Source organism: Pholcus phalangioides, unplaced genomic scaffold (assembly GCF_987345545.1).
Source record: "Pholcus phalangioides strain wild (caught in Gottingen) unplaced genomic scaffold, Ppha-v1.0 ptg000017l_1, whole genome shotgun sequence".
Taxonomy (NCBI): domain Eukaryota; kingdom Metazoa; phylum Arthropoda; class Arachnida; order Araneae; family Pholcidae; genus Pholcus; species Pholcus phalangioides.
In genome coordinates this window covers 4,055,739-4,199,917 of record NW_028301610.1, presented here as the reverse complement: position 1 = coordinate 4,199,917, position 144,179 = coordinate 4,055,739, and the positions used below count along the sequence as shown (strand labels likewise).

At 36.4% G+C, this 144,179-nt stretch overlaps 2 protein-coding genes across 3 annotated transcripts; both read right to left on the bottom strand.

The window, feature by feature from the left end:
• Positions 1 to 24,643: 24,643 nt before the first annotated feature.
• Positions 24,644 to 86,687, bottom strand: Ubr1 (Ubr1 ubiquitin ligase). Of its 2 annotated transcripts, none has more exons than XM_089246719.1 (12): positions 86,536 to 86,687; positions 83,890 to 83,977; positions 74,842 to 75,265; positions 67,502 to 67,622; positions 66,340 to 66,558; positions 62,835 to 63,102; positions 51,025 to 53,581; positions 44,415 to 44,632; positions 37,215 to 37,426; positions 33,950 to 34,767; positions 28,572 to 28,966; positions 24,644 to 27,877 (listed from the first exon to the last, which is right to left on the bottom strand). In XM_089246719.1, exons 3-12 carry the CDS (start codon positions 75,243 to 75,245, stop codon positions 27,684 to 27,686), a joined length of 5,406 nt encoding a protein of 1,801 aa, XP_089102845.1. In that variant the 5' UTR covers positions 75,246 to 75,265; positions 83,890 to 83,977; positions 86,536 to 86,687; the 3' UTR covers positions 24,644 to 27,683. The 2 variants fall into 2 exon arrangements, with proteins under 2 accessions (XP_089102845.1, XP_089102846.1); XM_089246720.1 differs by having other exon boundaries at positions 27,539 to 27,877; positions 74,842 to 75,262; positions 86,536 to 86,682.
• A 30,830-nt stretch (positions 86,688 to 117,517) lies between these two features.
• Positions 117,518 to 142,777, bottom strand: LOC149072124 (ras-related and estrogen-regulated growth inhibitor). Its single transcript, XM_089246955.1, has 5 exons — positions 142,597 to 142,777; positions 134,673 to 134,854; positions 132,368 to 132,424; positions 124,433 to 124,512; positions 117,518 to 119,348 (listed from the first exon to the last, which is right to left on the bottom strand). Exons 2-5 carry the CDS (start codon positions 134,827 to 134,829, stop codon positions 118,635 to 118,637), a joined length of 1,008 nt encoding a protein of 335 aa, XP_089103081.1. The 5' UTR covers positions 134,830 to 134,854; positions 142,597 to 142,777; the 3' UTR covers positions 117,518 to 118,634.
• Positions 142,778 to 144,179: the final 1,402 nt, after the last annotated feature.

Below are 144,179 nucleotides of genomic sequence, written 5' to 3'. Positions count from 1 at the left end.
ATTGGACTATATAAAAAATTATAACAATAATGGGACATAGCTGCTCTTGAATTCGGTAGTGCTCTATCATCCGTTCGCTAGAATGGTGTACTCAACGACTGCGAGGTTCAGCAACTAAAAGTCAGGTCAACGTCACCCGGCATACGAGTGACATGGCTCAACGCCCGTGGACAGTGTCATGTTCAATGACCGCGAGGTTCAGCAACTAAAAATTCGGTCAGCCTCACTTGGCATACGAGCGACATGGCTCTACGTCCGTGTGAAGTGTCAACCCGATTACCAACTGCATGATCCTGAACTGCAGAAGTCAACCCTTTTAAATTTTTCTCCTAAACTGCCGCCAAAACTCTATTATTTTCGGTACTGTCTCTCATCGAGCATGCGATTCCGAGGCTCCTATTGGTTGTACAAAGCCACATATTCTCTCTTTGGAGGCGAAGCTGTTGGTTGATGATGATGTTTGGTACCTCATACTTTTACGATCGACGAAATTCACGATTCAACACGTCGAGAAATCTGCGCATACCGGGTGCTCCAAGGAATATTGGTCTTATTCATTAACACATACTGTACTTTTTTTTTCTATTTCACCAATACATTTCGATTTTTAATTTCAGAAAATATTATTGATACTTTAACACACTCTTTAAAGATGTACTATTATTATTATTTTTTCTTTTAATTAACATACATTATTATTCTTTTAACATTTTCGGTTTCAATTTTAAGAAATATTAATCATTTCCTATTTTTAAATTTTCATTGCTCTGGTGTGAGCTGCCCCACGCTACTGCACAAAATGAAACGAAAGGGGGCATTAATTTACATATATATCAACTTCAAATAAGAGTAATCATTGTTGAAAAAATTTTGCATATCTAATATAAAATTTCTATTCAATGAGTTAACAATTGTAAAAATCAATTTTCATTATAATTAATGAATTCACAAAATATATATATTATGGACGGTAAACATGGAAAAAGGAACAATGAAATACTATATGTACAATATTGCCATTAAGTCCGGAATTACAAACCGCATAGATCTCTTCGCAATTATAACAAAATGTAACTTCACCATTGTCACTCAGAAAGGACAAACTAGATCTCAGTCGGAAAAATGTGAGAATAACTTTAAATGGTAAATTAAAATTAAAATATGGCTCGAGTGAAAATGAAAAAAATTAAATGTTCATGATGTGGGACGTATGTTGAGTTTAGGATATGGTTATAATCTTTATGATAATCGCAAGTTACAATATGATTTAAAATGATAGGAATGGTACGCTTAATTTTGGGAAGACAATGACCATACATAAGCATAGCCATATTCGGATATGTTAAACTCGAGCAACCCAGTTTAAAAGGGTATTGTTCTAGGTATATTTCTGATTGTTAAGGGTAATAAAACATTTTTTAGTTCTCCTGTTCTCGCCAAGATTAAGAATGCGAATTCATAAATTTAGAATTAATTTAATTACTGACCGTTTTAGAGTTGTTCGTCCAGGTCCTCTCATATCGTATTATACAGGGTCTTTATAATTAAAGTTCCACTTTGAAATGGCCATAAAACGAAAACTACTGGACAAAATGTTATCAAACTTGGTAATAGTTTACATGAGGTCATGGGATTCAATTTTCCGCCAAAAAAAATAAAAAATATGTTCAGAAACTCACCGGAGAATGGCGGGGTATGCAATATTGTTAAACGAAATAAAACATGAAGACATCGGTTTAAAATGATTTAATCGTTTCTAAAACGAAACTGTTTGTGGGGTTTTGGCGGAATTGAAAAATGCGATACACCGACACGTCCGTAACATTCCTTTTGATATGCTAAAAGAGCTACTGTTGAGAACGCAGTAATGCGATTTAACTTGCTTTCAGAAAATGGTGGGCGAACAATGAACATGCTTTGTAACACGTTTTAGAAACAATTAAAAACATTTCAAACCGATGTCTTCATGTCTTATTTAGTACAACAATATTGCATACAGCGTCATTCCTCGCTGGTGGTGAATTTTTGAACTTCTTTTTTTGCGGAAAATTGAATCCCATGACCTGTCAACCATTAGCAAGTTTGATAACATTTTGTCCAGTGGCTTCCTTTTATGGCCATTTCAAAGTGAAACTTCGATTATAAAGACCCTGCATAACCAGATGTCTTTTTTTTCATCTCAATTGGAAAATTCTCTTTAAAAAAGTTGAATGGATTTTTTCAATTTCGTCAAGATACCTGTGACTCCAAACTCCAGCGCTGTACAATAATACTGAGGAAACAAGTGATCTAAACAATTTCAAATGTGTTCCAAAGTTATTGCATTTAGTTTTAATTAACAAGGGTATTAAAGAATTGATAGCAACTTTTGCTTTATTAATAACAAAAGAAGCAGGTATGGAGAAAGAGGAAGAAAAAGGCAACACCCAGATAAGTATATTGTTTGGACATTTGTATTTGTTGATTTTTTCAGAACCAACGATATGATTTAGCGATTTTACCCCCCCCCCCCCTTCCTTTTCTAAAAATAACATTTGTTTTGCTCAAATTAACTTCCAATTCAATACTTTCAAAAAAATTGAAAACTAAATTGATTTTTCATCACAAGATTTTGCTTCGTGTCAGCAACCAGGACCATATCATCTGCGTAAAGCAGGATATGTACTTCTATACACATACACATAGGGGAAAGTGACCTATAATGAGATACTTTTTCTAAAATAGCTTTGCTGATTCCCTGATGAACAATTTAGTGATCCTCTCTCTAAAACTGATTTTGTACACTATAAATATACCTAATTCGAAATATTGATTGAATTTTCAGAAAAAAATATTGCAAGCATTCTCAAAAAACGATTTTATTAAAATGTTCGAATCAGATGTTTTTGGAACAGGTTGCCCAATATGGGACACCAAGGGTTCCTAATATGAGACACTATTACAAAGAAACACATTTGCATGAAAAAAGTTATTTATTGAATTTAACTAATCGTCAAAATGAAAGGATGGTATAACAAATAAAGATTTTTTTTACGAATAACAAACATTGCGCAAAATACTGTCTCCTTAATTTCTCCACAGTCCTCGTGAGACCGTCGAGAGCATAGCATACATCTTGCCCACTTCTTTCTATGGGTATCCTCTGAAAATCGGGTTGAACATTCTGGATCCGACTCATCGTAATTAAAATCTGAATCATCTGAGTCCTGTAGAGGTGGTTCTTCGTGATCGCACGTTTTGTCTTCACTCGAATCTTGTTTTTCGATTTCCCCCTTTCTAAGGAAGTCAGGGTGTTTATTTGTTCTCTACCTTTTACGTTTGTCTACCTTTTACGGCTATCACTTTGTTCTTCTGCTGCACCACTGTGATCCTTGTCTCTTCCACGTTAAACAAACGATGTGGAGCATGATTTATTTTCTCCATTTCTAGTTCAAATATGTCGAAGAAGACGTTAATACTATCCGTATTCAACCCCTTGACCCTAGCATGTGACAACCCTTCTGGTTTCCTCAGTGACAAATTGGGGTGCCGTTTCAAAAAGCCGCGAAGCCATTTTTGCCCAGCTATTTTTTTCGCTTCGTTAAATGGATGACTAATTTCGTTTCTCACAGCTAGTTGGAAGGCCATATGTTTGATGTCTGCACAACGTAAAACCAAAAAGTGTTCAGACGCAATATTGCGATAATTGTTCCTCCAACTCTGCAGTCAAGGCTGTCTTTCTCCCCAAGCTGACTCCTACGAGTTCCTCGACCGATCTTGCATCTTTGACATACCTTTCAATTGTGCCTTTTGGCACGCCAAATTATTTTGCATCCTTGAGGTAACCCATCCTCTTCTCCTTAACAGCATTAACTGCTCCCACCATTGCTTCTCGGGACCATTTCTTTCGCTTTACAGGAGCCATCATAAAAATGTTAGTTAAGATCACTGGAAATAAATGAGAAGTGGTACTTTAGGCGTTGTCTACAAAATGAGGTCTCAATATGAGATATCCCATATTAGGAACTTCATTGTATCTCATATTGGGCACAACCAATGTTTAAGAAATATCATCGAATAAATCAAGAAATAAGCAAAAGAATTGAGAAATCGATACATAAATATGAAACTACATGTAATGGTGGGTATTTAATAATAACGAAATGTTTAAAAATGACTTACATTGTGCGTAGTAAAATCCGTCGAAAAATAACTTCTAAAACTAGTACAGGCTGCGCAGTTAAATAGGCTCCTGAAGCTGGAGCCGCATGCAAATGAGTAAGGTTATGTTGTTGGCAGCTTCATCTACCGTCGAGCCAATAGTGCATGCCTCTAACAACAGATGTCACCAACGTACAAAAGAGATAAAGGGATATCTCATATTAGGCAAGTATCTCATTATACGTCACTTTCCCCTATGTACTTCCACATAATAAGAATCCACACATATGCCAGGAATACCCGAATTTTCCAATAATGAAACTACATCATTGATATACACAGTATAGGGAAAAAGATTAGGGCTTAAGATCTCTCTCCCTGCAATACACCAGATTTTATAGGGAAACTTTTTTTTTAATTGGACTGAACACAACACATAAAACATACAATCAAAACAAGTAAGAAAAACAGAAAAAAAATGAATAAATAAAAATAAAACTCCACACAAAAATGACTACGCTGACAGACACTCTGTGACCCCAAGGGACTGAAAGTCCTTCTAGTGGGTCAGTATAAATTAAAATAAAGAGGTAGTTGACTTACGCTACAGCCTTATTGCAGTACTATTTGATTAATATTTTATAGGGGGTCATTTTTAGATATTTATAACTGAACAAAGAAAACATACATATATAATTAGTCAGTCGACACATACACAGAATAAATGAAATTATTTTCTCATTCACTTACGAAAACAAAAGAAAAGTAATATATTCATACATGTATATTTATTTAGTTGATTAGTAATGGCTATATTTTTAAAGTTTTTAGAATGAATTATTTTAATTGTATTGTTTTATGATCTACTAGCTATAATACCCGGCGCTGCCCGGGTTTTCTTCAATGAGGCTTTTTGGATCACGTGATATCTCCCTCTTTCTTCGAGGGACATGCAAACCCTGTCTAAGTTAACCAATATGGCGACTTCATGAAATAAACAAATCTAGATTTAAAGAAAAATAGAAAATAATATTTTTTTTCCTTTTTTAAGGGGCGCTAGGTATTTCGATCCCCCCCCCCCCCCCCGAACTTCAAGTTATCTATTTCTGCCTGTTTCTGCTTCCAAAAATGCTTAATTAAAGCTGTGGAGTTTTTTCGATGTACTTTTTACGGGCCCGTAATTTTAAAACATCCTAAACCATATGAATTTATGCAGTTGAATATTAAAAGACAATACGGAGACATTAATTTTCATGCTTGAGAAGATACAAATAAAAAGTTGAAATCAATGTTATTGCCTGGATATCCAACTCAAAAGAAAAAAGGTCCGGATAATTACTTTATATTTAATCTCCTGGGCTTCGTATGCCTAAGCGAACTCAATATATTTCAAAAATCGAGAATTCAATACAATTTTTAAAATTATTGATGTGGCGGAAACCACACTAAATTTCCGCATTTCTACAGTAAAATCGGCAATTTTAACACTGATTTATATGGGGATCATCCTTTGCCTTACCCTCTAAAGCCTCGTTCACATGAGCAAATATTTCGGTAGCATTGGGAGTGCTAGTACTCGCTTGACGACTTTTTTCCTTCGTAAGGAAAGAAATGGAGAGCAGTCATTGGTGAAAATTCTTGAAGCGGGTTTTAAACCCGCTTTTTCTATTTCCCATGTGAACGGGGCTAAAGTGATGCTGATAATGGCGTCTATTCAAAAAGCTCTCATTAATGGGAGGATTGAAAAAAATGGCAAACCATTATAAAGGCACAAACTATTATACATACATTTTCAACATTAAAGAAGTGACAAACCATTGTAAAGGCATATACATGTCTGAAACGTACTGCTAGGAAACCACGGTAATCAAAGTAAACGTTCCGAAAGTGATTGTTGAGGCCCAAAAACCATTGTTGCCCGACAGTTTTTTGCCCGTTTGGGGCATTTGCCCTGCTCTGACGAAATTTTAAAGTAGCCTATCGTTCAAGTCGGGTCCCATTTGGTGTATATGCAAAATTTGGCGACGATCGATCCAAAATTGTAGATTTGTATAGAGAACATACATACACACACACAGACAGACAGAAAATCAATTTTATATATATAGATTATATTGTTTTAATATAGATTATATTGTTTTAATATAGATTATATTGTTTTAATATAGATTATATTGTTTTAATATAGATTATATTGTTTATTGAGAATGTAAATATATTGTGATTGGATCTTATATTATTATTTGTATGATTAATTGCCAGGTATTAGTTCATTATTTTTGGGGCAGTATATCTATAACTCTTTCGAAATAACGCTTTATTTGTTTTCGGCACTTAATATAAGTTATTCGATCTAGATGAGGTTCTATTTTGTTTTGTTTCTAACCATTTATTGTTTAAAAATGAAAATTTTGTCCGTCTATAAATATAGTCTTGCCTTATTGTTAGTTTGTGACATTCTGTGCGTGTGTGTGTGTGTGTGTTAGTGTTAACACTACAGCAAACAATGTGTGTTACATAATTGTTTGCTGTAGTGTTTGTTATTCGGGATCTTATTTTATTTATTATTTAGCCTATAAATGGTGAAACCTCCTCGTTAAAACGTACATATGCTTTTGCTTTATCATATAGAGGTTTTTTATATAGTTGTGTGAAATATGAACGGACTATTCCAGTACAACCTTTCTATTTCATTCGCAGTGGCAAGCATCATCTAAAATAAAAAATTAGAGCATGTGTGTACTCAAGTCACCCCATTTTTGACGGTACGTGCCCCAACACTTCTTGGCGCTCTTTGATTCATTTTTTTTTTTACCCCACCACATGTTATCTTAGTGTTCGTGTTCCAACTTGAATTAAGGAAGGGTGGCCAACCTATTTCCAGGCCATGCCACTCTACAAATTTTAACACGCACGCCATACGACCCGTTTTGAGGTACACAAGCATTCTCTCCGTGCCCGCAAAATGTTGTTCAGCTGTCCTCTTACTTCGGAAATATGTTCGGCATGTCGCGCTTTTGAGTTCTAAATTGTTTTTAATTTTGAGTCGTAGATTCGATTATCGCAATGCAGATTGTGGGTGTACGTATATTAGTAGAAGTTTATCTCAGCTACACCATGTTGGGCATAGCTAACACCGGAACCTGAGGATTCAGGGTGCCCGCCCCCTTAATAAAGTTTGTAAGAGGGCTTAGCGCACCCCCCCCCCACCCCACAAGAATTCATGAATGCACAATGTAATGGTATAATACAATGTACAGGGGCGTATATAAGGACGGGCACACCGGACGTGCCTGGGGCCCCAACTTCTGGAGGGCCTCGAAAAACCCTAACTTTACACTTTGTCTTTCAATTTAGTGGGGGGGGGGGGGAACCCAATACTTTTCTGCACCCGTGGCCTCAACCGACCTTAATCCGCCTCCGACAATGCATGTCCTCCATGCGGACGCAGAGCCGGACTTAACCCCACCGTCGCCACAGTGGTGGTCGGCTGAAGTTGGTTTTCTGTGGTTCTCAACTTCAAGGCGCGAATGCGAGCCGAACTCCCCTTTAAAAAGTCTCGCCACAGAGAGCAACAGACCTACAAACAATACAATTGTAATTCAATCATAACACTTCACTTCTGAAATATAGATGGCGACACTGAAAAATCAAACAACACTACATACGCACTCAGACTGTTAGGTACACACACAGTTACACTTCCGGTACAACTCACAAGGTAGTAAATTGCCCATAAATGGTGATACACCTGAGTTTTACTCGGTTTGAAAGAAAGAAAGAAAGGGCCGAACTTATAGGCGGGTTTAGCCACACCGGGCAGCTAAATTTTAGGGGCCGCAAAACGGAATAAAAATACTTTGGGGGACAAATTTCATCCTCCAACATTACGAGGGGGAGCTAAAATACGTGCTTGCCCTGACTGACCAGGCATCTAGTTACGACCCTGCAAGACAGGAAACCCACAGATCAAGGGTTTTGACAGACTCTCCAACCCAGGCCCCTGTATCTCATAAGTTGGGACCCTGGAAAAATATGTTTTTTGGGGAGGCCTTCATGTATAGTGTTCTTTGAGGCAGAGGGTCCCGTAGCTATAATACAAAAATCAGCCAATTTAGGGCCCTGGGCACATGCAAACCATCTTAGATGGACATAGTAGTATCTATGAGGCTTTGCCTCGTTTGCCCATGCAAGGAACAGGCCCTGTTCTAAGCCAAGAGTGTATGAGGGTTTGATGTCCCGGATGCTGGCCCAGAAAGAGCGCTTGAATTCTTTTCCCTTTAATGACGTACTTAAAACTACACGGGCATGCTTGGTTGTATTAATGCATGCTTGCTTTAGCTGAAAGAGTATTAAGTTGCATCCCTTGGTAAATAATCCATCGTCTAACCATGACATTCTTTCCATTGTAGTGCGCTACAGATATTAAAACATGTCCCTCCCCCCCCCCCCCCACATTTTGCAGCAGGTTCCGTAGGCTGAGATCCTTGGCGGGCCCCAGGACAGACATTCTCCACGGGCCCCCTTTATAGTGAATTACAAGGTGAAGAAGCAAAATTAATAAAAATCATTCCGGGACCCTGGGCTGAAGTCTTGTCAGACCCACCTCTTTTTTGTGGGGGGGGGGGGCATGATTACAAAGTAGTGGTTCGGTTCTCAAATTTCAAGTGCCCGAGTGCGCACTCACAATTTTTTATCGTTGGGCAATGGGACCAGATTTATTGCCAAATGGCTTTTTTTTTACACAGTGTATAGTTTGATAGTCGTTCTCGGGTACTAATGTAAACCTGCCCTGCCCCAGAGTTCCGAGAGCACTGGATGGTTGGAGAAAATAATTTTACAGAGCCCCAAAGCTGTTTTCGCACCGGGCCGCAAAATACTCAAGTCCGTCCCTGTGCGGACGATCCAGAATCTAGTACAAATGGGACGTACAGCGAATATGTTCAAAGGTGAAAAAACTACCCCCAGCAGGCAAGTGTTTATATGTGAGAAATATTTCGAGAGAGAGATACAACTTATAATATGTCTTACTGTTCTAATAATAACTTATCTAAGCGCAACTTACAGCGTCAGAACTGAAACGTATTGAATAGAAAGTCACACATGTCTATATATATCTCTCACATAATTATTATTTTAAAAGTGCCTATACCATACTAAATTATAGGTTTGGCAGCCCTACAGTGCACATCATTCAGTTCACACATCACATCACATCATCAAACAGCCCTACAGTTTTGATTTTTACATTTGTATCATTCATAAAAAAAGGATTTTTTAAAAGTTGGAAAGAATTTCTTTGATTGAAAATGGAATAGAATTTATTTTTTTTAAAGAGTTCGCGCGTGCTGCACTCCTGATACTATGGGGTGCCGCGGGTTTTCCACCCCTGAACTAAGGGGTGTTCCCAAGATATTAACTATTACAGTGTGCGCGTAATCTACTACTTATGACGTTGATGCCATTTTTGTTGGATCCAAATGTATAACGAACGCTCTATCTGCCGGAATCGAATTGAATCCCGGGTCTTAGGATTCCACTAATTCCTCATGTACAAAACTGAAAATACAGGAGTCGATTGACAAAATGTTTATCCCCACCAGGCAACTGTTTATATGTTAGAAATACACTGCTGGCCACCGTAAATGCAACACCCTGAAGGAAGCATGCAAATAATATGAAATTTACAACATGCATTAGCGGAGGTGAGATATGCAAATGATTAGAATTTCAGTGCAGACGCACATCACGCGCGCCTGTGGCGCCACTTCAAAGCGCTATTTAAGGCTTGGAGATTTCGACGATTTGAAGTACGGCAATTGTGTTTTTCTTGTGGTTTTTTCAAGAAAACGATCAATTATGCCTCGTAGAAAACAGCGATCATCTTTTGATCAAGTATCCGAGTTCGACAGAGGAAGGATAGTGGCCTACCGAGATTGTGGATTATCTTTCAGGGAAATCGGTAGTCGTGTTGGACGAAACCAAACAACTGTAATGCGGATATGTGATCGTTGGATGCAGGAGGGTACGACGGACCGACGTGTTCGATCGCATCCACCTCAGTGCACCACTTCACGTGATGACAGGCGTATTGTGCGTATGGCAGTGACGGATCGCTCAGCCACATCACGAACCATAGCACAGCACATTCAGTCTGTACCGCATCATCCAGTGTCTGCGCGTACCATTCGACGCCGTTTACAGCAGAATGGTCTGTCCGCAAGACGTCCATTGCTTCGTCTACCCTTGACGCAGAACCACAGACGTCTCCGCCGCCAATGGTGCGATGAAAGAAGGATGTAGACGGCACAATGGAATGAAATTGTCTTTACTGACGAGTCACGCTTCTGTCTGCAACACCACGATGGTCGGATTCGAGTCTGGAGACGCCGTGGAGAGAGGATGCTGAACAGCCGCGTTATGCACCGCCACACTGGTCCTGCACCGGGTATTATGGTATGGGGCGGTATTGGATATCACTCTCGCACTCCTCTAGTACGCATTGCCGGTACTTTAAAAAGCCAGCGCTACATCTCCGAGGTGTTGGAGCCAGTTGTCCTTCCTTACCTTCAGGGCTTGCCCACAGCCATATTTCAACAGGATAATGCGCGACCACACGTGGCACGCATTGTCCAAAGGTTCTTCGTCAATCGCCAGATTGAATTGCTTCCCTGGCCAGCTCGCTTCCGGATCTTTCACCGATAGAAAACATGTGGCCCATGGTTGCTCAACGATTGACCCAGATTACATCCCCAGCTGCCACACCAGATCAACTTTGGCAACGCGTGGAAGCTGCTTGGTCTGCTGTACCCCAAGAACACATCCAAAGTCTCTTTGAATCAATGCCGAGGCGTGTGGCAGCGGTGATCTCCAACAATGGCGGCTACTCTGGCTACTGATTTTGGCAGGAACCACACTTCACAGAAGTCTATAAATTTAATCATTTGATGCTTGGTCAACATGCTATCTACAAAATAAATATTGTTACGATATCTCTTGTCTTTCTTGGTGTTGCAATTTGGGTGGCCAGCAGTGTATTTATATATATAGAGAGAGAATACAACTTATAATATATACCTTACTGTTTTAATGATAACTTGTCCACGCGCAACCTACAGCGTCCAGGACCAGACTCACCTGATTTATCTTCACCACAGATCGCAAATCTGACTGAAGCCATAAATGATCTAAAACCACTCATCTCATCAATTCGCAAAAGCTCCAAACATTTCAATGAAAAATTCGACACTTTAACCAGTCTTACTTATCGTTATTTTCCAACACAATAATCCCGGCCTCATATGACGCATATTATGGATTGCCTCCATGCTGTTGATACTCTTCCTTGGCTAGCAAGGACACCAAATTTTGCCAATTAAACATGTATGGGGCATGGTAGACCGCCACATTCGGAGACTCCGAATATCATAGATCTGAAGCAATAATTCAGAAGAATGCTTGGCGCAGAATGAGATAGAATGCTTCTATGTAAGGAGTGATAGGAACCTTTGTTACTCCCTATATAGACGTATACAAGCAGGGCCGCAACTAGATGCTTGGCTACCCGGGACAAGAGCGCATTTTGGCGCCCCCCCCCCCTTGTATTGTTGAAGTTTGAGAATAAAATTTGCGCCCCCTCTGGTCCAGGGCCCGGGGCACGAGACCCGCCCGCTCCCCCTAGTTGCCACCCCCTGTATACAAGTATGCATCACCACCAGATAAGGTTACATTAATTACTGAGGGCCGTTCAAGTATTACGTAAGCAAATTTTTAGCCATTTTTGACCCCCGCCCCTTATCAGCAAAAGTCATCCAAACTCTGACCCCCCTCCCCCCTGTCAGCAAAATTTCGTCATCAGCTCTGCCCCTTTGAATCTTAACGCATATTGGTGGGATCAGAGACGTACACAGTGAGGGCCATAGGGGGCACGTGCTCCCTTCTTCCACGATCAAAAATTTATTTTTTTTAATGCAAAAAAATATTTTTTTTTAATTTAAATTTCGGAAGAAAATACCTTTATGTTATTATAATCAATTTCTGTTAATATCAATGTTATTTGAAGGCTATGAACTCAAAATTTGTCTTTAATAAATGCATTGCGACTCACCCTCCAAGCCATATAATGATAAATCGCATAAAGGCCCTTGGACCAAATATGGCCCTGCGGGTTATCTGATGCGGCCTGCCCTCCTCAAACCTAACTTTGTAAAAATGAACTAAGCGGCACATTCACAGATCGCTTAAGTGTCCCGTGGCACATTTTCAGATCACTTAAATGACTCGGGACACAGTTCCAGAACACTTAAGCGATCCGTGACACATTCAGAGATCCCTTGAGTGGCATGTGACGTGGTTTTAGAGCACTTAAGTTGCCTCCAGTGCGGTTCTACATCACTCAAGTTACACACACCACATTCTCAGATTATTTAAGTGATCAGCGGCATATAATAACGAATCACTTGAGTGATGCGTGGCACAATTCCAGAGCACTTAAGCGGCCCGGACACATTTCCAGATCACTTGGATACGCGAAAAATTTAGAAATCACTAAAGTGGCTCTGTAGGGCACTTATCAATAGTTTGGGGGGGGGGGAATGACATCTCAAGTGCCCACAAACTATCGAAAGGTTTTTCTCGTTTTCGGCTCACCGAGTAAGAGATGCCATTAAGAATGTTCCACATTTTCATAAAGGGTGGTTGATGACGTAAACATTTTATCCAAACCCCCCCCCTCCCCCCTTGTCATCAAAAGTCAGCAAATCGGAAACCCTCCCCCCCCCCCCATCGATGATGACGTAATACTTGAACGGCTCATGATTTCAATATTCCATATGAATTGTTCCAATTGCTCACCATTCTATTAGTTACATTCGCTCTTTTATGAAACTTTTATAGTATAATCCCGGCCGCGTTATTCCATACTATACATACAGGGTGATCAGCGAATAAGCCCTTATTTCAAAATTAAATATCTCTACAACAAAAATCAATAGAATTATGCGGTAAACGGTACGTTTATTAGCAAAACTGTAAGAATGCTGTACAGAAATTTCGAAAATTTAGGTTTTTTTTTTAATTTTTTAAAATTTAAAAAAAAAAAAACTGGAGATTTTGGGGTTCTTAAAATCCTCATTTGTGTGAAGAGAAACCACTGCATTCGCCTAAAGTTACTGCATGGGCTGCGGTATGCGCCAGAGGCATTATCGGCCCCTTCTTCGTGCGAGAAACGATTACTACTGAACGTTACGTTACAATTTTGGAACAATTTTTCAGCACACATGGCGCATACCGCAGCCCATGCAGTAACTTTAGGCGAATGCAGTGGTTTCTCTTCACACAAATGAGGATTTTCGGAACCCCAAAATCTCCAGTTTTTCTTTTTTTTTAAAAATTTTAAAAAATTAAAAAAAAAAAACTAAATTTTCGAAATTTCTGTACAACATTCTTACAGTTTTGCTAATAAACGTACCGTTTACCGCATAATTCTATTGATATTTGTTGTAGAGATATTTAATTTTGAAATAAGGGCTTATTCGCTGATCACCCTGTAGGATATTAACGTGGGGTTAGCCAATGAGGTAATGTTAATATCGTTGTTAAGATCACGATTACGTCACTAGATGCGAAGCGGGCTAGAGGCAAAGTACGAAGTTTTTTTTTTAACAACTGCTGTTGCGAAGATATATTTTGGAAAGAGGGAAAATTCAACTGCCCCTGCGGGGAATCGAACCCACGTTTTTTCACTTTCCGGGTGAACGCACTAGACTACAGAGGCACCGAATCTCGCAATCTTTCCTTGGAGCTCGTGTACACTGAAAGGGACCGTACATGGACGGCCGGACCAGACTCAGGGGGGCAGTTGAATTTTCTCTCTTTCCAAAATATGTCTTCGCAAGAGGCAGTTCTTTAAAAAAAAAAAAAAACCTTCGTATGGTAGCGGAGAGTGACGTCATCCTTGTATATAGAGGCAAAGTGATCAAAATGTTTTAGTATATATGTTACGATAAACGTGATATAAATCGGTTATTATGCGTAATCGCCAATCGTTTCCATAAGTTTGATAAATTCATCACTTTCACCAGCGAATATGCATAATGCTTAAACGTACGCGGTTAATTTGATAAATACTTGAAATTTCGTTTTCACCGCTGATTATGCATATGAAAATTCATATAATCATTTGGTGATTATTCATATCACCCTGGTGTATATAAAAAAAAAATCCCAAATGAGTCTAGATGTTTGACTTGCGCGATAAGTATTTCCCCGATTTGATGAATCAGATAAAATCAAGGAAGATCGTTTTTGGGGTTGCGAAAACAATTTCGCACAGAATGTTCTGAAAATTCATTACATCGAACTTTGTTTTATCGGGATTCGAGTGTAGAATCCATTAAAACCGTTTACTAATCGGGGTCCGATTGAATACGCCCACGAACTCGTAAAAATTCGTTGAATATAAGAATTTGATAAATGGAAGTTCTTTTATTCGGGGGTACGATCGTTAAATTTGTTTAATTGGAATTCGTTAAATGAGAGTATATATATATTGGGGGTGTCCGAAAAAATTCGTTAAGTCAGAGTTCGTTATATCCAGTTCTGACTCCAGCTCACTAGTGCGGTCATCTAAATCAGTGGTTCTCAACCTTTTTTTGTCCATGGCCCCCTTTCAACCATTTCTCATTCCTGTGGCCCCCTTGCGAACATGAGTAATTTTCTACTCCCCCCTTTCTTTCTCTCCCCCCCCCCCGTTTTCCCATTAGAAGATAGTTATTCAAAAATTGTCTGAAGTATAAATATTTTTGAATTTAATTTGATTAATTTTTAATTTATGAAAATAACGAAAAAGCAAAATAAACATACACTGCTGGCCACCGTAAATGCAACACCCTGAAGGAAGCATGCAAATAATATGAAATTTACAACATGCATTAGCGGAGGTGAGATATGCAAATGATTAGAATTTCAGTGCAGACGCACATCACGCGCGCCTGTGGCGCCACTTCAAAGCGCTATTTAAGGCTTGGAGATTTCGACGATTTGAAGTACGGCAATTGTGTTTTTCTTGTGGTTTTTTCAAGAAAACGATCAATTATGCCTCGTAGAAAACAGCGATCATCTTTTGATCAAGTATCCGAGTTCGACAGAGGAAGGATAGTGGCCTACCGAGATTGTGGATTATCTTTCAGGGAAATCGGTAGTCGTGTTGGACGAAACCAAACAACTGTAATGCGGATATGTGATCGTTGGATGCAGGAGGGTACGACGGACCGACGTGTTCGATCGCATCCACCTCAGTGCACCACTTCACGTGATGACAGGCGTATTGTGCGTATGGCAGTGACGGATCGCTCAGCCACATCACGAACCATAGCACAGCACATTCAGTCTGTACCGCATCATCCAGTGTCTGCGCGTACCATTCGACGCCGTTTACAGCAGAGTGGTCTGTCCGCAAGACGTCCATTGCTTCGTCTACCCTTGACGCAGAGCCACAGACGTCTCCGCCGCCAATGGTGCGATGAAAGAAGGATGTGGACGGCACAATGGAATGAAATTGTCTTTACTGACGAGTCTCGCTTCTGTCTGCAACACCACGATGGTCGGATTCGAGTCTGGAGACACCGTGGAGAGAGGATGCTGAACAGCTGCGTTATGCACCGCCACACTGGTCCTGCACCGGGTATTATGGTATGGGGCGGTATTGGATATCACTCTAGCACTCCTCTAGTACGCATTGCCGGTACTTTAAAAAGCCAGCGCTACATCTCCGAGGTGTTGGAGCCAGTTGTCCTTCCTTACCTTCAGGGCTTGCCCACAGCCATATTTCAACAGGATAATGCGCGACCACACGTGGCACGCATTGTCCAAAGGTTCTTCGTCAATCGCCAGATTGGATTGCTTCCCTGGCCAGCTCGCTTCCGGATCTTTCACCGATAGAAAACATGTGGCCCATGGTTGCTCAACGATTGACCCAGATTACATCCCCAGCTGCCACACCAGATCAACTTTGGCAACGCGTGGAAGCTGCTTGGTCTGCTGTACCCCAAGAACACATCCAAAGTCTCTTTGAATCAATGCCGAGGCGTGTGGCAGCGGTGATCTCCAACAATGGCGGCTACTCTGGCTACTGGTTTTGGCAGGAACCACACTTCACAGAAGTCTATAAATTTAATCATTTGATGCTTGGTCAACATGTTATCTACAAAATAAATATTGTTGCGATATCTCTTGTCTTTCTTGGTGTTGCAATTTGGGTGGCCAGCAGTGTAATAGAATACAGTGAAAATAGAATAAATCTCTTGGGGTCACAAAGGGTCTGTATCATCGTATTGTTACTTTTTGTGAAGTTTATTGTTTTGTGTTTTTCTCAGTTTGATCTGTATGTTTTATGTGTTGTGTCAGTCCAATTAAAAAATAATCAATGTAAACTCTGCGCTTGAAGATGGCACAATGTCATCAAATTACTGTACTGGATGAAATTTTTATTATTTCCAAATTAGTTTTTTTTTTTGTGTGTGTAAATGATTATGGTTTCATTGAGAAATGTCAGTTGTAGCTTCCAAAATACGCATTCTTATAATGACAAAAATCGCAAAAAGTGGTAGCAAGCAGTTTTGTTGATTTTATTCTCTTCATGCGGATAAAAGTAGTAATGAGGGAGTAGCCACACATATGAATCACAATTGAAAAGTTTAACCTTCCACATCGTTTTCAACAATAATACATGTATCAAGGATATAGGTTCATGTTGAAGCCCTACTATGAATTTAAAAAAATGAACTAAAATACGTGTGAAAACTTTTTAAATATTTGTTTGAACCATTCATTCCAGAGAAACCATGTACGCAGTGACAAAACTGTTCGTGTGAACATAATAATGATTCATTATCAGGATTTCAAGCCCATCGGAAAATTAAAATAATCAGATTTTCAAATAAGAAAATTATCAGTTTGTTGACTTTCGATACGGTGAAAATCTGATATTTCATTGGATGACAAGCTACCTTCGAGTGGCTTTTTGGTTCATAATGTGGCCGCTCTCTCGCAGGCGAACGAAGAAACGTGTGTGTTGGCTTAAACACAACACAATATTTCACATCACAGTCCGTACTATATTTCATATACAGGGCGCATAGGTAACGGGGCATATGACATTTTACTGGCGAACCATTGGTCCTAGAGGCATACTTCTAGTTAGAAAAAGTACCCGAATAATGTACAAATGTGCAACAAATATCTAGTACTCAGATATTTGATTCATGTTGCCAGGGGTTACATAGTTATTAAAATAAAAATGTTAACTTTTTATGCGGACACCCTGTGCCCCAAAACTCAATTGGAAAGTTGTTTCCTGGTCTCCAACAAAAAAAATAAACGTGTCTAAGTTCAAATTTTCACTGAGATATTCGAAGAAAGTTGGAAAAAAACAGCATTGAATGAGGGGAAAATATTTTACCCGCATTTAATGCTGTTTTCCTCAAATTTCCTCAATTTTTCGAATTTGCATATCTCGGTGAATATTGCACTGAGAAGCGTGAAATTATTTTAGTTGGCATCGGGAAAGACAGAGCAACAACTTCTTAATTGGGTTCTTTGGCACACGGGGACGGTATAAAAAGTTGTTTTTTTATTTTATAGCTATACAACCCCTTACAACATGAATGACATATCTGAGTTGGACACGTGATTTGGATACTTTTTCTACTTGGGTATGTCTCTAAGACTAACCAGCCGCCAGTAAAGGGTCATACGCCGTGTTACCCATGCAGCCTGCATATACACGTAAAAAAATAACTTGAGACGAAATACAGTCAACTCTCATTTTAACAAATACCATTATAACGGGAAAAATATCGTTTTAACGAAAACTTTTCTAATCCCTCGGATAGGTTTACATAGGAACCATATAAAAATCTGAAATTCCTTTCTAACGAAATTTCGTTATTACAAAGTGATTTCTCGGGTCTCTTGGAGTTCCGGTCTAATGGGGTTTGACCAAAGCGTATTAATAAAGGGTCTTTAATACGCTTTGGGTTTCCCTGTATTTTCCCCAAAACAAATCTGAAATTTTTGCAGTGAAGAAATTGAACTTCGGCAATTTGATCTGAAAACAGTCCTTTTTATAATATGATTATGTCCTTTTTACTTTTATAAATTTAGGAAGGAAACAAAAGGAAGAAAGGGTGAGGAGAAAAAGAAAAATGGCCAAGACGGGCTCGGTTGTGCTCAAATACCTAGAAATTCCACTTGTGTGCAACGGGATTCGTTCCTCACTCTCAGTTTTATGACAAAATTTCACATTTATGAGACTTTTGACTACGGGCACGAGATTAATCTCTACATATATAGCTTTCAATATTAAAATATTTAATTTATACGAAGCACAATTTCAATTATTTGACACATTTTCATTTTGATTCGAACTCCAAATCTGTGGCATTTAGACATCATTTCCAACTATCAAATCCAAGCAGTTTTTGCAGATTGTTAAAACGCGTCGCTGAATTGGTTTTGCATGCGTATTATCAACACTAAAAACCATAAATTTTAGGTTCACAGATACAAAGAGACGCATTGAGCGGGTTACGGACATTTCAAAAAGAAGACTTACGTGTGAATTTATTGCACTTTTTTTAGAAATCAGCAGATGCAGTGAGTCTCTAATAAACTGATTTAAATTGCTTTAAATGTAGTCATACGCCTTTTTAGAATTTGTTTTCTAATGTCCACAACATTGCTCTTGCAGGATAGGAAAATTGCATTGAAATTATTTAGGATGCTATAGGCCAGTTGTAGGGCAGTTAAAAGGAAGCATTACAGTATCGATTAAAAAAACTTTAAAGATGTGGTGTCAATCTTAGAGGAAGTCCCAATACAGGGACGGCTCGAGCTTACCTGCCACCCGGGTGAGAAGCCTCATGTGCCGCCCCTACTAGCGACCGTGCCAGGAGGATGATAGGGGGCTTCGGTGAAGGGCACCTGGAGATAAACCTGATTTCTTTTTCCAGAAGAAAGCCGCACATCATTGTTTATCGTGCAAAATGTGCGTGACCATACGTCCCGCTTTTGAAGTAGAAAATTTTTTTGTCTTTGTTTTTTGTATCCTAGAATTATTTTACCATTCTTAATAAATGCCACATAACTTAATCCTTGAAAGAGCACTTATTTTTGTGAGCCATCATCACTTATCCTGTGAAGATGATATTTAACGGGGTAATTTTTATTAAGAAAATTTATTCAAAGGCGTTTCCGGTATTCCAGGGGCCGGACAAGTGAAAAACCAAATTTTTCCTTTGCCTTCATTTGACTATTGTGGATCAAATTCTGAGTCAGGGTATGGGCCCCTAAGCTGGGATCTTTTGCAGGCCTCCTCCCAGTCAGATTTCTCACGGCCCCTTCTATAGTTAATTTATAGCCTGAAAAAGCCAAAAAATTATGAGAATTATCCCGGGCTCTTGTGGGGGCCATAGGTGAGGGAACCAAAATGCACACATGGCCCTTGTAATAGAGTACAGGGGTGGCGCGTGGTCATGCCACCCATTGCGGCCACACGGGGCACCGCTTAAGAGGATGCTAAATCCGGGGTGAATGGGTAAAAAAAAATTCCATTGGCCAAAAAAAACCAAACTGTCGGCTCTGGGGGGGGGGGGGGCGCGCAGAATCCGAAATGTAGGGCCGAAAAAAATGTTTTGTTAGGAGTTGTGTGGATAAATTGTGAGGGAGGGTAGGGCTGACAGGGCTCCAGCTTGATTCCCGGGACTAAATCCTTATAACTTTTCTTTTTTCACTCTATAAATTAATTGTAGAAGGGGCCCCGTGGAAAACCACGAAAGATTCCCTGACGCAGGAGGTAGGGGCTATGGAGAGAGCAATAGGTAGGAGGCGCAAAAAATAAGTCCCACACGGGTATAGATTTTGTCTCGAGCCGCCCAGATAGCTTATGTTCTTGTTTCTGGTATTACGATCAGAGGCCTTGTCTATTTTCTCAACGTTTCCGTTGTCGAGGTATAGTATGACTCAAAAGCGTGATGCCGTGAATTTTTACTGTGTTAAATTTTGTCTTAAGTAACGTCTACGCTGCCGCCCCTTACAACCTGCCGCCCGAGTGCGCCGCACCCTCGCTTAAGCCACCCCTGTCCCAATACATTATCACAGCAGTGTAGTTTTAAAAAATTTTAAATTTCGCGGTATTTTTCCCCATGTATGATTTGATCTCTTGGAGTTCGTTATAACTGAATTAGACTTTATTTCTTTTCAGGACAGACAATGTATTGGCAGCCGCCCCCCCCCCCTTCAAAATTCATAAAAAATACCCCAGAGCAATCATTCTCTATTCGATTTTTATAAATATATTCCCCATCAGACCACTCAGTGCTGGCTGAAGATAGCTTTGTGCTAAACTAGATGGCTATCCGTCTGTAATTGCATGAAAACGATGGGTTTTTTACAAGCTTTCATTTTTCACCCATCTACTTCTTGGATTACATTTACTACCAGCACTCAAAAGAATGTCAATAAATCTTTGTCTGTTTTCTTTATTTCAGCCCTCTTTGAAAGAAAAGTCTGAACACACACAATTTTCTGTCTTTATAGTTACTCCATTTTGCTTAAACCTCTTCTATAGTTTGTGTCAGGGCCTACTGTCACCCCCAAGTTGTAAAACCACCGAGATTACATGAACCACTTTTTTTATTTCCTTCCTCATGTTAATGTTACTTGAATAGGGGAAAAATTGCAAAAAATATATTCTATGCATTTTGTTTGAAATTAAATTTTTTTAGTCAGAGTGACGAAAAAAAGTTTAATGTCACAAATTTCTTCGTGGCCCTCGTATCAGTAGCCGTGGCTCCCCTTTTGCAAGATTTTCATCCGTGGCCCCCCTGGAATATTCTAGGGCCCCCGGTTGAGAACCACTGATCTAAATAATGAATCTTATCAGTGGCGGATTTAAGTCGTTCGTCGGCCCCGGACGCAAAAGAAAATATTGGGCCCCTTAAATTAGAAAAAAGTATGAAGTTTGGGTTTTTTGGCTCCCCCCTTTAGAAGTCGGCACCCAGTACACCCGCCTCTGAATCTTATCACGGCAATAGGACCGATTTATCATATTTACCGATACGAAACGGTGATTATGCATAATAACCGGCAAATGTGATAAATTTATCAAACATACCAAAATGGTGGGCGATTATGCATAACTGGATTTATCAAATTTACCGTACATAAAACGTGATAAATCTCTTATTTCCTAGACAAAAAATCAAGAATTTCAACTTTCAAAGAAAAAAAAAGAATTGCATTAGGAAAAAATAATGCCCATATTCTAATTTTATTTACACTACTGAGCAAGTTGAAAAAATGTAAAAAATATGTTAGGTTAATTGAAAAAAAAAAACTATTTGGCCAACTTAGATGGCGCTATGAAGTCCATAAACAACAACAACCCCCATCTTTTGATGACGTAATCCCATGTTAAAATCCTATGTATAGTATGGAATAACGCATTCTGGCCCTACGCGTATTTGATTTCAATAAAAGCAGTCAATTTCTTCATGGTGCTGCGTTTTTTTTATGCAAAAGAATACATTAGCGGTTTTGCGCACGCGGTCACTTAGAAGAGTATAAAAGTGGACGAGGTGACTTATCATTGCTTACTGATAAAAGAAGAGTGTTGAAGAAAGCGATAAGGGATAGTAAAAAGGAAGTTGAATCTAGGTTGGCAGATAACATTGGCTCTGACCCAAAATCATTATTTCGATACGTCAATAATGGGTGTAAGGGGACAGTTGGCTCCCTCTCCATACGAGGCTCTAGGTTAGAGAGCAACATAGGCATGTGTAGTGCTCTCAATGACTTTTTCGCGTCGGTTTTTAATGGAGACAATGATATTCGATATACGGGTGTTACATGGAGTAATAAAACCCTCAACGATATTCAAGTAGAAGACGTGGAGGTCCTAACTCTTCTAAGAAATGTATGTGCAAGCAAAGCACCTGGACCAGATGATATCTATCCCAGGGTCCTCAGGGAATATGCTAATGAATTGTTGGGGCCAGTCGCACAGATATACAGGAGTAGTGTTGCTGAGGGCATCGTCCCAAGGGATTGGAAACTTGCCAATGTTGTTCCGATATTTAAGAAGGGTAGTAGAGAAGCTGTGTCCAATTATCGTCCAGTGAGTTTGATGAGTTCCCTCTCGAGAATTTTGGAAATTATCATCAAAAGGCAGCTTGTGAAGTGGATAGACGAAAATAATGTATTGTCGGATAATCAGCATGGGTTCAGGAAGGGGAAGTCATGTGTAACTAACCTCCTTTGCTGCTATGATCACGTGACGAAGGCTTTGGGTAAGGGCAAAAATGTAGATGTTGTTTACCTTGATTTCCAGAAGGCATTCGATCGGGTCCAACAAGGTAAACTCTTGAAGCGTTTGCACGAGATTGGAATTGGAGGCAACTTGCTGAATTGGATAGAATCGTGGTTAAGAGATAGGTCGCAACGAGTTATGATGAACGGAAAATTCTCTGGTTGGACAGACGTCACAAGTGGAGTTCCTCAAGGAAGTGTCCTTGGCCCCATTCCTTTTTCACTTTTTATCGATAAACTCGATCAGGGTATCGATGGGATTACTAGCAAATTCGCAGATGATGTGATGCTAATGGGGGTAATCGGGAATCAAAACGATAGGGAGTTGCTCCAGACCAACTTAAACAGGATTGCAGCATGGGCAGATGAATGGAGCATGACGTTTAGCGTTGACAAGTGCATGGTCGCTCATTTTGGTTCAAACAACCCACGGTTCTCTTACGAGTTGAATGGTGTCACTATCCTGGATGCAACTAGGGTCACCGATTTGGGAATTCTCATTGACGAGCGCCTTAGGTTTTCTGAACATTGTTCAGCGGTGGTCAAAAAAGCGAATAGAATGCTTGTGGTCTCATTTTCAAAAAGGTCTCTTCGCGTTCTCCTAAAGTCATTCTTCCGCTTTTTCGAGGCTTAGTTCGTCCTGGACTGGAGTATGCTGTAAGGTTTTGGAGACCATACCTACAGAGGGACTAGACTTGGTTGAAGGGGTGAGGAGAAGAGCTACGCGTGTCCTTATTGGCACACGGGGCTTGAGTTATGAAGAGAGACTTCCTTTTTTGATTATGTTTACATTGGATGAACGCAGGTGTCGAGGAGATATGATCGAAGTGTTCAAAATTTTCAATAGGATGGACCATGAACTTATAGTACACCGCCAATAGACTGCTTTTACAAGGGGGCACCAGTATCGATTGGTGAGGGACAATGAAAGGCTATGGTGTCGCAGGGAATTCTTCTCTAATAGGGTGGTTAATAAATGGAATAGCTTACCCCCGGAGGTAGTAAATTGTCACACAATTGACACGTTTAAAAAGAAATACGATAAACATGTTGGGGTAAATCGAGAAGCTATCCATACTTAGAATAAGACAACCATAAGTATTCTTTATGGGCATTGTATAATATTTTATCATGTGTATATATTGTTTACAATTTTTGTGAATTGCATTTTTAATTGGGTTGCTATATTTTTGAAATATATGACATACATATATTTATGGGCATCTTTTTCTCAGCCACCTCGTTGGGCATTTTGCCTGTTGTGCCGTTGTATTTGTATTGAGAGCATCTCCGTGACATATACAAGTTTTAATATAAATAGTTTTAGCTGCTTAAAGTCGGTTCCACACCTGCAACGCTGTGCCACTCCGGGCTGCGCAAAAGACTGTTTTTGACATCAAAATTTCTCCAGCAACACCCCAAAAACCAGTTTTTAGCTGAGTAGAAATGCGGATGTGGATCTGGCTTAACGATTAAGCAACACACTGCTTTTTAAAAACGTAGTCACTGTTCGGCCTTTGCTGCAATGTACGCAGTGATGGTAACTCGTGGGAAAAATTGGCCAAAATTTGCCCAAGTGGGAAATTTCGTAGCATTTGTGGGAAATTTTGCGAGTTCATCAAACAAAAGAATTTTTTGAAAAAAATAAAAATTAATGCATTGCAATACTTTCTATTACTTTCTTAACTTTCTATACAATATTTTAAAGTATGCATTGCATACTTTAAAATACTTGATTATGTATTTTTCCCGCTACATGGCAGCCCATTTTTCAGAATGTGTGGGAAAAATTTAGTTAAAAGGGAAATTTTGCTGGAAGAGGTTACCATCACTGAGTGTACGACTACGTTACAGCAGATCCTGGTTCCCGTGAATTATTCGCATCATGTCAGTTGATTTATATGAATTTTTATGAATGTTATTCGATATTCCTTGATTTGCTATTTAGTTTTCCCAAAGTATAATTTACCGATTCACAAGTAAAGAAAAATCTGAATTTCGTGGTGCTGATTATATAACTATTTGTAGCTTTTTTTCTTCTGAGGTTAAAAAAAAATAATTCACAAAAACCTAGTAAAAATTTGCAGCAATTATAAAAACAAGAAAAACGAACACACGCACATAATCCAACCACCACTCGTGAAAAACTAATTTATTTCACAAACTAAAAATAAATAGAGTAACTTTGTGCAAAATGACTGAGTCAATCATACACCAACAAAAGAAAATCCTTATACGTCTCTGTACAACACAGCAAATATTCTAATACTTCTCAACACACACATCAGAATAATACATTACACGTTCCATATGAAAAAAAAAAAAATCAAGTGAAAATTTACATAAGAAAAACATCACAAAAACCCTATAATTCAAACCCCATTGGAAAAAAATGTGTCAAAAAAGGAAAGGAAAACTATCATTTCATAAAATGGTTCATACTCTTTGGAAGTAAACAAATCCAAGGACTTTCAAGCACTTTTCTAGGGAAAATTTAAAAATTCAAGGAAATTCATATCGCAGTTGATAAAAATGGTTGTTTTTTTTTCAGATCAAATAAATTCAATTTCTTTTTTATTTATAAACAACATTTGCTCATTTTAAATTTGAGTTTGAAATGCTACTTTATAATGGTCATAGCTGATCTACACCACAAATATAGGTGCCACCTGAGATCAGCTCTTGTGCCTAGTGTGTTCGAGAGTATTTCAAATGAGGAAGTCATGGCGTCTATGCGGTTTGTTTTTATACATGTCTCTTTGTTTCTTTCCCGATATATATAATCCTTATGTTTAAATAAATAGCGTTCTTGTAAACAGCCATGCTGTTTATTAAAGATACAGTGAAACCTCACCACAATAATACTCGATGTAACCATAAATCCTTCCACAACGATATTTTTCAAACCTTGTTTGGAATCGCCTATAAGTCTGATACTAAACTCCTTTGGGTACAACAATATACTTTACTATGATAAACGCCTCTATGATATTTTTTAGGCAACTTTGAAATAGCTGTACAACAATATTTTCTAATATTTAATTAGAAATATTCAATTTTTTAAAAATCTTGTCACATATTTTAGTTCTTCCGAGTATGCCTAATAATATCAGTGTTTGATCACAGAAAGTGTTGAAGTTTTTGGCATTATTATTTTTGGTGTAATAAACCAAAATGTATTGCAATAAACCTCTTTATAGGGCAATTCACCTAACTGAATTTTGTTAATCAAGTAAAAATTTTTGGTGGCAAATAAATACACAAAAGCACATCTTTTGGTGTTACTAATAATGTTAATTTAGAAAAGATGCCAACAAGCATAAATTTTATAGCATGTGATTGCCTTTCGATATATAACAATAATCCCTCTACAACTATATTTTTTCTTGATCTGTAGAATATTGTTATATTGAGGTTTCACTGTATATAATTTTATTTTTGTAGACAATATCAAGTTCTAAAGGTTTTGCTTTTGAAAAAAAGCCATCATAATTTAACATACAAATTACATTAATGCAGAAATCATTCAACGTTTGAAATAGTATTGGAATTTATACACAATAAAAAAAATCAGAAAGCACAGTCATATATACAACTTGCATTCATTAATTTAACAGTTTGAAATATTTTGAAGCAACATCTTAGATGCAGTGTTTTGCTACCAGATTTTAGGCAACATCTTTTAAAGGACAGAAATAACTCAGGTGTGCCTGACCACGTCCTGTTTTAAACATTGTCCTGTAACTCATTGGGTTTGATATTTTCGTTTTTTTCATCATGGCGAAACAGTTTGTGATGGAGGGTGGGGGGGGGGGGGAGAGAAATAAAAATTCATGGAAAAAATGTAAACAATTTTTTTTTCAAACAAAAGAAATACAAAATGATTACAGTTTTTTTCAAGGACTTCTAAAAACTTGAAAAAAATGAACTTTTTTTTTTCAATCAGTGTGCAAACCCTGAATAATCAGACTCAGATTTTGCCCCCACATTGACCAACCATAACTCAAACTGCTGCTCTATGAAATTCATAAAAATTAAAATATTGCAGAAGTAGACTAGTCATTTTGCATCTTAAAAAGCTGGAAAAGTGGTTCTCACACTATTCAATACAGAATATGCTAATTTTTGGAAATGAAAAATTTACTGGAATCTCAAGAAATAAAAGAAAAATACATCAGTTCTGCCTGCTCAAAAATATAACTGCCCCAACTAAAAATAATTATTTTTTTCCGAATACCATATTTATCATAATGTGTGAAGTATATAAAATATGTGGTGCTGCACCTAAACAGATATGGCATACATAAACACATTGTCTTTGCTTTAAAAACAATTAACTTTTAAAAAAATTGACAAAATAAAAGCCTGAAATACTAAAAATACATTGTCTTATTTAGGGACAATTATTGTTGTGCTGACTGAATTACATTTCAATTGCATAGAATTGACTATTTTATCAATAATAAAACATTGAAAACATACAAGAAAAAGAAACTAATTATACAAAAGAATGAAAATGACTAATTTTATCCCTTTTACAGAAAATTTCACACATAATGCTCCTGACACACAAGCATTGAATTTCATCATGACCAGTTCACTGAAAATTGAAACTTTAATTAATAGGAAAAAACCCAATTTTATTGACAGTCTGCAGCATTCAATATTTTCCCCCTTTTGTTGAAAATACAAAGGACAACTTTTGAGTCTCCTAAACTGATGACTAATCAGTATGTTTATATTATATATATATGTTTATTTGTTTAGGAAACAATCTTTGCAACAGAGTATGACTAATCCTTTGCTGATTCCTGAGCTACAACTATGCATTCTTTTGACACTCTCATATCCAATGTCCTTCTGCACATTAATTATACCAACATCAATAGTGTAAAAACTATCACCACACAAGCTCTCTTGAAATATCTTATCAAATACAGCCAAACATTACCAAATGCAATTGTAAAAACACTGATAAAGCCTTATATAAAAAGACACTTTTAATTTAGGAAAATTTGCATATTCACAGGCTTAATTTGGCAGGTAAACTGGGAAAAATGAGACATGCAAAAAACAAATTGTATCACTTTACTTCAAAGTTGATAAAAATTAAACACACCATAAAAAGAAAAAAATATTTGCCATTTGAAAAGAAAAGAAAATGCAAAAAATCAGTATCAGAGAAACTGCCAATTAGGCAGGCTTGTAGATTGCTCAATCGTATGGGAGACATGCTCGGGAATATTATGTCCTAACCATAAATCATTTAGTTCCTCATACTTTTCATGGCACAAATGAAGTGGATTTCCACGAAAGAGACCCTGATCCGTTTCACCATAATCATCAACATATGGAGAAGCCATGAAACAACCTGAAAGTTTGAATCAGTTGATTTTAGTTAATATTTATACAATAATATAAATAAAATTAAAACCTAAATCAAGGTGGGTAAAGGTTATTCATTGAAGATCATTATTCAATTTCTAGTGGCGCAAAGAATTTGGATTTTCTCGACTTTGTTGTAAAAGTAAATTCTTTGCAACAGGGAAACTTTCAGGAAATGTATCATTCCGTATGCATTTAGATTAATTTTAAAATTGAAAGTTTTAAAAAGGTAATGGGTTAATTGAGGTCTTAATATATGTCCCATATCATGGGCAACATCAGTCTTAAAATGATGACTTCATTTCACAAAGCCTTGTGCTAAATTCTGAACAACATTTCTAACATATAAACCTTTCTGCTTGAGCATATCATTTATGACAAGTCCCTTTAATCTCAAAACGAGACTTTTTTTTTCTCTTTTAGTAAAATATAAATAGCATCATCCCCTAATAACTTTTAATAAATGCAACCAATGTGGTATAGGATGATTGACTAAACAAAAAGTCATGTAAGATTGCTAATTATAGGCATTTTAAACATGTGCACCTAATATTTTTTAAATTAAGAATCACATGAAAATTTCTCTTGTAAGATGGGATTGCCTTGCTCAAAGCATTAATAAAATACATATAATGAAGAAAGTAAATTTTTTGATTGTTTTGAATAATAAAAACATTCACCTTTCACTTTGTCTGACAGCAGAAGAATTTTGCAATCCCAAATGCGCAAAAATATTCCAACTCCAGCACCACAATAATAGGAGTGGTATGTACAAGCACCAACCAACTGATTATCCAAGTCCATCTGGCAACAATAACTCTGAGAACACAACACTTGTCCACATACAAGGCACATGGTAGGGTTTCTACTATCATCTCCAACAGAATTTGGACAACAAAATAATGAGACATTATTGATGAGCTCACTATAATCATTGGGCAATGGTATCAAGTGATTTACTGATAGTGGGTGACGGACTAATACATCACTTTGATAATCATCAGCAGCCATGACTGTTGCCACTGGATGTGATGGCAACAAAAGAAGATGGAGAATACGAGGATGTCGGACCCAACTGTACATGTATGAAAAGAGAAATTCTCAAAATTATAACAAACTATTTTTAATACATAAATACACAAAAATAGTAATTTTTCAGAAAAATTTCAAGGTCACAAGTTGAGAAAATAAGAAAAGATATTTTATCAACAAATCAAGTAAAATATATATATAAAATAACATGTCTTGACTGACTCATCATTGTTGAGCTGAAACCATTGAAGCTATAAATATGAAATTTTATCAGTCATTTCATTTCATGATGTAAAGACTAACTATATAAAAGAAGGGTTTTTCTAAATTCTTGGGAATTCAAAAAGGTTGTGCACCTATGCTATATAACAATTTATTTTTCGCTGGTTCTGATAAACTTTCCAGGGTTGATATATATACTATTCATAAGGATAAATCATGTATAATGGTGATTTTCTCTGACCTTGTGAGCATCATTATTATAAGTTTATAATAATTGATGATTATAAAATTCATCATTAGAAAAGTTTCACTGTACAGGACAAAGAAATGGCAGATGTGATGCATGATAAAGTGATGTAACTATTCTAACTCCCCTTGGTCCTTGAAACACCCAAGTTGTAGGAGAATTTAGAATTTATTAACACAAACCATACAAAACGGGGGGGGGGGGGAAGACAAAACATATTACAGTGGGATGGGGGGGGGAAATCAAAAGCAAATATCCATAATAGACCCAAGAGATCTATATATGATTTGTCCAGGGGGGTCAAACCACAAATAATTTTATCGATTGGCAAACACAGGCTATTGAAACACAATACACACAGCATCATAAATATACATAAATAATACAAGTTGATCAAACAGTAGGCAGCAGCACGAGGTATGGTTATTATTTCCACCAGTAATGTTTCATTTCACAAAATAAAATACAGTTAAACACATGGCAGATATTGGTGTTTCTTTAGATTGAGTTAACACGAGTTATGTAGTCTACAAGCAATTTTTTGAAGCGGTTTAATGTTTCTTTCGAATTTTATATCATTACTTAATGTGTTATAAGATCTTGGTGCTAAATATAAAAATTGCTTCTGAATAAGTGTCTTTTTAGGTTTTATGACCTCATATAGATATCCACATTGTCTTGTTTGTATAGGAGTGTGTTGCAATGTGAACCTCGTTTGGTTTTTTTGTAGAAACAGTAAAACTCGATATAAATAAAGTTTATGTGTATCAAATCTATAATCAGAACTGTAATCAATATTTGATGAGTAAGAATATTGACTAGATATTACATTGATGGTTTTCCTTAAATTATTTTTTATTAGTTCTAAATTAGATCTGTAGTCACCGTCCCAGATACATATACCGTATTGTAAAATAGAGAAAACCCATGCAAAATAAAGCGTATGGAGAAATTCACTTGAAATTATGTTTTTCAGATGGTAAAATCTTATATTGATATATTTTAGTTTATTACTGATTGTAATAGCATGGGATTTCCATTTAAGAGTTCTATTTAATGTTATTCCCAGATATTTCATTTCATTAACCTCAGAAATCGTGAGGCATACACAATGATGAAAAGGACAGCCTGATCTGTGACACTGCAATTTCAATTGTTCTCTATTATCATTATAAAGTTGAAAGTTGATATATGTAGTTTTATTAAGATTCAAGACTAGTTTATTACTATTCAGCCAAATATTTATTTTACACAGATCTGCTTCTGCATGATTTTTCAGAATATTATAATTTTCTGCTGCTATGGTTATGGCTGTGTCATCAACATAGCTAATTAAATGTCCATTTAGTTGAAGATACTTTAAATCATTAACAAAAATTAAAAACAATATGGGCCCAAGAACTGATCCTCGAGGAACACCTGTGTTAATATATTTATAACCGCTAACCACATTCCCAATTTTCACAGCTTGCATTCTATTTACAAGATAACTATTCTAGCCAATTATACACAGCGCCTCTCAAACCAGAATGATAAATCTTATTCAGAAGAATTTTATGATCAACGCTATTGAAAGCTTTCTTTAAATCTAAGAATATGGTCAATGTTTTATTATCTTCATTTATATTTTTATGGATATTTTCCATTAGTTTTAAAATTGCCATTTCCGTATTTTTATCTTGCAGAAAACCAAACTGAGAGTCCAAAAAATACGAATTTGTACTTAGGAAATCCATTATTTTCATTTTAATCACACTTTCAACAACTTTAGACATTATTGGAAGAATTGAAATCGGCGATAATTATTTAATTCATTTTTGTTTCCATTTTTATAGACAGGGATAAAAAGAGCTTTTTTTAGTTTTTAAAAAAAGCACCTTCTATAAGAGATCTATTGATAAGATATGTAATAAAATGAGCATGATATTTGCATACAATTTTGAGCATTTTGGCAGAAATACCATCATATCCAACTGCTTTGTTGTATTTTAATCCAAATATTATTCGTCTTACTGTAGATTCTTCAACGGGAATTATAGCCATAGAATTTTGTAAGTTATGTATGTATTGTTGTTCAGGAGGTATGTCAGTATTATGGTAATTACAAACATTTATAAAAAAAAGGTGAAAATCATCTACAATCACTATTTGTTGGAATAACAAAACTTTTGGTTTTTTTATTGACAATATAATTTACAATTTTCCACTGTTTTTTGGAATTTGTACCACAGAGGATAAATTTAGTATGATAATAATCTTGTTTAGTTTTTTTTATTTTATATTTCAACATTTTGTTGTAAGTTTTATAGGCTAATTCGTAACAATTATTTGAAGGGTTTTGTTTATGCTTTTTGTACAATTTTTCTTTATAATCAATCATTTTTTTAATTCCAGTTGTGATCCATTCACTTTTGAGTTTTTTACTGTTATTTCTCGATGATTGCTGTTCCCAAAATTTTTTATGTTTGAAAATAATATCAAGAAAATTCTCATACAAAAAATTTACAGCTTGTTCATTATACAAATTTTCATCTAATTTGTAGCTTCTAATACAAGTTTCAAATTTGCAATAATCAATTAAATGGTAATTTTTTAAATGTGTTTCATTACTATCCAAGTGTTCAATATTATCAGAAAATTTACATTTTATGATTAATGGCCAGAAGAATATTTTGATCAGTAATTTTGAGTTCAATTATCGCAGTACTAAAATTCCAATCAGATTTATAATTTCTGACAAAAACATGATCAAGACAAGCATATAAGCGAGTGGGTTTATTTATATATGACTGAAATCCATATTCAGCCATTAGACATGTGTATTCATCTGATTCATTATTTATCTTCAGTATGTCTATATTTATATCACCTACATATATGACATTTTTATATTTTATAGTATTTACGATTGATCGAAATTCATTTAAAAATTCAAAGACAGTAAAATCAAAAGATTGATATAAAAGAATTACACAAACATCAAAATGATCATGATATAAATATAATGCTTCTGCAGAAATCATATTAATTTGTAATTTTTGAAATGCACTCAAATGGTCCTTTATGAATGCTATAACACCTCCCGATCTATTTCGGGAACGACATTGGTAAAAGCTATAGTAACCGGGGATATTATAAAGGTCTATTTCATTATTTTTTTACCCAAATTTCTGATGATAATATCAGGTCAAACGAAAGGGACAATCTATTTAAATATACTAATAATTGATCAAAATTTTCTCGCATACTTCTTATGTTTAAATGAAATATGTTCAGATTACCTGCAAGTTCCATGAATTGCGATATCGCAGAGAGAGAGAGTTAAGGTAAGGCGAGGAAATATCTATTTGTATGTCGTCTTGAAAATTCAGCATTTTCTCTAGGTAAGTATTTTGTCCAAGTCATCTAAACAACGAATGTGATGTGCATTTTCACCCTCCTCTTTACGAAGCAATATTTACCATGTACAGAAGCTGATACCATTAAAGAGTATTGACCTACTGTGGTGTTTATTAATTATATTTTCATGCACCATTTTCTGAAATTTCAGGTATTTGATGCACTATAGTACATCATAGTTTCTTTCCGATTTTCTGCAATTCAATGCACTGTTGCCATGAAAATATCTGAAAATTGTCTCTTCAGTTCAATCGTGAACTGGCATATGTCTACAAATATGGTTTTTTTTAAACTCTGTTTTTCTACAAAGTATAATTTACTGGATACCAAGTGAAGATGAATAAGTTTTTCTGTTTAACCTATTGCAAGGAACATATTGGGGAACTGAGATCTCAGTCCAACTTCATCTCACTGGAATTTAAAATGCAATCTTCAGCTGCAGAAAATTTCCAAGTGTGGAATTCTTTAATCCTCGAATTAGTTCTTTTTCTTCATTCCCTTTCGTTTGTCAAATTGGAGCCATTCAAGTATTACATAAGCAGATTTTCAGCCATTTTTGACCCCCTCCCCCGTCATCAAAATTTCGTCAGCAGCTTAGAATATTTCATATCTTTAAAAAGGGGTGGTTGATGACATAAGTAACCTTCAAACCCCCTCCTCCCTTGTCATCCAGAAGTCAGCAAATCCGAAACCCCCTCCCCCTCGATGCTGACGTAATACTTGAATGACCCCATTCATGTTGGTTAAAAATATACAATACAATTACATAAAATTGCGAAGGTTGTCATGATAAAATGACCACTGACTATTTTATCCAAATGCAGCTGCCTAGATATTCACATGGAAAAAGGTGACTAAATTTGGTTTAAAAAAATCAATGATTCTTAGATCAACGAAATACAAAACGTACAAAATTGATATCTACAATTAAAATATAAAGTGATTGCTTAAAAGAGTCATATTGTTATTTATTTTTATTCTAGGCCCTATTCATTGTAATGAAGAAAAACATTAGTGTCCCCATCTCCCCTAAATAGCAAAACCAATTTGAATGTATAATTTTTTTTCTCTTTTTGCATTCTGTAAATTAGAAGATTTTTACTCATGCGGACCAACAAATAAATTCTAAATCTAATTTACTAAATCTCAATAACTTACTTCAGAGCTAATTGCTTCAGCGATGGTGATGACAACAGTTCTTTGATAGTAGCTGGTAATCCCAAGTACTTGCAGATGTGTTCAAATTCCATGAAACTTGAGTCCTGTAATATATCTGGAGAAGCTGTGTCACTCATGATATGAAAAAATAAAGCAGCACATCGAAGAAAAGGAAGAGAGCCATTCTTTATACAGTGAATTATGGTATAACTGGAAGGAACAGGTTTGGTGTCATCCACTCCTGCTGCCATTCTCAAGTCACGAAAAAAACTCATAGCGATTGAACTATCACTGTTTTCAGCATTCTCAGTAGATTCTTCAGTGGATGCATCATATTCCATGCCACCTTCACCAAAGTCATATGACAGAAGTAATTGTACCATGTGAAAAATGAACATGAGGTGCATCAAGTGCCTATCTAATTCAGTCCCAAGAGGGCACATCAAACACTGTTTTGTCTTTGTATTTTGTTTGAACAATACCGGCATAGAAAGAATGAGAAACAATAACACTGAAAATGCATCCATATCCAAACAACACTGAGGACTGGATACATGATGTTCACCTAATAGCAAGTATCGCAGCAGACGAACACACTGAGTCCTTACGACATCATGATCAAAGATAGAGAGACTAGAACATACAAATCTCACAAGTGACTCCAGGCACAAAGAATTTCTTGATGACATTTTTCCAAATAATGGTTTGTCATGAAATCGCAGAAACCATTCAATGGAGTGTATGGTGTATGCACACGACCACCATGATATTGAAGGAAGTCTAATATCACAAGAATTGACATTGGGTGAAGTACCAATCTAAATAAAAGAAAATTTTTTACAATAAGTAATATGAATTGATTTTCATTGACAATGTTTAAAAACAAAAGAGAAAAGAAAAGCTATGCTGCACTCAGTACATTGTTAGAATATTAAAATTATACAATGACACATCAGTCAAGTACAAGAAATGGCTCCATTACAGATATAAAGAACTTTTAACAAAAAAAATTCTGTATAAGAGAATTTCTACCAAGAACACAGTAAAGTTCAGGTTACTCAAATAAATTCACCACCTCGTGGTCTGTACAAGAAATAATTAGCTGCTGTGGTCATAGTGATGGACTTGCATTGTGAGGACCCAGGTTTGAACCCCACAATTACCACAGTGGTGGTTGTCTGAAATTGGTTTTCTGTGGTTCCTAACTTCAAGGAAAGAATTGCAAGTCGATCTCTCCATTAAAAAGTCTCACCTCAGAGAACAACAGGTCTACAACCATACAATTATTCAATCATTACAATTCACTCACAGTTAGAAATTGATGACAGTACTAGACATATAAAGCATTACACAGAAACTGACTTCACATTAGGTTCACAACAAATACATGTACAGCTTCTAAAGGAATGTTCATTTTTTCAACGATGCTTTCTTACATTTCTGATATTTACTGGACATTTTCTTTTCCTCAATTATAAACACAAAGGCCACAACATGCAAATACCCAACAAGGTGGCTGAGAAGATGCCCATAAAAATATGGATGTCAAATATAAAAAAATACAGCAACCCAATATAAAAGCATATATAAAAGATTATGGTTGTCTCATTCTAAGTATGGATCGCTCCTCAATTTGTCCCAATGTGTTTATCATACTTATTTTTAAATAGTGTTTATCATGTTTAGAATTCAAGACCCCTGGAGGTATATATATAAGCTATTCTATATTTATTAACAACCATATTAGAGAAAAACTCTGTGACACAACTTGGAATTGTCCCTTACTGAATGAAACTCGTGTCCCCTTGTCAAAGCAGTAGATTGACTGTGTGTTAATAACTAATGATCCATCCCATCCACCTTGAAAATTTAAAAAATTTTGATCATACCCCTGCAGACACCTGCGTTCTTCCAATATAAACATATTCAAGAAATCAAGTATCCCTTCATAGCTCAATCCTTTGTGTGCCAACAAGAGCATGACTAGCTTTTCTCCGTACCCCCTCAACCAAGTCTATGTCTCTCTGTGTTGGTATGTTCTCCAAAACATTACAGCATACTCCAGTCCTCTACAAACTAAGCCACAGAAAAGCAGAAGAATGACTTTAAGAGAACACAATGTGGCTCAGGAGATGATTAGTACGGTTCTTAAACAACTGCTTGGAATGTTTGTTGTGGTGAAGTGGCGAAAAAAGTGTCGAGTGTTTTGTTGGTAAACTCACTCAATTCTATGAAGACAGGGAGTTTGAGTAATCATATCTTTGTATACATATGTAGACATGCCAACATTCGATTAAAGCTTGTCCATAGTGATGAATGTGTTCAGCTTTGCCACGAGGGACCCCCCAGGACAACGTAATCACAGTACAACAAAAAATTATCACTCAAAAATTAATTTTTTTAAAAAATTTTAATTGGAAATTCATTAAATACAGCACCTCATTGGCACTGGAATCTAGAACGCTCAGGCCACATCAGCCCCTCTCCAAAGCAACTTTCTGAAGTTGCAAAGTCCCCTTAATAATTCCTGAATATCCAAAATGCAATCCCAACCTGCATACACCCTTGTGGGCCGTATATACTGATGTCTAGCACAACCCCCATCCCCATTTTCTTCGTATCAGAGCTCTTACGGTACCTATGACGAAACATTCTTTCTGACACAAGTTCTGCGAGCTCGACCACATACTATACAAATTAAGTTAGGTCCAGATGAAAGCTGCTCTTTATGCTGCTTCAGTCTGGACCCACCACAAAAAACTTGTCTCCACTCCACCCTGAACCACTCAAAAGCCTGTTTTTAGCCCACATTGTAGGGTGGTTTTGAAGAAAAATAGGTTTTTACACATTTGGACCTCAAGTAGAGCGGCAGGCTTAGCTGCGGCTTTACGGATTGGCTTCCACACACAGCAAAACAGAGAGGCTCTGAGTTTGTCTTCTCTTGCGCTCTCTTGTATGAATTTGACATGGTAAAGGTCAATGCAAATCTAAAAGAGAGAGATATAAGCAGGTGATGGAAGACCTGGGGCATGCTGGAAAAACAATTCATAGAGATACCAGTGAATTATGGGGAAGGGGGCATACCTTTTTCAAGATAATTTTTTTTGAGAGGGACCCACTTTCACTCAAAAGGGACCAGATTTTTTGAATACCCTGTGTCCCGGGACCCAGGTAAATTAAAGTACAGTAGCATCTGTTATTATGATGCATATATGGTAATTTTGTGATAAGATTTGTTAAACATGCAACAATCCAAATAACTTACTTGAAATTTAGAAGGGAAACATACAGCATAAGTTGATTCAGAAAATATGTTCATCATTCGAACTAAATTTTCTTGAAGAGAGTTGCATGGAGTAGCTTCGTAGCAAGAGAATAAAGCAGTGAACTTATCTGCAATATCTGGTGGCATTTCACTTGTGATTTCTTCAATTGGCCTTGGCACATAATAGTGAGGCATCTGCTTTAGTTTATTTTCTAAGAACCAATTTGAAATAAAATGATTGAAACGTTTAGAGCTCATAAAAATAACAAGTTACAAATAAATGAACGTATAGCAAAAGAATTCACCATATTACTTGATTGAATTAAAATACTTTATTACTTATTTACTACTATTAAAATTAGAATTAAAAGGACTATTGACTATATACAATACAGTTGAACGTGAACGCATCTCAACAATTCGAAGTCGCGACTCTCTGCTTAAGTGATACGCATATACATGTATAAATATATATTCACAGCATTCAGTTACAATCATGGATGACTAATGCCATCTGCTGGTTATTTAGTTGGCAGTATTCCTTCAGTATGGTACAATGTACAGAATACATATAAAGCGATATGGAGAGAGAGAGAAAAAAAAAGAAATACACAATAAACATTAATATTACCTTTGCTGATAATCAAGTATGTACCAAATTTATGGATCTAAATAAAAATATAAAGGCTGCAACGGGCAAATTGCCCAACGAAGTGGCTGAAAAAAGATGCCCATAAAAACTATGGCTGTCAAATAAAACTAAAATACAGCAACCCAAATATAAGAACATAATCACAATAAACGAATAATTAATAAAAAATAACACTGCCCATAAAAAAAATATGGTTGTCTTATTCTAAGTAGCTTCTTGATTTGTCCCAATATGTTTATTATATTTTTTTAAATGTGTCTATCATGTTAGAATCCATGGCCCCTGGAGGTATATATACACTGGTGTAAGAAATTAAGAGAATTTGCAGACTTGGTCGATTATCTCTAGAACTACTGTACCGATTTTAATGAAATTTGATACGTACATACATTGATACAATACAAAACAAATAACCATTCAATAATTGTAATACACACGCATGATCGTGTGTAACACTCGTTGGAGTCGGAAAGTATAAAACAGCGGTTGCAGAATAAACAAAAAAATGGGTTAATAGGGGGTATGGTCCCCTCTTACAGATATACAGGTCTCGCAGCGTGATTTCATACTTGAAATAAGGCAGTTTATCATTTCCTGTGGCAATTGGTCCCACTCGTTCAGCAACGCTGTTTTCATTCTCTGGATGGTTCCCGGAGGGGGGTTGCGAGTTGCAATTGCCCTCCCCAGAGCGTCCCAGACATGCTGTATAGGGTTAAGATCTGGAGATCTGGCTGGCCAATCCATCCGGCGAATATCCTCACTCTCTAGAAAATCCTCGCTCAGAAGAGCTCTATGTGGCCTCGCGTTATCGTCCATTAAAATGAACTCAGGGCCAACTGCACACCTGAAAAGGCGAACATAGGGCTCCAAGACCTCATTCCTATACCTCACACCAGTCACAGTGCCTCTTTCAAAGACATGGAGAGGTGTGCGGCCATCCAACATGATGCCTGCCCAGACCATTAAACCTCCTCTGCCATAATGGTCGATTTCGCGGACATTGGAGGGTAGGTAGCGGGTCCCTGGTTCTCTCCATGAACGTACAGGGGGGGGGGGGGAATCGGTGCCTAGGCTGAATCGGGACTCATCAGTGAAGAGAACAGTCGCCCATTGATCCATACTCCAATCTCTATGCTCTCTGCACCATGATAAACGGATTCACCTGTCCGTAGAAGTGAGCGGGACGCAAACAGCCGGTCTTCTTGCAAACAACCCTCTCTCATGAAGTCTTTTGGAAACAGTCACCCTTGATACACGGGTTCCTGCGGCTGCATACAAGTCACGAGAGGGCTGAGAAGCTGTAGCACTCCTGTTACGCCTCGCTATAATCGACAAATGGCGATCTTCTCTGGCCGTCATGGCTCTTGGACGACCTTGCCCAGGCTTTCTCTCGATGGATCCGGTATCCTGGAACTGTTTCCATAAGTTACACACGACGCTGGGCGTTAAATTGAACTCTCTACAAATCTGGACTTGAGATTGGCCTGCTTCTAGCCTTCTCACAATTCGCCACCTCATTCCATCATCTAAACGTTGGTGGTTACTCATTTTTACTGTTACAATTTGAAATTAACCGATTGCTGCAAAATAACACCAAGAAATTCGCCGAGGCGTGCTAGCGAACGAAATGCATCTTAACTTACGCGCACTTATAAAGCCTGTTTCTCTACTGGCTCCGCCTACACACACATGTACGCTTATGTATTTGACGTACAAGATTTGAATTTTTGTCTAGAAGCAGTGGTTTTACATTCAGTTCAGTTCAGTTCTTTTCATGAAATTCGATAAAATATGCAAATTCTCTTAATTTATTTCACCAGTGTATAAGCTATTCCATATTTATTAACAATCCTATTAGAGAAAAGCTCCCTGTGACACCACCACCTGGGGTTGTCCCTTACTGAACAAAACTGGTGTCTCCTCGTTGAAAGAGTCGATTGATGGCATAATAATTCATGGTTCATCCTATCTTATTCCGTTGAAAATTTTAAACACTTCGATCATATCCCAGACACGTGCATTCTTCCAATGTAAATATCTTTAAAAAATGAAGTCTCTCTTCATAATCCAATTCTTTTGTGCCAACAAGAGCACACATAGCTCTTATCTGCACCCCCTCAACCAAGTCTTTGTCTCTCTGTTGGTATGGTCTTCAAAAAATTACAAGATACTCCAGTCCTCGACAAACTAAACCTCGGAAAAGCAGAAGAATGACTTTACTAGAACGCAAAGAGGCCTTTTCAATAATGAAACTGAGCAGTCTATTCACTTTTTTGACCACCACTAAACAATGTTCAGAAAACCTAAATTGCATGTCAATAGCTATGTCTACACTGGTGCGTTTTTTCTGCATCAATGCGCTTTCCACTGGCACACCTGTCATCCATCGTGTCGTAAATCACTCAGGCGTGACTCAAACTTGTTGAAAGGCGGCCATTTTTTAAGAGGTATTCCTTTTCCTTCTGCTCCACCAGGTTTGGATTTTCGTTCAATTTCCCTTTCCTTTTCGTGAAGATTCGGTGTTGTTTTCATAAGTTTTTCTCGATTTTTATGATGCCAACAAAAAAAAAAAAACTTCAGGTCACGTAGTGCATTACGTGATATTATTGAAGGTAAATTTAAATTAACGGTAATTATAATTGTAAAATTATAAATTAAATGATTGTCTTGAAAATTATTTTTTGGTAGAATTTCATGTTAAAATGCTGGTCGATTTCTTTTTTTCATGTTTTTGCGAAGAGCTTGCGTTACAGAGGTTTGCTGTGTAATTATAAAATAATTCACGAGCTCTTCGCGGGGCCACCCAGACACGGCGTTAGAACTTTAACCAGATGTGTTGGAGGGCTATTTATGATAATAAGATCTAATGGTATGATTTTTCAAAGTATATAAAATTGGTACGCCCTCCGAATATCACTTTCATCTGAGGTCCACCGTGCTGTTGAAACTCTTGACTCCACATTTTTCTAAACATTTCGTGGAGGCACACAAATAATACTTAGTCAACTGTTGGAGGATCACCCTTACCGGATGCAAGACCCCTTTACCAGTGCCTGTTTCTTGCATGGGCAAACGGGGGCAAGTGCCCTTCGCCCTTGCAATTTTAGGAGGCCCACAAATTTGGATTTTCTTACCTTTATTTTTTTTAACCTTCCTTTCCGTAGAATATTTCCAAACGTGGAATTTAATTTGAGAGTAATTATGTAAACTTTTTACATAATTGTAATCTGTAGCAGACATATTCAACCTGCTGCTCACGGGCACTGTGGTGCTTTCGAAGTGCTTGATGCTCATGTCCGATTTCATGTTTGTGAGTACTTGATTAACGTCCCAATTTAAACACTTTGCACAAATTACATTCAATGATTAAAATCATCCTGATTTCAAGCAGTCGTATGCCAAACTTGATAAGAGTGCACCCTTTTTGATGATGGGAACAAGCATTGTGCTGCCGACTGGAAAAAAGTTGCCTCAAAGAACGTTATATAAAAGGGGGGGGGGAGGGAAAAGATTAATGTTTGCACAGGGCCCGAATAAAGGAACAGGCTGTGCCCTTCAGCACAATAATAATCTTCGCCATTTTCTCAAAAACTGTACAGTTTTATGCAGATTTTATTTTCATGAATATTATTAGAGCTGCAACCAGAAGCGCACGCAGGACCAACCTTTCGAGTAGCACGCCGAGTTTAGGGATGAGCGTACAAGAAATTCTCTTCTAGAGAAATTTTCTGTTACTGACTGTCGAAAGTACGGTATTTCAAGTTTAAAAATTGATTGAAACAACATATTAAATAATTTTCTTTCGATATTCGGATTTGTGTGCGAAAATGTTTTAAATCTGATCATCTTGGGCTATCATATTCTGCTACTTTTTATTACGAAAAATTATTTAATTTGGAAATTTCAAGTTTTTCACTTCTATTACCACGGATTTAGTGCTTTGGTGTATGAATAAACACTTGAGAAAAATAATGCGCTGACTATAATTTTGAACGAAAAAAATTATTTAAATACGTATTAGATTACGACTTGGCAAAATAGACGTATACAGTTTTCTTAATTTCTTTGACTCAACTATATTCGGGTAAAGTTGACGAACGACTTGATTTAATTTTTAATTTATTCCGAAGTTGAGCAATTTTGAGAATGATTTCGTCTATATATTCCGTCTTTTATAGAGCAATTTTCCCTCACATATTTTCACATTAAAATGTGGAAATTGCATCCACTGCGACAGTTGCATCGGCATCTGAATTGAAAGGTTTAGCCGTATAGGTGAAGACAGAAAAAACGCACGCCACTTGAGGCATGCGATAGAGTTCAGCGGTAAAGAAAAAAAAAACAAGATTGAAAGTTGAAAGCCGTTGAAAGAAGACGCACCAGTGAGGACATACCTAATGAGAATTCCCAAATCATAGACCCTAGTTGCATCCAGGATAGTAATGCCATTCAACTTGTAAGTGAAACATGGGTTGTTCGAACCAAAATGAGCAATGTAATCTAGATGGGGCTGTATATTAAAATAAGTTCTACTGAAGAAAGTTTGAAAATGTCTGTGACTGATCCATCATTAAGATGGTGGAAAAAAGTTTAAGGACAATGGAAAAATCATCACATCTCAAAAACTTGTAGATATAAATATATGAAAATTTTACAAAACAATAATTACATGTGGAACTAAACATTTTCCACTGAAAATAATTTTGATTAGTGCTGCACTGCTCCCGAAAAAAATTGTTTAAATTATAGTAAAGGTCACAACCTAGAAAAAAGTATAAGGACACACGTGTTTTCTGACATCAGGGAAAGAAATTTTCAATTTTCTCATGTTGGCATAACAGCCGAGACTGTTTTGATCAGTCATGGGCTGTGGAATCAAATTTTTTTCTGAAAGTATGAAGATGGCCAAAGACAGCATATTGATTGGGCATTGAAAAGGCTCAATAAGGTTCAGTTCAAAGGTTCTGACACACAGTTTCAGCATTCAGCAGAATTTCTATTTTCATAGCACCTCTCATAACCATTTGACAGTTTTTGTTCCAACAGGGCTTCAGCACATTTCAAAGTCTAGAAGGTGTTGGTTTGAAGCCAATTCAAGTGGAACCTCTTGAGTGGTCATTGAGAAGTCCTTTTCTTAATCGTGTAGAGCACTTGTGTTGCATTTTGACTCATGAAGGATATAGAAATGGTACACAATACGAAAACAAACATGATCTTATTACAGTCATCAAACAAGCTTGGAAGATGGTTTCACAACTTTATTTATGGCTTGCTTATCTCTATCAATGGCATCTTGAATGCTAAAGGTTATAAAGAAAAAAGGTGTCTTTCTTGATCAAAATAAAATTTTTGCACACAATTTTCAATTGTCCTTATCTCTTTTTTCCAGGTTTTGACCTTTAGTATAATTTAATAATTCAAACAATTTTTTTCTGGAGCAGTGAAACACTGATCAAAATTATTTTCACTGGAAAATGTTAAGTTCCACTTACAATTGGACAGCTTTTATATAAAAAGAACCAAGCACCATTAAATCAAAAAACTGAGAAAAAGCTATTTAAAGTTATCTTGGATTCAGTTATCTATTTGGTTTGGTAGTTAGTTCAAGTGCATACAGACAGCATCACAGCCTATATGTCACTTGGTTCTATTCAGATAAAAAAAATTCTACCTCTTTCAATAGTCCAGATGTCGGTATATCTCAAAAATGTTAAAAATGGGGCTTGGTTCCTTTTATATAAAATCCATCCAATTATTGCTCTAAAATTTTCATATATTTACATCCACAGGTTTTCAAGATATGACAATTATTTGGTTGTCCTTAAGCCTTTTCCACCACCTAATCTTTTCTGTACTATTCCAACAACATAATTAATATTAATTCTTTATGATCTAATATGTGTAACATTAAATAAGATTTCATTATTGACAAATTTCTGTAGAAGAAAAAATAACTTGTAGCAGGAAATAAAAAATTAAACATTAAACATGAATTAGTAACTTCTGCTAATAGCAAATTTTGAATGTCTGTCCCTATATATGGTAACTTTACATCAACACTATCATTTCACAAGACCAGTTCTTCATCTATAAGTGAGTGATAGTATAGGGTATTAAAAGGTATTAAGATCTTAATCTGCGGGAAAATTTTAGCCTGTGAAAAGCTAAAGTATTTTACGCTTTCTTCTAGGAGCAACTATCACACAATATTAATGCAACCCTGTTGAGGACAAGATTCCTAAATACACACTGTCACACATCCTGTTGTTTCCCCCCCCCCCTCCACACACACACAAAGCTCTCAGAAGCACATGTGCTCAATACCAAAAATTAATTCTTTTCAAAATGCAATGAATACCAAGTTTGTTAAGTTTTAAAACTGTTCTGTATGACTGCACTCACATAGACACAGAAAATTTTGTAAAACAAAATAGGTATTAGATATCTATAAAAGTCAAAGTATACTATAAGATAAAAATAATAAACAATAATGTGGTACGAATTCTCTCATGAAAAACTAAAATTGATGTTACATAAAAATGGCTCACCATCAGTAATTTTTGGTTTTTCAGTCTGAATATTTTCCACTGATTTTTTCATGCAACTCAACCAATCATTAATATCAATTACAAGAGAACTGACAGTCAACTGAGGAATAAATGTCATCAACGGTGGAAGCATGGGTATCACAGTATTGCTGAGACGCTCACAGAGAGGGCAAAGGTATTCACTTTTTTCAACATTAAAATTGGTCTGGCGACCAAATCTGTAAATAAAAGCAATGAAAATTAAAATGAATAAAATAAAAGTTATAATTTGAAAACTTTTTACTCATATTAATTCTTATGACACTCATGGTGAGACATTGAGAAACTAGCCATTTTCGGATGATGACTATTTTTATGGGCAGTATTGATTTAAGTATACAGTTACACCTTTGGCTAAGGAAGATGATCCATTCTGGAATCATATTCGTTAACCAAAATACAAAATATGATATCTGACAGGTTTCTATGGTAAATATTTTAAATTCCTTCCATGTAAACTACCCAAAATTTGAAGATAACTTTTGTAAAACACTAAGAATTGCTACACAAAAAACAGACTGAAAGCTGAGATAAATAACCCCAAAATCGGGTGAAGAATTTAAAGAAAGGATGTGTGTGCGTGAGAGAGCAACTGAGAACCTATTTATTTTACTTTATGTGAGATAGTCAATGCATTTCTCTGCCATACATAAAAATAGATAAGCTCCTAGAAAATCCAGATGGTTCAGTTTGGTACAACTCTGCACTAAAAGCAATCAAAAGTCTAGTCTCTCTCTCCTTTTTAATTGTATCTTCTCTTAGCTAAATCTTTAATTTTACATAAAATGACTCAATCTTTCTGAAAGAGAAATAGAGGTACATCTAGAAAGTGATTCTGAGATAGGCATAAATAAATTTGGTTCAAATGATAGTAATTATGATGATTGGATTAAGATGAAAATTAAGCTCACAATGCGGCTCTGTTATGTTAACGAGTGCACCTACATCTGCCAAGCCTTCGTTAGCCGAGGCAGAAATACTACGAAAAAAAATCTAAGTCAAAGTATTACTGTATGTGTTTTAGAAAACATAGTACTAAGTGCAAATGTATGTTAGTCTCAAAACTCAGTTACATAACATTTATTTTATGTCAATTACAGCTGAAAAATTGATTAGCGTTTAAAAATGAGAATAGTCTGTCCCTGATGATGGTCTCCAGGATTTCAGTAGCAGGGCTAAGGACCACCACTGGTCTGTAACTATTTAAATCATTATTATAGCATGTTTTATAGATAGGGGTTATTATTGCTTTTTTGAGTGAGTCTGGAAAAATCCCATTTTCTAAGCAATTATTAGCAAGTTCAGAAAAAGTCTGGAGAACACCATCTGGGACATATTTAAAAAACTTTACATTCATTGAATCAGATGTAGACAGAAATATAAAAGTTACTGATGATTTTGTTTTTTTTTGTCTCTATAACATCAGTTGGGTAAAAAATATAGAATTATGGTTATTTGGCAAATATTGTTTGTAATCATGTTCAGGGTGTTGAGTATTATCGGCAACATTGATGAAATGGGAATTAAAATTATTGGCAGGAGTTAAGGGGTCAAGGGGATTGGGGAGGATATTTTTTGTATTTTTATTTCATAGAGTTGATAAATTTCCAAACGTTGGTGTATTATTTTGGCATTTAGAGAATTTTTTTGAATAGTTTTTTGCATTTTTAATTTTTGATTTCATCTTTAATGTTATATTTTATATGCTATGCTTGCTGAAAGGTCATAGGGGAATTTTTTTGTTTTAAAGTATAATTTTTTTTGTTTGTTTTTGCTTAATTCATGATTTTCATCATTAATCCAAGGCTTCCCATAGGTTCTATTGAATGTGGTGTTGATGTATTTAGAATGATTTTAAAGAATAGTCTGCAGATTAGATAAAAATTTAACAAATGCTAGTCCAGAGTGATAGTGATCTATTTTGAATTCCTAGTTTTGGAGAAATGATGACAGATCATTGAAGCTAGTGATTATTTTTTTCATTTGATGTTTTACTTCATTTGATTCATGTATTTTTGAAGTATTAAATTGAAGTTTACAAATAGTTGGATAGTGATCAGTGATATTCGATTCAATTATATATGAATAGGATTTAATAATGTCTGACAAGTCACATAAGTATGTAATCAATGCAAGTTAGTGAACTAGGTCTAGTTATATCCATTATTAAAGGGAAAAAACATGTCTTGACATAATAGTCATATATTCTATTGTATCATCAGGTTCAGGATTAAGTATGTTGATATTGAGATGTCACCCATCAGAATAACATTTTTTGATTTAATGGTAATTAGTTTTGCATCTAGTTCATCCTTCATCAAAAAAGTTCATCACAGAAAATGAATGGGATCTATATAAACATAAAATGGTTAATTTGATTGATGGCTGATGCATAGCAATTGCTTCTGCCGTTAGCATTGTGAAAGAGTTGTTTGTGTATACTAATATACCACCAGATCTATTATAGTTCCAGAAACATGAAAAAAATTCTAAGTCTGACATATTGTAGAGTGTAATTTCTTCGTTACAAATCCATACTTCTGAGAGAATTATGACCTTAATATTATGAAGACAGGTGCTTATGAATGACATAAAGTGATCAAAATTAGCCTTTAAACTTCTGGTATTCAAATGCAATGCAGTAAAATTAAAATGGTAGTTGGATAATTTGTAATTCACATATTTGACACATAATAATTTTTTAGATATTCCAGGGTGTTCATTTTCGAGCTTTGATTTATGTAGTATTCAGTTAACATTTACAAGATTATCTATACGATTGATTCTGAAACACCATGGAATCATCTGTTTTGTGCATAAAAATATTGCTGTCTCTAATCCAACAGTATTTGAAATTAGTTTGTTCTTTGTGTTGCTAGGAGTGATAAAATAGGTATTTTATGTATGGGCATAAATGTTCATTGACATATATTGGTAGGGGTTCAAGCTTGCTTTCAATTGAGGATGCAACCAGTTTTTTAGATTTGGTGGATCTCAGGAAGTTGTCATGGTTAGATTTCTTGTCAAACTGAATAATGATCAGCTTTATTTTATCTTTTTTGGTTGTGGGCACTCTGTGAATTACTGCTATGGCACTGATCAGATCAGGCTGTATTTGATTCACCAAATTTTCTTTGATGGTGGTCATGTCTTCATTCTCTGTTTCTGGGAGGCCCCAGATTTCAATGTTGGTTCTTTGGGAGTATTGCTGTAGTTCATCTATTTTTATCTGTAGCTTTTTGACTTCCGATTTCAGGATGGTGTTTTCTGATGATAATCCTTGTTTTTCCTGTAGATCACTAATTTGCAATTAGTATAGCTTGTTTTGGCCTGTAAGTTCCTTGAATTGGGAGTATATGAAGTTTTAAGGATTTGATCTGATTGTGGAATGCCTCATTTATTTTGTGTTTACAATATTTTTCATTTCACTCGGCAGATTGGTAGTATCCAAGAGGTGTAAGGTCAGTTCATTGTCTGACGACGTGAAATCCAGTACATCTGCAGTAGTAAGAGCTTGTGTGCTCAAATCTGTTCCATTTACTTTGACTGTTTCTTTGCATTTCGGGTAAATCCAGTTCTGTAGGCGATCTCGTCCCAGTCTTTTGATCATTTTTGTCACACCACGGTCATTTTCTGCACACGAGGGCTAATTAGACCGGGACCTACAATTTATTGCCGATTCCGAACGGCAGGCTTGTTTTTTATACTCGTCGAGTGGTTGGTGAGCTAACCCCTCGATGGGGGACTCCCTGCGGTAGCAATTTTTTCCTGCGGTCAAGTCGCCGTTTTTTTTGTTGTACCCCTGTGTCAGGAAAGTTTTCTGACAAGGACGAACCGGGTATCGAACTCGCGACACCTCTAAACATCCTTTGGTACTTTAGGCGAGTATCTTATCGACCTGGGCTACCGCGCCCTCGTCCCAGTCTGCAGAATATCCTTTCAGTGAATCCCATACAACTATAATGATGATGGATCTTACATCTCGTACAGCTGATTTCGTCCTCGGGTGCTACGATGTTTTCCGCACAAGTTATCCGCCATAATGAACAACTTTAAGCATATGAGTGCTATTGATCTTTTAAATTGGTATCATATTAGTTTACGAAAATAAAACACACATATATTATGTATCCATGATGAGATGCAATATTTGTGTTAGCTATCTTTTTTTCCGTTTTTTAGAGCGTTTGAAAATAAAATAAATTGATGAAATAAGCTTCAAAGACAGAAAAAAAAAATCAGAGCTTAAAAAAAACACACCCACTCCAACGGGTCGTTGTCATATCCCAATAATTGAATTCATTCATATACTAGAGTATATTCACAAAATTGATTTTTAAGTTGGAATAATTAATTCATAAAAATTTATTTTCTGTGTGTGCTGGAAGTTAATTTTATTTTCTTTATCTTTCTGAAGAAAACCTGTATCTAACTCCCACGTCAAATTCATCTCACTGTACAAATTAACCCTTTAAGTGGTGCAGCAAAAATCACTAAACCCCCTTTAAGATGCCACGTTTTTTGATGAAGTAGGCTTTTTTCAGATTTTCAGCAGGTACAAATTAATCGGTAGAGGGAAATGTGTTCCACTGAATAAATCACTTACAAAATATCTGGGCTTGTCAAAATAGGAGGTTTTTAAGGAGGCAAGATATCTCGTTAATGCCACTCAAAGGGTTAACCATGTAAAGCAAAGAACACTTCTACATGTATACTAAAATTCAAACACCAATTATGCTGTGCATACATTTCCCATCTCCCAATTAAAGAGCATACATTCACCCATCTACACAAACAAACATATATAACCCAACACATATTTAACTTGAAAAAATATGTATTTTCTACACTGCTCAAAACAATTAGGGGAGCACATGGTTTTAACAAAATTACGCAAAGATGTATACCGATAATAACATAAAATGAATCATCCATAATTTAAAGCCTAGCAGGAAACGGAAGAAGAAAACTTCATATGCAAATCAAAGTTCATGATGTCAAAAACCAGAAAAAGGAGATAAGGGTAGAAATCGGGATGTTGCAGAAACGTCTGTTTTACTGCCGTAACTGTGAAATTCAATTGCGCAGTATTTTTTTGAGACAAGGTGACTTGAGGATGTCTCAACAACGTGATTTACCAGAATCCATGGCATGGCATGGCCAGGCAGACTGGAATCCGGGCAAACACAACGTAGTGTCGCGGACGCTGTTGGAGTGGCCAGAAGTGTTGTTGCAAGGCTGTGGAATCGATTCCAAGAAACAGGAAATGTTAGACGTCGACCAGGGCAAGGTCGGCCACGCGCCACTACAGCAACTGATGACCGGTATGTACGGTTAACAGCCCGTCGAAATAGAACTGAGAATGCTATGCAGCTGCAAAGACGGTTGCTCTTGGCAACAGGACGAAGGGTGTCCAGCCAAACAGTACGTAATCGGCTTCATGAGGGAGGGCTCTATGCACGTAGGCCAATGGTCTGCATTTCGTTGACCCCACGCCACCGTGCGGCCCGAAGAAGATGGGCTGCTGAACATCGAGATTGGGAGCAACATGATTGGAGCCAAGTGCTGTTTACAGATGAGTCCCAATTCAGTCTGGAGTGTGACACCCGACGTGTTCTGGTATGGACAGGGGCACTCGAAATAACCCAGCATTCGTTCGTGAAAGGTCTCAATACAGACGAGCTGGTTGGATGGTATGGGGTGGAATCAGCATAGGCAGACGTACGGACCTGCATATCATTCGGAATGGCACTTTGACGGCCCGAAGGTATGCAGACGAGATACTGCGACCTCATGTCATCCCTTACGCTGGAGCCATTGGAGATTCCTTTGTTTTCCAGGATGATAATGCCCGACCACATAGAGCTCGTCTGGTGGAGAACATGCTTGAAGCTGAAACAATACAGCGTATGGGATGGCCAGCGTGCTCTCCTGACCTGAATCCGGACGACGCATTGCTGCGCGACTAAGGCCGCCTGTTACTGTCCGACACTTGCAGATTGCACTTCTTGAGGAGTGGAACAGTATTCCCCAAAGTCTGATCGATAACCTCATCGCATCCATGGCAAACAGGTGTGCAGCAGTCTTAGCTGTTCGAGGAGACCACACGCCCTATTAAAACTCATGCATCATGTCTAAACAGTACTTTTTTTTTTATCGTTTACATGTAACCAAATTGTTGCCCTAAATCATCTTTTCATGTTTTTTCCATATTTTCAAAGAATTAAAGCTTAATTCCAAATTTTTTTACGTCTTTTCTCTGTATTGCACATTTATACGTGTGTACTATCCATTGTATGCCAATACATGGCTGTCTTGCACGGTTTTCTTCACTTTTTTGCTTGCTCCCCTAATTGTTTTGAGCAGTGTATATTTCTGAGACACATTATGTATTTTTCAATTCATCACAAATGGCTGATAATAAAATGAGAAAAAATTAATACATGTAAAGAAAATTCAAATATCTTTGGCTTGAAAAAGATTGTAATAAGCAAAGTTTACTGGAATTTTAAGACATGTACACAGTTTGATTTACTGTTATCTCCTAAAAAAAATTCTGATATAGACTCACCTGACTGGACGTCTTTGCTCTTTCCGTACAACAGACTCATAAAACTTTTGCCAACAGTCACTATGCATAACATGTCCACATGTACTGACATGAGGAGCACAGAAAAGATCTGCAGGAAGTTGCATTGGATCATAATTTTGTGGATCTTTCAAAACACGTTTACGATTCTTCGACAGTACAGAAGACTTCTGAACAAATGCAGCTAATACCAAGGCTCTACCTGAATAGGAGACATCTTGATCTTCTCTGCAAAGAATACAGGTATATAAAGCAGAAACAAGCACCTTCCCACATTGCATGCTTCCAATACTCACTGGATCATTTGAAGAAAATTCCATGTCAGTATCTGATTGACAACGTGCAATAGATCCAGGCTCATCTGAATCATGAAGATCTTTGAATAGTTCTGCATGCTCTTTGAGAAAGTTTTTTTGCAAAGCACTCATGTGTGCCATTATTCGAGCTTTCCGTGCTGCAGCCAGATCTGATTTATGTTTTTTATTCCGAATTGTAGATACTCCTGCTTTCTCAGCTATAGGTTCATCAGAAATCTCTGTTATTTCTCCTTTTTCTTTGGCTCGTTGAATTTCTACTGACTTGAACTGGGACAGCACCCATATCAGTAACTCTTTATGAGATTCAACTCGAGGGAAATCAAGACATTCTTCAAGAAGTTGTTTAATGCCTTTTTTAGTTGCTTTAGTGGTGAACATGAAATATGAATCCTGCCCATCTTTACATAGTGCACGTCGCTCTTCATGAATAGCCACACCAATAATGTGTAAAGCTTTTTCAAATTGAGCTTCTGAAAAAGCAGCACAGCTGAGATTTAATGCTCTTGCAAAAACAAGGTGAAGTACATGAAGCATGACATCACACTGCAACATGTTATTCAAAATAGCAAATCGAGTTTCAAATTCTGGGGGCACTGGAGGTGGACAACATAGCTCACTGGATGTTTGTTTTTTTCTTTTCAACTGAGCTTCTTCTGCTTTTGACTGGTCCTCTTTTGTATAATGATAGTAAAATGGATTAAAGTCTATAAAATATTCAGGTTTAAGCTCGTATCTTCCGGTTCCAGTTCCTTGTGGCTTACGGAAAGTTGCTACCTCATTAACAACTTTTTCAACGCCTGTTTCATTACTTTTATCTTTAGGAAGCATTTTGAAAAGTTGACTATGTGCCATTGGTTCAATACATAAGAGCTGAATTATTTCTTTCTTTATTCTATCTGTTTCTGTAACTTTGCCAATGCCTGGAGTATGTCGTTCTGAAATAATTGTCAATAACAAAGCAAGAAACTCTTCAGCAACAGTTAGCATATGCTTAATGTTATCTTCTTCTGATTTTCTTTGAGTTCCATCATAATTCTCATCAGCCCATTTTAGCAAACCAAACTTATAGATCAAGTGTATGAGAAACTCATTGCTTTCTATCATTGAAGCAGCTATCTGTAACATCATTATGTCACGGTCAAACATTTCTTCACGGAACCTCACATTATGATAAAAGTATATCTGATTAGACAAAGAATAGCCATTTCTTCGCCACATACCAGCACGAGATTGAGCTAACATGACTAGCGTACGCAAAGGTAATTCCATAAGATGTTCTGGACTAGGCCTTTCTGTGCTTTCGAATTGAAAATGAGTTCCATCATAATTTAAGCCAAACATTTCTAAGTAAAGGAAAAGACCAGCAGCAAAACGTGATAGGGGTAAATGAATTGTAACAGGCATTGAGCTAACATCATATTCAATACATGATGCAGAATGATTGGCTATCTCAATTCCAATACAAACAGATTTTGCTAAAACTGGTTGAAGAAGTCTTAAAGTAGCTCTGAAGACCTTCACATAAACTGCAAAATCAGTGACACACCACTGTATGAAAAGATATGATAGTGAAGCAATTTTCAACTGTAGATTGATACCTGTTTCCCATTCAGCTTCATACTCAATATGTTGGCCTACCTGTCGAGTAACAGCATCCATACCTTGCATAAAGTTGAGCAAATATAAGTAAGAGCTTACAATGCCATGGAGGAAATTTCTTCGTAGCTGATCATTCCACGAACTTGGTGTTGATGCAAGTAAGTACTTCAGATCATAAAGTATATAATGAGCACGTCTGAAAGTGTTATTTACGTTGTTCATTTGGCTCCTGTAAAAAGCTAATTTTCTATCTGAATTCAAATTTCTTTCACATTCAGCATAGAAAGGCCTCAGCAAAACTGTAATGGCATCATCTTCTTCTATAAGAGCATGAGCTAAACTAGGTACAGTGAATATTTGAACTCCAAGTGATGTTACAGATATAGAATGATCATGATCATCACCCATAAAATCTTTAATAATATAAGGGTAAATTTTTGTGAATGTTTTAGCAAAAATCTTTTTGCATTGTTGATCCATTAACATGCCACTAATGAATAGTTGATGCCACTGATTCCGTGCTGCTTTCCACAATTGGGTATCTTTAAGCATAACACTTTCCAGCAAAGTTGAATCACATTCTAATGTTCCAATCATTAATTTGCTGAAGAGAAGACGGAAGCCTAAGAGAGAAAGAAAAAAATAATAAAGCTAATGAGATTAAATAACTTTATGTTTGTTTGTTTTTATTGATTTAAATATATTCCAAGCTACAGAAAACAATCCAATTACAGCAAGGTAAGACATAGAAACGTAAATAAAATTAAATCCAACTGGATAAAATATACAATACACAGATATAAAACACAAAAATAAAAACAAACACAAGTCAATATAAAATAAGTAAAATGAAAGCCTATATAAAAAAATCACAGGATCAATTAAAAATAAAAACACATGATGATTAAAAAATAAAATCGAAAATAAACAAAAAAAAATTATTTTAACAACCACACATACAACTAATCATTTACAGAAGGAAAAAAAAAATTGCTCATCAATCGGAGAAAAGCTCTTATTTTACCAATAGGTGTTGCAAAATATATCAAATTCATCAGGCAAACTATTATATAAAATACAAAATCTGTTTATAGCACAAGAGAGACCAATTGAGGTCCTAAAGTGAGGTCCTAAATTTATTATACAAAATAATTTGACCTGTTGTTTTACAGTGTGACCAAGAATCCTATTTTGGGCAAAAGAAAAGAAAAATCAATATTACCATTAAGTAACAGGCAGAAAAATTTCAAAAGAATGAAATTTCTTCTCTTTTGGAGACTGGTAATTTAAAAAGTTTGTTGGAGGAAAGTTGTTGAAATTGCAATGTCATTCACATGTTCTAAATTTCTTAAAATACAAATATCGTATAAATGAATTTTGTATAATTTCAATATCATCAATAGCATTATTATAATGAGAATTCCAAACAACAGATGCATATTCAAGTGTTGATCGTATTATAGAGTTGAAAAGAACAATCATTGTATCCAAATTAGTGAAATCTTTAGTTATTCTTTTAAGCCAATTAAGTTTGGGATATGAATTAGTACAAATGTTAATATGATCACGAAAGGTAAAATCAGAGGTACGGGTGAAAGACATAACAAACCATTTGTTTATATCCAAGTGTAGATGATTCTCGATACACCAGTGGTAAATGGAGGTTAACTTATTTTGAATAATAGAACAAGATTCCAAATTTACAATGAAGTCAAATATTTTAAACTCATCAGCAAATAATAAGCAATTATGAACAGAAGCTGCAAGGTCAATAATAAAGATGAGAAACAATAGAGGACCAACAACAGACCCCTGAGGGACCCCAGATGTTACACAAACTTTGTCAGTAAGATACGAGCCATAAGATACAAAAATCAATGTTTTTTAGGTATGATGTAAATAAATTACAAATACAACGGCACAACAGGCAAAATGCCCAACGAGGTGGCTGAGAAAAAGATGCCCATAAATATATGGATGTCATATATTTTAAAAATATAGCAACCCAATTAAAAATGCAATTAACCAAAACTGCAAACAATATATACACATGATAAAATATTATACAATGCCCATAAAGAATACTTATGGTCGTCTTATTCTCAGTATGGATAGCTTCTCAATTTACCCCAACATGTTTATCGTATTTCTTTTTAAACGTGTCAATTGTGTTACAATTTACTATTTCCAGGGGTAAGCTATTCCACTTATTAACAACCCTATTAGAGAAGAATTCCCTGCGACACCATAGCCTTGCATTGTCCCTCACCAATCGATACTGGTGTCCCTTTGTAAAAGCAGTTGGCTGGCGGTGTACTAAAAGTTCATGGTCCATCCTATCCATCCCATTGAAAATTTTGAACACTTCGATCATATTTCCTTGACACCTGCGTTCACCCAACGTAAACATATTCAAAAAATGAAGTCTCTCTTCATAACTCAAGCCCCGTGTGCCAATAAAGACACGCGTAGCTCTTCTCTGCACCCCTCAACCAAGTCTATGTCCCTCTGTAGGTATGGTCTCCAAAACCTTACAGCATACTCCAGTCCAGGACGATCTAAGCCTTGAAAAAGCGGAAAAATGATTTTAGGAGAACGCAAAGAGACCTTTTTGAAAATCAGACCAAGCATTCTATTTACTTTTTTTGACCACCACTGAACAATGTTCAGAAAACCTAAGCCGCTCGTCAATGAGAATTCCCAAATCGGTGACCCTAGTTGCATCCAGGATAGTGACACCATTCAACTCGTAAGAGAACCGTGGGTTGTTTGAACCAAAATGAGCGACCATGCACTTATAAACGCTAAACATCATGCTCCATTCATCTGCCCATGCTGCAATCCTGTTTAAGTTGGTCTGGAGCAACTCCCTATCGTTTTGATTCCCGATTACCCCCATTAGCATCACATCATCTGCGAATTTGCTAGTAATCCCATCGATACCCTGATTGAGTTTATCGATAAAAAGTGAAAAAAGTATGGGGCCAAGGACACTTCCTTGAGGAACTCCACTTGTGACATCTGTCCAACCAGAGAATTTTCCGTTCATCATAACACGTTGCGACCATCTCTTAACCACGATTCTATCCAATTCAGCAAGTTGCCTCCAATTCCAATCTCGTGTAAACGCTTCAAGAGTTTACCTTGTTGGACCCGATCGAATGCCTTCTGGAAATCAAGGTAAACAACATCTACATTTTTGCCCTTACCCAAAGCCTTCGTCACGTGATCATAGAAGCAAAGGAGGTTAGTTACACATGACTTCCCCTTCCTGAACCCATGCTGATTATCCGACAATACATTATTCTCGTCTATCCACTTCACAAACTGCCTTTTGATAATTTCCAAAGTTTTCGAGAGGGAGCTCGTCAAACTCACTGGACGATAATTGGACACAGCTTTTCTACTACCCTTCTTAAATATCGGAACAACATTAGCAACTTTCCAATCCCTTGGGACGATACCCTCAGCAACACTACTCCTGTATATCTGTGCAACTGGCCCAAACAATTCATTAGCATATTCCCTGAGGACCCTGGGATAGATATCATCTGGTCCAGGTGCTTTGCTTGCACATACATTTCTTAGAAGAGTTAGGATCTCCACGTCTTCTACTTGAATATCGTTGAGGGTTTTATTACTCCATGTAACACCCGTATATCGAATATCATTGTCTCCATTAAAAACCGACGCGAAAAAGTCATTGAGAGCACTACACATGCCTATGTTGCTCTCTAACCTAGAGCCTCGTATGGAGAGGGAGCCAACTGTCTCCTTACATCCATTATTGACATATCGAAAAAACGATTTTGGGTCAGAGCCAATGTTATCTGCCAACCTAGAGTCAACTTCCTTTTTACTATCCCTTATCGCTTTCTTCAACACTCTTCTTTTATCAGTAAACAATGATAGGTCACCTCGTCCACTTTTATACTCTCTGAATGCTCTTTTTTTTTTTTTCAAGATAAAGGTTATGCATCCGTGAACCATAGAGGGTGCAATGTATAAACACGCTTTTATCGAACAAAGGGTATGACGTTTGTGCAAAACAGAGCACAGCTTCGTACTAAACTCTTTTCATTGACTTACCACCCCTAGTGATTCCAACCGGTCTTTGAAAACTTCCTCTAACCTTCCTCTCAAAACATCAAAGTTAGTTCTTCGAAAACAAGGAACCAGTCTTTTGTTATCAACCTTACCCGAGGAAAAGTTACAGTGAAATCTGACTATACGATGATCACTGGAAGAAAACTCTTCACCCACCGAAACATGTTCAACAAGATCCTCAGAACTAGTAAGAACTAAATCCAAAACAGCAGTACCCCTAGTGGCTTCTGATACATGCTGATACAAAAAAATCTTCGAGCACCAACTTAAGAAAGTCTCTTTCATCTGATCTCTAGATGAAAGGTTCTCCCAAAGGCTCTCACCTGGGTAATTGAAATCCCCTAGTATGAGAACCCTCTTACGCTTACACATGTAGGTAATTTCATCCTGAAATTTGACGATGTAGTTTTAATCCCTATTCAGTGGATTGTAACAAACCCCAACAATAAGTTTATGATGTCTTTTGTTTTCAAGCTCAACCCATATAGTTTCAATATCACTTCTCTGCACATTACACTCTCTAGCCTTCAAACATGATTTCACGTATATCAACACTCCACCCCCTTTCCTATCAGATCTATTTCTCAAAAAAGTATCGTATCCTAAGATGTGTAAGAAAGATTCATCCCCATCGTTTGCCCAAGATTCTGTAGGCATTTATTAGCACACATTTTAATTTGCCCGGTGATTTAGTGTCAATCGAGAAGCCATCCAAGTCAGAGATGGGTAATTCCCCGTCAGTACTGTTGTGCTTATCATTAACTAACCCGCATTCCCGACTACGTGGTCTGGGAGTAAAAAACCTGACCTAAGACTATTGTAAACCTCCCAGACCCCCCTCTTATTTAGATGGATCCCATCCGAACGAAGCCACCTATCGGTAAATGCAGGAAGCTCCAAGAAGGTGACCCCAAGTGAGGAGCAAATGTCCTACAGGCATATATTGAATTGGTGGATCCTACTCCTATACCCCCTACTACCCCTTGGCAGCACTGGAATCACTACCACATCTCTGAGCCTTCCTCCCTAGCGGATAATAGTAAATCCCGGTACTCTGAATGAGACTCACTAATATTCGCTCCTACCTGATTCGTTCCCACCCACAGAATCACCCGCAAGGGCAACTTTTGGCAATGAAAAACGTCTATAGTCCGTTTCAGGTTAACTTTGCAGTGCAGAGAAAGGTAGAGAGTGTATTCCTTCGCCACAAAATATAGTTCCCATATATCGGATGCTTACGATGATCATTTTGCAGAATATTTCAATTTTTTGAATGATTGAAGAAAATACTGAAAAAATATTGTTCTGAATCGATCTTTATTCGTTTAAGAATTTTAAATTAGAAAAAAAAATGGTCACCATTATACGTGAAAAGATTTTTCTCAGTGAGAATAAGCTATACCTTAACGCGACCGCGCATCGATATATTGGTTGAAAGGCTTTCGTTGTCATAGCAACGTGTGATGCGGTTCCCTCGTAGCTTCCCTTCCACTGCAAAGTTAACCTGAAACGAACTATAGAACGTTGCCAATCTTTCCCCCAGGAAGACAACAGCGCTCGAAACCCTGAAGTTCCCAAACCATAGAATCGCCGATGAATAAACCCCTATCACTATCCCCCTCTACCTCATCCACGACCACCCATTCGCCCTCTAAACTGTCGTGGTCATAGAGACAAGTATCATCAAAGAAACCAATATTTTTAGTTTGTACATTAATATAGAGTGGCTAACACAATCAAATACTTTAAGCGAAATCTGTGTAAATTACATCGAGCTGACATCTATTAGCTATGGCTTCAACAATATGGGTATTGAGGGAAAGAATATCTGTAGATCTATTTCTAATGAAATCATGTTGATTTGGGGAGATAAAATCTATGCTCAAATTAATATCTGTATCACATACAATGAACTTAAAAATTTTAGCAAAAGGTGACAGAATGGCCACACCTCTATAATTTTCAATTTTATGTCTATCACCATTTTCAAGAATTGGAACGATCCTTGCTTTCTTCCATTCCTCCAGAAAGATTCCATTTTTAATAGACATATTAAAAATTAATAAAAGTGGGTACAGCAAATGCTCAGCACATGCTTTGATAAAATACATAAATATGGAAGTATACCATCAATAGTCCTGGAGCTACTTCCTGTCAATCTTTTTATATTATATTTGATGTCATTTATGGAGATATAAGAAATATTTACAACATCGGGAGAAACAGGAAAGTAGTTGTTTGACACAGAAGAACAAATTTAAATAGAATATGAAACCTTTATGACAGACAAACAACTACAGTAAAACCTTGTTAAGTCATCACTCCGGTTATGTCATAATTTTTATTCAGACCCTTCCAGCTCTCATAGGCCACAATGTTATTAAACCCTTGTTTACTCATCGCTAATTTCGGTTAAGTCGTCACTATGAAAAAGTTTGAGAAAGAGGAACAGACTATTTTTATGGCTCCCATTAAAAAAAGAGCTTGTTAACAGCATTGCCATATGCTTAAAAGTGACCATAAAATCCTATACACCCAAACGGAACAGTTTAAGTAACGAAAGTTACGCTGGGGAAGTTCATTTGCCGACTAAGGTTTTTGAAACGTTGGGGACTGTTCAAGCTAGATCTCATTTCTGCCTGGGCTCCATTGGAGAAATTGGACAAACCGCAAGACACCCAAGCTCTGTTGCAAGAAGCAACGTAAGCACTTCGCCGGGGGAGGGGGGGGGGCAGGGATCTCCGGCAAAACCAAAATTTATTGATATGTCAAAGATTAGATATAGTGCAAGGAAATCAAAAATCATGTAAATCTACGAATAAAATTAATCAAGTTAAAGTCAAAGTGCAACGGGCACGGATAATAAATAATCATAGAAAGCATGGTCTCTACTAATTTAGGGATTGAAATTTAAACAAAATATCTTTGCTGAAAAAAATTAGACATTCTTTCCCAAGTTGAGGTCTTCTGTTTACTTTTCCCTGCCCAGGGCCCCTCCACCAAGTCAAAAGTGTTCGAGATTACTTTGTAATTGCATCATGAACTACTGATGAAGAATTCAAACACTAAAATTAAATTTGATGTATATGTAAAATTAATGTGCAATAGAGAGTTCTGTTATGAAGAAAAGCTACTTATTCAAACAGTTGCTCTCTTTGTCTAAATTAAAAATTACTAGTATAAATCAAAGTGTACAGTACATTTCACCACAATAATTTAAGTAATAAGAGATAAAAAAGATAAAAAATTGCTATTATTTTTCTTTTGCAATCTATAAATTTTATTAATATTGTTATTTTGATTCATACTTTAATAAATGTCATATTACTTTAAATTTATACGATTTTCATACCATTGCATATTAAAACTGACGGAACTCTGCTTAAGCCGTCATAATTTTTCGATAACTTAAGGTGACGACTTATCAAGGTTTTACTGTATTACAGTAGGTAGGACCTTTCCAAGAAATTTTTTTATGTTTAAACAATGGAAGAAAAACAATGCTCTAAAATTATTGTAGAAAAGTCATAGCTACAATATAGTGATACAGCACAAATTTTATTCACCACTATGGTAAACATATTCAATGGAAGTGAGAATGCAGTCAGTATGGTTTCCTTAGCTATCTGAGAATAATAGACTGTTTAGTAAAATCAAACCCTTGCCATATAGAGGACCAGGACCTATAATAATCTTTGGATATAAGTGAAAAAAATTTAGTTTTTCCCAGACTTGCTCTGCATGCCAAGCTATTTTAAATGCCTATAGCGAAAACTGAAAACTAAGAATATCAGATATACCCATAAATGAGAGTAAATCCTCACATATCTAGAATAGGCAAAAATAGTTTTATGCGCTTTCATATCCAAACATGGACAAGGGCTGAGAAATTGCGTGCAAAGTCAGTGACCAAAGAAGTAGTGCAAACATCAAATTTCAAGATTTATGTGAAATTTCATTTAAAAAAAAAAGAAATTTTTCAAAATAATTTTTAGTTTTAAAGCCCCCAGTTTAGCCTTTTCACTACTCTATGGAAATGTTTACTTGCATCCAAAATGGATTCAGTTCCTCTTCACACTTTGGATAAGTTCTTTTGTAACAAACAAAATTTTTTTTAAACTGAAATTTTTACATTTTTTGTAATTTTTCTAGTTTCAATAGAAAATTTTAATTATTTTAAAATTATCCATGTCAAAACATGAGAGCAAGGATATATACTTTTATTTTTTGCTCTGTTCATTTTTTTCTGGTTACCAAGTCCATAGAAGATAGGTAGAACCTCTATAGTGCAGTAAACTTATGAGATCACTTATGAGGAGCCAGGAATATTTTTGGAAAAAGGTTGAACTGGTTCGAAAAGAAACTGATAAGAGGTGAGTTTAATTACATGACTTTGCCTATAGCATAGGATTTTCTCCCATTTTTCAATTTTATAGAGCTTTTATTGGAAACTGACTTGAAGAAAATTTGAAAGTTAAGAAATATTTTAATGCTAAACAGTAAAATTTGTCTTTAATGGAACCTGTATTAAGTGGACACCTGTCTTCAACAGAAAAAATCACGATCCTGTGATTTCAATGGCAAAATACATACTAAAAACCTGGATAAATGGCACCTGTCTAACACAGAAACAGAAATTATACCCATTAACGGAAAATTTCACAGAAACACTGAGTGCTTGACGACCAATACACTAAAGTATCATACAAAATGTTATGAAGTGGTACACCAAAATTATTTAAGCAAATCCATTCAACTGTGCTTGCAAATATGAGTTCATTTCTATACTTGATACTGTGGTTTTGATAAGCCATATTTAGTAAAGCAGTTGCTTTCTGAAATTGTAAAAATAAATTTCGGAAAGGCACTTTTTTTTTCCACAGGAGAAATCAGTGTAAGAGTTGAATTTCCAAATGATATGCAAGACTTACAAAATTGTATACATGCTGTGTACATTCCATGATCATGAGCAGAACCAGAATTAATGAGAGAGAGGCAAAGGGCAACTGCCCTGGTGGCAAAATTCAGGGAGTGGAAGATTTTAGGTGGTGACAAAAACACTGATATAAAATCATTGAATTTTACGGTAGTAGGAGAGGCAAAATCATGTTGCTCTTCCCTCACAAAATTCCTAGTTACGCCCCTGGTGCTAAGAATTATACAAACATAGATGATAATGTACAAACCGAACCCAACATAACAGATTGACACCCTAATTGAAAATTTTTGAGGAAATTAAAAAGAACATAAATGTCGTTATTTTAGAAAAAAAACAGTGTAGGTCAGAATTTTATACAGATGCTGTCAAAATCGAAATAGTATAGTATTTGGTAATTACAGACTAATTATTTAATTTTATCTATATTTAAATTATTTACTTTATCTTAGATTAATTTATTTTTATTTTATTTCAATCACACATGAGATCGTTACATAATTTTACACATTATATCAATTGCACCTCTATTAAGCGGAAACCTGTGTTTAACGGGAAAAAATCTTGGTCCCTTGCGATTCCACTGAAGATAGGTTTTACTGTACTATTAAATGTTCTTAATACTATTAAATTAAGACTTAAACAGATATTTGACTCTTTGTTAATTGGCTGTATAACTATAGAACATTACAGGTATGTACACTGGCTTTATTTGGATACAAAAATATGAAAAAAAGAAGAGAAATAGCAGATGGTTAGATATAAATATAATGAGAAATACAGTTTTTGAAGTAAAATTCCATTTTATAATGAAAAGGGCTTGAAAAACTCACCTTCATGAAGAGCTAGAATTTTCTGTAACCATGCAAGTAATTTCATAGCAAACACCTGATGAGCCACCACATCACCATGCATCACCACCACTTTCAGGGAGCTGGTAACATGGCGAGTTGTGAATCGTTCAATAACACCAAGAACTTGGCTACATGCATCAAAATCACCAGACTTCACAATACTTCTACCCTCACGATCAATCATTGTGGCAAAATCAAATGCTGCTTTTTTGGTGCAGCCTATAGCTTTATTCAGTGTCTCACTAACCTATTAAATACAAAAATATACATTATCAAAAACTTTTTTTTTAATAAAGAACAAAATTGTGATTAATGGCCAAACAGTCATAACAAACTCTGTTATAAAGACACATCAGATATAATATCAATGAGAGACAGTATCTCCAGATTTTCTTAGGAAATAACTAATAAAACTCAATTTTAAAACCCATTCACCTGGGATATAATAGCATATTTTTTTGGCGCTTTTGCACGTTTTTCTCCAATATATTCTTAAAATTAGAGCTCAACATAGTTATTAATAGAAAAAGCAAACAAACATTTCATAAGTCTAACAATACAAACAGGGTTTGATTGTCAGTTTTCAAGACTGTCTCTTGGCGATAGCACAAGCCTAGTCTATAATTGCATTATTATTACTGGGGACAAATAAATTATGTTATGTTGTTTTTACAGTGATACTTCTGCTAACATAGGTAATTTATTCTACTACGTCAAACACTAACTCTGGTCATATTGCTGTCTTACAATTTACTGTCATTAATGAGACAGGTAGGAAATGAAGGCCCCGTCTATAGGTGGTTGCCTCAAGCTCATTAGGGAAAATATCTTATTTATAGCCTCCCTTGGGTTTGAACCTGGGACCGTGGCAGTAGATAAGCATCTTACCACCACGCCACTCAGGCAGGTAATTCATTCTGGAATCTCATTCCTTAGCGGAAATATTTATCAGCCAAAATGTGATTTCTCATAGGTTTTATAAAAAATCATTTAATTTGTTTTAGATAATGTCCAAAATCCACAGATAAGCCCAATAAAACAGTAAAATCTCTAAAAACAAAATCTGACTGAAGGCTGAGATGAACCACTTCACAATTGGACAGAGGAAAATTTACAGGAAGATAAGAAAAACTAAAGATTTGTTATTTTACACAACACTGCTGGGTTTGTTAGTGTAAAATAAAAAGATGTATACATTTTCTGGGTGATGTCACCAACTCATTTCTCTGTCTCATACATGGAAAAGATTCGACTGGATCCCCTTAAAAAATATCATATATTTTTTTAATGAAATAGGCTTTCTTTCAATTTTCAGCACGATGTGAACTTACAGGTATAAGGAAAAAGTTCCATAGAAAAATAAACTTTAAAAAATATCTGGGCTTGTTAATGCTTTAATAAAAGGCTTTTAAGGAGGTGAGATACCTCATCAATGCTGCTAAAAGGGTTAAGCCAATATATGTCATTACATTTTAAACTACCATACTGTATATATTGAATTTGACATACACTGCTCAAAACAATTAGGGGAGCACATGGTTTTAACAAAATTACGCAAAGATGTATACCGATAAGTAACATAAAATGAATCATCCATAATTTAAAGCCTAGCAGGAAACGGAAGAAGAAAACTTCATATGCAAATCAAAGTTCATGACGTCAAAAACCAGAAAAAGGAGATAAGGGCAGAAATCGGGATGTTGCAGAAACGTCTGTTTTACTGCCGTAACTGTGAAATTCGATTGCGCAGTATTTTTTTTGAGACAAGGTGACTTGAGGATGTCTCAACAACGTGATTTACCGGAATCCATGGCATGGCGTGTTATAGGCAGACTGGAATCCGGGCAAACACAACGTATTGTCGCGGACGCTGTTGGAGTGGCCAGAAGTGTTGTTGCAAGGCTGTGGAATCGATTCCAAGAAACAGGAAATGTTAGACGTCGACCAGGGCAAGGTCGGCCACGCGCCACTACAGCAACTGATGACCGGTATGTACGGTTAACAGCCCGTCGAAACAGAACAGAGAATGCTACGCAGCTGCAAAGACGGTTGCTCTTGGCAACAGGACGAAGGGTGTCCAGCCAAACAGTACGTAATCGGCTTCATGAGGGAGGGCTCTATGCACGTAGGCCAATGGTCTGCATTCCGTTGACCCCACGCCACCGTGCAGCCCGAAGAAGATGGGCTGCTGAACATCGAGATTGGGAGCAACATGATTGGAGCCAAGTGCTGTTTACAGACGAGTCCCGATTCAGTCTGGAGTGTGACACCCGATGTGTTCTGGTATAGAGGGACAGGGGCACTCGAAATAACCCAGCATTCGTTCGTGAAAGGTCTCAATACAGACGAGCTGGTTGGATGGTATGGGGTGGAATCAGCATAGGCAGACGTACGGACCTGCATATCATTCGGAATGGCACTTTGACGGCCCGAAGGTATGCAGACGAGATACTGCGACCTCATGTCATCCCTTACGCTGGAGCCATTGGAGATTCCTTTGTTTTCCAGGATGATAATGCCCGACCGCATAGAGCTCGTCTGGTGGAGAACATGCTTGAAGCTGAAACAATACAGCGTATGGGATGGCCAGCGTGCTCTCCTGACCTGAATCCGGACGACGCATTGCTGCGCGACTAAGGCCGCCTGTTACTGTCCGACACTTGCAGATTGCACTTCTTGAGGAGTGGAACAGTATTCCCCAAAGTCTGATCGATAACCTCATCGCATCCATGGCAAACAGGTGTGCAGCAGTCTTAGCTGTTCGAGGAGACCACACGCCCTATTAAAACTCATGCATCATGTCTAAACAGTACTTTTTTTTTTATCGTTTACATGTAACCAAATTGTTGCCCTAAATCATCTTTTCATGTTTTTTCCATATTTTCAAAGAATTAAAGCTTAATTCCAAATTTTTTTACGTCTTTTCTCTGTATTGCACATTTATACGTGTGTACTATCCATTGTATGCCAATACATGGCTGTCTTGCACGGTTTTCTTCACTTTTTTGCTTGCTCCCCTAATTGTTTTGAGCAGTGTATTTCACTGTGCAGTTGAAAAAAATACCTGCAAAATGACTAGAATTTTTTTTCTTTTTTTAAGGGGATTTGGGGGAAGAATCACTTGCCTTTTCCAGTATTTGTAAAAACATGTGTAACAGACAGGGCTGTCTTAAGAGCATCATGGGCCCCCGGGCCAATTGGTTTTTCTGAGACCCTACCTGGTAAATTCTCGAAAATTTCAATTAGTTCTCCTTTTTGTTAGGCCCCTCTTCTCTTGAGGCACCTGGGTGGGCCTGTGTGTTAAGATGGCACAGGTAGGTAATAGACAAATACAGCGCTCCACACTCTGCCAGAGGAAGAGATCTCTGCTATGGGATAAGTCCAGTGCCAAAGTTCTGCTTTTCATTCAAGTATATGCTTTAGAAATAAAAAAATTGTATACTAATCTGTTTGGATCTAATTTCAATACAGAGCTAAGAAATACCTGTTCATAAGTATGTGTTTCATCATTGAACAAAACTGTAGCATGTGTTTCAGTGAAATCACAACTATAACTTTTATCCCGGTGCAAATCAGTTGGTAAACTGAGAGCAAGTTGCCAAGTGAGCATCTCATATGCGTAATGAAGAACAACTTGCATTACACTTTGTAATCTGTTTATCAAATCTTGTGGTAGCTTGTCAAGAGGATTTTCGTAAGAGACCTAAGAAAAAGAAAAACCATGCTGAATATGAATTTTATTAGTACATACTATTTTACAAACAATTTGTACTAACTGAGTCTTCAATCAGATGACGAATGGGCTGTTTGATGAGTGTAGACCTTGGCTTCCCTGAAGAAATTACTGGCCAGATAATGCACACATTTTTAATAAAATAGTCGAGATTCAGTTGACAGACAACATTCATTGTTTCTCTATAAAACTTTTTGTCACAAACCAGAGAACTCTGAATATCACTAGTTAATACGACTAATCCAGTCTTTTGTTAAGATGATTTTCTCTGATTACAACTTTGATAGTATAGTTGACGTGTTTTAAAAAATCAGATATTTGTTTTGTAGAAAGCTGTTTGACAAGAACAACAAAAGGCTCTAAACTTTCATCATTTCTGCTGTTTTTTTATTTCTAAAAGATAATCTAGCTTTGATGAGTGGGATTTGAATGAAATAGGGTTGTTACTTACATTGTTATAGAAAAAAACTTATTTTAAAATTTGAACTTATACACCATCTATAAATCTTAAAATATTTTTTTACAAATTATTTTTTAAAAATACTTATTTCCACGCTCTCAAAAAAGTGCTGAAGATGATATGCAGTGGCACATAATTAACATTAAAAAATTGAGCTTTTTAATGTGTTATCTGTGGATTACATGCAGGAAAATATAGTACTAAATTTTAATCGTTTTTGAAAACACGTACGATTGAAATGAATTATAGAGCCAGATGCAAATATCAAGTGAAGCTATTTTTAATTTCTCAGCTACCAAAGGAAAAAATACTAGCTGAAAAATAGCCATATCACCATATTTTTAAATTCTGAATGATTATGAAAGGAATTATTCATTCTTACAATAAGCATATAGGAGTAATTCCAAAATGAGTGGCTGTTAAATAAAGAATATAGCAGAGAATAAAAAATACCTGAGATTTTCCTTGATGAATTTCACAAAATGCATGATTTTTCCATGCTTCCTCATCACCACAATCACAATATCCACCACCACCACTTGTACTCATCTTATAACGATGATGTCTGTGAGCACTTGAAAAATATAAAAATTTGTTTTGTAATTTTAATAAAAACTATTTAGAAGCAGTATATGCTTCTATGACATTTTATGAAAAAAACAGCAATTTGGGCCATGATAATACTTTTGAATAATTAAACTGGGAAGAAACCAACTATTCAAAAAACTTTGAAAATACTAAACTTACAAGCTGTGATTCAGAGTTTTTTAAATATTTAGAAAGAGAAAACATAAAGGAGTTGAAATATACATATTTGCTTGATCCTACAACAGAATTTTAATGTGAAGGTCAAATCTCAACTGCAGCACTGATTCAAATGAAAATCACTGTTGAAAACTTGAGCTTTCACCACCTACTAGGAGAGAATTCCTAGCCCTAACAAAAGCTTCTGGGGATTCTTTGCAGGTTGAATTTCACATGAAGCACTTCATCGAGACAAAGGGGCTTCCTGTCTGTGCAAAACCCAGGCAATGCAGCAAACTAGCAGACGAACTGAGGGGGCTTAAAGTCAGAGTGGTGCAAGTCAATTTCCAGTAATTCTGATTTAAATCTAGAAATGCAATCTAGACGTGCTAAAATATCAAAAGAAAAAATGAACTAAGTCTCAGCTAATAGACATGCCTCAATAGACTCTTAATTATAAAATTTTCAACATGGGACTTTGACAATTCTAGTAAACCTTTTTCTCAAAATGAGGATTATTGACTTACACTTACACTCACACCCCACTGACTTTAACTTCCTCATTGAAAGCTGTGAAACAATAGTTTGAATATCTTGCTTTAGCAAGCCATGAAAAAGCTGTTGGGTCTCACTACTTGACATAATTAAGAAAAACAATATTGACTGACACCCATACGAGAATTTTAATGTGAAGGTCAAATCTCAACTGCATTATTACTGAAAACTAAATAGTGTAACAGTGCTGAACAAATATCTAGTCTTGCACATTCAAGATTGCAAGCAAATCTTGGATGGAAAACAAATACTCTCCACCCTTGACTTGGCCATCTATGAAAGACTACTACAACTAAACTGTTCATACACCTTTTAAATATTCCTCTGGGGAATTTTTAATGATTTGGTGCATACTGGAAAAAAAAGAAGTGTGTATGTGGCCCTAATATATTTATAATAGCAGAGCTATACGAGCATTTAACATTTAATATTTGAGAAGTGTGTCTATCAGTCTTCCATTCTTCCACATTAAAAAAGAAAGTAGCAGATGGCTGAATTTTAATTTTTTAAAGTAAATATTACATTGAAGGTCTGCCTGTTCTTTGCAGAGATAGTTTTCTGAATGGGAGATCAGCTCTCGTTGGCATCTCTTGAAATCAGGAAATTGCAACAAAAAATCAACTTCAGCTAACCACAACTTTGCCACCTGTGGGGGATTGAACCCAGTCCCCACGATGTGAACGCGTTATGATGTACACACGACTATACTGTGGCTATGTAATAGTCACCCTATGGTGAGAACACTGTTTGAACACAGAGTTCCTATTCATTATTTTTGGACTGTTGAACACAGCTGCCACTTTTCAACAGTTTACCTACTAAATTCTCAGAAGACTGAACTTTTATGAACCATACTTCACGATGTCTTGGCGGCCTCAATAAGTGGAAGTCAGCATAAGGTGTTCTGTATGTGGCTGGAAGTACCATCTATACCAATTTACATATGCTTAAATGGGCCTCTCCCCAGGGCAAAGTGATATTCTGAGGCCCCCAAGCAGCTGAAAGTACCTGCCTAACCAGGGCAGGACTTAAGCAGGTGCGAAGGGTGCGGTTGCACCGGCCACTAAATTTTAGGGGCTGCAAAATGAATTGAAAACACTGATTACATAGAAAAGGTACTTTGATAGAGAAAAATACTTTGATTACATGGAGTTACATTGTGACTTCTTAACAAAGCAATAGCTTAAAATTCTGTCCAAGACGGGACCCTCGAGGTCTAGGATTTTGACAACCCCCTCCCAAACCAACACCTTCTGAAGCAGAAGGTGCTTTAGAAGGTGTTGCCCAAACCCAGAACCTATAATGGGTTATGAACCTATGATGTGTCAAGAAAGTTTTCTGACAAGGACGAACCAGGTATCAAACTCGCAACACCTCTAAACATCCTCTGGTACTTTAGGCAAGTATCTTATTGACCTGGGCTATCATGCCCCGCCTAACAATTGAAAAAAACTTACCTTAAAGAATCATAGTGCAAAATCACATGATCAAGAAAGGCCCTTTATGCATTTGGAACCCTTGGGAAATGATCAAGAAAGGCCCTTTATGCATTTGGAACCCTTGGGAAATGCTCAGTCAGGCCCAAGTGAAGATGACCCTGGAATCAGCATATGGACCATCTCAAACAAGTTTTCCATAGGTTTCATAACTTTGAAATTCCAATGCTTTCAAGTGCCTACTCAGTCAAGCCACTGAGATTCCTGGGTCATGATGCAAAAAGAATTTTTCCTGACAAAGCCTCAGCAGTCATCAATTTTCCCTAGCAGATGACATGAAGGAACTATGTGTTTTCTCTTGTCATCAATAACTTTTATCAATGTTTTGTGCTATAGGCTGCCTAATCTCAAGCAATTAGTAACCCTTTAAACAGTTTTATAAATTTCACTGATCTAAGGGGAAGTGCCCCTCGTCCATTTTAGAGCAGCAAACTTTCATTCTTGGAGCAGGACTAAAAACGAACTATATTTGTAATATAAGGAGTATTTTTTTTTAAATACCAAGGTTTGCTAAAAATGGTTTTAGAACGGATAATTCTAAATAAATTTCCTTCACAAATTAAAATCCATTTAAATTTTTTCTAAAGTATGTAACTGCTGAAGCATACAATACTGAAATGGCAATAGAAATTATTAGACTTTTGCAAGCTATACAGAAAACTGGATGTTGTGAAGATATTATTTGAGATGTTGATTTTTTAAGGAAAGAAAAACTCATCTCTGCCTCTACCGGGAGTCAAACCCGGGTCCCTTGATTGCTGGACTAGTGCTCTGACCACTAAGATACAGAGGAGATAGAGATTTTCCTTCGTTTAAGCGTATATATGCCGAACAGAACCGTGCAATGGACAGTGACACGATCAGCTAATAGCTCATGGACGACGAGCCACCAGATGGCTATATATATATGACATGATGTCGCTCTCCACTTGTTAATGCAAGATATACAGAAAACTGGATGTTGTGAAGATATTATTCTTTTAAGAAAGGATTTCCTTCCTTAAAAAATCAACATCTCAAATAATATCTTCACAACATCCAGTTTTCTGTATAGGGGCCGTTCAAGTATTACGTAAGCAAATTTTTAGCCATTTTTGACCCCCCCCCCCTTGTCAGCAAAATTTTGTCATCAGCTCTGCCCCTCTGAATCCTAACTCATATTTTCATAAAGGATGGTTGATGACGTAAGCATTATCCAAACCCCCCTCCCCACTTGTCATCAAAAGTTAGCAAATCGGAAACCCCCCCCCCTTCCCCCATCGATGATGACGTAATACTTGAACGGCCCCATATCTTGCATTAACAAGTGGAGAGCGACATCATGTCATATATATATAGCCATCTGGTGGCTTGTCGTCCACGAGCTATTAGTTGATCGTGTCACTGTCCATTGCACGGTTCCGTTCAGCATATATACGCTCTAATGAAGGAAAATCTCTATCTCCTCTGTAGCTTAGTGGTCAGAGCACTCCTGCTTAAAAAATCCTTCCTTCCTTAAAAAATCAACATCTCAAATAATATCTTCACAACATCCAGTTTTCTGTATATCTTGCATTAACAAGTGGAGAGCGACATCATGTAATATATTAGACTTTTTTAAACTATACACTATGCATACTGAATGCCTAGGCAACAAGAATTTCTGTTACTTAAACACACACCAAAAACCTTATTCATCTTGCTATAACAAAAAAGTGCAGAATATAATAGGAGTTTCCATAAAAAAAACAATCTCACACAAAACAATCACAGAAATGATTAAATTTAAAAACAAAATAAAAAAAAAGAGAAAATATATTTACCTTATTTACTCAAACAATTAAATTTCTCAATGTAGTGTAGCATGTCAATAGATCAAACGTCTTTTTTTTCTACTGTTTTCTCATCTTGAAGACTGTTACAATATTTTCTATATGAATCACGAGTCACTTTCAGAAGTCCAGCGTGATTTTATGTGTCTTATTCTGTAAATTCATTGGATGGACAGATTTTTCACGGTTTAAGCAGACCCTTGTGTTCAAGCAACACTGAACTCTGTTTCACTGTGTTACCATGTGCTAGGGATAAAAGAGCCTTCACCAAAACTAGCAAAATTTTGAACTTTGGGCTGCCTTCAAGGTTACAAAGTTCAAATGAATTTCATTTCAAAATTTGTCAGGTGCAGATCCAGGAGGGAAGGGGGGGGGTATAAGTCATGCTGCAGCCATACATCCTGTATTTTATGTTACTAAACTTTTTTCCATATATTTTTGTAGTGGGCTCAAGGATGGAGAACCCCAGATTCATGTCTGTACCTGGCACCTGAAAAAATTTGCTGGCTTCTAAGTTTTTTTTCAATTTGTCCAGCCCTGGTTTATGGTATAATATTATGTCAGAAGTTATATGGGGAACAAATACCATTCTCCTCGCTGTTATTGTTATGCTGAGGGTGTGCACCGATTTGAGATAAAGTAACATTTCAAACCTTTTGTGTGAGTGGATGAAAACATGTTTTCCCTTGAAATATCTTTTCCTCTGCTTGTTTTCAATCAGAGGGGCTGTATGTTAGTCGGGCCTGGATCCAGGGTGATGTGTCAGGAGGTGATTTATAGTGTAGGCTCATTTGATCATTTTTTATTTTATGAGACACACCAATTTTTCTCAAGTTGTTTGGCTCTTGCGAGGGACGATCTCCCTCTCCATTGCCTTCCCCCCATCAGATCTGCCCCTCATGCACGTATAATTTTGTAGATTGAAGATTTAAAACTATTATTGGTGTGTGCACTATTGAATTAGAAATAATATCAAGTACAGTAGTCTCTTACTAATCTGGCACATATGTATGCTCAATCACAAAAACCATCGGATTACAGGAAATTAGTTGAAACAGCCCATTTAAATAATATAAAATTCTGCAAATAGACATATATATAATATGTAATTACATGTTTTACTCCTCTATGCTGGAAGAAAAACACGACTACCACTACTAAACCAGACATGCACCTCGTCCATATTCCTCTGCGGAACTTCTAACGAATTGGTACATGTTGGAATGTGTGTGTATGTATAGTGAACCTAACTTGAAGTTAGTTTGTGTGTAATGCTTGTTATGTGTGGTGTTGCCATCTGTAATCAATTTTTTAAACTATGATCTTTTCTTAACTTATTGTGAGTGAAGTGTAATGAATGAATGAATAATTGTAGCATTGTAGGCCTGTTGCTCTCTGCAACAAGACTTTTTAACAGGAGATCAGCATGCATTCCGCGCCTTGAAGTTGGAAACTACTACTACTAAACCAGACATGCCCCTAGTCCATATTACTCTGAGGAACCTCTAACGAATTGGTACATGTTGGAATGTGCGTGTATGTGTAGTGAAACCTGGCTTGAAGTTTGTTTCTGTGTAATGCTTGTTATGTGTAGTGCTACCATTTGCCACCAGTTTCTCTAACTGAGTGAAGTGTAATGATTGAATGATTTATCGTTGTAGGCCTGTTGCTCTCTGTGGAGAGACTTTTTAATGGGGAGATCGGCTCGCATTTGCACCTCGAAGTTGGAAACTGCAGAAAACCAACTTCAGCTGACCATGGAAGAAAAACACTGGATTACTGGACAGGCCAGATACTGGTGCATGGCTAAATTATTGAATGTCTACTGTATAACATGTATATAAAAAACACCTGTTGACTGTATTTGCCATTATATAGTTCAATAGCATTTTATTTGGCATTATATATACTAGTTTATTATCCCTAATAGTTTTTTCAATATATTAGGCTTGCGAATTAACTATTTAATTCTGTGAATCGATGTTTTAAAATGAGAACAAATACTCGTTTCTTGGCCGAGAACTGCTACCTACTCTAATGATGAATATTCAATTATAGGCGTCTCCTAATCTCCATATATTTAGGCCTATACCTGTGTATTGTTATGGAATGGCAAAAACCAGTTATGCAAGCTTATAAAAAAGTAATCTAACTAAAATAATCTTTCTCCTGTTTAAAGTCTTGTAATTGTGAATTCCACTTTCGGTGAATCTTTGCATGGGGAAAAAAAGAATGCATTTCATTGAAAGAAGAAGCAATAAAATTAAATTTGGAAGGGTTAAATACTTCAATCATATATCCACAATGGATACGTTGTTACAAAGAAAACATTCAAAAATTATAATAAAAATAAACAAATGGAATGAACATAACCATGCAAGCTTGAAAATAGTTTTAAAAAATTTAAGGCAGTTATTTAAAAAAATATAACAATTTTTCTTAATTTCTATTTCTTCCAAATAGCTATAGATATGCAGTGAGGGTTAAAATTTAAAATCTTCAAAAGAGAGTACTTGATATACAGTCAAACCACCCCATAACAAATTTTAAGGGACAGAGACTTTGGTTCTCTATATGAGATATACCATAGCCTACCATTTTATGTATGGACTACCTGACGTCATTGGCATATGCAAGGGGGGCGGGGTTTGGGGTTCTAACCCCCAAGCCAATATTATAGTGTTATTTTGCAGGAAAAAAAGTAAACACACCCCCCCCCAGAAGGGAAAAAAATCTGAAACCCCCCCCCCCCCTCGAGAAAATTCTGTGTAAAGATTGTTCACCATATCTGGAGGATTGTTATAAGATGGGTTTGGGGCCATTCAAGTATTACTTAAGCAGATTTTCAGCCATTTTTGACCCCCTCCCCCGTCAGCAAAACACTGACCCCCCTCCTCCCCCGTCAGCAGCTTAGAATATTTCATATCTTCAAAAAGGGGTGGTTGATGACGTAAGCAACCTTCAAACCCCCCTCCCACTGGTCATCAAAAGCCAGCAAATCCAAAACCCCCACCCCCTTGATGCTGATGTAATACATGAATGACCCCTGTGCTATATCAGAGTTTGATTGTATATCCATATTATAGAAATGATATAACTATTTCAATTAAAAACAATGACTTATTTTAAAATTTTTCAATAATGAAAGAAAATTTCTTTCATTTATAAATTATTATACTGTTACTACCTCTTTTTGAAACAGTCCACACAAAGCACACATGTAGTATCTAAACCACATTCTCTACATGCATATGTAGGCTCTCCAGATTTAAATACCTTCCCACATAGAGATGGGGCACTGTCCATCATCTTGATTTGATCAAATGCCGCATTCAAGTCTTTGCTGCCACAAATGAAATATTCCAGTGGTTCAAAAAGAATTTTCCTGGCTTTTTCTTCATCATATGTAATATTCAAACAATCCGAATTTGGTTTGAGGCAATAAATTACAGGAACGTTCCTGCTCCAAAATTCTCTGAAATCCATTGGACTGAGTGTTTTACATTTGGCTTTTTTAGCCCAGTCATAAACTGTAGCATCGATGTCATTTTCAAATGCAGGTACCGAGATCAATTCTTTCACATCTTCCATGTCAATGCAAATCTATGCTGCTGAGATACAAAATAAAATAAAAATAAAATTCAATGAATTTATATGTAAGGTTTTCTTAATTCAAAGTCATTAAATACATTTTTACACCATTAAATGCAAAACAAAGCTCAGTGATGATCACAGTAATTAATTTAACAGTGGATTCAAACCATGAATGTTCTCTGGAATCTTGTTTGCAAAGTTTGAGCTCATTGGGTGGAGTGGAAAACATGATAGCTTTTTAGCTTGAACCCCCCTTTCATAAGCATACAAACTGTTTGTTGCAGTAAAGTGCCACTGCTTTGCATAATAGGTCAGCTTTGCACCAAATTTCACATGATTTGGGAGGATTGACTCAAGACTGTTTTGATTAACCAAGTTGATATTATCACGCCAAAAAGAAAAAAAAAAGTGTTTGTGGTCCCTTAACCCTAGAATACTAACCTCTATGTCTTATAGGCAGTTAACAAGTGGTTTTTATCAGCTTTCTTAGTTAGTATTCTAGGGTTAAAGTTAGGTCAGAGACCCAGACTTGGAGAAAACATTGAAGGAGGACTGAAAGTTACCAGTCGTCCCATACATACAGGACTCAAATATGTACGCAGGAGGAGTGTGTTGCATTGTATATATATCAATAGCTCACAATAAATATCAATAGCCAGGTTCTGGCACCTATGGTTGAAGGCAATTCAATCAAATACTAAATATGTTATTAGCTAACATGCAAAATAATCTTAGCTTAAAAATTAAATAATAATAATTCATCATTGATTAATAATACATGTACGTCAAAGTGCTTTCAGAGGATTTTTTTTCCCAAAATATATTTTCACGATAATGAGATTTCTCAGTATTTTCAAATTTTAAACCGTTATTCTGTTTGTTTAAATCAGAACTCTTGCAATCATTTTGATGCAAGCTTGACAGCATGTTGATTGCCTGTCTGGAACCTATGTATAGCAGAGTAAAAAGTTTTTATCTCACATCTATGCTTGGGAACACCAAGTACCACACTGTTTTGAGCACTTACACCTATTTGTATTTGAATGGAGCTTTGGGGATCCTGATATGGGTGATTCTCACGAAATCAGTCTAAATTGTGTCCCCCAGCATTTTACAAATATATTTGACACAGAACTTTTTTTTCCATCACTTTCTATTTATATTCCAGTTTTTAGAAAATCACCACTCAGTTTTTAATTTTTTTCATTAATAGATATTTAAAATTTTCTTGAACAAATTTTAATATCTTAAGGAAATGTCCTTCTCCTGACTGTCTCGCGAGCCCATTTTTCAAATTTTAAAATAACTTTTGATCTAAAAATAAAAGGATACTCTTTTTTCAATAATATACATTTTTAAGACCCATAAACTTTCAGATATTTTATCTTTTGTATAATTTTAAAAGCTTTTATCAATAATTTATAGCCAAATGAAAATTTTCCCCAGCTTTTTTTTCAATTGCGACATTTGGAAAACATGTTCGACTTCTACAACATCTATTGCCACCATTCAAATTTTGTGTGGAAAAGGTTGAAAAAAATGTAGCCATCATTTGAACCTCCTTTTAAATCAATTAAAATTGTAAATTAATTCACAAATTAGGTTTATTCAGGAAAAAAAAAAGGCGTGTGTTTTTATTAAATGTCCTTCTCTTGGCTACTTTTTTTGTGAGAAATATCTAATAAAAAATCACACACATTTTCACTTTACCACGTTTTTCAGTTTAGAGACATCTCTTATTTCTGAAAAGCACATGTTTTCAACATGCTTAGTTTTTCATAAGTGTTGCAAAACATGTAGAAATGTCTTTCTCCTAGCATTAGTTATCCAGGAGGAAGGTTCAACACAGGGTGGGAAGTGACAAAGTCCATTTCGGAGCAGTTTTGGAACAGCGAAATTCAGGATTCGGAGCAGTTTTAGAGCAGCGAATTCAGGATTCGGAGCAGTTTTGGACCAGCAAAATATATGATTCAGAGCAGATATTTATAAATTGGAGCAGCGAAATTATCTTACAAGAATATTTTCCTTAACCCTCACTCCTTTTCAAAATAAAACATCTTTCATCAGCTTGTTTATTGTTTTTGGTGTTTCAGGCTTTTGACACCTTGTTTGAAGAGTGGCTGTCATAACATTTTTCACACTAGTCTATTTAAGATGATTTTTGTTACTGAGGGCACTATTTGCTGTCTGGAACAGCAACACTTGAAATGGGCTAAAGTTTTTTGATAAGCTTTCAATTTTTTTATACTCGAAAAGAAATTGTTGCAAAATGAGAGATAATTTCGGAAAAATCAACACGATGTTTGGCGATTCAGCACTCATTATTTGGCGATATTGGCGATGTAACACTCGTTATTTGGCGATATTGGCGATTTAACGCACATTATTTTAATAATAATAATAATTTTAGTAACGTGATCTTCACGCATTCCCAAGGGATCAGCATGATCCGTCCAGGGAATGTTAGTGTTAGTAAACATCCATGCCCGAACCGAGATTCGAACCCAGACCTGCACAGTGAGAAGTTAGTCCCCAACCACTCCACTGCCAGGCGGCTTATTCGGCAAAGTTTCTAAATTAGCATTCGCAATTCGGCGGATATGCTCTTTTTACTCCAGGAATGAAAATTTTTTTCACGAAACATCAGGATTTGACGCAATGAAGATCGACTACAGTAATTTCTGCTGCTACCAGTGACGACTTTTTTTCTTTTTGAAAACGAAAACTGACTCACATTTGCGCTTTAAAGCTGAAAGACCATTGCAAACTGTGTTCAGTTGCACGATCACGGATATTATCGGGGTTTTGCGATGGAAAGCCCGATGAGGGGCCGATAGTTTAAATAAGACTATAGTTTAAGTACAGTGGAATAAAACAAGTCCTTCTCGGAAAGAATCGTTTCGTGGCAAGCAGGAACAAAATTTTTTTATCGTGCTTTCCGAAATTCTGGGCATACTGAAGCAAAATTCGCTATTTGGCGCAGAAAAATACGAAAATACACTATTGGAGCAGGATGGCGCAAGATGTTAATAGTGCGGCGCAATTGGCACAGAGTTTCCACCCCTGAAGGTTCAATGGTTCAATCATAAGTTGGGGGGGGGAGGGATAAAAGTGATCCGATGCTTTTAGTGACGACATAAAACATAATGAAAACTTAACGATTTAATATACGAAAGAAACATAACGAGAAGGATGACACGTGTATACAAAGCGGTGGTACAATTCCAGCTGACATTTTTTCTTTTTTTTACAATCACCAGGAGCGTGAGGAGGGTGCGCCATCTACACAGATAAGAACGCACTACAAAATCAAATAAAAATCAGATTTCTTGGTTGCAACATCAAGTTGCAATAATGTTTCATTCAAAGACTTTGCTTTGAGGGTGCATCTTGTGCTCTCGAAAAACAGACAAATTAGAAATCTGTGTTGTTGTTCCCCCCCCCCCCCAAGTAGCACAAAGATATAGATCTATATCGTAAAATTTCAGTTTCCAATATAGATGCACGGGCGGAGATATGGGGAGATACATCAAAGGTGGAGTTAACTGATCTAATGTATATATGTATATGTCGATTGGCATCATCATCATCGTGCCCCCAGCAATAATGACCTTGCCCCCCCCCCCAGACTTCCAAGTCTATCTCCGCCTATGTATAGATATATATCAGGCCACAATATCGTTCTGGCTAAAAAAGGCATAGTCAGAGATAAATAGATCTATATCGTGAATGTGATATATTCAAATATTTCAACTTTTGGACGATAGATGGCACCTTTTCAGAAGAAATAAAAAAAGTGCAATTTTCTGGAGGTGGGTGGGTTTGAACTCATATACCCTAAACTCTTCCCATCTCTAACTCCGCATCTTACCAACGCACCACTACAGCACTAGTTATTGGCTGTTATTATAACATTAATTTACAAGTAATGGTTTTTTTACTTGTATTTTCAATTAAATTTATTCATTTTCATGTATGCACATAAATTACTAAATAGAAATTGTGAGACATATTTATCATTTTGAGGCAGATAATTGAAAAATTATATTATAATTAAGGAAATTATATATAACACAAAAAACAAATTAATGTATTTTGTAGTATATTAATTATTTATTTAAAATTATTAATTTATGCTAATAAAACAAAAACTACAGAATAAAAAATATGCAACACAAAAAAGTTAAAATTATCAAAGTATGGTAGAAAATGAAAACATCAAAAGGAAAAAAATAAATAATAAATCATTTTAAGAAAAACACACATATACAACAAAAACAAGAGCAAATTTTTCTAAATTAAAAAAATATGTGCAATTATAAAGTGGCAATTAAAGTTACGGTAGATGAATTCTTGCTCCTCCTAAAATACCAACATCTACTATGTAAAACATACACAGTAAGGATCCAATTATAACTGATGAAATGATTTTGATATATCAACATAATTAATCCTATTAAAATCAAAATTTCATATAAAAATTATTCATTCAAACGTTTTTAATTTCAATTCAAACAAAAAATTGTACACTCGACTTTAAATTTTCTCCAAATTTTTATATGAAGGCAATATTTTTATTTAAAGGCACACAATATGTTGATATATCAGGATATTGTGTATCTGATATATATCTTTGTCAGGTTCACGATATAGATGTATGTCATGTTCAGGATATAGAGCTATGTCTTCTTTGATAGATCTATATCAGGTCTATATCGAGAACCTGATATACATCTTTGTCAGGTTCACGATATAGATCTATGTTTTTCAAACTATATTAAAATAATTTATTGTCCCAAGTTGTTGTCCTTCAAAGTAGAGATTATTCACATGGAATCAAATACATATTCGACTGAAAAATTAAAAACTTGATCAATTAATATCATAAATAATTTGCACCATATGGGACAAGATCATTTTATATCATAGTTATGACATCTGATATTCCTCTGACATTTTGATATATAACAATATGGTCCAGATATTGCACTATATCATTGTGCTACTGGGGCCATAGACGTGATGAAAAAAGAGCGAGAAACAAAAATAAAAAAAGAAATAAAAATGCAATTGACAAAAAAGTTTTTCAGAGTATCAGTATAAAAGTTCGTCCAAGTTGAAAATAAGCTACCAAAATAAATGAAATACGTTGTGATTGTCAAGCATAAGTATCAAGTTAAGTACTGCAGGGCTCCTACTCAAAAAATTAGAAAAAGTAGAAAAAAGCAGGAATAGAAAGTAGGATGGGGGGAGGCTAACTCCCTTAGACAAAATTATCATAGCATAATAAAAAAAGTTCCAAAATTTTTTTTAAATTAAAAACATTTTTTAATTTTTTTTTTTAGCAGCACTATTTGAGTATTCTGTGAGATTGACTCGAGCAAAGAAAAATGGCAGAAATGACGGTTACAACTAGCAACAACAGATAATTCTTTTCCATCTCTCTTCAAAATATATATTACATTCTTTTTTGGAGTCTTCCACAGTCCAGTCTGCCAACTCTCTCCGACAAAGCACAACAAATTATGAAGACGTGTAAGTTTTTTAATAATGATGATCCTTCTAGACCACTTTGAAAAGCACACTTTAAAATGTGTAAATTACAAGATCCGCTGTAAATAGGCCAAGGTGAACCAAATGGTTTTACTGTGCTGTCCATCCTTTAAGGCATGAACAATATTTATAATGCTAAGCAAAGAGCTAGAAATGAAAGTGCTTAATTTATCAAAAATGATTGCACTGGAATTGAACTGTAGGCCCTATAATGTAAACAAATCCCTTTAAATAAAAATATAAAAGACAATTAAATGCTATTGGATAGCATCAGAATCACCAAACCTAGGATAGGCCTATGTATCCAACTGCTTCGTAATGCAGTGTTGTTTCACCTATACACCAAATGTGGACTATAATTTTGAATGATGAATGTTAGTTATGGTCCAAGACCATGAAGTAGTAAATACAAAATTATTTCTTCAATCCAGACAGAAGTTTTTAACGACTACTCTACTTGTTGAACCCGCAAAATAAACAAATAAAAAATTAATAAACCAAATGGTCCACATATGCCCCCCCCAAATAACCTTGAAAACGATACAATTTCTGCTTTGACAGAATCGTTAATTGCAATCTACTACATTTGTAATATTTGGCAATATATTGATGATTCCCTGCTCAATTAAAACCAATTACACAAATTTTGTTGATAGGATTTGGTAAAAGAGTAGGAAAAGTAAGACAAAAACTAGAAAGTAAGAAAGACACAACCAAGAAAGTAGGACAAAAGTAGGACATTTTACCAAAAAGCAGGAAAAGTAGGACGAGTGGGAGCTCTGGTACTGAAACAGGCAAAATACCTCGCAGATTTGCCTATCTCTTAACATGGTTAAATTTAAATTAATTTTTCTCACAATGAATTTTTAACGAACTTCATTGCTGACTATATTTCATTTATTAGCAGATAAAGAAGTGTCCCTAATAATTTTTTTGGCTGAAAATTTTTATAACTTTTTCTTTTCATTTTTTTTCAAATTTTGTGAGAATAACACATATAATTAACATATCCTGGAGAGTGGTAATATTGTGTGTTGCAAAAGTTGACAACAAGACATTACAAACACCACAAACAAGCTCCATTACCTTGCATGTTTTGGAAAGATGAATGAATATATAACCACCATTTTCGCCGATGAGAAAATGTTCAACTGGGATAATTGAGATTTTTGGAACTATTACTGGGAGTATTCAAGTCAAAAACCTAACAGTACATTCAGTGGATAGAATGAGCATTTGTTGTGGTATGGGAAGGCTTTGCACTCAATATGATGACTCATACCACTTTTCTAAGATAAAGAGAGAATTCCAAAGACTATCAGGATGTCCTCAGCAACAACCTTCTGCTTTTTGCAGAAAGGTTGTCAGTGTGATTATTCATTCCAGAAAGACACTTATATCTATATATACTTTTGAGAAAACATTTATTTGAATTTTTTATTTGTATTCAAGTTAGAATTTTTTTATGCATGTCAAAACTATTGCACACATGTATGCTGATGAATGTAGCTTTCAATGATATTTTTTTTAATTAAAAAAATACTATCTCTATATTCAGGTGATGCACAATGTGTATTTGCCATTGAGGGTCAAGTTTTATAAGAAAATATTTCATTATTCTGCATGATGCACTACATAAAACTGTTACCAAAATACCAAAATCTTCTCACACTCAATAATAATACAGTGAAACTTCACTACAACGATATGGTATAACAATAAATCCCTCTACAATGAATTTTTTTCCTGATCTGCAGAATATCGCTATATCAAGGTTTCACTTTATATACTCGTATATAAACTCTTTTAGATCAGTTAGAGCAAAACTTATGATAATATAACTTCACACTGAGGATATATATCATGGAAATAATTAACTTTTCATAAACTGGAAAAACACAGAATTGGAAGAGTAGCTTTTTTCCATCTTAAAATGTTATTTTCAATCAAAAATGCTATTTTAGGTTTAATAAAACCAAACTAAAACAAAAATATTATTGTTGGTTTTATTCTATTGTAGAGTCCCAAAAAATCTGAGCCTAGAAAGTTCAAGGTTCCACATAATTTGCAGTGCAGAAATTTTAAAAATTCCTTTCTTGAGACCCTTTTTTTTCTTTTTTCTGAGAATATGGCTGCTTTAATTTTTTTTTTTCATAAATAAGAATAGTATAGTGTTGGCACGTCTTACTATTTCTGTGGTGATTCATAACAAGTCTTCAAAATTGAATACCATAATCAGCTTAAAATTCAAAAGTTCAAAAAGTTCTAAAAATTCAAAAAGTTGAGCATGTGATGTCACACACACTGTTATAAAAATTAATTCCACTTTAAAGTATACAGTGCAGACAAAAATTAGTGGCATTTATGGATTGGAAAAATCCAATGATAAAATATTTTGAGTATAGGAAAAATATATCAAAGACATCAGAAATATTTAGATAGAAGTTAGTTTTGTCTATTGAATAAGTTCCTGTTTAGACAGATACAACAATGCTTTATTGATGTGAATAAGTCTGATCATCCCGCACTGTAATGAGGTGCAAAAGACATATGCACTGTAATGAGGTGCAAAAGACATATGCACTGTAATGAGGTGCAAAAGACATATGCACTGTAATGAGGTGCAAAAGACATATTCACTTCTAAATCTATAGCTATGTCAACTCTGAGATATGGCCAGATATGGCCACTCTAATTTTGATAAACTTTTTTCATATTTTTTTTAGTATGCAGTGATTGTATTTTACGTGAAATTTATTATTTTTCTGTCCCATTTATCTTGGGTTATCACGACTCTACTGTATTTAGTTTTAAGTATTTGTTATAAAAATACAGTAAAACCTAGATATAACGATACTCTGCAGACCAAGAAAAAATATCATTGTAGAGGGACTATCATTACATATCGAGAGACAGTAGCTCAACATTAGAGTATAGACATTCCCAAACAAGACTTGAAAAAATATAGTTGTAGAAGAATTCCTCATGATATCGAGTATTGTTGTAGCGAGGTTGCACTGTATCTTTCAAAAACGTCTTTGAAATAATCAGAACAAAAAAATTACATTAAATCTAAATCTGCACTAACCTATTTTAAACAGATCTTTCACAATGTATATGTTGTTTCTATATTTTGTTTTCTTTGCCCCTACATCTTCTAGGAACTAGAGAAATATCTGAAATATAAAATATAAAAAAAATACAGAAAATTTCAGAAAAAGACACATGAAAATTTAATTCATGCATTGCACAAGACACTTTTATTCTATATAAGTCTATGGCTGCGGATTATAAGCATCCAGGCAAGTTAAGATAGAGTGACTTCACTGGTCTGGACGTATCGACAGATCATATAAGCAAAGCATAGTTAGCTGGTCTAGATAATTTTTTTATCAATATCTAATTTCTTTCATTTTCAATAAATTTAATAAATGAAAAAGTTTATAAAAAGTTTTTAAAAATCTTTCCTATAAATATTGCAAAAACTCTAGATTCTCAGGCACATAAGACTCAAGTAAACATGATACATATATATATATTTCATAGTTTTTCTTACCAAGTTATTATTTTTTAATAATGACATTCTCTCTTGTGCATGAAGGGCTGGGTGTGAAAAAAATCATGATTTTTATTTAAATTTGATTTTTTTTATTTAAATCAGATTTTTTTGATTAAAATTAACTGACTGCTTATTAAAACAAATATTGTTAATCATTAAGAATGCATATTTTCATATCACTTGATTTTTTCTCCTAACTGCTCAAATTTAATTTAGCAATAATGAATAAATTGCAAACAAATTATAGGCAAAAAATACAAACAGCAAAAATCGGTGTTTATGTAACATGAAAGGTCATTGAGCTCAGATTAACTTCATGCATTAACTTTTTTTTAGAGAAAAGTGCTTTTATTCAGTTCCCCCCCCCCCCTATTAAAATGAATGAGCGGTGGCAACTCAGTATCACACATATGGTGCAGACATCTCAATTCACTCCATGCACAACCAAAGGGCCATTCAACATCAACTAAATAAAAACAAATTCTATTGAGAAGACTGTTTCTTGCACAATTAATGGACGTGTTTCCGACTTGCATGTTGCTTAATAGTTTACACATTTTTATTCTTTCATATTTAATGATTTTTGGTAAAAAAAAAACGAGCAAATTCAAAATTTTAAAACGAAAAGTAGGAAACCCAAATATACTTATATCTAGCAATTAGGGCATACAATTAAAGACTTTATATAAAAAATTCTTTTTTTTTAATCAGGGGAATCCTAGCGCCACATTGTAATGCATTGAAAATAATTAGTGCAGTTTAACCAAGTTCAATTCCCTATATTTTAGAATAGCTTTCATTCTGCACTGTATCTAGAGATTAAGTTCAAGCCCGTATTTACCCCAAAGATCTTCTTTACTCCTTTTAATCACGAACTTTACCACATATCAGTAACATATGCATACTATACTAGATTACTTTTACTTCAATATCATCGAAGTTATGTAAAGAAAAAACAAAATTTAATTTTTTTGATTTAAATCAATGATTTTTAAAAAAAAAGTGATTTTAATCACAATTTAAATCAAGCTTATTTATAAATTGGTGTACCCTGATGAAGGGTGGATATTTTAAGAGAGAGAGAGCGAGTCTTTTGCAAGATTACACACGACTACTTCACTAAACACCAATTCTGGCCATATCTGTATATAGCAATTTACTCATGGGCGGTGACACGGGGGGGGGGGGGGGAGGTCAAAGGTGGAGTCAACTGATCTAATGTATATATGGATTGGCATCATCGTGTTCCCCAGACTTCCAAGTCTATCTCTGCCTATGATGATCTCTTTCATTAATGAGTTGGGTTGGAAATAAAGGCACCATGTATTGATGGTCGCCTCAAGCTCGGTAGGAAAATATTTTATCTATGTTCTCTCCTAGGTTTGAACCTGGGACCATGACGGCAACCTTCATGGTGGTAGATGAGCAGCTTACCACCACGCCACTCCAGTGCAGATTACAGGGCTGTGCTAAAGGAAAATGTGAGAAATAAGGCTCACATCTGGTGTCTTTTTATTTCGTTATAAGGAATGGCTTGACAAACGTCAGGTCACCATAGCAACTTATTGCTAAAATTTCCGAGAATTTGATAAATTCAAGTCAGAGGACAGCTAAACCAACACTGAAAGGGGATCTGGAAAAGATAATTTCAAACCATTTTTCTGAGAAAAATATTCTTGGCTCTTAATTTTGCATTTGATTTGTCAAGCCCTATAAACACTAAGATCTGTTGTTCAGGCACAATTTAAGATAAACTTTACTTGATACACAAAAAAAACCTTTATTGTGTATCATCATGCGATGCTGGACATACATTTCTTCACTTTTTTTTTAATGGAAAATCTCGTGAATTTCAAACAATCTTTCTTAACTGATTTCAAGAGATCGTAAAAGTTCCATGTCGGAGTTTTCATTGCTAATTACCAACACTTAGGAAGCGAGATCAATACAATATGGCAATCAGACTTGCATATTGAGAGAAATTTCGAAACTACGATATTAGTTACAAAACAAACTAGATAAAATATTAATCGCATGGTTTGAATTGTATGATGGTGGAAAATAAAGTTGAAGTTTTGTTATAAGAATTATGATGTTTACGAAAGAGAAACTAGTGAAAATATAAGATTCAAGTTGAGCTATTGGTAAAGATTGGATGGATGAAAGCAATCTTACCAAGATTAGGAATTTCGGCAAATAGCAACTTCAGTACGCAATCGTTTCCCAGCAAAAATAAGAATAGAAAAAAACTAAAAAAAAAGATTGAAGCATAGAGTCAACAGCACGTCTAAACTAAATTTAGTTCTTTTAACTCGTAGAAATCGTTTCTTTCGTTGCCAGGTTTTCAAACCACAAAAATTAACTTTTAATGGAAATCAAATTTTCTGGATGTTATGCTGAAACTAATATTTAGAAGGAAAACTGATTTTTGTCTCCGGGAATCGAAGCCGGGTCCCCTTGCATACCGGGCAAGTGTGCATATACCATCTCAACATTTAATATTATTTTTATCATACTTGAGAACAGGGCCGCAACTAGATGTTTGGTCACCCGGGGCAAGTGCGCATTTCGGTGCCCCCTTGCAATGTTGAAGGAGAGGTTTGAGAATAAAATTTGCGCCTCCCTCTGGTCCAGCACCCGGGGCATGGGACCCGCCTGCTCCCCGCTAATTGCGGCCCTGCGTGAGAAAACCATAAGCTTCAGGGCATTTTCGATATACATTCTGTGGCCATACGTCCAGCATTTTCCAGGACAATTCAATGACCATTCCGATTTGTATATATTGTTTATAATTTTTGTAATTTGCATTTTTAATTGGGTTGCTGTATTTTTGAAATATATGACATCCATATTTTTATGGGCATTTTTTTCTCAGCCACCTCATTGGGCGTTTTGCCTGTTGTGGCGTTGTTTTTGTATTTGTACTTTTTGCAAAAACGTCCCGGATTTTCCCGATTCTTAAAAGGAGTTCACTTAAATCCGTTACTTCCATCAAAAACGTTGATACAGGTGATTTTCATTACTCACTAACCATGAGGAAGAGTGGCTATTATTTTTAGTGATATATATTTGTATTTTCTTTGCATATTTCACGTTTTGTTAGCAAACACTTCGTGTGTCTTGCTAACACACCAGTTCAAGTTAAAGAAATTGAATTTTAGTACTGTTTTTTTGCTGGCACGAGGAAGGCCCTATTAGTTCTCTATCAACTTCACCTTCATCTAAATATTGTAGGACAGTGGTTCTCAAACTTTTGTCATCCGCGGCTCTCTTGCCTAATTCATAGTGTATCTGCGGCTTCCCATAATAGCTTGTTGTCGAAAGTTAGGCTTTCAGTTGGGGGTGGGGTCAGTGATCGTATAGGGAAACGCATTAATTAAAACAAACTCAAGGATGACTAACATATAGGTTCAGAGTAATGAGTGATTTTAAGAGCGTGTATCAAAAGACTTCTTCATAACAAGTTGGGTGGATATGTTCACTTCGAAAAAAAAATTTCAAAGCATAAATAGGCACACAAATGAACATCTTCAGCTCGCTGCGACGCCTCTGATAGAGGGTGACGACGCCTCTAGTAGACGCGACGCACTTTTTGAGAAACACCGTCGTAGGAAAAGAGCCTTTAGATGCCTATAGCCCTAGTAGTTTTTTAAGATTGAAATTGTGTTAAAGAAATTTTTCAAGCGTCCAAAAATGTAAAAAAAAAACGTGTATACAATTTCACAAAAGTGCTTCATCATTGATTTCATTGAACTGGCACAAAAAACATTCACGGCACAAAAAAAAAGTTGAATCGATTTTTGAGAAACAAAATATTGGAAATGCTCGAAGCTCGAATCACCAACATAAACGAACTTATTTTGATAATTCTTTCAAAATGGGGGGGGGGGGGGGGGGAGGGGGTGTGCGAAACAGCTATTTGGGATGTTTCCGAAAATTTTATACCATACAGTAACCGCGCCGCTTATAAGAATCACTGGTTATAATAATCAACTGCTTATAAGAATCAAATCACGAAAACCAAATGCTACTGAAACGTACGAAAATCATCGGTTATGATTATCAGATTCCCGCTTATAAGAATCAAAAAAAAAAAATTTTCTCCAAAACTGCCACCGTTTATCTCAGTAGGGGGAGTTTGTAAAATATATTTGACATTCACATGATTATTTTTGAGGACCACTTATTGTCAATCTTACCTTCGCAATAATCATCCTATATTGACTGTCCCCCGCAGGGCCGTCTCAAGACCATCATGGGCCTCCGGGCCAAGAGAATTTTCTGATTTGCTTGGCTAGAAATGCTTGCCTACAAATTTACATGCTTCCTTTCGAAAATTCACCCGGATCTCATTTTTGTATGGCCCCTTCTTCTCTTGGGCCCATGCGTTAAGACGGCACTGGACCCCATCAAACAGCGATGATTACAGCTTTGTAGTGAAGTGAGATTCCATGAATGACAGACAGGGCCACAACTGGGGGGGGGGATGGGTCTGGTGCCCCGGTCACTGGACTGGGGGCTGTACATTATACGGGAACGGCAAAATGCGTGTTTGCGCCGGTTGACAAAGTGCAGTCCTCCGTACAGTACCGTACCTTCTTGCATCCCTGAAGACTTGACTTATCAGCAAAAGGTTTATGGTAGAAAAAAAGAAAAAAAAAGAAACATTCGTAGAGCTCCTATATACCACCCCTCGGACCATTATTTTCTCTTTGGGAAACATTATGGGCTTGGAAAGTACATAGTTGATATTTAACATTTTCGTCAGTCTATATTGACAACGAACGATGTCTGAGGATAATGATATGCTATGGATATTCGAACTGATTTAAAATTTTATATTGCTAAGAAATTCATAAGGGTTTTTGTTTTTTACGTCAAAAACACCATAATCTTGTCTTAAGCCCCCCCTCCCCCACCCCACTGTTTGCGTACTCCAGTGTAACTATATAAGAGCAACAGGAAAAAAATCTTCGGATATAAGAATCAACAGCATATAAGAATCAAAATGACTGAACCACACGTGATTATTATAAGCGATGGCCACTGCAATTAGCAACTTCGCCGTAATTTGGCGATTGTTTGGTGGTAATTGGTAATAAATTTGCGAACCGGATTTTTCGTATTTTTCCCGAGGAAATATGGTCAGTCTAGATATACAGTCGAACCCTTGTAAAGTCACCATCCGTCCCAAAGCAATTTGGCGCTATAACGAGTTTGGCGGTTATGGTTCCGAATCGCGTTTCAGAGAAGCTCCATTACATGAATTCACACTTTTTATTGTGAACTACTGCAGAACAACAGAAACTGAAGACTATGAGAGCTCTACACAGAGCCCTTACCCACTGGAGGAAATTGAAGAAGTAAGGAGAGTTCTCAGTATTCCTAAGGCAGGAAATAAAACACTGACTTTTCTGGTTTTAAATATCCAAAGTTTAAAAACTAATTTTAACAATTTTTTGATTTTCTAAGAAGTTTAAATAAACAAATTGATGTGATATGCTTAACTGAAATATGGGTAGAAAAAGAAGAAAAATTAATTTTGAAATCGCAAATTATAAAGACATAAGTGAATATTATTCATATATTAATTGTAGAACATACAATAGATCAGGTGGTGTAATGATGTATATAAATAATGATATTGTATCAAACAAAAAAGAAAAGGGAGTCAACTTAATTACGGCTGAAGAACTACATATAAAAATTTTCCATATAACTTGAATGTATTGCTCTTGTATCGATCTCATTCATATACTAGTACTCAATTCAATGAAGAACTGGAATTATATTTAAAAAATGTGAACACAAATTTATTAATTGTTGGTGATATTAACATTGATTTGTTCAATAGAAATAGCATAACGTCACAATATCTTGACGTATTAGCAACAAATGGATTAGTCCCTTTACATGAAAAAATTACTAGACAAACAGACATAACACAAACATGTATTGATTATGTTTTTTATAGAAATAAACAAAACTGTGCTCATGAATTTACTGTTTTTAAAACCCAAATTACAGATCACTATCCTGTATTGTGATACATAGACTTTCTGCAGAAAAAAATGAGTAGTATAAATGAGGAAAGTAAATATATAAAAATCATAAATTATGAAAAATTTGAAACTTTTATCTCGAAACTGAATCTCAAGAATGTCATTGAAGATGATAATGGTCATAATAAATATAAGCGATTTATGGATATTTTAATGTTGAATTCAAATTTATGGACCAGAACAGTAAAACAAAAGCCTAAAAAAGATAAGAAAAACTGGATAAATGAAAATATATTAAAAAGAATAAATTATAAAGAAAAACTCTACAAAAAATACAAAAAGAATCCTCAAATGGTCTCGTACGAATTGGAATACAAGGAATATGAAACAAATTTGAAAAAAACATATAAAAAAAATTAAACAAGAGTATATTAAAAACAACTTTAAAGAAATTGGAAAAGATAAACGCAGGCAATGGAAATATATAAATGAAAATATTTTAAACAAAAATATTGAACATAATGTACTTCCAAACTTTCAAGATCTAATGGATTTGGCCATTAAATTCAATAATGACTTTATTACGAGGAATTTAAATACTAATGAACAAAATAATTTTTGTACCCATTGTTTGGAACAAAATAATGCTACTAGCAATTCAATCAATTCCATGTTTTATACTGATATAGATCAAGAACAGTTAAAACATGTTATAAGGGATTTAAAGGAAAATAAAGCAAGTGGTTATGATGGATTGACCTCTAAAATGATTAAAAAAATTGCAAAATACCACCTAAGTACAATAAAAAATTTAATTGATCATTCTGTATTGAATGGAATATTCTATCAGGATTTTAAATACTCTCTAGTCCATCCCATATATAAAGCAAGAGATAATAATGATTTGACAAATTACAGACCAATATCAATACTTCCCGTCTTCTCAAAAATAATTGAAAAATGTATAAAAAAACCAACTACTTGATTTCCTAAATAGACAAAAAATTTTCTCAACTAACCAATATGGATTTCAAAAAAATAAAAATACAGAAATGGCGATACTTGATCTAACTAACTATTTAAACAATGGGTTCAACAATAATAAATGTTCCATAACTGTGTTCCTAGATTTGAAAAGAGCATTCGATTTTGTGGATTTGGACATTTTAACAAATAAACTATTTGAAATAGGAGTGAGAGGAAACATACTTGAATGGTTTAAATCATACTATTGCAACAGAAAACACAAGCAGTTGATATTCAAAAATAAGTTAGTACTTTTCAAGAAGTGAAAAAGGGGGTACCTCAAGGTTCTGTTTTGGGTCCGATATTATTTTTGATATATATAAATGATTTATGTAACTTGAGATTAAATGGAAAAATGATAACATTCGCCGATGATACAGTGCTTTATGTAGAAGATACTGATACAGCAAATTTAATTAGAAAAGTAGAAGATGATCTAACAAATATTAATATCTGGTTAATTAAACATAAATTAAAACTTAACACTCAAAAAACAAAATTTATTTATATGAAGACAAGAAATATAAATTATAACACAAACATACATCTAAGAATACATAATCATTGTCAGTGCCTGGAGAACAATGAATGCCATTGCCAAGAAATAGATATTGTTCGGAAATACAATTATTTAGGTATCACGATACAGAATGATCTTAAATGGAACACGCACTGTGATATTTTAATAAAAAGGATTAGAAAATATGCAGTGATCATTTACAAAATGAAAAACTTGATTGATGAAAATTTTTTGAAAGATTTATTCTATGCATGGATATATTCAATTGTCAATTAAGCAATCAGTGCTTGGGGAGGAGCATATTACGAGAATATTCGGAAATTAGATAATATATATAACAGAATAAGATTTCAAATATTAATCGATAGTTCTAAAATACAATGCCATACTCTAACTTTGAGACAAAACTTTTTGTACAGAGTTATCAAATTTCCACGATTAAATGAAAATTACTTAATGAAAAATCAAAAAAGGACTACAAATAGTTTACAAGTACCGAACCTACATCGAGTTTATCAAGTACCAAAATCAAATAAAACATTACATAAAAAGAGCTTTTCCTTCATTGTCCCTAAGATATTCAACATTTTTCACACTGAAAATCAATTTAATAATAATAAAAACATAAATCATGTGATTTTTGACTTCGTCAGACGCATAGATTACAAAACCATTTAGATGAAAGCAAAAGAGTATAATAATAAATAAGAGAAGTGGCGTACGATGGTTGTATTATATTGAGCTTCAAGAAAAAGAACTTAATTGTGAACGTTATTCAGATATATATAGATAAGCGAAAATACATTTCCGAACACATATCTAATAAATATAATAATGCTGTTGCAAGAGAGAGAAAAAATATTCTATAGCTTATTCCTTTAGGCCTGCGCTGGAAGGACTTTTCAGTCCCTTGAGGCTACAAAGTGTTTGTTTGTAATATGTGTACATCCATTTTTTGTTCTTTTGTGTATTATATGTTTGTATTTGCGTAACACATTTCTAGATTTGTGTACTACATACTTGTATTCGTGTAACACATGTTTGTATTCGTGTAACACATGCCTGAATTTGTGTATTACATGTTTGTATTTGTGAAATAAAAAAAAAAAACACTACTGCAGAGGTGCCGACATGAAGAAAACATTGGAGGGAGAAACTGAATGTTGCTGGTCACATTCCGTTTATACGGGACTCAAGAGCGTACGCAAGAGTAGGAAGGTACATTGCATTATTTTTTTCAGAAATTATTGTAAAATAGCCTATTTTATACTCATTCATAGGTGCCAGAACCTAGGGGTTGAAGCCATTTGAGTCCCCCCCCCAATAAATTTTGTAAGGGGGCTAAGCACCCCCCTAATAATTTATGTAAAACAATGCAATATTCACCTTCCCTCTCCTGCGTACGCGCTGGAGTCCCGAATAAACGGGATGAACCGCAACTTTCAGCTCCCCCAATATAGAATACATTTTGATCCACTGCAATTCGCAGCTGTGGCGGCACTATTAATATGTCGGGATACGCGAACATATATTGGTTAAGATATGACATTGCAATCAACCAGAATTAAATAATATTCGTAGAGGTGCTGCATTTTTCTAAACGATTTTATTTAGGGGGCTTACTTCTTAAGGTTTACATTACACAAATAACTCAATATTGAAAATAAACATTTAGGCTACTCTCACAATTATCTTGGATTAATACAGAAAATTGACACTCATACATAATCAATAAAGAAAATTGATCATCTCACTCACAGTTAGTTGGTTCAATCAATCCTGGGTGCATTGGCGTACGGAAAGAGGGGTTGGGGTTCTAACCCCCCAAGCCGAGATTATAGTGTTATTTTGCAGGAAAAAACGTAATTCCCCCCCCCCCTCGAGAAAATTCTGCGCACGCCTATGCCTGGGTGTACATACGTAACCCTGGTAGACATCGACTCAGTCCACCTTCCTTTTCACGAGAGACAGTGTTTTACGTTTTAACACGCGACATCACCCAAGCAGCCCCGATCACTCTCTGACGAAAACTTTGCCGTGTCTTCAACCAAGTCAGAGGATACTCCTCCTGTTGGTTAAACACTGTCGCTTGATATCCAAAAAAGGTTTTTTGGCTCAGAGGCACGTGCATGAAAACGTGACATTCTATTGTCTGTCTCAGGTGATGAGAGAGGAAATTGTGATTGTGTTGCGCAACTTGTACGTATGTCTATACAAGAATAATGTGTCGTAGAATTCCTGAGCGAGGAAAGAAACTGTCGGGTTCGTTTTCAATGATTGATTGCCCACAATCATAAGCACTGCCACTTTTATATATAATACTTGGTTTAATCATAATTCTTACAATAAACATTACATTATTAACACGTCCTCCTCGCTTACAGCGAGCCTTTGAAATGAGTCCACAGGAGCCACTTTCTAACTAACTGAAAACACACCAAGCTTCTTTCCTCTTCTCCGTGGAGGGCCTTTCTCCCCACCCACGATTTCTAATCCCATCATGCCTCTTCCCGATGGAGGGAAACCTTAAAGGAACCAAAACGTGTTGTTTCCAATGTTAATTTTTTCACTCTTATTTTACGATTGACATATTAAAAACTAAGGTGACCATATTTCTTCGTGAAAAAAACGGTTAATTTTTGGTTCGCAAATATGAGAAAATACGGGACATCACTAATTGTCACCAAAAAGTAGACAAATTTCGGAAAAATTTCCAATTAAGGCGCAAAACTAACCAAAATTTTCTAAAATACCACACAAATAGCTGTTTTTAATCCCAAGTTTGAAAAGATTTTCAAAATAAGTTCGTTTGTGTTTATTCGAGAATTTCGATTTTTTTTTCTCATTAATCGATTCAAATTTATTTTTTCCATCCCCCCCAACCTTGTCCGTCAAATGAAGAGACTGCTGCCGGAACATTTTTACATGTTTGTTTACAGTTTCACTTTGTGCTCTGAATGTGCTTATTTTGCAAAATAAGGGGTAAAAAAAGGATTTTCGGTGAAATTCACAGGCCATGCCTACGTTTTATTCAAGAAAATCAATCAACTGTCAACGCAGAAGATGTTGAATAAAATCTGTTAAATGAAATAACTTATTCACAGCTGCCTGTCAAATGTGAAAGGCAGCAGGCTACTACACATAAATAAATAAAAAGTGTTGATAAAGCATTCTACTCTGTAAGGTTTATGTATGTTGAGAAATACTGTCTCCACTAAATATTTCAAAATCCTTTGACAATTCAAGTATTTAACCTATACGTATAATATCCAAAGAAAATACAAATATATATATATGCATGTATATATGTTACCGCGCTAAAAATAGTTATCTCGAAAACTGTTAATATGCACATTGCTTAGCTAATCTGCAGGATTAACTGAATTGCTTCTAGCCGTTAATGTGCGCATTACCTAGCTAATACCTAGATAATATGTAGAATAACTGATTTCTGCACTTTAGCGGTAACGTATCACTGGAAATAATTTCAACTCGTTAACTTATAGTTATTGAGTTATGAAAACTACCTGTTCCTACATATTTGATGAACATAACAAATTCAAGTATTCAAGTAAACGCTGTTTAAAAACCGGTGCATTTTTACAAGAAAATCGGGGTGACAAGGAAAACAGAAAAAAACAACCCCGAGGCTATCCTAGGAAATACGGGACGTATGGTCACCAGGTTAAAACATATTTAAAAACTTTTATGTCATCGATTCATTTCACCCCGATAGATGGCAGTGAGTGCGTGAAACCGCGTTACGATCTTTATATGAAGCTTTTTGGATATATCACGTGATATTTTCCTCTTTCTTTAGTACAAGTCTGCCCACCCAAGAAACGACAAAACAGCAACAGACCGTACATCCTGTGCACAAGATATGTGCACATATTTCAAAAGCTCTACATGACGGCCTCGTTCGTCAGCATTCGCTCTCCCGAAGAATGTAAAAGGACCTACCCAAAAATATTTCGACTGACAAGGCAACTCCTCGAATCAACAAACAAATGCTGCTTCGAGACCGACCCGGACCTAGCCGAAAGACACAGAACCCGACGACAGACATCAAAAAGCAATGGAAAAATTCTACAGCCAAGAAGGATTAATAGATCCGGTTGTCTTGAAAAAATCAGGATTAAAAAAAAAAAGGATGATCGAGAAGCTGACACAGTTAGCAACCGAGCCCGACAAGGAAAGTTCATCCACACACAACTCCACCGTAAACCCAAGCTTCATAAGAATTGACGAAACACCATCAAATCTTTCCGATTCCAGGATTTCTCCAGGAAAAAATACCGTTCCAGAAATCGAGATTTCATTAATCCGAGAATTAATCTTCAAAAAGTCGCCGGATGCAAACGAAACCCACGAAGGAACACGCACCGCCCACCCAATCGACGGACTAACGACCGACCAATCGCGAGTCGACACCAGCGAAGTGACCACCCCGGTCGAGTGATTTGACGGGCCAAGCTCAACGGCTTCGATCCCTAACCACTGCCCCGTGAAAATCCGACGAGACCAGACCAGACCAACACAAAACAACACAACACAAATTCACACATCACCCCAGACTCCGTGGGGAACGGACGCATGATTTCCTTGCTCCCAATAATGCTAGCCTAACCTTAGCACAACGGCCCGTACCCAGTCGGTGCCTAACCTACCCGTATTAATTTAATCTCGTAATGAAATAATAGTGCTTCTAATAGTCAACAGCTTCTTCTAAAAATGTCTAAATCTAAATCCAACCCAATATTTCGATGCTTCTTGCACGATGTTATGAAGGATGCCAAAAACTGGAGATGGAATGATATAACCCTGCTAACCAAGGGGAACTCTGACGACGCCAGGCTTGCCGACGCTGTCAGAGAACTGCTTAAATTCTCCAAGCAGCTATTCTTCAACTTCCAAAATATGAAGAAAGATTCCAAACTACACCAGACCTGCCGTGGTGAAGTGATCCTTCGTGGCATCTTGGTGAACCAGAAGCGGAAACTTATTGCATCTCAGCCAAGCATAGCTGACTCGGCTCTTTGGAATGAGTTCCAACAACTTCTTGAGGTTGGTGGATGCAACCTCCGCAACGAAAAATCCCTCATTAGCCATGCTGACACACTAGTATGCAAACAGATCCTGATAGTCCAGGAAAAGAGACCGGGGACAAAAGTTCGGGAAAAAAAGGACGCTAAGGAGCCCCCCAGGGAAACAGGAGAACAGCCAAAAAGTTCTCAGAAAAGCATCGCACCTTCCCTGACGATGCAAACAAGCAACCAATCAAACCAGAGTTGCAACGTCGAAGCTCCGCCCACCTCGGACGAGAGGAACGGGACCAGCCAGGCGGCGGCCATGCGTAGTAAGGACCGGGGAAAGTCACTGCGGCAGCGGAACGAGTACGAGGAAACTCTGGAAAGATCCGCCCCGGAGATTCAAACCGACCAACCGCGCCATGGATGCCCCGACGAGGACTCGCCTACGGCCTTGGAAGTTCGCGGACGCACGGCGAAATCTTTCCCAGTAGAAATTCGAAATGATGGTAACTGGTTCCGGTTAGCGCCATCTATTGAGAGGGTCTGCAAAGAAGAGTTCGACGTTAAAATCCAAATCCACAGCTTCAAAATTTTCTTGCGAACTCCTGACGATCATGATGCCGTCTTAGCGCTCTGTCAAAAAAACAAAATAGAGATACTGAACTTCACGCAGGAGAAACAGTGCACAGCCAACTTTGTGCTCAAAGGCCTAGATGCTGCCTCTGAAGTAACAGATATCAAAAAAGAACTTGAAAGTCAGGGTTTCAACATCGCAAATATTTTTCAGCTCACATCACAGCGACGGAGTCGTAAAAAGCTCGCTCTTTGGAAGGTCTCGGTCCCCAAGGACGAATCTAGCAGATTTTCCGAGCTCCAACGGTTACGACACGTTATCATTTCAGTGCTCCCCTTCAAAAAAAGGCCCAGACCTCCTGAGCCCAAAAGGTGCATTAAGTGCCAACGATGGACACATTCAGTGAAAGAATGTAGTTTCCCAAAGCGGTGCATCAAATGTACGGAATCTCACCCAGACGTCCCGTGTAAAAATGTGACCGGGAAAGACCCGCCAGTGTGTGTTAATTGCGGGAAACATCACCCGGCTTCTTATAGGAACTGTGTTGCCTTCAAGGAAGCGGCAAAAAAACTAAAAGCTGATGCCCAAAATTCGGCTAAAGAGCGCGGACAACATGTGCCAAAGGATCATATCCCAAACTTAACCGTCTCCAAATCTACAAAAAATTACGGACACACAACGTTCCTCCCCCGTGCAGTCTGGGAGAGATTTCACAACTCCCGTCCAAGCACCAGTGACAAAAGTGCAGAGTCCAGCAGAAAAAACTTGTCTGGGAAGACCCTGGAGCAAGCCAACATCGAGACAAAAAACGATGGAAACCGCCCGAAAAACACGGCGAAAAAAGCTAAGTCCAACCCTACGGACTATAGTGCTCCACGATCTACCGACTTGGTGGAAAACTTGGAAAAACAAGCGGTGAAAATCTCTGACAAAATTCAAGAGAAACGACCCGAGAAATTTTCGAAGTCCCACCCTACGGACTTGAGATCATCTACGGACTTCTGCAAAAACTTGGCAAATTCTCGCGAGTCAGCAGCCTCGAACAGCCAGATGCCCACGAGCTCTTCCGATCACCATGCCGAGACACCCACGGCTTCTCCCGCAGACAACTATGCGGACTCATCGGACTCGGACTCGATACGCAGCAATAACTCGACTTTCGAGATGTTCGAATTTGCCAAGGCTTGCTTCGAGGATATCATGAAAATGAACTCTCGAAAAGACAGGAGAGCCATCATCGATAAATTTCTAGTCGATGCAGGAAATATCTTGGTGAAAGACTAGATTTTCATGCTCTCATATTTTTATTTCAGGAAAATTCTCAACTTTTCTAATTTCCTTTCACCCATCTTTTCTATAAAAAACCAAAAAACCCTTCTTCAAAAAAACTTAAAAAATTGTGGAAAAAAAAAATTGTATTTTTTATTTTATTTTGACTTCTCCTACCATTTTCTGGACTTTGTAAAATAACATACTAATTCTATCTCTGAATTTTCTCTTCTTGTGACTAATCTATATCGATTACAGATCCAGCCAACCAGGGATCGAGACCGCACGAGCCAATCCCGTGCGAGCAGATAGCGAAGATACCTTGTCGCATCACCGTCTTCTTCACAGCGGAACATAATCGTAATAGAACTAACACACGAAGGTTGATGCCAGCATTTTACCTGCAAAATTCGTTTAAATTTAATATTAATTTAAACAGGACCATGACCTCATCGTTTTTCCCAATTTTGACAACTTTCCATTACACATGCACTTTTAATTTACACATACTCCCTTGTCTTTCTCTTCACACGTAGTCCCCGTGGCTACAGTTTGTAAGCCCGCAGATGGTTCCCTTGAACCAGGCCCGGGAGATAAAAGTTTAATTCTGGTCTGGTCAGACCAGACCACTACACCACTGGAAAAGCAGAAGTTGACGTATCTTCAGAAAAATTCAAAAAAAAAAAAAAAAAATCTACAAAAATGGTCTCCTCGTCTTCACAGCTCACTTCTCTGTCTTCTTCTACTTGTTAACAATACTAGCAGAAGGTTGTGGCGCATTCTACCTGCAGGCGTGTTACCAGACCAGTCGTTAATTTTTATGACCAAATCCCAATCTTGACAAACTTTCTTACTACACATGCACTTTTTTACACATACTCTCTTGTCTTTTTCTTCACACGTAGCCCCCGTGGCTACAATTTGTAAGCCCGCAGTTGGCTCCATTGAGCCAGGCCCGGGAGGAAAAGTTTAATTCTGGTCTGGTCTGGTCCAGACCAGACCAGACTTAAAATTTTACGATGGTGACTGGCCCTTAAATCGGGCCATTAGCCAACATAAGGGCTGGGGCCCCTTGGGGACCCCCGATGAAGGGACAGACAAGGGAGTAATGTATGTGTAGTTGTGAAAGTGCATGTATGAGAAGGGAAGGTTTGGGAATAATTCCTCTTTTGAAAAATCAATGGTCACAAAATGGTCTGTCGACTATTAATATTAAAATTAAAGAATTTTTTGCCGGTAAAATGCCACCACTGCCTTACGTTATTAGTATTATTATTATTAGCTTCGCTTGTGAAGAAGCCCGGTCGGGCGACGCTTTGATGTCGTCCTTGGCGTTTCTCATTGGTTGAGACGCTAACTCAGTTCCCTATTGGCTGGAACCTGTAAAAATACATATTTCATGCACAAAAATAAATGTTAGAAGGCAATGATGAAAAAAAGAGAAAGTATTAGTACGGTTATGCATGAAAGCTGGGAAAAAAACATAGAAACAACGATTAAGAGAAGAGAATTACGAACACGATTTTTTTTTTTTTTTGAAGGCACGAAAAAATTTTTAAGTTTTTTTGAAGAACGATTTTTTTGGTTTTTTGGACAGAAAAAAGATGGGGAAAGGAAAAAGAAAAAAGATCAAGAAGTATCCGATTAAATAGTGAATTTACGAGAAATTCAGAGGGAGGCCTAATCTTTTTTTTCTAGAATATTTCCTGCTTCCGCGAGAAATCTCTCAAAGACGGCTTGCCTCTCTTTTTTTGTTTTCAGTTTTAAAATGTCCTCGAAGCATATTTTCGCGAATTCGAAGACGTAATATGTCGAATTTGAGCATTCTGCCGAGTCATCCGTTGACGGTCCAGAAAGTTCAGCGCGGCTGATCGCGCCGGCGAGGGTGCGGCATCTCTTGACTGCTGCTCGGTGACTGGGCTGCTTTCGGCTATAGGCTTCGGGAAATAGGTGAGCGGAAGTCCGTAGAGATTGGACTTGTGTTTCTGCTGGGCCCACTTTTCACGTTGGACTTGTCGATTTTCGCCGGTGTTGTTTGGCTCGATTTTTAAAAGTTCGGTTGATTTATCGATGGAATTGATATTCTTTTCCGCGGGGTTGATTTTACACCAGTACTGCTGTCTTTGTTCAGGACACTCCTGGGAATGAAGTCGGTGCTTTTGGCCGTCGGCTTTGCGTTCTGTGGTGACGAACGGTTGGTGTTCAATTTTTCCGGGCTTGTGTTTCCCGACTTCAGTTTCCGGAGTTCGGCTAAGAATGCACTGCATTTTTTAAAACTCGCTGGGTGTCCTTCAGAATTGCAATTTACGCAGAATGGCTGATCTTTTCCGCGAACTTTCGGGCACGGCTGACCATTATGTTGTCCCGTACATTTGATGCACCTTTCTTCGAACGTGCAGGCGTCCGCTCGGTGAGTCCAGCGCTGGCATCGGGTACACCTTTTGGGGTTCGGCCGATTTGGGTTTCGTCTAAAGGGTGCGAAACTTACTGAGATGTATTTCAGCACTTTGAGATCGGTGATTTGGCGGGACGAATGGTCACGGGGGAGAGTAATTTTCCAGAGCGGAATTTTCTTTCCTCGCGCCGATTTTCGCCTTGATTTGAGTTGGGAGATGCCAACGACGTTGTATCCGAGTTTTTCTAGTTCGGTTTGTATGTCTTTTGTCGGCGTATGGGTGCTAAGGCCTTTTAGCACGACACTAAAGTTCTCGTTATTACGGTTGGAGAAATGCACAATTTCGACTTGTTGTTTGCGAAGAAAATTTACGGCTAGGTCGTAATCCGTTTTGCTGTGAAACTTAATCTTGTAGGATTCGCCTTCTAGTTTCACTGAAAAATTCTCCTCACAAATTTCGCGAAGGGGATCCGCGATCTGAAACCATCGGTCTTTGCCCGAAGCGCATACGGCTAGGCAGAGCGTTTCCTCCGTCGGCACCGGCTGGCTGTCACTCACCATGGGAGGCGTGGTGGCTTGCACTGGGACGCTTTTTGATTGGTCCTTTTTCGCCGTTTCGTTTGAAGGAACGCTGCCTGTCGCGGTGGATTCTGGGTCTTTTCCTGAAGTTGAATTTGTGAATACGACCGTTGGGATAAATTCTTGAGCAATTCCGGAATCTACTTTTCCTGGAGAGATCCTGGGGGTTGAGTTTCCCGATTCAGTTTTGGATGAATAAGTTTCGTCAAGTGTTACGAATCCAGCTGGGTTATTTGGGCCAGTGGTGTTTTGGCTTTCGCTGTTCAAGGTGAATGACAGCTTTTTTGTCCCAAGGTTTTCCAGGTTTTTCCTGATTTCGTTTCTTTTCATCTTAGCCAGTCCAGGGTACTCATCGTAGAAACACGAGCTTGGGAAGTTGATGAGATATTTTATACCTCCTTCCGTGAGATACTGCAGTCGTTTGATCTCTTTTGGCTCCTCTGTTTCCTTGATTTTCCCGAAGTCAATGAAGGCGTTCTGAAAGGTTAGACCCTTGTTACACGCTTTGGATGACGTGTTGTTAGCTTTTAGTAGAGAGCTATAGTCGTCTCCGATGCTTTCGAAGAAATTTTTCATTGACTGGACATGTTCTGTTATAGTCTTCTGCGATTTGAATTCCTCCACCAGTTTGTGCCAACCAAAGTTGTCTGGTTTTGCCACTATATCGTGAAAGAAACAAACTGGGATAATATCCATATCGTTTGAGTGGGCCATAACACGAAAAAGTTAAGAACTGCTAAAGTTGAGGGTAGAAAAATTTACATGGGTCCGACTGAGTACGGCCCGTAGAGCTAGGGTTGTGCTAGCATGGGGAGCAAAAGATTTGCGTGACCGTCACCATGGGTGTCTGGCGGCGTGTGTTCTCTCCCCCCCCTAACATACTAACACTTTTTCCCCGCTCTCTCTCCTTCTCTTCCTCACCCTTCACCATCGACCAATCATGGCATGGCCATGAATAAACCAATCGCATTGCACCATCATCAGCAAGATGTCGCTTCTTCTTCACAGCTCTCTTCGCTATCTCACTTCGCTTTTAATAACTAACACGTGAGGTTGTGCCGCCATCTTACCTGTCGCATTGTAACTTGTCCTTACAACGGCAAGGAATTTATGAAATTTTGAAATCGCTGACCAGTGACCACTCTTATATACATTAAGTTATAAGAGATCTTTTTTAAAAAAAAAAATATATATATATATATATAAAAGAGCGCATCGCCACCCTTTCCCCACACACACAATCACATCACTTTACACATACAGATACTCACTTGTCTATCTCTTCACCGGGGGTCCTCAAGGGGCCCCAGTCCTTTTGTTGGCTAATGCAAGGGCGTAGCCGGGGGGGGCGGACTTGGGGGTCTGGTCCCCCCCCCCCCGAAATGTGAGAAAATGACCGAAAAAAGGGAAAAAGATGGCCAAATCCATTGTTCTGTCACTTTGGTCCCCCCCCGAACGAAATTTCTGGCTACGCCCCTGGGCTAATGGCCCTCATTCATAGGGCTAGACACCATCGTAAAATTCTGAGTCTGGTCAGGGCGGCCATCGAGAAAATCTGCACCAGTGAATTTTCAGTGAAATTAAAAAAAGATGTGTATCAGATAGTCCTGACCATCACGCCGGTCTCAAAATACTACATGACAACAACGTAGAAATTACCAAGTTTACTCCTGGTAACGAACGCGTACTAAACGTCGTACCACGAGGACTTGACCCGGTCACATCGTTACTGGACATACAGACAGAAATCGAAAAATTGGAACATAACATCTTAAATATTAGCCAGCTCTCATTCAAAAGGCGCAGCGATAAAAGGAGGAAACTGGCTATGTGAAAACTGACCCTCCCAGACAAGGTCGCTTCCCGAAAAATACTGGATCTCCGCGCACTTCGTCACCTTGTAGTAACCGTCGAATTATTCCGTAGACGACCTAACCTCCTGGTGCCATCTAGGTGCAAGAGATGCCAGCGATGGTCTCACAGAACAACCGAGTGCAACTTTCCGGAAATATGCATTAAATGTACCGCCTCCCATCCGGAAGAGCGATGCCCCAACGTCCGTGACAAGGACCCCCCCCCCCCAACGTGTGTGAACGGAATTGGGAATGCTCCCGGAGAGAACACACGTCGAAAAAAATGCTCCGTGACTGAGCTATGGTTCAACTAGATGTTTATGGACATATGGACTGCGCTCTGGAAGCTAAGTTGAATTGGAAATAGCACATGCAATCAAAGGAAGATGCTGGTGACAATGTGAAATCAACGAATGCTGGGTCATAAGGTTTACCTTGTATCGCATAATATCGCTGTTGATGGCGTTTCTGCGGTAGCTGGTGTCGAAGGACTTCTAGCGGACACTCAGGATAGGGTAAGTCCCGTTTGTATCTGCCGCTGTTTTTCTGGAGTATTGAGCAATGAGCAATAGTGTAAATTCTAGTGATAGTACTAGTGTTAGTTTATACCCTGGAGGTGGAGTTGGTCATCGAAGCTCCTATAAGGTGGGGATGGATCCCACCACTGATTATAACTGATTAAGGTATATGGAGTGTATTGGCAAAAGAAACTAAATGCCATTTGTAAAGAAAAATTTAGGGCAAGAGCTGCATTGCAGGGGGTGAGCGTGATATGTCGAAACATAGTGGATTTTGTGGCAGTTAAGAATTTTCTGATAAGTGAGGGCCTCAAATTCAGTCAAAATGAAACCCAGCCAGAAATGAAAGAAATTTGAAAGTTGTTATTAAAAGGCTGGAAAAAAAATTAGAAGGGAAGATCTGGAAGAAGATTTGGGTGACCTTGATTTTGAGATAGTCAAATTGTCACAGATGTATACTGTGAGGACAAACGAGGGGGCTAAAGTAAGGTCTCCCTTACCCATATGGCTTGTTGAGCTTCCGCGGACCCCTAAGAGTGGTTGAATTTCCTCAGTGTACGGGTGGAGCCCTACAGAGGAAAAGGGAGAGATCCCCAATGTTACCGATGCCAATCCTGGTTTCACACGGCAAATGTTTTTTCCGGGACCCCCGATGTGTTAAATGTGTGGTTACAATTCATCCGATTGTAACATCCGGAAAGGGGTGGACCCAGCAAAGTGTGCTAGTTGTGGCGGACCGCACACCGCAAATTTTGGAGGATGTCCGAGGGCCTCTGGGCCTAACAAGCTTCAAGAGCCGAAAGTACATGTGAAAATTGGTGAGGGGAGAAATGCACCCCACCTGGGCCCTGTGGACCTAGAGGTAGAGGAGTTAGATCTTGATAAAGGATTTGATAATTGGGTTTTCGAGAATAGTAAATACAAGAAGTCGAAGAAAAAGATGATAAATACCAATTACGCTGAAGTAGTTATGGGTAAAATTAAAAATGGTTTGGAGCGTCCTGAGCCGTCAAGGGAGAGACCCCCCATCGAAGTGGGAGTGAGGGAACTTAGTAGGGAGGTTTCAGAGAAACTTGCCGAAGTAAATGAGGAGAAAATTTTGGTTCTAATCAGGGAGGTCTTTCAGTTAATGGTCGTTACCCTTATGGAAATCCAAAGAGCTAAGACAAAAGTCGAAAAAGAAAAAAATTCCTTCCTAACGACAGCACAAGAAATTTTTTAAAGATATATATATAGTATTTTATGTGTAAATAGTATAAAAATAGGCCTAATATTTTTTAAAATATTTTATTGTATTAGACTAAGGCTTTTGCCGTGGTTTTATTGGCCCTGGGGTTTTTCTGAGGAGCGAGTTCGGATAGATAGTTATTTTAGTTTTTATTGGACTTTTATTCTTAGATTTAATTGTTAGTTAAGTTAAGTGCTCATTGCCGTACTCTGGTGCCAGCGGTGGATGCGGTCGGGACGATATTTTATGATGAAAGCACCAGCGTGCTAGAAGTGGTCAGAAAGCTGTGCCGAAAACCCTACAACGGTACGCCCAAGCAAGACGCCAGCTATCTCCGGGAAAAAATCCACTCGATTCGTCAAAAAATTCAACACCAACGAGACCTTCATCCCAAGAAGTGTACGCGAAAATGGAAACACCGAGAAAAAATGCCAAGTTGAACGACAGCTAAAGAACCAGTGAGATAACAGAGCCAAAGTCTACGGACTTCCGAACGAGCGACCAGTCTACCGAGTTGTGAAAAAACGGCGACACCACCAGCTAAAAATATGTCCCAACCGACAGTCACAAGCTCGTCCACGGATCCTGGCCAAAATCTCTCGAAGCCCACCGCAGCTAGCAGCCCGCTCACGGACAAAGCGACCGTAGCAAATGACGGCAGCATCCGCAACCACTGACGCCAGATCATCGGTCACATCGCAAGCCGAATCCAACGCTGGCATTAACTCAACATACGAAATGTTTGAGTTCGCGAAGTCCTGCTCCGAGGACATTATGACGATAAGCATGAGAAAAGAGTGGCGAGTCGTGATCAACAAATTTCTCGTTTAAGCCGGCAATATTCTCATAAAAAACTAGGCCTCGCTCATCAAGTCGGAAATGTTCTGAAAAACATACAGGACATCCATTATTTAATCGGAAAATCTCATCTTTACTTCTTTTTCTTATTCACCATCTTTTTATGTATCAAGAAAGAACAAAAACAAAAAACCCCTCTTCAAAAAAATCAAAATATATTCAGAAAATTTCAAAAAAAAAATCGTCTTCTTCACAAATTTCTGTGGAAATAATCGTGCCTTGCCACTAATATTTATTTTTATTGTATGAAATGTATTTTTTACAGGTTTCAACCAATAGCAAACCATCATCACGTCTCAACCAATACGAGACGAGCAGCAACAACATCAAGACGTTGCCCGACAAGCTTTCTTCACAGCAAAAGTTAATAATACTAATCAACTGAGGCAGTGGCGGCATTTTACCAGTTGTAAAATTAAATTTAAATGAATTCCAGGAACCATTAAACTTTAAAAACCCCTATTTTGACAACTTTTCTCAATTCATACACGCACTCATTTTTACACAAACATTACTTACTTGTCTTTCTCTACACATGGGGCCCCGGCCCTTACTCTCGGTAATGGCTCGAAATAGAGCCAGTCACGAGTATTAACCTTTTGATTCTGGTTCTGGCACGTGACATTTCCCTCTTTGAGGGACATACAAACCGTAGCCAAGGCAACGAACATGGCGACTTCTTCAGCTCTTGAAAGAGATGAATAAATTAAATAGATTTTTTTCATTGATATAATTGGTGCTAAATATTTCAATTTGTCTTTTTCTTTTTTGAAGTTCAAATTATCTAACTGTCTGTCTAATTATTTCATTTGCTGCGGAATTATTTCAATGTAATTTACGAGCATTATTAAGTTTTTTAATACGTTTTTTTTTATTAAGTTTTTTTAAAAAAACTTAACCTATATAAATGTATGAATTGATGCAGTTTAATATTAAAAGGCAATAAGGGAACATAAACTTCAATTTTCACACTCAAGAAGAAATAAATAAAAATTGAAGCAATGTATTGTATGTATTACATGGATATCCAACGCAAAAGTAGGTCCAGCTAATTATTTTATATTTAATTTTCTGGGCTTTGTATGACTAAGAACTCAATATTTCGATAATAAGGAATTCAATTCAATTTTTTAAATTGTTGGTGTGGCGGAAATCCCCACTAAATTCCCGCATTTCTACGGTTTTTAAAATTGACAATTTTAACATTGATTTCTATGGGGATCATCCTGTGCCTGTCCCTCGAAGTCGGGGTAACTGGCTTATATCCCCTAAAGGACAGAGCCTGGGTCATGTCCCTCAAAGTGATGCTGATGATGATTATGACGTCAATGCAAAAAGCCTCATTCAGTCTGGATTCACTTCTATACAGGGGCGGCTCAAGCTCACCTGCCACACGGGTGCGAAGTCTCAAGTGCCACCCCTTAGGGTGACCCTGGCGGGGGGGGGGTGATTGACAGGCCTTTTGCTCAGGCAACACTGGTTTTTAGTGACACCATTGTTTACCGTACACAGAGATTGCTTCTTCATCAACAGGTGGCTGGGCGACAAGTGGCTCCGGTATAACCGGGACCTCAAGAACCCCAAGTTTTTCCCGTAACGCTCCAACCTCGAGTTCCAACCTTGCCCTATCCAAACACCCCTTACACTTGAAACTACCAGCTACTATCCCCCTAGATCAGGGAAACCTCCCGTCGCAAGCTCTACACAACACTAGTTGAGGTTGAGGCATACCTCACTATATACTATTGCTAAAACTAGATAACAATACTAAAAAATAGGAAAATGGGAAACGTTAACAGGAAATTCAAATAACGTAAAATACATAACAATGCGAAATATACGTTAAAAAGATTGTACGAAAAAATTAAGTAAAAAAAATGCTCAACACTAAGTCATGAAGAAGAAAATATATATGTATATAAAGAATACGACACACACACGCACAAAAGTAAAGTATAATCTATATATCTAATCTAACTATCTCGATGAGAGTACCCGGGAAAAAGTATATACTGTTCGCTAACACTAACGTCCACAAAACCCACGAATTTATATCAAAAAAGAAGCGGGCAAAACACAAACCTGGTGAAAGTACAATGAAAAATGAAATTAGAGCGAGAAAAAAAAATCAAGTCGGTCGAAAATACACAACGAAAATTAAAACAATTGAGAGCAATTAAAAAAACACTTATCTCGTAAATCTAACGATGTGCAGTCCAAAAAATCCGGTGACAAAATCAAACTGGAGTGTAAATGAAACACATAATCTAGAAAAGTAAAGAAAACACCACAGAATATGACCCAAAAATAAAAAACACGCTAAGTAAACTCACGAGAACGAAGAATAACACAAAGAAGGACACAAAAGGGCGCACCGCGGGATAATCCTTCGGTAATCCACCGGCAACGGTTCCAGATAAAACTGCTGCTATTGGTCGGCGAGTGGAGCACGATAAAGGCACGTCCGATCCCAACCGTGGCAAAGACGAGAATGAATCTGTCTTAACTGTCTCATATTTTCACACCCGATTGGTATTGGTGAAACTTAAAAGTGTGCTTGGTGTGTGTGTGTGTGCCCAGCATTTGGCGTATTTTATGTTCAATAAGTGGTACCATACTAGATACTTTCTAAAATGGGGCAAGCACGCATTTCGGCACCCCCGTGTAATGTAGAAGAAGTAGTTACACAGTGTGAATTCGGCACCCCATAATTCCGAGGTGGGGGGACCAGACCTGCCTACTCCCGTCCCTGGTTGCGGCCCAGCATCTATCCTTCAAATTGGTAAAAAAATGCTTGGATTTGAAATTTAATGTGTACATATTTGTGTTGTAGGTCTGTGTGACCGTCGTGGCAACCAGAGCTTTTCTTCAAAGGAAAAGTCAATTCAAAATTGGAAAACCTTAGAAAATCGTATTTTTAGAGCATTACCACTACGCAATCGCGGGTTCCGCACCTGGACTTTCACTAAAGGCGAAATCTGATGTAAGGAGTTGAAGATCAAAAATTAAAAACATTTTTGTAGAAAATTAAAGTATCGGAAAAAAAATTACTCATATATTCATATAATGCAGATTTTATAAATCGAAACTTAGATAGTGAGGATTCCAATATAAGTGCTTTTCGAAACTGTGATAGCAATGCATCGATATCTTCAATGATGATATCTGGCATTGGAAACAATGATTTACACAAGATAATATCAGAACTAAATGAACATAAAGCGACAGGATATGATGGTATAACAGTAAAAATGATCAAAATCATAGCCAGATATCATAATGACTTGTTACTATACCTAATAAATACTTCACTAATAAAAGGAATTTTCTATCCCGAACTCAAAGTTTCCATCGTGCACCCAATTTTTAAAAAAGGTGATAAAAACCTTTTAGCAAATTATAGACCTATTTCAGCACTCCCGGTTTTTTCAAAAATAGTTGAGAAAAGTATGAAAACAAAATTGATTAGTTACTTGAAACGTATAAACTTCTTTGCTGAGAATCAATACGGTTTTCAAACAGGAAAAAGCACTGAAATGGCAATCGCAAAAGTGAATGAATATCTAAACCAGAGCTTCAACAACAATAATTATTCAATAGCAGTTTTTATCGATTTAAAAAGAGCTTTTGATAATGTAGATCCATCTCTTTTATTACATAAGATGGAGAATGCCGGAATTCGTGGTGAACTATTGCGGTGGTTCGAGATGTACTGTTATGGACGAATACAGGCAGTCTATATAGAAAATGAAAAAAGTGATTACCTTGAAATAAAAAAAGGAATACCTCAGGGAACAGTACTTGGCCCCACACTTTTTCTGATATATATAAATGAATTATGCCTTCTAAATTTGCATGGTAGAATAGTGTCTTTCGCGGATGACACCGTATTATATGTTGAAGGTAAAAATATTTCTCATTTGATAACTGAAGTTGAAGATGACCTTAGACAGATTAACACATGGCTAACAAAAGATAAATTACTTCCAAACGTAGAAAAAACAAAATTCATCGGTCTAAAAATTAGAGATATTAAACCAGAAACTCCAATATCACTAAGATTACACGTTTGTAAATACCCCTCCCAAATTTATTCTTGCAGTCACATAGAAAGAGTAAGAGAATATAGTTATTTAGGTGTAGTTATACAAGACGACCTAAAATGGAATAGCCATTCTAACAATGTTTGTAATACGATAAGAAAACAAATTGCAGCTTTATATAGATTGAGAAACATTGTAAGTCCGGAACTCTTTAAAACAATTTTCTACGCCTGGATCCAATCAAGAGTAACTTACGCTATTACAGTGTGGGGAGGTGCCTATCACGACAATATTAAGAACTTAAATAACATCTATAATCGCATAAAACGTAAGGTAATGTTATTTAATAATCCAGATCTACTGAAATCAGAAATTTTAATACTTGATCTAAGACAAATTTATGTGTATAAAATGATAATTTTTATGACTAAAAACCATAATTTATTTCTTAAAACTAATAACGATAGAACCTCAAATAGATACAACTTCTTGTATATAACTCCAAAAACAAACAAATACCTTGTTCAAAAAAGTATAAATTACCTAGGACCAACTATTTGTAACAAATTCGGAAAAAAATTATCAGACCTTAGAATAAATAAACATCTCAAGAAAGAAATTTTGACATTCTCAAACTCTATAACGAATTTTGAAAGGTTTATTGAAAATATAAATAGGTAACCAAGGAAAAATTTGAAATATCTAGAATAATAATTAAAAAAAAAAAATGAATGAAATGAAATATAAATCGAGCGTGCCGTTTATTATATATAATATTTATTAAGCTCTAGGACGGACCAAATGGGTCCCTAAGAGCTGCATAGTGTATGTTTTGTTTTTTGTTCTGTTGTCTTTATTTTATTTTGTATATCTGTGTCCATGTATTTATGTGTGCTGTTTTGAATTATTAATAAAAAAAAAAAAAAACTATCTATTGATTTAAAATTCTTTTTGAGTGTAAGTGACCGATAATTTTCTGTGGAAGAAATCGTTGTGTCCCTTTAAAAGCCGATTCTGCGTACACACCCGTGGTTTTCGCGATGCTTCTGCGTACAGACCCGTGGTTTTCGCGATGCGGAACGGTGACTACCGCATAGCAGCTAGATGACAAAACTAGATATTTAAGGTGTACTTTTCTCTCTCTCTCTCAATGGTCTGGGAAATTTTTTTACAATATGAATGGGCGTTCCATAAAAAAAAATTCTTTAAAATTTTTCAAAAAAATGCGCATTCACAATCTTGTAGGAACAAGGCGAATTTAAAGCCGTATAGACAGTGTCTATTAGACACTGCATTTGAATACCGGTAGATAGCCGCTAAAGTACGTAATTTCCGGTATGTAACCGGAGGGGAGAAAACTTGCAGGGGAATAGAACATCACCACCCAGTACCGTCTTAACGCATGGGCCCACCCGGGCATGGCCCGGGGGCCCCAAGAGAAGAGGGGCCTCACAAAAATGAAATTTAGTTGAAATTTTCTAGAATTTACCTGGTAGGGCCTCAGAAAAAACCACTTAGCCCAGGGGCCCATGATCCTCTAAAGACGGCCCTGTCACCACCTAGAGATAGAAGGCCTCTGCAGTGTTTGCCATAAACGTCATTCAGACTATCTAGCAAGTTTGCCACATTTCGAAACACAGCATCCTATTTCGTTTCTTCTCATTTTGGCGTAGAATATACCTGATTGACTCACAAATACCGCATAGTGATTGGATGTGGGGCATAGAAATCACCAATTCTGATCCCGATCATTTCTTTTCCTCGCAACGATGATACTGGCACGAGCAAGGAATTTTTTCCCTGAATATTCTGAGGGAAAATGAACTACTTACTTGACGTCACAAGCAGAGTGCGAAGGCCTTCTATCTCTAGGTGGTGATGAATAGAACCTCCGAAATTTGAAAATTCGGCATACGGCCCTCATTCAGGGACGGAACTAGATATCCATTATCTCATTCTTCAACAACCCCCGTGTATATCAATACAATACAGGACAGTACAGTAAAATGCTTCACATGTATTTCAAAGTAGTAAAACAACTTTTACAAGATTCGCGCGATCATGATAGACGGTAGAAAGAAGAAAGAAAAAAAGGGAGGGGTTTTTCTCGCTATTTTTTTTCTTTTTGGAACTAGGAAAGAACGCGTTCAGGGGAAAGCGTGAACCAAATTTTTATGCGTCTTTTTCAAAAATTCTGGGTATTGGACGCGTCAGTGGCATCTCTGAGTACATCCCGTTTTTGAAAAAACTGTCGTGCATTTGGGTCCAAGATCATTATACCAATCGAAATTACTCCGGCTAACTGTACCGCACGATCCCTAGATCTTTTAGGGGCCCCTAAGGGGTTTGGGATCTGAGCCCCAGGCCAGACTTTTCACATTGCCCCTCCACATTTAATTTATAGCGTGAAGAAAAAAAAACAATTGTGAATCGTATCAGGCCTCCAGGGCTGAGACGATTTACAGTCTCATCATCAGTCCCATCTTATAACGAGGTAAAACTTCTAACGAGGTAAAGATTACAAGTTTTTGTTTCTGGTGTTCTAGAGCCAGACAAGTAAGAAGCTGAATTTTTCCTTTACCTTTATTTTATCGTTTCAGAAAGAGTGTGGTAACCCAGGTCGATAAGATACTCATCTGAAGTACCAACGAATGTTTAGAGATGTCGCTAGTTCGATACCCAATTAGTTCTTGTCAGAAACTTTACTGAAGCGGGGGTACAACAGGAAACGACGACAGTAGGGCCACAGAAAATGATTGCTACCGCAGGGAGTACCACACCTAGAGGTTAGCGCCAAACCCTCGGTGAATATTAAAAAAAAAAGCAAGATTTCGAACGCTGCCGTTCGGAATCGGCAATAAATGATTTTTCCCAGTGTAATTCTACCTCGGATGCAGAATATAACCGTCTTTAGACTGAAATGATCAACCCGTTCCAGAAAAATTACGAGTTGAACACTTGTCCCGGACACATTTCCAGGTCACTTGGATCCGCAAAATATTTAGATTTGGCTCTGTAGGGGACTCATCAATAGGTGCTAGTTCACGTGCTCACAAACACTTTTATGGGTTTTTGGCACACCGAGTAAGATGCCATTAAGAATATTTCATATTTTTATAAAGGGTGGTTGATAACGTAATCATCATGCAAACCCCTCTTCCCCCTTATCATCAAAAGTCGGCAAATCGTAACCCCCATCGATGCTGACGTAATACTTGAATGACCCCTTTCGAAATCAATGACTAATCTAAAATGATTGATTTTCTAAAAAAAATTACCAGGATCTCTCTCTCTGACAAAAATGTTCAGCATCACTTCGCGTGGAACCTTAATTTTTCAATCTATTCTAATATTTATTCACATCTAGCGAATTGGTGAGTGAGAGAAATGAACAGATAAAATATTTTTTTTATAGCGTCAATTTATATAAAAAAGTTGCTTAATAAGTTTGTTATAAAGTACTATACGCCCCACATAGGGTGTACTTAAAAGTATTCGATTGAAATTCGATTACAATTTTTTGATTACCCAGTAAAAAATTTTAATCGATTCTCAGTCCTATATACTTCGTATACTGTATATATTAGTAATGTCCAATTTTTGATGAATTGAATGAATATTTTTGATAATGATTATGACGAGTTTCTTGATAATGATGAATTTTTTTAAACTTAACACGCAAATTTGCACCAGTGAGTTGAAATTCAATGATGTTTAGTCCCTTGTTTTGTGTGAATTGGCACATTTTCAGGTGACAGTTCGCTAGTCTCGTTTCAGGCTCGATGAAATACGGCTACCCTGATCATGACCTAATGAAGATAATACATAGCTCTCATCTAAGTAGTAACAGGACGTGATAAATGACGTTTCTCAAATCATAATATGCTTTGCAATTAAAATCATGAAATTGGCCCTTACGCCCAATTTGGTGACGTAATCGCAACGTTTTTTTCTTATTTCACAGAGTATCATTATATCGAGGTTTCACTGTATTTGTGTCAAACTATACCAGTTTGCAAAAGAAAATTTTGTGGCAGGCATACATGTATTTACATGTGTCCACAATATACATTACAGACCACAATATTTTGCGGCAAACATTTTGATCATGAAATGTGAACAGAAAAATTAAATTAAGACATAAATAAATGTTATACATATTGAAAGGATTCTTAGATCAGATTGGGTGAATGAATTTATCCGGCATCGAACTCCTGAGAAGTAATTAATGTAAGGGACACCAGATGATTTTATTTATTACATCATTTACCCGAACTCTGAATGCTCTGATAAATTTTGTTTAGTCACTATTAACCTTTCTTCTAGCGACAGTGATCTTATCCGAGTCCGTTTATAAGGTAACCAATATATTAATATAGGAGAAATTACCGGACAACACGTGTTCGAATTCGAAGAAAATAAGTGACAAAAAAAAGAGATGTCTACCTCCAAAAGTTTATATTCTATAGTACAGTGAAATATAAATTAAATTAAAAACATTTGTTTAATGTAATACGATGCCATTGCTACGTAAAAGATGCAATCAGCAAAAAGACTAGACGTTTTACCCTTACAGCAGCAATCCCGAGATATCTCGTCCAACTTGATCCGTTTTATTTTGGAAATAACGAAACATCTCAGGTTCTTAAGACGCTCTTATTTCGGCAACCTCGAGCCCAGATGCCGTTCAAAGTTTTCTTCTCCCAATAACATGTTTTCCTTCCCCCCATCCTGTCAATCAAATGCCAGTGGGTGGAGATAACCGGTTGTAGTGCAGTCGGTAGAGCGTAGAACTGGCAAATCAGTGGGAAGAGTCAGCTTTTGTTCAAAATCTGATGACGGAAGAGAAAAGAAAGGATGTTTTTCCTTTTTTTCTTTCCTTCGAGGTAGTTATACGATTAAGCGTACAGCATAAATAATATAGAACGATCGATTTTTTTTGTCTTCCTTGTTTTATTTTTATTATTATTATTTTGTGTTGGGGAGGGGGGATCATTTTTATCAGCCTGCGAGATCGAAGAAAAATATTTTCTTTGAAAATAGGCGGTAATTTCTAGAAGTTTTATTGATTTTGACTGTGGCAGTTTTAATAGGGATCAAGAAAATTCTAAAAACCGCTTAAAGGGTTGTAGCACTGGTTCTGGTGACGTAGTGCCACCAAAAATATACGAATAGAAGCCAAAGTATTAAGATAAGCTAACATATGTTATTTACATATTTCTTCTCTATTTTAGGTGGAAGAAACATTCGTTTAATGTACTTATCTAACAAAGAACGCACAGAGTTTCATCGCATCGTCTCAAAACAATTTGCTGGTGTGCGGGGTAGAGTTGTGCCATTATTTTGTATTCAAAAAATTAAAAAAAATCTAAATAATCATCAAAACCTTTTCAGATTTGTATTTTTAAATCTTAAGCGCATAAGAAATGATGTATCACAGACTACCACGTGGAACGGTTTTTGACTAATGTACTTGACAAGTTTTTATTGATAGTATATTTCCCTTTTACACACACACACATCCATAGATATTAATTACAAAAATATTTAACAAATAATAAGTATAGAAGAAACAAAATGGAAATAATCTTGTGTGTGTGTTACATGTAAATATATATGGATAATTTTCCAAACTGAAAAGTACTTGATAATATCAATATTTCAGAAATACATTGAATCGAATGCAATACATGTAAAATTACAACAAAAAGCTTAAGTGAATTTCCATTAAAAATTAGTATAATAACTGCACAATGCAAATATGTATTTCCACGAAGCAACTATTGCATATGATGACAAGCGAGCACAGAATAGCATATGATACACTACATAAATCATGCTGTTATACAGCTACAGATGTCGAATACTGTATTTTTTCAGACGTTCATCAAGTAGACACAGTGACAAAAGTTTTTTTTTTCACAGTGTAACGCAATACATGATTTAAATTTCTCAATTGAGATATATTTATATGTATTTTTTGATTTAGGAAAAATGAATTATCAGCCGCTTAGTACTAAATCTGCAGATGCGTACTTGCTATTAACGAAAACAAGTTTATGAATTTACAATTTACTCTGCTCGGCTCTAATTCAGAAGTCAAAATACAACCAAAAGGTTTGTCTGCAACGAAACGTGCCCCATTAGAGCGCAAAGTACACTTACGTATTATCACAAATCAAATCAGACCTCTTCTTAAAATGCTTCAACCGATTTACTGTCTCGCTGTACGCAGCTCAAAAAAGGTGACCTTATTTATTATTTAGTCTGAGATAATTTTTCTTGTTAAAACTATTACTACGTTTATAGATCTCAATGTTTTCGTGGTTCAGAAGAGTGGATTATTAATTGGTTTCAGAAAGAATTAAAAGTTCCGAAATAGATGTCATATATCCCTTCTTGGAAAGTTGGTTCGCTACTACTGACTTTTCGCATCGACTCGAGCGTTTAAAAAAGGGATCCAAGATATCCGTTTAATGGTTCTAGGATTCTTTGTGAAAACTACCATGATTTATTTGTCCGAAAGATCCAAGAAGCAAGACTCAGACTAAACAAGATGTAACACCTTGTACTGCGTGAAATAAGACAGAGGAAATAGGTTAAAGTATTTTAATAATCCTTCATTTTCAATTTGTAGTATTCAAGTACACTTTTCACTGATGATGAGTGGTGTAATTGCAGATGAAATGTCTGATCACGGGATAATAAACTAGAAAGAGAATTGCGCAATCAAAAGCTGCTAAAGTTTACGTTCATTTCTGAAAACGAGTTTATTCATTTGAACAAAACGATATTAACTATGTATAACTTATATACCAATTCTTTAATTTTAGTAGGTAGTTAAGTGAGAATCAGGGTTTGCCTGTAATGGACGAGGTTCGTTACAGACGAAAAGACGAAAAATAAATTTAATCACAGATAAAAAATTAATATTTTGTCTGCAGATTGTCAGACTAGACAATAGTATTATTACAGCATTATTCTCATAATAAATAAACTCTAATAGTAAAATAGTTGCTACGAATTTCGCATAACGCGGTGTGTAAAGTACACCACTGAGTGATAATGAGACTGTGGGACAGATATTGCAACAATACAAAGAAAATTGGGTTAGTAGACACATAATCGCATAGACGTTGAAGCTGCATGCAGAAGAATAATTTTGATTGGATTGCATATACATACATATATATATATATATATATATACACGTATAATATATATATCACATTCATTTACATTATAATAGAACTCTGCAATATACATATCACGTCATATGTTAGTTTTCTAAGAATACTACACTAATACTTCTAACATCAAGATTGTATGTAAGAAGCAAGAATCTCAGGTTTGTTGACATAATCAGACGATCAACTTACAATTCAGGCTTGCAATTCAGCTCATGGACAAAAAAGTGAAAGATATCTAGGCCAAACTCTCGGACTGGAGCTAATAGAAGGCATGACTTACTAATGGTCCAAGGGAAAATTCTAACAAACTTTCTTATAAGCTTAGTATCAATACGTGAATGATATTAAGAATCTACACAGAAGAAAAAAATAGTCTGAGTAATATAATTTTGCACATTAAGATGTCCAATAAGAAAATACGGATCATAATTTAAGAGTTAACATGCCTACATAAACATATGTTTAATTATACTTTACGAATTTTTTACGGTTTATTTTTGACTTTGAAAGACTGAAAAAAAAGCGCTTTGAGATATATTTTGAGTGCGTGAGGTACTTTTTAATATAACGGTAAGATATTTTGCTTCACGCTGAAGCCATTGATAACATGGCAATGAAATACTAAGGATTCTAACGAAAAAAACCAAGGGGAGGGGGATTACATTTTTTTGTTCGTTTAAAACTAAGTTTGAAATGAGTGAAACTTTTAAATGAGTGAATCTTCTCGTCCGCAAAAGTTCCTGATGAAAAGATTTCTTAAAACAGTTCTTTCTTAAATTTTCTGCTGCACATTAATTCTTTAACGAAATCGTGAGTTTCCGTTAGTTTGAAAATATTCAAAGGCTGAGACAAAAAAAAGTCGCCTATCTCTCTCAATATTCAATATATTTTTGAGTCGGTACACTGTATTAAAAATGCAAGGGATAAAAATTCTTTTGTCTGCGTTTTAACAGTTCAGTTTAGGCAGAAAGAAATCAACAGAAAATATGACATGAACAAAATTTAAATTTATCTAGCTGTGACTCGCAAAAGTTGCACGTTATTCAGAGGATAGAGGATATGCATGCGTGTCATATTTTATATGAAATGCTGCATAAGATGTGTTCACACATAATAACTGTAAAATGGCATAGAGTTAGCCTGGATATCTTTAACTTCTTTTGATGACTTACCTGGGTCTGACCGCTCACTTCAAACTGCTACTTCCACGCATGCTGAAGCTCATTCTTCTAGACTTGAGCGGTGAATTGCCATTTGCGATCAGACGGACATTGGTTTTTCGAGACCGCCATCTTTCAGCATCGTGGAGGCTCCCATCTGTACAAGCCCTGGCTCTAAAAATTTCTGGCAGGGACTCGGATGGTGACTGATCCTGAGAATTCTGCGACCGCAAAGAGCATTCGCTGGTTACGCGTTGTGGGTAGCAGACAGGGTTTGAGGACCTAGTGAATAGCTCTCGAATGGTTTTGGCAAAGACGTTGGTTGAAGAATCCTGAGAACCAGACAACGACCGCTTGCCGTATTTTTGTTGAGCTAATTGCCACATCTTCCATCTTGTATGGACTTCGGCAAAGACCTTTTTAGCATCTTCGATCGATTCTCTGACGGATATCTCGTAAAATGCGACGCAACCGATATCCCGGCATCTTCTGCGGCCTTCTTCGAATGATACCATTCTGTCGCCCTCTTGATCCGCCTTGTTTGCTACGAGTATGACTGGTACATCTAATGGATGGTTTGCTTGACCATTATTGAGCAGACTCCGTTTCTTTGTGAAGATGTTGATGAAAAATTTGATCCGGATACATTCATCAAAACTGCACTTATCTGTGACGGAATACATGAGAATAAAAGCTTCAGCCCAGCGGATGTTTGACTCCAAATGTGCCCTTTCAAGCTCCTGCAGAAGAAAGGAAAGACAATGGTTTTATCAATCAGGATATCTACGCAGAAGTGACACCAAATATCGGCTAGAGAGTCGAGGAAAGACAAATGTAATCGAACAAAGTGACTGTTCCGTCAATGAAGTTTTAAAAATTCGTATCGATATTTGTAGTGACATTAATCTGAGTTGCTACCTCTGCTCTATAAATATATTTGAAAAAAAGATGCACATAACAGAAATCACATAAAAACTATCCCTATTCATTTTTACGAATCAAGTCCTAAAGAAGTGGGATTCTTTCTGATTCACCATCACGAAAGACAAACATCTTTCTGTTGTAATGGGAAAAAGGTGATCTATGACGGATGATTCCACTGATGCTTTAATGTCTTATGAAACGTGATCCGCAACTTTTTTTTTCTTGCTACACAGAATTTTTAGCATCATTTCTAAGAAATGTGGAACACGTTTGCAGCTAATGACATTCCAAATAGAATTGCAACAGAATCACGGGACATTCAGCAAGAACTTGTAGTGATTGTTTTTGATTATTATAGCTGTTGAAAAATAGAATAAACCATTTTTCTTTTAAGAAATATGGGTCTAGCAAAGATATTTCGAACTATGAATTGCAATAGTTTCTAGATGGAATGTTGAATTTTTTGTCATTAAGATTTTCAGTTTCTGTAATATCTGTATTTTTTGATTGATTATGTAAATGCCTTATCGACCTGCTCTTTCGCACTCAGTGACTTTTCTCCATTATTTCATAAGCACAATTTTCTTTCAAAAACACAGGGTTTGCATAGTTAAAGTTCCCCTGTTCTGAGTGTCTACAGCTAACTATTCAACGATAATTTTGGAAACAGTCATGGTGAAGACATGGGAACTAAATAAATGTAAAAAAATTAACCACTTGAGGCATTTTCTGATGTAAAAAATAAGCGATAAATGTTTCACAATTTTCCACCACATAAGCTGCATTTAGGGAGTGTGACAAGGGTGGCAAGCATCAGGCCGTACACTCCCGGCAATAGAAATGAAAGCCACCCAGCCGCTGTTGTCCCGTACGGGCTCTCCTCACCTGCCCCGGGTTCAAGCCGACACAAGGACCTGTAGCAGTAAGAAAACTTTGCTGAGAACTATAAAATATGAAAGTTATTTCAGTGAATCAGTAAAACTCATCCGTCTTACGGAAGGAATTCGTCGCGGGGTCACAACTAGAGAAGGGCATGCATGTTTGATGCCTTTGGCACAAACTTCATTCGTGATTTCGCACCAGGCTTCGCGGCTGGCGAGGGTGGTCCTGGTTCCCCCTTTGGGGATACTACCTTTCTTCCAAAATAGTAATTCCACACCAGAACGTCCGTACCTTGAAATAAGTGGATTTATGCATGATGGTGTTTCTCTCCACGCGTAGACAGTTATTGCGATGAAAAGTTGCTGTGTGAAGCCATTTTGTTTCAGATTAAATACAATATCATTATCCTCTACTTTCTCAATGTTTGACCAGTCACAATTCCTCATACCTCAAATCCCACGATGGTTGGCTCTGAAAATTCCGAAAGACAATAGTCTGCTGTGACAATATAACATCCTTGTTAGAAAGATAGCATATTGCACCATGTACGCAACATTTCAAAACAAGCACACCCGCTTAACTATTGAATACGCTGTTTCAAGATTTCAGATGGTAGTCATCAATGGTGATCATCGTGGTTAGCGTGTTTTTGATCTGGATACAAAACCTGGCGCTATAATATGATGGGAAGATTCAAATGAAGTAGTTGCACTCTTTAATTGTGAATTTTGAAGCTATTTTTTTTGTTTTTAATAACTTCTCATCGGATTTTTTTCAAAGGTTTTGTTCTTTTCTGATAAACAGCTATGGCTGCAGAAAGCTCAGAACTAGTTAACTTAAATTTTAGTCACACGGTAGTAACAAGGGTTTTCGTCAGAAGAGTAAAAATCATTCGACTACTGCGTAAACTGTTAAGTACGATAAATATATACCGGTAATTCTGGTTCCTCCTGAAATGCCGTTTCTCAAGATTACCATCAGAGGCACGAGTGTCCTTTGCCTCCCGGCAATGATAAATACCATGTATATAGTACCTAATTTTTGTTTATAAATATAAGGACTAATATTCTGTTATTTTTTTCATTTCCCTTGTTCAGTGCTTTTAGAGAGTCCTAAACTGCATCGATTTAGGAGAGTCAAATGTTAAAAAGCAGGAGAATAAGAAAATTAAATTTTATTACTTCCAAAAGAGTGAATTATTTTTTTACACAAACATTTTCTACTTCCAAGCTATTAAGATTTTGTTTGATGTCGTTATACGCGTCTAATTTTTAATTAGCAAGTAAAATACTAGTTGATTTTTTTTTGTTTTAATTTTCTTAAGTAGAGTAGCTAACCCAACTCTCTCTAGTGTCGTGGAGATTCTCGTTGGTTCTAGATAAAACAAACATATATGCGTTTTAATTGAAATATTTTTTTCTAATATTTGAATAGCGACTTACTATTTCTGTGTAAAATAATCAAAAACTTAAGTGTTTAAAATTACTGATCTTTTTATTTCATGATCAAAAAGAATTTTATTAACAAACTCTTCACAGATTTGTGATATGATCTATTGTATGGAGAAAATAGACGGCAGTTTTTATTCAAGAATACGTGAGTTCTATCGGAATTGTATTATGTGTCCGAAAGGTACTGCCATATTTACCTTTCAAGTCGGCAGTGAAAAAAAAAAATTAGCAAAACAAGTAAATATTTTTTATGAGTGCCATTTCAATGCTGTGGATCTGCTGTTACTCTATCACAGCTATTTTTCAAAAATATTTTTTTGTTACAAAAATCGTTTTTTCATGGTCATCCACCAAATGCACATCCACTGAAATAAATGAAGTTTTGCTCATTGGTTCCTTCTCTAGAGGGTTCTAAATAGAATGACTTCAATTATAATCACTCTGCTACTCAAAAAACATTGGAAAAATTATTAATTAGGTCTGGAAATCGATTAAAATGTTTAACTGGTCAATCAAAAATGTTTAATCGATTAATCTACAGATTAAAAGATTACCCATAACTGTCACTTAATACCCATAACTGTCACATCTGGGCGATGTCTAATCAACGTGTGTACACGCAGAAGTCATTGCATTCCCCAGAACAGACAGTGTGGTGTGGGTTCACAGGTTCGTTCAGCATAGAACCCTTTTTCTTTGAAACGTAGTGCCCAGTAAATGGGTGGAAAACGGCTACGGTGAATGCGCAGCGTTATTTGACGCTTCTGCACGAGAAGGTCATGCCATGTTTGCGTGAAAGAGATGTGCTTTCTACCGTCACGTTTATGCAAGAAGGAGCCACTAGTCACACTGCTACTCCGGTCAAGGCATTATACAGACGTTTGGGGAAGAGAAAATCATTAGCAGGCGTTGCAGGTTCCCGTGGCATCCTCGGTCTCTAGATCTGACACCGGCAGACTTCTGATTATGGGGATATTTGAAATCCCGGGTGTATCGATCCGGTCCATCCAATTTGTCGGAGCTGAAAGTTGCGATCTGCTGAGAGGTGTCGTGTATACATCCGGACCTGCTGCACTCTGCCATTGCTGGATTTGTGACTTGTCAGCAATGTGTTATCCCCTGCCCTGTGGTGGTGGCCATGTGGAACACATACTGCTATAATAAACGATTTGGAGGCATTCTGTTCGTTATCTGATTACCTTTTCTTTGACTTTTGTACGTCAGCGCCACCTATAGGCTGTTTTTGAGTTCTTCTTTTCCTGTCTTAAAAGAATTCCCGTGACCTAGCGATTCTAACCCTGCAAACCGTTTTTAATTTCAGTTATTTTTCCGGTTTTTATGAATTTTTAAATTTTCTATTGACTTTTTGCCCACCTTGTACAAGGAAACGCAGTGAAGTCACACTTAATAATAAGAAAAAAATCAAAAATAAATCTACCCCGAAAGAGGTTTTCGAAATATTTTCATTTTTATTTTTTTATGTTTAGCAGAAAGGGCGTGTACACAAAACGAGGGTTTGATATATTACTAATTCCATTGCGATTCATAAATAGGAAAAAAAAGCAACGGAAAAAGTTCAAATCGACCATTACATTAATGTATAATATATGTGTTTTCAAGTGACGGTGATTTTTCGTTTAGTTCTGTCGGGCAGTTTCGATGTGTTAACCTAAGGAAAACCGTCCCACTGTGACGAAGATGTTTCGAAAACTGATTATTTTTCAACTGCAATTCCTACTTGAACTCATTTCTTCCACTTCAAAGTAGATTTAAAGATGACTCATTTTTAGTACCAATCTTATCAAGTTAGTTTGTGTTAGCAATGAGGAAGACAGATATGTGTGGAAATGTTCTCGAGAAAATTCATTTGGCTTGAGGGTAAGAGAAATTTGGAAGGAAATCCTTTTGAGGTTCCCTCTCTTTAGTCAGAGTATATACCATAACTCACTTTGTTGAACAAATTTACATTTCGGTGTTTGAAGTAGGCGCAGCTGTACAATAGTTCAAATAAATTAATATAGTGTTTTTGATAGAATTTTCCAAGAGATTATTCGAAGAAAATAAGTGACAGTCTTATTGTGAATTATGCTATGGTATGCATAAACAAATCTTATTAGTTGATTAATTAGTACCGAGTGGGTGGTTAAATCACTGTAGACTTTTCTTTTACACAAATTTATCTAGATCACATGTTTTCAAGGTCGACATCTATTTATTTTGTATCTGAAATTTCCTTTCCCGACCATTCACGACCTCCGGCTGCCACGGTTGTTTTTCAGATTTTCACCTGACACAATTATCGACAAAACAATCGACAAACAAGTGACGATAGTTATATGACAGCTAGTGACTCATCCGGTAAAAGATGCTTTGATATCTTCTCTACTCATAGTTGTCCTCGCATGAGCATTATTAAACGATTATATTGTAAGTATTCATGTTTAAATATTAATCATCATTGTCATATAATCATACGGCGTTCAGAAGTTGCAATATATATACGCATTTTTTTTAAATACAATATAAATTTTTCATTGCGAATTAGTATGAGGTACATTCACACCTACTTTGCAATGTCCTCCACTGTCCAGGATTTGAAAGAAAACCACCTCGTTATTGACAATAGATTCATAGGTGTAAATGTCCTCTGAAAGAGGAACACACATACGTGAACTCGGTATAAACAAACACTCATGCAAACACGCGCAATATGCATATACTGATGCATAACATGGAAATACGGCCAAACCTCGTTATATGGTCATTTCTAAGAGATTTTATGAATCGGAACTTGTAAACGATGTGGTGGCTTTTGTGAAGAGGTAACATAGGGAAATTTCAGTTTGCAAAATTGACGTTGGATGCATAGCACGAATAATTAATGAAATTCATAAACTTTGATTAAATAGTGTTTAATAGTATGTGATAATGGGCAATGCATACCTAATAGACAACCATAAGACCATAAGACAAGAATAAGACAACCATAAGTATTCTTTATGGGCATTGTATAATATTTTATCATGTGTATATATTGTTTGTAATTTGTGTTAATTGCATTTTTAATTGGGTTGCTGTATTTTTGAAACATATGACAACCATATTTTTATGGGCATCTTTTTATCAGCCACCTCGTTGGGCATTTTGCCTGTTGTGGCGTTGTATTTGTATTTGTATTTGTATTTGTATAATACATAGAAAGGTAGTATATGCCACTGAAAACTGTAATCATGGCTTCATAAATATGAGACGGGGGGAGTTACTTGGGAACTATGAGTTGTGGAAAAAGATTATATTGAAGTATTTAAGAGACCGGAGGAGGGAGGGGGGGGGGGAGAGACTATAACGAGGTTTGACCGAATGCATATGCTCTATAGTTATATACTTTCTTGTGAATGTTCCATCACAAAACGACTGGTGTTTGTCTTTGATGAATCTTACCTTTTGAGCTTGTCATACTTTATGGATGTCTATGATATCGGCATCGAGGACTTTCAAACGCAATAAATAACAATAACTCACGTACGTTGAAAGCTATGCAGCTTCTCCAAAAAGCCTGAAGAGCGATTCAGCAAATTATAATTCAGGACGACTCATAAATAGAAGCTTCAAGGTCGATCTACTTCTAGACCAAGAATTTTTTTTTTTTCAAAATGGTTGTTTGTTTTATTTTAGTAACTGCTAATGTTTTATATTGCTAGACAAGCAATACATTGCTTTTGGGATATTGAGCCATCAAGAATGAAAGTTTTTCTTTTTTTGACGTTTCGTTTGCATGAGTCAAGGTTTTCGACAAAGTCGTAACTGATCTTTGCCAGTTTTCGCTAGATATCATAACCCTGAAGATGTTCGACAGTAGTGCGAACGAAACGGAATATTAAAAAACTTGCTACCATGACAGCGCAATATTTCAAAAACAATATAATATTCCTTGCTAAAGGAAAAGCTGAATCATTCTTAGATAGAATTATATAAAGTTTTTCATCATATGAAAAACTCAATTCTTTTTTTTATAGGATAAGTGAGAAATATACGATGTGAACTTTGACCTTCTCCAAACAATTCTTCACTTTTGTATGCGATCACCGAATGTTATGAACGGCTTATCGTATATTGTATTAGCCGCAAGGAAGTACAGTACAGATCAACCCGTAAAGAATTCCGGTGATATCAGGAAAGGAATAGGAGGCAATATATGTAATAGCTCTGCAACGAGAAACGCTAAAATCCACCGTCAAACTCTTGACACATAAATACACGGAATTCGCATGATAGCTAAACCTATGACGATCAAACAAACAGAGGAACAGTAACCAAATACAGGATACGAGTCATACAATATCATTATTATTACATTATTCATAGAAGGAGGGATTATTTCTCACAAATGCTATTCATGTGAGAAGGTGAACTTTAATCGATTTGTATAGTTTTTGGTGGTGAAATATGACCTTTTGTTTGGTACAGGAGTAAATGCCATTTGCAAAATAGACAGAGGCCTCTTTATTATACTTAATTTTATATCAACAAGAAGGGTTTAGCACTTTTACTGGATGGCAGTTAAGTTGCGTTCAATATACCATGCCTTATGCCCTATAGGGACAAACAGCATCTTATTTAAACAGTAAATAAGTAATACTTTAAGTCAAACTAGCTTGATTTCTGGTTCTTTGAAATGTCCGTCTGGGCAGAGAAGAAGATAAAAAAGCCACTTCATTCCCTGAACAATACTGAAGATGTTCGTCATAGATGTGACCGAAACGTCTAGCAGTTCAGTTTCCGCTAGATTACAAATGCTTAGCCAAGAGAACTATCTACTTGTAGTCTTAATACTGTCTCGATTAAAATGTGAGAAGGCTTCAGTTGAATTTCGTATCACACAAATCAGAAGCATACGCGGGAGGGAGGGGGGGGGGGCAAGCCAACAAAAAAAGAATTGTTTTAAATATTTTTGTGAAAAAAATTAAAATGTCGAAAGAAAATACATTTTAAATGGTATTTTGATAAATTTCTGTCAATGTATTTCGATGGTTAGTAACTCAAAATTGCTCTGGAAAAACTCCTTGTGCCCCTTCCCCCAAGGTCGATGCTGAGTACGCTCCTGACACAAGGATTAACGGATTACTAAGGAGTTCTTACTGTACATCGTAATATGATTAACTTAATGTTACTTCGCATTGAATATTAGAAATTTTTTCTAGTTTTCTGAAGTTGTAGAGTTTATCAGAGCCCGATAATACGATAACTTATTGTAACAGGTTTGTTTTTTTCATTTTTTTACCTCACCTATACGTTTCTTAAATTCAGAAAACCATCAGAGAATATAAGATATTCAGCTTATCACTTTCCCCCGGGGCAATTTATAGTAGTGTTTCATACGGACGTTTTCCACAATACTTGATATTATACAGTAATCATTCATAACAGTATGTGAAGGTTACCTTAGACATATCGAACATATTCTTGGTTCTTTTTATCGGCAAAAACATTCTTGAAAACATTTCTTAAAAATGAACTGACCACAACTGTGAGTTCATGGATTCATAAATTCACATATGGTATTCAAACTCAAGCTGACTGGAACAGGAAATGCATAATGTACTTCTTTGAAACTAGGTGAATATATGCATATCGATCGACAAGCACTTTCTTGCACACTAAACATACTATACACACTACATTCTTTGGTTTAAAGGGAGCAGCTTTGTCGAAAGGTCGATTACTTTTAACTTGAATGTGCAGAAAAAGGACAAAATAAAAAATTTTAAAGCAATTCTGAATGAAAGTTTGATCTTTAGCATAACTGTGCATATATACATGGTGTCCTATAAGTTGGACCTTTATCTCATCAACCGTCCGTCGTAGAGGTAGGATTCCAGTTTAAAAAATGCTCAACAGGCGTTTAAAAATTACCCTGTACCAGCTTTCAGAGTGAAAATGCAACATAAAAAATCTGAATTTTTATTGATCCCCCTGTGCCTTAAGGGGCCATTCAAGCATTACGTCAGCATCGATGGGGTAGGGGGTTTTCGATGTGCTCACTTTTGATGACAGGGGGAGGGGGGTTTGGATAATGCTTACGTCATCAACCACCCTTTATGAAGATATGAAATGGCATTGTATTCGGTGCGCAAAAAACGGAAAACTTTTCGATAGGTATTGGGCACCTGAACTAACATTCTACCTACAGATAAGTCCCCTACAGAGCCACTTTAATGATCTCTAAATGTTTCACGGATCCTTCAAGTGCTCTGGAAATGTTTCCGGGCCGTTTAAGTGCTCTGAAACTGTGCCACATGTCACTTAAGGGATCTCTAAATGTGCCACGGATCGTTTAAGTGTTCTGTAACTGTGTCGCGGGTTACTTAGGTGATCTTTGAATGTGAAAGTGATCTTTGAGGCCTACTTTAGTGATCTGAAAATGTGCCACAAGCCACTTAAATGCTCTGGAATTGTGCCACGGGTCATTTAAGCGATTTGCAAATGTGCCGCTTAGTTCATTTTTACAAAATTAGGTTTGAGGGGGCAAGCTACATCAGATAACCTTCAGGGCCATATTTGGTCTGCGTAATATGGCCTAAAAATGTATTTTCTTTCGAAATATTAATTTTTTTAAACTATATTTTGCATTAAAAAATACATTTTTTCGTCTGGGGGAGGCACACGAGCTCCCCATGCCCCCTCCCGCGTACGTTTCTGATCGCACCAATACGCGTTAGAAGGTAGGGGACAGTGATGACGAAATTTTGGCTAAAATGGCTACAAATTTGCGTACGTAATACTTGAACAGCTCCTAACGTCCATTAAGAAAGTTGCTACCTTGTCTGTCCTGATGCCAACAAAAAAATCTCATGGTTGTAAGAACAATATTCACTGAGATATTTGAATACGAAAAACGGAGGAAATCTGATAAAGAACAGCGTTAAATGCGGAAAAACTGTTTTACTCATTTATTATTCATTTTCAGGGGCCCTCGATGGATTTCATAGCGTAAGACTAAGATATATCTAGTCTGGAGTCCCATAAAAATCTGCGAATTGGTTCCCGGTTTCTTGGTTGGGTGGCCCTGGGTTTTATCCGTTGTTAAAATGAATACAAGTGAAAATGTTTCAGGCCTTCAAGGGTAGGGGATGTCCGATAAGCCTACAGGTTGGGCCCCCCACGGAAAAGTTGACAGGTTTCATTTCGGGGCCCCTGGATGAATCTCATTGATTTTTGTTGTTTAACTTTGTAAAATTTGTAAGCCGGAGAAAAAATAAAAATTGTAAAATTCGTAGCCCGAGATAAAGCCAGTCTGGGGCCCCCACTAAAAGCATGCGAATCCCGGGTAATTGGTTGGAGAACCCTGGATATTATTCGTCGGTAAAATGAATACAAATGAAAATTTTTCATGGCCCTCACAGGGGTGGATGTCCGACAAGTTTCCAGGTCGGGGGCCCCCATGTTATAGTGACAGGTTACATTTCGGGGGCCTTGGATGAATCGCATTGTTTTTTGCAAAATTCGAAACAGTGGAAGCTCGAGATAAATTCGGTCTGGGCCCCCCGCTAGAATTTGGTTACGGGTCCTTGATGGGGGCCCTGGAATTTATTTGTTGATAAAATGAATAGAAGTGAAAATTTTTCGTGGTCCAACAGGGCTCCAGTCTGAAGACCCCCATGGGGAAGTTTTCTGGGGATACTTGATGAATCACATTTGTTTTTTTGTCGCTTTATTATTGTAAAATTTGTCAGTAAGCTCGTGCTTTCACAAGTCACTTTTCATAGCACTCTGATGAAGTGGGACGAACTAAACAATATATGTTGTGAATAGAAAGGGGGGGGGGTTGGCCACCAAAGACGGCAGAGCCCCCTAGTGTGGTAATAATTTTATAATGCCGCAGTTATCAATATCGAGCTGCCTAAAACGTATATTTGAAAGCGTTTATTTTGTTATCACGCATTATGATTTTTCACCTATCAACATAGAGGTTTCCCAAAGATTTTCGATATTTACAAATACAAAGCCACAACAGGCAAAATGCCCAACGAGGTGGTTGAGAAAAAGATGTCCATAACAAATAAGGATGTCATTATATTTCTAAGATACAGCAACCCAATTACAATATAGTTATTGTATCAACTATATATTACCTGTATATATAGTTTTTTTCAGTTTTTATGATTGCATTTGTAATTGGATTTTTTTTGAAAAAAAAAACGAATAAAAAACCAATTACAAATGCAATCATAAAAACTAAAAACTATATATACAGGATAAAATATTATTCAATGCCCATAAAAATATTTATGGTTGTCTTATTCTAAAGTATGGATAGCTTCTCGATTTGCCCCAACATGTTTATCGTATTTCTTTTTAAACGTGTCAGTTGTGTTAGAATCATCACCCCCGAGGGGAAAGCTATTCCATTTCTTAACAACCTTTTCAGAGAAAAATTCCCTGCGACACCACAACTTAGAATTGTCCCTTACCAATCGATTCTTGTGTCCCCTTGTCGAAACAGTCGATTGACGATGTCTTAACAATTCATGGTCCATAGTCAATTTTCATTCCCTTGAAAATTTTGAACACTTCGATCATATCCCCGACACCTGCCTTCTTCCAATATGTAAGCATCTTTAAAAAATAAAGTCTCTCTCTCACAATTCCATCGATACCCTAATCGAGTTTATCGATAAAAAGTGAAAAAGTATGGGACCAAGGACAGTTCCTTTAGGAATTCCACTTGTGACGCCTGTCTAATCAAAGAATTCCCCGTTCGCCATAACCCGTTGTGACCTATCTTTTAATCATGATTCTGTCTGAATCAACAAGTTGTCCCCAATCCCAATTTCGTGTAAACACCTCAAGAGTTTATCATGTTGGACCCGATCGAATGCCTTCTGGAAATAACCGTAAACAACCTCTACATTTTCGCCCTTACCCAAAGCCTAGTCACGTGATAATAGAAGCAAAGGAGCTTAGTTACGCATGACTTCCCCTCTCCTGAATCTGTGCTGATTATCGGACAATACATTATTCTCGTCTATCCACTTCACCAATTGCCTTGTGATAATAATTTACAAAATTTTCAAGAGGGAGCTCGTCAAACTCACTGGACGATAATTGAATACAGCTTCTCTACTACCCTTTTTAAATATCGGAACCACATACGCAGGCTTCCAGTCCCTTGGGACAATACCCTCAGCAACATTACTCCTGTAAATCTGTGCGACTGGCTCCAACAATTCATTAGCACATTCCTTCAGGACCCTGGGATAGATATCATCTGGACCTGGTGATTTGCTTGCACATACATGTTTTGGAAGATTTAGGACCTCATCTTCCACTTTAATATCGTTGAGAATTTTATCATCCCATAACACCCAACATTGAACATCGTTTTCTCTATTAAAAACTGACGCAAAAAGTAATTGAAAGCACTATACATGCCTACAATGCTCTTTACTCTAGACTCTCCTATCGAGAGGGGGCCAACTGTCCCCTTACATCAATTTTATCCCTGAACAATGACAAGTCACAGGTCACCTCGTCTACTTTTATGCACTTTTTACTTGTTTGATTAACTCACTGAGATTTCACCGATGGAATATTCACCGACAAGAGTTGACCGTCATGCAAATCATTGAAAGGAAAATTAACCGACAAACAGACGGGATTTTCATCGAAATCCGCGTTCATCATAACATTTGCTACACTTCCTTAAATAAACTCGAATGAAATGATGCGAAGAAAAGTTCAATAGTGGCTGATTATCCACAATCAACGACCGCAATGGATTTTCCTTTCGATCTTATTGGTGAACTTATTACTCTTGGTGTTAATTATATCCTATCGATATTCTCTTAACCTCAAATTTCGTAATTTCAAAAAGCACCAGAAATTCAAAATTTCATCTAGAAACAATTTAAGGATTATCAAGACATCCAGGTACAAAAATAATGTTTTTTAATCGGATTTCCTAGAGAGAAAAATAGAGACAAAAAATTTTAAAACAGTAAAAGGTTATTGAACTGTAAATGCTTTGCAATTTAAAGAAACGGAATAAAAAAGACGTATCCTGTAGTGTGAAGAGTAGTATATTTCTTCATGTTTACTTGCTCTACTAAACTTTCAAATTCCCTGAAGGAGTAGTCTTATTTTCTTTACTCTTTCACTACGGAAACTACGTTGATAGAAAGTGTCAGGTGCAGGAAACCTTTACACGTTAGTTTCTCATACGTTAGGTAGCGTGTATATTTTTCAAGAGCGAAAACCTCTCGTGTATATTTTTTCTAAAAAAACACTTTATATTTTCTAGAAGAAGGATTTCATGAACTCACGAATCCTGAAAGATAACTGCTTGAGATGGTATCGCCTTACTTATAAGGATCTGAACATGACTTCGAAAGATTTTTTTTATAAATTCCTGCAAATCATCGCCTTCTTTCCACTACTCTAATAGAAAAGATAGATAAAGACCTTAAGCGTGAAAAATTGTATAAATTTCCGGAACCACTTACCAAGAGTAGGGTCATAGTCGCCGATGAACCTGCCCGTCAGGAAACGAACTGTCAGCGCTAAAATGGAAGAAGAGAAGAAGTAAAGCATGATGGAATTATACGGATAACGTGCGAAACATAATGTCAGTCAATTTATTTGACTCTTTTTCTTGTCAAGTGGATGGTGAAGTTGGTTGCTTCTTTTTCTAAAGATTATCTTTGAAAGCCAAAACAACTTCATTTAAAGATGATATGATGTGCCGTTATTGTTATTTTTAGGAGCATTCCCTCAACGAGAAACGATATTGTAATAAGAGGAACCATGTACTTCAAGTTTCAAGATCGATGGTTCTACACATCTAAAGTTCTGGCATCAATAACTTATCGAAGTTAATTATATACTGAAGTGCCTCTGAATTAAGGTTACCTACCTAGAAGAAGTCAGTGTGTTTGGGGGGGGGGGGGAGGCGTTACTTATAGTCTGGCTGTCGCACAACGAGATACTGCGTTAACTAGAATGGAGATATATGTTGGTGGTATTGCTTGCCAAACATCAGCTGCCGCTGCCCATAACTCATAATTCAATCAGGGTCGCCTGTGATTGGATGACGTGCACGTACCAACTTTTCTACCTTCTAGATAGCCGATTTATTACAGAAAAGTTTACGGAATGCTCCTCAAATCAGTCAGTAGCCAATAAGGAACTGTCAAAGAAGTCGTATTTCTGCTGGTACACTCAAAGTCCTTTGAGATGAATGACAGACATCAATGGATGTAAGTGATTGGCCAGCAGCTGCATGACGATATGTATTGAGAGTGGTTCGTGCAGGTACCAAACCTTGCCGAGAGAAAACACCTCAAAATATTATTAAAATGAACTATCACGAGCACGCAGTACTTTCGTCACACTTTCAGTACTTCTAGCGTGCTCTATGGGCTCTAATTGACTTTTGAAGTTACCCGACAAATTCCCTTTTCCCATCATCCGTGCATTCTCGCCACATTCTACTACCCAACCGTACACGCACCTCGTACACATTCCTTTGTGGAATTTCTACATGCCGGAATGTGTGTTCTGAGTGTACGCGTGGTATAATACCAGTGGTATTTCGTGTTCTTGATGGTGCTGCCATCTTCCTTCTATATTTTGAAGAGAAGATGATAAATGCTTCAATTCCATGTTATGTTAGAATTGTGTTGAAGATGACGTTCTAGTCACAGTAGAACGTGAAACACCCGTTCTCTAATAATTCAATTGTATGGTTCAATTGTATGCCATCTGTCAAGCACCTGTTATTGGCCGAAGTAATCTCTAAATTATATAAGTTTTACATACATATATATATATATATATATATATTCTGCTAGTCCAGTGTTTCCCAAAGTGGGCAATATCACCCCTCGGGAGCGATTGAATAGTCCAGAGGGGATAAAAGCTACGGGTATAACATTGGACCCTATGGGTTCGCTTCAGTTGGGGAGCGATGACAGAAAAAAATTCTGAAGGAGGTGGCGATGGAACAAAAAGTTTGGGAACCTATGTGTTAGTCGAAAAGAGTGGTTTCTGCGACAACCACACTACTGAATATATCTATATCCCGGAGGTGAAGGGCACCATGTCACAAAAAAAGAAATTTTACAGCAGAGGCGTTAAATTTTTTTTTTAGCATGTCTTTCTACGAAGCTCGCTTGTTTTTATAAAGTGAATATCACTGTTATTTATAGAAATGTAACTTAGTGTCCTGTACCTCTCTATGCGCAGTGTGACGAAAGTAAATTAATAGCTTTATCCAAATATTGACGAAAATGGACATAGTGTCCTTTACCTTCAGCACACAGATATTTACGGCAACAGCGCTCACACGTGTAAAGATACGAGTGAATAACACCAAGAGATTTGTATGCCGTTGCTTATTCCTAATTCTTTCGGAATTCGGTGTGCAAGAGATTATCGCAAAAAATTGAGCGTCTATCTTGGGAAAAATGCTCAAGCTAAGCAATCAAATCAGGAATTCTGTTTCTTCGGCCGAGTTACCATCTGATGAAGATATTGCACCTTCTTTTCCGTGCTGTCACCTTCTCTATTTCAATACCGGATAAATAAATGTAAGATTTTAAAATTCCGACACGCATTCAAAGAAGCACTCAAAAAGGGGGGGGGGGCAATTGGTTTGAAGCTACATCATCCCCGCTCCCGAGACGATATTTTAGGATTTTAGTGTTTTTTTACAGTAAAAAACGAATATTTCTTCCTTCAGAAGAAACCCCCCCCCCCCCGATAAAAACTTACGTATGCCTATGCGAAGAAGTATTATATAAAACTTACCAGATTTTCCAACTCCTGACTGCCCGAGGATCAACACTTTCAATGGTTTCTTAGCTGACGATACCGGCAGTTTGGAGCTTTTCTTAACCGAGCTCATAGGAACCGGAAAAGATGCCATTGCTCCTCCTTGGCACGGATCACACCGAGAAGAAAACATAGAATATGCACTTGACAGGCGAACCCTATGAAAAACAAAAACGGTTTTGAATACGAACATTTAAAAATGAAATCGTGAATATTAAAATGAAAGTAAAACGCCTATATATACAACGATAGAAAGGCTAGAAATAAGAACACACTTTACCTTTCTTGTTCTTCTGTAAGATCTTTTAGCTACATTTTAACTTGATGTACGATGTATAAAGTTATACATATATCTGTCTGCCACATGCAAGCGATGAAGGTTATAAATTGTTTCTTGAATCAGCTCTCCAAGCTGTCATTGACAAACGATTGGAATAAAGAGAGTAAGCGAGAGGTCCAGCATGAGGCAAGGGCGAATGCCTATGAATATGATGTATATTCTAAATGATTGGGGATTCGAATAGTAGAGCAAAAAAAAAGTACCGAAAAGAGAGTGCTCTCTGATCTCTATGATGAATGCTCAGTGAGAATTTCATCCTCCAGCTGTTTTGTGATGCATTTTCTTTGGTACGTCATGTATGTGTATCTAGTACTATAAAGTTACCAAAAAATACTGTCCAGGTAGCGTTTGGAAAGAAAAACTACATGGTCGTAACTTAGTGTTGTGGAAATAACGCTGATCCATGAAATAACATGATCATTTGTCACCATGCTAATGTATATGCTGATTGCAAAGCGAAATAAAAACCATGATCTTTGAAATGGGTTAAGAGTGAAACATTACTTTGAGAATCTATATGGTTAGTGAATTTGGTCCCTATATAAAGGATAAATGCCAGAAATTGAACCATAAATTCATATTTATTTTTCATAAGGAAATTTGAATTGGAAACCATATTTTGAATTTTACTGATCTTTGAGATGATAGATCAATCAAGAGAAATTAGACTAGTCATTGAGGGGAAAAATCATCACTGGTATAAATATAGGCCTATTGTATTTTTGAACTTTATCAGATTTGCGAAGACGCGAACTTCGAATATAAAAGAGATAATTCGACACAAAGCCAAATTCAAGACTTGCTAAGTTGTTTGATGTATTAGGTAGAGATGTACGTGAATTTTCAAAAATTTTAACACTTATTTTTTAACTACACAAACCACAAAAATACAAAAATTCGAAAAAAATATGTATTTGACTAATTAAAGAGCTTCAAAACTTGTACCTTCTATTCAACACGTAATATTATGTTGAATGTATGATTGAAACAAATAACGGAACAAAGGTAATTCTAGACAGAACGAAAGACATGAAAAATTTGGTCAAGGGTAAGGTGATAATAAAGATAAGCGTCTTCTCATTTGGATGTGGCGCATTCGACCAACTGTATAATTTAGTTTCGCACTCTATTTATTAAACAATAGGTTGGATGCGTGTATCTCCTTTATACACACACGACTAGAGTGTTCCCGATAACAAATATAGGCCTACTCGTAATATTTCCACAGCAATAAATCGAAAATAACTTTTGGGCTATGCTTCGATACATTCAGATCCACGTGCCAATAATTTCGGCGAATGTTCTCTGGAACTAATTGCAATTCTGTTATTAGTTCCGGGCGGAACACATGACGATGTTTATGACGTTCTATTTGATATTGTTAGAGAGGAATCTCTGAGTCCGTCCCGTAAAAACTCCAAAAACTTGCTAATTACGGTAAGAAGTACATTCAGAAAAACAAGAAATTGATTTGTTTCGACTAGTGTTCATAAAAGTGAATCAATTCATAAAAGTGAATCAAGCAAACAACTCATAACTTCATTTTCGTTTCATTCAAGTGTCTCTATGTTTCTCTGCAGTTCCATTGAATTATTCGCTCTACGGGGAATATTTGGGAATACCATTTGGAGCAAGGATGTTATTTATTTCTTAGAGAAGAACGTTGAAACATTTTCTTCATTTTCCAACGGGAAAAGCACGCAAATACACGGCTTGCCATGAAGCTCAAATCCATCATCAATCAGAACAATTTATGAGACAATGTGTGTCTTTTCTTTCCATCTTTGAGAAAATAATGTAGGTAATAAAACATTTAAATTTATTTTCATAATGAAAAAGAGCAAGATATGAGGTAGAATTCATTTTCATAGAATGGTAGTGTGAGTTGTTTTCAACTAGCTTTTGAAACTCATTTTTTGTATAATAACGAATGAAAATGTTACAACGAAATTCGAAGCAGACCTGATTCATTTTGTGAGAAACGTGAAGACATCATAATATGGTGGCTAGAAGTGGTTACAATTTACGCCCAGACATGATCCGAGCTCTCAAAGTGTATATGGTTCTTGGTTTGTTGAAATAAACAATTTCCCCACAGAAAATAATTACGGGACATCAGATTGGACAGACGCAGTGCCCCATGTCCCTCCAAAATAGCAGGGCCGACTGACTCGGTTTTTGGCATGCTTTCTACATGATATATGAGATGTCGCTCTTCTATGTTGAAAGTATCTAATGGAATGCCTTTATAGTTCAGTTCATTTACTAATGTGTTAAAGATTTTCAGATATGCAGTTATTCTGATGGTTGTGTCGAAAAGGGTGGGACCAATCATTAAGAATCCAAAGTGTGAAAATGGATGTACTGCAAAAATTTCTGAAATACGGTGGACAGGGTTCCTTCCAGTTTGGATGGAAAAGATGACCACTTCCAGCATATCATGACGTGTCTTCCAAAACGAAGTATGCTTTCTCCCCTTATCAGTTCATCATTTTTGATAAAAATTAAGATTGTCATCATCATTATAATAAAAAAATTGTTCGGTGGCTATAGTAAGACAGTTATACAGTAGAACTTCGGTTAACGAGAGTAATTCGTTCTGTCAACGTGCTTTGTAACCGAATCGTTCGTTATTTAAATCAAACTTCCCCATAGGAAATAATAGAAACTCGGATAATTCGTTCCACAATTATTCATTCACATAAAAATTACTAATAAAAACGGCGTTCATTTGATAGTACAACACAATAATGATATAATAAATAATACAATAAAATATATATAATATAATAACGCCATAAATAAACATGCAATACGATAATGTTTACAAATTAACTTGCTCTAAACGACGAAAGAGAGGACTACCGTTTAGGAAGACGCAGGGACTAAAACTTATTCTTTCTGTGACTTTTAAAAGGAACCTATACAATGGTACTTGCTTTTGCATCCGTTTTAGGATTTCTCGGTAATGGGGAATTTGCATTTTCATTGGACAGATTTATTGCTCGCACACTGCGACAGGTCTATTTGATTGGTTCTTTTCTACAAAATTTTGCACAGATTCCCACATTTTACACGTCTCTCTAATCTCATTTGAAGTGATGGATTTTTCATTTCTCTCTCCTCTTCCTCAGACGAGATTTCATCCATAAGCTATTGCTGTTGCATTCACTGGGGGTTCCATTAATTCGTATACGGACAACTCCTGGCCAAGCAAAATTTATTTAAAAACATTTACAATGCGACATCTAGTTTCGTATCGTAAACAGTCACGCTCGTACGGGTGTTCATTTTTCGAGTGAGGCACGCTGACCGGAGACTAGGGGAGAATGTTACCCACAATTCCACGGTACGTATGTGGATGAAAGCGAAAAACCATAAGCTTAGTTGGGATAACGTGAAAATAAACAAAGCACAAAATTTGCGCTCGTAATGCGAATCATAACTCGTTAATCGAATCAATTTTTTTTTCAAAATTTTTGCTAGTTGTGCGTATTGCTCGTTAAACGAAGTTCCACTGTGTATAGTTTGTGCATTAAGTCTTTATGTTTGAAAATTCGCTGTTAGTAAAGATAACCGTTAGACACAATGTAGTATGGACAAGGACTGAAACAATCCTCTAACACTAAGTTACAAAAACAAGTTTACAAATATGTGCTTTAAAACAAAGGATTCGATTTAAAAAATATTTTCGGACTCAACTGTCATTGAAGCAACCGAATTTAATTTAATAGTAACACTTAGTTCAAGTATATCTCGTTTATATCAGGGAATCAAAAACTTTTTTCAAGTTCACGGCAGGGTGTCTATAATTAAAATCGGCGTGTTCTGAGCAGTGTTCGCCAATACGGATTTAGATGCGTGATTCATGCATCAAAATGCCATTTTACTCCTCGAAATTTAGTTGAGGAGTGAAAATACTCCTTAAAATCTTAGGTAATTTTTTAATGAGTTATTTCTCTGTTTTTGAAAAACAAAAAATACCACTTTTTTGAACATAATTATCCCTTAAAAGTTTGCAGAGGAGTGAAATTACTCTTCAAAATAATGTTTTTTTGTTCTGAGCTGTCTGCAGCTTTAATTACCAATCAGAAATGAACGGATCGGGGGGGGGGGGAGACTTTTGAATCTTCTTTAATGATCACATTTAATTGATCATCTTGGTTATTTTTGAATGCTCAAAACTAAGCCTGGGAATCGATTCAAATTTTTAACTGGTTAATAAAAAAATTTAATTGATTAATCGGCCGATTAATCGAATTTTAATTAGATTGGCTTTTGATTTTTTGGCGCAAGGACCATCTAGGTCACGCTGCGCCAGAACAAATGTCCATCGAATTTTAATCGAATATTTATAAATGCCATTCATTCTCAGCAAACGTAGTGTTGGTAACTATAAGTTGACTATAATATTAATATGTTAAACGAAAAGATATTTTATTCATTTCACTCACCTATCCCCTGAACGGATGTAAGCAACTATAGAAATAGATTAAGAAATAAAGTCTACCTGTGCTTTTGAAGCTATTTAATATCGTTCTCCTTATGTCAGAAACATGAATGTTCAAATTGCTAGAACTTTTTTTTTGTTCATCGAACATAAACAAGTTCTACGAATGTTTGTTCTACCCATATTACTGCATAGAAGTTGTTCGCCTAAAATGTTTTGTAAAACATTATCTGAAACCTATTGAAACGTGTTTCAATAGGGGAATACACATTTGCGTTTCTGGCAAAATTTAGATATCAAAATAAATGATTCAAGCAGCTGATAATCCCCAAAGTGAAAATGTACACATTCAGGTCTATGGTATAAAGGGGACGATATGCTCAACATGCTTACTATACCCTGGAATTTTTTAAAGTCGACGCTTTGGATCTTGTTTTTTTTAATCAGTTATTTTAGGAATTATCACTAATTTTCGTCGTATCGATCTGTGTTCCCTCATGTCGAAAAATTTGATCAAAATATTGATTCAAATATTTTTAAATATTGCCGCTTATCTGATATGTTATGTATAAGAACATAATTTAAGACATAGAATCGGTTTAGTTAAGTAAATCAAGTAAAACTAAAAACTTTTAATAAAAATTTTAATTGATTTTTTCTCGAGTCGATTAACTCAACTAAGATTTTTAACCGCGAATAATAATTGATCGCATTGATCGAGTCGATTAATCGAACCGGCCCTACTCAAAACTGATTACCAATTTTCAGCTAACTAAGTGTAAAAATAGAGCTGGCGCCCGAAAACTTGAATTGGATCATCGAAAATTTATTATAATTATAATATGATATAAAGAAAAAATATAATTATATTCAGGTTAGAGAAATTCCATATGAAGTAAATTTTAGTTTTTAGCATAAATTTCTGAATCAAATTGATATAAAATTATGAAACACAAACTATATACACAGGGCCGAACTTGGGGGGGGGGGTGTGAAAGACGCAGTCACACCGGTCAACAAAAATTTCAGGGGCCGTAATTTTTCCAAAAAAAATCCTTTCCTTACTTAGCAGATGTTTTGCAAAATTTTGATTAAAATTTAATTTTTTTCCCATTAAACTATTATAGATTATGAAAGGATGCTTTCAGTTTAAAAAGCCCTCATAATATCATTTTTAGTGTTATTAGATATGGCAACAGTTTATATTACAAAAAGGAGTTTATGCAGAGCTGGTCGCATTCTTTACTCCCTGAAAAAAGTCTGGCCTTTCTTTCCGCCATTAATAATAGGGTTACATTATTCAAGGGAAAGAAACATTCATAGGGCATCAAACGAAAAGGGACACCACAAAAGAAATCTAGTAATTTTTTTTCCTTAAAAACCTCCCCTCTCGTTGGAGTTACCATCTGGTCTGGAGGTACCAATAGTTTGTGGCGGTACTTCGACTGTTGATGTTCCATAGTAGCCTGTAGCATCAACATCTCTAGATGACGTCTGCCTCGAAGCGAGGCAACGTCGACTGTCGTTCGAAGTGTTAAATAAATGAGTGTTAAAAAGAGGCTCGAGAACTTCTTCGAATTTTTCAGTCATATACACCACCATCTGAATCATTCTCTCATATATTCCGGAAGACGGATATACAATGTATAAATTATAAATTTTAACAATTTTTTTACCACTGAACTTCCGAAAAATAAAAAGGGGGGTAAGACGTCTCTCTCTGTTTTTTCCTCAATCTAATTAGTCACCTAGTACATTACCAACATTGGAGATATTTTGTTTCATGAATAGAGAATTCATGCATTAAAAACATTTAAGAGCACAAAAGTCCGAAAATTTAGGATATATTGGGTTCGTTGCTTGTAGTCCCGATAGTTAATTCTCTGATGAGACAATGTGTTTGCCTACTATTAAATAAATTGTATCTGAGGTTTAGGCTGATTGCAGCTAGTGTTGATAATATTCGATAATCTATACCAGGGCGTCTTTATGAATTTCGAATTTGAATATTCGAATATTGAGATTGCAATCTTAGATTTTATTTCTGGCAAGAAACTCTTGGTTTTTTGACGAGCTCATATAAAGGGAATCCCACTTACATCGTTTTCCAAAAAACTCGTCATAAAAACATTGTAGGCGGGAAAACGCTTTGAAAGGGAAATTTCGATAAGTGTTAGTGAAAGTTAGGATAACGAAAATATGTCTTGCTAAGCGAGAACACTTTCTAAGTGGAAACGTTGTATATATAAGCGGAATAAACAGTAAAAAATTTAAATTATTTTCAAATATAGTTCTAACGGGTTTCAGAATGTTTTTCTTTATTTTTGTAAATTCCAGTACTTGATTTTACTTCTATTAAATTACATTAATTAAACAAAAGCAGCGATAAAAAATTAGAAAAATGGTCAAATTCAATCATTCATTCATGGTCAAGATTCATTTATGAAATTTTATGAAATAATTTCCTTTAACTTTTGTTAATGAGTATATCAAATGATATTTTTTGCAATATATTTATTATTTTTTATATAATTATATATAATTTCATATATGGATATGAAATTATATAATATTATATAATTTATCCATATAATGACATTATACTGTATAATTTCATATACTGTATAAAATATTGATAATATATTGTGCAATTTATTTCAATATAAGGTTGAAAATATTATAAAATTTTGCATAATAAAATAATGATAATATCAGATAATTCCACGCAATATAACCACTATAATGGCATTTTTAGTTTCATACTATATCACATAATTTTATATCATATAATCGTGATAATATTATACACTTTCGCGCCATGTAATTATAATATATAATATAATTTCTCGTAATACGATCATGATAACGCAAGGAAAAATTTAGAGTGCGACAGCTTTAGGTGGAAACAAAGAAAACCGTTGTAAAATTATTGAATTTTAAAGTTGTTCGGGCGGCGAAATCATGTTTGCGCCGGGCCGCAAAAATATTAGATACGGCCCTGGATAACGTCATATAGTTTCACATGATGTAATTTTGATTTTAATTTTATCTTTATGTGATAATAATGGCAATATATTGCGAGTATTTTTATACAAAAATTGTGGACTTACTTTTCACGTGGCTTCACGCCACTGATGCGAAGAAATTCTTAACGAAGGCTAATGATATAAGAAAGTTTTCTTCTCCTTATATAGAGAACTAATTTGATCAGAGACAGGGAGAGCGAAACCGGTGACTGCCGTTTTCTGCGAACGTCTGTTCCCACAAATTTCTGGGACCCTCAACACCCAGTTGGTCCCTCTCTGTGCTGATAGTATGCGTTGACTCCCTTACATCTCGGGGAAGTTTACCTCTTTATATCACCTATGAACGGGTAACCATGGCAACCCGGAGCAAAACTCTTCTTACGCCTCCTTCTCGTCTTTTTTTCTCGTGCAAAGTCACATGTCGAAACGAACACCATTTTCATACACCAGGGGATGGACCCGATCTAAGTCCGATGAATGACTCAGTATGCAAATGATCCCTCGAGTCAGTTTAACCTGATCAATTTTCAAGCCAAAATTTATTCGTGTTTTTTTACCTGTTTTCTTAGAAAATGAATTGCAAGTTCTCTCTTTGTATGTATTTGTTCACCAACCTTTTCTCCGTAGAAAAAGAAGAAGAGATATCAAGTAACTTTCTCTTCTAGCCAAAGGGACTGTGTAAAAGAGCTCATAAAGAATAATGATGATAATAGAATAATAATAATAATAATAAAAGATATCTTTACAATTCCAGATATTCCAGGAATCGAAGGTGTTTATTACATGAAGAAGAATATGTTTACTCTACCGGTTCGTTGCGTATCAGGTACGCATATTCTACGAGGCGAAAATATGCCATGAGCAACAAAAACAAAATAATTTACGCCTGAATTTTTATCCTATTTAAAAATTTCAATTTTTATATGGGATCACATTTTCTTTCCCACTAATACTTCCATACTTACCTTGTGAACACAAATTCATTTTTTTATTAATTAACTAATTTGAAGTCTTGGTGAAAACAACATCGAATTCTTCCGTATTTTCTTTTTAAGTCTTGGAAACATTGTAATTTTTGTTGTTTCTCTTTAAATTTGGTTTTTTGATGAAAAATGATTGAAGTTCGAAGAAATTTTGTATGTTCTGGTTTCAGAGGCTTTTCTGACGTTAAGTTGAATAAGTTAAGTTTCGTTAAAATTAAAATTCCTCTTTTGTCATATGGTGGACACTTTTTTTGTCTTAGTGCGTATGTCATCTATCTTCTCTGAGAAAAGTTAGCATGTTGTCGATATGGGAAGAACTTCCATACACTGACCACGGCAGACTAGACATTTTTCGTGATTGTTTAGTGGGCTATGCACTGACTGAGATGGTTTCAAATGAATGTAACCAATGGATCCATCTTTTTCGATCTTCAGCAAAATGAGAAATTTCGACACTCTTTTAGATACGTGGCGTAATCAAACGAATCAGTAGCAAGCAGATTATTATCTTTTGACGTGAATACGTCTTTTAAATCATCTGAAGATACTGGGAGCATTCGTAAGAAGTTACATAACTAAATTCTTTAAGTTCTCGTATCTCAGAAAGTATTCAGAATATATGAGTATTTTGCATATCTGCGGGGTAGATCTTGTTAAGACAATTCCAGTGATACCACTCTGGTT

Bases quoted from the DNA above. Each gene is read 5' to 3' on its own strand.
- LOC149072124 (XM_089246955.1), bottom strand. From the start codon at position 134,829: ATGTTTTCTTCTCGGTGTGATCCGTGCCAAGGAGGAGCAATGGCATCT. The intron at 132,425-134,672 runs GTAAGTTTTATA...CTTCCATTTTAG, and splicing joins GTCAGGAGTTGGAAAATCTG to CGCTGACAGTTCGTTTCCTG. The intron at 124,513-132,367 runs GTAAGTGGTTCC...TTCCTCTTTCAG, and splicing joins CGACTATGACCCTACTCTTG to AGGACATTTACACCTATGAA.
- Ubr1 (XM_089246719.1), bottom strand. From the start codon at position 75,245: ATGGAAGATGTGAAAGAATTGATCTCGGTACCTGCATTTGAAAATGAC. The intron at 28,967-33,949 runs GTAAGTTATTGA...ATACATGTACAG, and splicing joins CTGAAGCAATTAGCTCTGAA to TTGGGTCCGACATCCTCGTA. The intron at 27,878-28,571 runs GTGAATGTTTTT...TCAAACTTTCAG, and splicing joins GCTGTCAGACAAAGTGAAAG to GTTGTTTCATGGCTTCTCCA.